Consider the following 144,179-nt stretch of genomic DNA (forward strand, 5'->3'; position numbering starts at 1 on the left):
GCTGGCATATTTTTACTGTGATTTTGTCTATTCTTTATTCTTTTCTGCTAGGTATGGTTCCAACATTCAGCACCGCTTTATTGAAGACAAATTGATGAGGCAAAAGGCTCAATTTCTTGTAGATGAAGCTGCCTCGTGGTCCCTTTTGTGGTACCTGTATGGGAAAGGAAATATCTCTTTCTCGATAACTTTTTAAAAGTTGTATTTTGTATCTGTGTCCAAATATGTGTTTTCTGTTTCATGTATGTTTTCGTGGATCTTGGTTCAATTCTTCTGTCTAAATGGCAGCAAATGTGTGGCTCTAACCCTTGCTGCATGATTAAAATTTTCCCTGCAAACATTCTTTGTGGATGTGAAGCTGGCTTGTTTACCTGATATGTTTCTAAAGCTTCTTTCTGGTGTCCTTTAAATTACTTCTTCTGTAATTTGCCCCCTTCTCTAATTGCTGCCAATTGGCAATTAGTATATTTTTCTTTTCATTTTGGCTAGCAGGGTGGATGTCTTATCTCCCCTTTTTGTACTCATAAAGTTGAAGGAGGTTAATTCACCCACTCACTCAGATATATAATACATGTTGGTGTTTTTTTTAATTGAAAATATTTCATTATTTGACCTTGGAATTAATATTGGTATCTCGTTCTTGCAGCTACGAAAGAGACGCCTAAAGATCTAATTGTGGTTATGTATTTTTTCATCCTTTTCTTCCATATAAAAATAAGCAATTTTTATATCATTTGAAACATTACTTGTGTTTGAAGAACCTAAATGAAGCTATCGATTTGTTGCAGTTTCCCCCAACGTCACACTTGGAGGCCTGCCAGTTTGTCTCAGAAGACCATACAGCTCAATTATGTCTTCGAATTGTTGAGTGGCTGGAAGGTTTAGCCTCTAAAGCACTTGATCTGGAAAGCAAGGTGATGAGTTCTTTTGACAACTTTACTTGATATACTACCGTAAGCCATACCCTATAGTATGGTTGAAATATATTTCAAAATTAATGCTGTATTTAATTATGAGTCTCCTGCTCCTACTAGAGCTATGATATTTTATGCTAACTGTCAAATGACAGATTTTTAGTAGTAGCTGTCACTGACGTGATATGTTTTATAATGGTTAACATTGCTAAGCAGACTTGAAACATCATTCAGGCAGTCAAGTGCCTGAGATACATCCTGAAAAGCTAAATCTTGGTGACTTGAAAAACTTTTACTAGGGGTAGCCAATTTTCCTTGACCTTTTGTATATGATTTTACAGATTCGTGGGTCTCATGTTGGCACCTATCTTCCATCTTCTGGAGTTTGGCATAATACACAGCGGTCTCTCAAGAAAGGGACCTCTAACACAAATGCTATTCATCACTTGGATTTTGATGCTCCAACACGTGAACATGCTCATCAACTGCCAGATGACAGAGTATGATTTTATTATGCAAAATTGGGCCTTGAATAGTATAAAAAACATCTTATTGAACCATATCTAAAAAACATCTTATTGATACACCAAAACTCATGTATTAATTGTCATCCATGCTTACATTGGATGTGTAGTTTGGCACATGCGTGAGTGCATATAAGAAAGATTGACAAACTTAGACTGGAAAATAGACGCATATGACTGGCTTTAGTTTTGTATGCAGTATATCAGCAATTTATGTTTTTCTCTACAGAAACAAGATGAATCTCTTTTAGAAGATGCCTGGACTCTTATAAAAGCTGGGAGAATGAAAGAAGCATGTGATCTCTGCCGGTCGGCAGGACAGGTAAACAAATCTCTGAGAGCTATGGCTTCTTGCCTTCCAGTGCTCTGGTTTATCACCTTTCATCCCGTGATACATCTAATAACCTGTTGGCAGCCGTGGAGAGCTGCAACTTTGTGTCCTTTTAGTGGATTGGAACACTTTCCTTCCATTGATGCCTTGGTAAGGAATGGAAAAAACAGAATTCTACAAGCTATTGAACTAGAAAGTGGAATTGGCCACCAATGGCGTCTTTGGAAATGGGCTTCTTATTGTGCATCTGAGGTAATCATTGTTATTTCAAGAGGCAGTAGGTTTTATTTGCTGTTTCGAAGTTACTTGTGTAATTCTTTATTTGCTGTAATTCTTTATGTAATCTCTCTCTGATGGTTGATGGTAAATATGTACAATCATAATTGTATACTTCTGATGAGCTCACTAACGATCATGCTATTACTTGTTTGAAGATGGGCATTGAATAGTAGATGTTTTCTGTATTCTTGTTTATAGATATTCTTTTCTTTCAATTTCTTTGATTATTACTTCTACTTATACTCTGTGCAATTGTTGAAGAAAATTGCAGAAGTAGATGGTGGGAAGTATGAGGCTGCTGTGTATGCTGTTCAATGTGGAAATTTGAAGCGTGTACTTCCTATATGCACAGATTGGGAGGTATGCTTGTCAGAGTAATCTCAGCAAATTTTAGAATGTTTAACTGAAACTTCTGCGCTCTGTCCATTTCACCATTTGGGATGCATGTGAACAGAACTGCTAATCAATTTATGAATGGCGTGGGAGGTCGATGAGGCTTTCATATATATATATATTTTAAATAGTTTCGTTGTGGCTATCGATTTACCAATGCTATTGGCTAACATTTTGTGTTGACTTAGTATAATGGAAAAGAGTTCTCCTAAGACTTTTGTGGTGACCTTCGATAATATCAATTTGTTTTAAAACAATTTAATGCTCTGGGACTATCCGTTTGCATGCAGTCAGCATGCTGGGCAATGGCAAAGTCGTGGCTAGATGTTCAAGTAGATCTTGAACTCACTCGTTCACAAGAGAAGATGGATCTTTTTAAAAGCATTATAGACACTGTAGATGGAAGTCCAGGACAAAGTGATAGAAACCTTCAGGCTTCTGATGGACCAGAAAGTTGGCCACTTCCAGTTCTGAGCCAGCAACCACGCCAAATTTCTGTCCTTCTCCAAAAACTCCATTCAGGGTACCTATACAATATAATTTTACTACACATGAGTGATGTGATGTTCAAAATGTAAGGTCCATTCATTTTCTTGATCCAGTGATATGGTGCATGAAAATGTAAATCGTGGATGCAAAGAGCAGCAGCGGCAAATTCAGGTATTCTAGATTTAATTGGAGTGACCAAGATAGTTTTATGAGATTTTACTTGTTAAATAGTGCAACTAAACCAAGGAGGTAACATGTGGAAGGGCAAACTTATTTAAATTATTTCTATTGTGATGGCTGGTTAATTTCGTAGGCATTCTATTTTGACGGTGTACAAGACTGTTTTGTGGCCTGGGTTTGGCTTGGGGTTGTGTGCCATTTTTTAATTGAAAAAGCACTAAGATTTATTGCCTTTATTTGATGACAGTAGATTAATGGAGTTAGGAAGAGAGTTTCGCCATTTGTTTCTAACTGGTGTCCTGCTGAAAATTTCTCCTCTGGATGGAAACACAAACCTCATATTTGTCGGCCCTACAGTTGGCATCTGTCGGCACCTTCCTACATAAGGTTTCACTCTTGGTATTTAACTGTGCTGTGGTATCATTCTCAGATGGAGCTTGAGTTTGGTGGGAGCTCACCAGTCGTTTCAGTTACTGTTGCATCAGTTAGTTCTCCCTAGCTGACTGCTAGATTCTTTAGTTTCTTCCTTGTTTCCTTGCTGTAAAATTGGTTCAGCTGGAATTCCCTCTACCAACATAGTCCCAGTTATCTACTTTCGTCCCTATAGGCATCACCGGGGTAGAGTTTTGATTCCACTAATCGTCAGTGCAGTTTGTACTCATCTCTAAAAGCTAGAGTTCCCAGCTCTCCCTTACCGATTTCCTGACTACTACTCTGTACAGCATCGCACTTGAGTAAACTTTCCCTACTCATGTACTAACATTGGCATTCTATTAATAACAGAATTTTGCATATAACAAAAGAAAGCTACACCCTTCCTTACCTCCCCCACTCACCTTTCACTCACTTCTCACCTTCTTAACAGAGTTATGTAGTTCCCTACGTGCACAGGAAAATGGTGCCTGCTACTCCAATGAAATAGTTACTAATCAATTTACCTAATGTTTATTTTTAAACCATAAGTTTTAGGATGTGCAAAAAAACCTAATTGCTGTCTTTTATTTATAATTTTACATGATAGGAAATTAATTCGTTGTCCCTTTTTCTTTAGCTCTCTCATTAGTCATCCCATTATGATTTTCACATGAAACGGAGTATAGATCTTTTTGTTATCCTTCTGCAGCTTACTGTTAAAACATAAGGAAAAAAAATTCATAGCTTACTATGAAATAGTTATTAATCAATTTACCTAATGTTTATTTTTAAATCATAAGTTTTAGGATGTGCAAATAAACCTAATTGCTGTCTTTTATTTTTAATTCTTTTTGAAGAGAGATTGTAATTAAAGTGTGGAGTGGGGGAATCGAACCTCAAATCACGAGGTTGATAGTATAAACATTATGTCAGTTGAGCTACGCTCTTGTTGGCATCTTTTATTTTTAATTTTACATGATAGGAAATTAATTTGTTGTCCTTTTTTCTTTAGCTCTCTCATTAGTCATCCCATTATGATTTTCACATGAAACAGAGTATAGATCTTTTTGTTATCCTTCTGCAGCTTACTGTTAAAACATAAGGAAAAACAAATTCCATCTTACATTTTATAATATGTTTTCTCAGATGATCTTGATGCTTGGAGACATTCCTCGTCTTTTGGACCTAATCTGGTCCTGGATAGCACCTTCAGAAGATGACCAAGATGTTTTCAGGTCATGTTATGTCTTTGTTATTACAGATAAATGTCATTTGTGACAGATCTGGTATATTTTCCCCCATTCTTTGTTGCATATTTATTATTAGGTAGACACTTTTTAGCTGTTTATAAATTGGTCAGTAATGGAAAAATATCGACAGGGTTTATAAGGTTTTTTTAGAGAGATAATAGTGAGTAGTATATGAATATATGCATTTTTAAGATTCTCTCCATTATTAATTACAATTGATGCAAGAGTTATTTTGCAATTGAGAAAACTTGAGTTCTACTTGTACTCATTTATGGTTCTTTTGAATGTCATTCATTGCCGTCCAATAATCTATTTATGTATTTTTATTAAACAAATGAAATGAATAGGAAAATAGACTGCAGAAGACTAATGGAGTAACAGAATATTCTTGCAATTGATACATTGCATAAGAGGTTCATCACTACAACATTAATTCTCTAACACTTTCCAAAAATTCTAAGCATCTCCAATCAACAACATTAAGCATCTTATGATTCTGGTGTGGTAACAAATTTTGTACCCTAAACCATTTGGCCATTTCTGTTATAATAGGAGACTAGCTTGATTGGAGGAGCCTACTCATATCAGGGGCAACTCAATAACTTTTTACTTATATGACTAGATTAATGGTGATTGTAACTCACCACCTAAATTTCTGCCCAGTTTGGACGTTTACAGCTCATACTAGCATTTAAAAAAGGCTTAATACTAAAATTCAAATTGCCAAGCAGAAATAGCAGGTGTATTTGCTTGGTGTCCTGATACAGTTGATTGAATTATAATTGCACGTTGGATTTTGTTAGGCCTCATGGTGATCCTCAAATGATACGGTTTGGTGCTCATTTAGTGCTCGTGCTTCGGTATTTGCTTGCTGAAGAAATGAAGGATATCTTCAGAGAGAAGATCATGAATGTTGGGGATCTTATTTTACACATGTAGGTAAAAAGCTTCTTGTTTAGATGACAATATAGAATATTTAGATGTGAGATGAAATTTATTTATTTATTTTGGTAAGATACTGCTCTTTCATTGAGAAAAATGAAAGAATTTGTAACTTTTGCCATTCTCGTGAAATAATAGAAATGGCCTTAGAGCATGTCACGAGGATATAATTTTGAGTCAATAGATAATTTACTATGGGTTTCAGGTATGCCATGTTTCTCTTCTCGATGCAACACGAGGAGCTGGTTGGTGTGTACGCTTCTCAGCTAGCAAGCCATCGGTGTATTGACCTCTTTGTGCACATGATGGAACTTAGGCTCACCAGCAGGTGATTGAAATCCTTACAGTTGAAAAAGTTTTGGTTTTTCAATCTGCATGTTACATGATAAGGCATGTGGATTAGAGGTTCTCTATGTGATTTTATATTTATCTTGAAGAAGGAATTGTGGTTCTTTGACTAATCTAATTTGGCTTTTAATGCATATGTTCTTAGCAAGAGGACATTAATTTTTTTAGTATTTTTTTTAATTTCTTTAGTTTTTTGGTGGATGTTAGAAGTTATATGGCCATATTGTATCTCAAGATGTTTTGCAATACTATCGTCTCTTTTAATCATGTTTTCAGTTTCCTGATTTGACATCATCGTTTGTGAAGAGGTCCCATATATAGTAGTTTTTCAAGTGTTTAGCACAGTTCTGAGATAGCAATACTGATGAGAGATGGCTGCTAGGGTTGATTAATGTTACTAATAATAATAGTAGTAGCAGCAGTAATAACGACCTTACTTGAACATGATCTGTTCTATAGGTTGTACATTTGTGTCCTTGAGTTCTAAAGTAATAGTAGCAGTGTTATCATGGTGATGAATATGACAATGGCAAAGACAAATATGAAAATGAAGATGATAGTGCAAACGAATACTGCCATGTGTGCATCGTCATAGTGTGTATTATTTATGGAGACCACGGAATAACTGGTTATTATGAAAATAATATTACATATGAATCATGGGAAAGACTAATAATGATAATAAAATTGGACAGAAGTGAAACTCATTTGTACTCGAATACTTTTTTTTTGTATTATTTTTTTAATCTTTCCCCTTCCTTTTTGCAATAGTCTTTATTTAAAGGTCCATAAAACCCGTTCCAAAAGAATGGTCTGTATTTATTAGCTGGTATTGCTGCCTTTTTTTGGGTACAAAAGTATACTGCAACCCGAGTCTTCTAATTATTGATCCATCTTGCAATGCCTAGTCTCTGTTGAACAAGGGGAATTTGTCTCTCAGGGGATTATATTCACGTGTACTATGATTAACATATGTCTATACTTTTTTGCTTGTTCACAGCGTGCAAGTCAAGTATAAGATCTTTCTCTCTGCTATTGAATATTTGCCATTTTCTCCTGACGGTGATTCAAAGGGCAGTTTTGAAGAGATTATTGAAAGGTGTTTTTGCATTTAACTTGATTTAATACTTGCATATTTAAGCCTGAAATTCACCTGATCTGATGTTGTTTATAATTATTACGCGGATATGTGATGTACTTGAACAGTGTATTGTCAAGATCTCGGGAGACAAAAATTGGTACTTCTGATAAGTTATCAGATGCTGTAGAACAACATCGCCTGCAGAGTCTTCAGAAAGCTATGGTTGTCCAGTGGGTCTGCTTTACCCCTCCTTCCACAATTGCTAATGTCAAAGATGTTAGCACCAAACTTCTTCTCCGAGGATTGGCACATAGGTAAATGATAGTAGTTTGCTGTTGCCGTGATATCCAAGGTTTTTTTTTTTTTTTTTTTTTTTTTTTTTTTGTGACCAAATGTAGTAGAGTTGGGAAATTGTTTGAAAAAACGAGGGCTTTTGAAGTGAGGTGTCCTGGGAGTGCATAGCTCCTAGGTACACTTTCTGGAACACTGACTACCATGATAAATTATGAATGTTGATTGGTCCTTGCAAATCTGGGGGTGATGCCCTTATGCTTTATTGGAGTTACATTTGATTTTGAAGATAATTAATACTGCAAATTTTTTTCCTAAAAAAATTATATGGAGCAATGAAGCAATACTGATTTCTTGCACTTTTCTGTATACTAGTCCAAGTGTAGGTTGAGCGGTTATTGTATTAACTGTATGCCTACATTGTGGTTGTAATATGTGGATGTTGGATTTGGCCTATGGTTAATGCATATATATATATTACACTGCTGCTTTCTACAACTTTTGAATTTCAATCTTGTGTTATTTTATAGCAACATCTTGTTCAGAGAGTTTGCTCTGATATCCATGTGGAGAATTCCGTCAATGCCTAATGGTGCACACAAGTTACTTAGTCTTCTTGCTGAACCTCTGAGGCAGCATTCAGAAACATTTAGTGCATTGGAGGATAATGGCGTTCTGGAGAACTTAAAAGAGTTCCAGGATTGGGTATACTATCCAATTCTTGTAATTACATGTTGGTCATTGTTATTGTACTACATGCTTCGATAATCTATCCAATTCTTGTAATTACATGTTGGTCATTGTTACTGTACTACCTGTTTTGATTATTGATTAGTGTTCATCTAATAAAACTTTTATCTTCATTAGAGTGAATATTTCTCTTGTGATGCAACATATCGCAACTGGCTCAAAATTGAGTTGGAGAATAATGAAGCGCCTTCCCTCGATCTCTCATTGGAAGAAAAACAAAGATCCATTAAAGCTGCTAATGAGACACTCGATTCCTCACTTTCATTGTTACTTAGTATGCTTTATCGATTCTTTTCCCTATTCATTGTTAATAACGCCAGGTATTCTACTCATTATTGTCACTGCTCATGATGTTTCTGCAATTTTTTTTCCTTTCCGTAGAGAAAGAAAGTCCGTGGTTGGGTTTTGCAGAAGATCACCTCTATGAGTCAATGGAGCCTGTTTATCTTGAATTGCATGCCACTGTCATGCTCTGTTTACCTTCTGGGGAATGTTTGTGCCCTGAAGCCGCCACATGCACAACCTTAACAAGTTCCCTTTACGCATCAGTTACTGAGGAGATCATATTAAATCGGCAACTGGTGGTGTGTTCCTTAAATTTGATCTATTGTTAGTTTTCTGTTATTTTTCTGGATGAGAAACGGAGATAAAGAAATATTTTATCATCATCATCATTATGTTAATTTGTGATGTGATGTATCTGTTGGTGTATTCTTCTATTTTTTTTCATCGCTTTAGATAGTCTCTGAACCCCATATTTGCTTTAGATCACTAGCCTATTATACTTTGTATTCGGGATGGTTAAGTAGGGTCCCTTTCAAATTTTAAATTACGGAATGGAGTCAGGTTTGGCCTGGCTGATGGAAGGAGGAGAGTGGGATGCTTTATTGTGCTCTGTTGATTGTTCGTATCATTTTTTTTGTCAAATAGTTCTATCATATTTTATAATCTTTTCATTTAGACAAATATATCCTCATTTCTTATTAGGAAAAGAAAAAAAGAAAAACTCGTCAAGTTACAAAAATTTGCATGTACTTCAAATATGCAGGTGAATGTCTCCATTCCATCAGGGGAAGGTTTCTGTATTGAGATTGTGCTTCGCTGTTTAGCAGCACCAGGCGATGGGCTTGGGCATCGCGAAGTTAATGATGGTGGCATTCTTAGTGGTATCATGGCAGCTGGATTCAAAGGTGAGAAGTACTATTGCACCTGCAGGTCCAGTATCTTACTTATCAGTTACTAATTGCTATTCTGTTGAGATTTAGTAAATGTGGGTTTGGTTCTTGTGGCCTTTGAATGATGAAATCTGAGATGTGGACCTCTCTTAGTTCTTCCCCCCGCCTCTTTTAACAGAAAAAGAAGGTGCATTAAGCAAGTATGACTATAATATGTTGTAGGTGAGCTTCGCGGTTTTCAAGCTGGAGTCACTTTGGAGGTCTTGCGTCTAGATGCATGGTCTTCAAATGAAGATGGTTCACTAGAATGCCCGGCAGCATACATTGTGCAAGGCCTATGTCGTCAGTGCTGCCTTCCAGAAGTTATTCTCCGATGCATGCAGGTAAATACTTCTTCGAGGCGAATGAACTTTATATTCGAGCTGCTTTTTACTTCTATTATATACTCATCCTACCATTTACTTATCATTAATAATATGGATTAGCATCGATTAGACTCAAATGCGGAAGCGGTCATCACCAATGGGATAGGATAATTAAATCAACCTAGATACATATGGTAAAGGAATGAACACTTGCTTGATCATTCCATGATGAATATCCAAAATTCTTTAAATCAATGTTCTCCGATTCCAATACCGTATATTCTTTAATTTACTCTTTGATGATATAAAGGCTTGTTCAATTCAATGAATTAAACCTTAGTTGACAAAGAGTGTGTTATTCTTTTGGAATTATTAACTACTCAGAGATTGAGAGAGAGCATATGAGAAGAACTGTCTATCACGTCTATGTATATAGGCAACTACTCCACTCTCCCCTAACTTAGGTAACCACCCGCATTCCAAGTAACTACCAACTCCACTACATGGATAACTAATCATGATCTTGAATGACTACTTGGGATTAGTTTTTAAAAACAAAACATAAAAACCCCTCTATTTTTCCAACTTTACAAAACACCACACAAACTTTTAAATTTTACGGTATGGGACGGAGGGATTTATACCCTATAGTCGTCTCTTCAATACTATACTAATTATCACCGTGTGTATGACAATACTAATTATCAATTATTTAAATTATATGAATGAATATTAGAAATCAAAATTATTTCTAACAGATTGGTCTCTCTATCTAGTAAAAACCATTTTGGATGAGTTTGGCAGTCATTTGGGCTGGTAAAACTAAAACAAATGGACTTAGAAGCAATAGGTTCAAACTATGGGTAGTGACTAGTGAGGCATCTTGTGAGATTTGTCAAGATGTGCAAAAGTTGGCTTAAATATTTTTTGATATGTACATATTTTTGATAATCGGGAGTCGGGGTTTGCTCACTAATACCCCGAGCACCCGCCTCACCCCAAGGCCATGACCCAAGAGACATCAAGAGTTTTTGGTATTAAGTTCACTCAAGTTTTTAAATTTGGGACCTCTAAGCTGGTATGACGAAGAGACTGCTAACCCTTGCCAAGGGAGCTGACCCTTGGGGACATATTTTCAGATAATTAAAAAAACGAGATATATGTGGTTTGTTTTCCTTAGATCAGCAGTATTTATGAGCTCTACCTATTTATAGGAGCATTCTGGCATTTTTATATCGATAATTTTTGCTTACACGATTTCTGAAAATCGGAGAATGAGATATTCAACAAGACACTGAACTTTCTTTCTATTCCTTTGAACCGGTTAATAATTACTCAGCCTTATTTTTTGTTACCTTATTTTCAGGTTTCTGTGGCTCTGATGGAGTTGGGATTCGAACCCAAATGCCATGATAATTTGATCGAACTCGTGGCGAGCTCTGAATCTGGGTTTTCTGATTTGTTCAGCCAGCAACAATTCGAGGTATCTCTCAATTAACTTTATCATAATAAAAGCAATCTGGTACCTTAATGTTGGCCTTCTGCCAGTTTTTACCGTGCATTTATTATCATCACAGAAAATTTAGTGAAAGACGAACAAAAGTGGAATTGAAATGCTCTAGAAACTTACTTCTATTATTCAATGAAGTCGAAATATAATTGAGAAGAGAGCGATGATCGTGGATGCAAAATAGAAACGATACCATTCAACTAAAGATTAAAAACACTGAACAAAACTTGAAACAAAAGACAAAACGCTGCTGTTTAATGTGTTACTTTACCATTATGAAGTTTTGTTGTAAACAACCCAACTTAAATAGTAAACACTATTGAAGTTGTACATTTATCAGGAAACTCAATCTTTTCATTTTTTATACTTTTCACATTTATCAAGGAACTCAATCTTCCCCTTTATCTCTACTTTTCACATTTACCAACCATTTTTTAATCTATTTTTTACAATTATCGAGAAATTCAATCTCATAACTCTACCTCCAAAACATGAACTTACTGACTGAAGACTTGTTAACTCCATTTAGTGAGCCAAATGCTCCTATCTGTTCCTTTTCTTCTTTCAAACTTGTATGTGACTCTGCCGTTGTCAAAATTTTATCAGGGTTTGACATTGCATTCTCAATTGCAGGAATTTTTGATACTTGAGAGAGAGTACACATTACGCAAAATGGAGGTTGGAGAGCTTTCTTCTTGACTTTGAGATGTTTAAATCTTTGCGTAGTCATTTGTTTTGAATACACATTTGGATAAAAAGTTCCATTCTATATCACCACTCAGGTGTTATAAGCTTCGTTGTCGAAAAAAATGTTTAAATTTTCAAATATATGGAAATATCATCGAAACGTCTATGTTGGGTAGGTGTTTTGCATTGATTTAGATTATTTGTTGTTGAAAAAAATGTTAGAAATTTCAAATTTATGAAAATACCATAAAAATATCTATGTTGGGTAGGCGTTTTGCATCTACTTAGATTATTTGTTGTCATGAATGAAATATTTGGTCGAGAAAAGTGCTAGAACATGTGGCTATGTTATATTTTGAGATCAGAACAAATTTGCTAAAGTCTCGTTTGGTAATTATTTGATTTTTAGTTTTTAGTTTTTGAAAATAAAGTCTTTAAACACCATTTTTTCTTCTAAATTTATTGTTTTGTTATCTATTTTTCTACTAATATTTTTAAAAATCAAGTCAAATTTTATTATTTTTAGTTTAGAATTTCGTTAAGAGTAATTCTTTTACTTGAAAACTATAGTAAGAAATTGAGAGCAAATGAACTTAATTTTAAATGACTAAAAAGTTACCAAATGGGTTCTAAGTGATTGAAATTAAAAAATGTTTTAATTTTTGCCATGTTTATTAGGGACAATTATATTTATAATTTTTATTGGTAATTTTTTTTTGAGGAAATATAATTTTTATTGGTCATATAGTTTTGGGTTATTTGCTGAATTAGTTATTTGCGCGTGCACACATACATATATACATATATAATACATAAATATATATATATAACAACCATGCAATGCCCAAAAATTCAATGGGATGGATAGATTTTTTTTTCTTTTTTCAGTTCAACAACAAATATTTTGAAGTTATTTTATTTTTTTATCCAGGATTAACATTAAGGCCTCATTTATAATCATTTCGCAGTTTGTTTTTGGTTTTTGATAATTAAGTCTATTTTCTTCTAATTTTTTACGATGATTTGCATCTTTCTTATATGCAATAGTTGAATTCTTAGTCAATTTTTTTAAAAAAATTTAAAAGCTACTTGTTTTAGTTTTCAAATTTTAACTTGATTTTTCAAACCATTGGTAAAAAGTAGATAAGAAATAAAAAAAATTGAAGTTGAAAGTAGTATGTGTAGATTTAATTTTTTTTAAAAAAAAAATTAAATCCAAATGATTATAAAATGGGGCTTAAATAACTCATAATGTCTCAATACTATTAATTAACTTCTAGACCTCTTTACTTGACTGTTTAGTAAAAATTCACCCCGACTAAAATTGGTAAACAAACACATTTTTAATGTATAACAATATATATATATTTTGTGTTTTTTTCTGCGGATCCAAATAAATATTTAACATTCTAGAACATTTGTAGTCTTAAATATTCAATCATCCTTCCTACCATATAAAACTTGAAAACAAAAAGACAATGTTCTTTATTGATTTATTTTTATTTTACAATATGGGGAGAAAAAATTAAACTTCTAATTTTGTAGTTGATCGAACATATTTTTGTATGCTTGAGTTGTGCTCATTTTGCCATATTTTTTATTCAAAGTTCTGCATTATTTAAATCTATACAATTAACCATTAAATATAGGATTGTTTTCAAATATAGAAGAATAAATCAAAGTATTTATAAATATAACAAAATGTCTGTTGCATTTTGAAATGGTTACGATTAAAGATTGCCTTTTATCGTGTCTTGGTTGGTAAATGAAATAAATGATCTATGTTGAACGCAATGTTTACTTTACTTAAGCCCAAGTATAAGTCTAACTAGAGTTCCTGGTGAGTCTAGGATCGAAACAAGGACTATCAGCTAAATCAATATGTTTGAACATGATAATTGATCTTAACACAATGAATACCTAATGAATGCGTTGAATGAATTTTATAGCTAAAGTAATGGGTTGATTACAAATGGTGGTGAGTAGAGATGCTTAGGAGTGTTCACGGTTCGGTTTGGTTTGGAGCTCAAACCGAATTGAACCGCAAATTTTGAAATTTTGAAAACGAATCAAGTCGCATGTTTGGTTCAGTTCAGTTTTGCAATATTGGATAGTTGTTTCTCTCTTTTTTTCCCTATTTCATAATTTTCTAATTTGAAATTTCCTTCTAATTTTTCCCTTTTTCTTACAACCTTTTCTGAATATAATTTTAAAATTTAAATTCAATCAAACAATGAATTCAAATTATTTCTTGTATTCAAAATATATTTTTATGTTTTGAAAACCAAATTTGAAATTCCAAGACAACAAAAATGAATAAGTTTAAAGTTTAATAATAACAATTACAATTAGCAAATATTAGGTAATACTAGTCTATTAGACTTCTATCAATATAATAATACTAATTCAACACAACAACAACAATAAAATTAAAAGTTCCAAAGTCCAAATATAAGTACTACAAACATAAAACTTTTTGTTTAAACAATAACATAAAAGTTCCAAAGTCCAGATGACAACGTTCAAAGTTTTGAGTTACACTACTAGTTTGACAACAACAATAAATTCAAAAGTTTCAAAGTCCAAATATAAGTACTACAAACATAAATCTTCTTATTCTACAAATAATAACACAAAAGTTCTTCAACAATTACATAAAAGTTCTCCAACAATAACAAACTTTCGATGTTTTAAGTCACATAAAAGCAAACTTGTTCAAGCCACCTTCTCCTTCTCGTTCTTCTCGTTCTTCTCCTTACTTTTCGCCTCTAAACCTGCTTTGAAGTCTAAAAAAATGATGAACTTATTAACATAATAATTATATAAATAATATATTTGAAGTCTTGAAAGAATGTTCAAAGATACAAACCTTCTTCAACAATTACAATATCCTCCAAATATCTTTGAAGATCAATGCTAATTACTTTTGAATGTAACCAATTTTGTGCACATATAAGTGTCTCAACTGTGGTTGGAGCTAACGTGGAACGAAAAGGATCGATTACTCTCCCACTAGTACAAAATGCAAACCCAGAAGCAACTATGGATACTAGAATTGCTAAAAGATTTCGTGCAATTTTGTTAAGAACCTTATATCTAGAGGAATTTCCTTTCCACCACTCTAAGATATCAAAGTTCTCCACACGTTTAATACGAGACTCAAGTAAATCTCAACTTTTGTATCCACACTTTAGGTATCATCTTCTTCCATATCTTCAAAATCAAAACAAAAAACCTACGAAGCAATACTAATAGTAGAAGAAGTAGTACTAGATGTAGTCGTCGAGTTACTACCCGTACAAACTGAAGATTGACTCATATTTGGACATGAAGATGAACCATGATTAACAGTTGACAAACTATATTCATTTAACAATTTTCTAAAAAAAAATTCTCCACCTTATTTTCGACTTAGCCGCACTCGTGTCAAACAATTGGTTCAGATAGCACATAAAAGATTCATCTTGTAACGTGGGTCCAAAATTAAAGCAACATACAAAAGGAAATTTGTTTTCTCGCTTTTCTCCTAATACTTATCATACTTCTCTTGCATTTTCATTACCATTTCACGCAAAAGAAAAATTTCAGGACCAGTTACACTTGAATATTTTCTTATGCAATTCTAAATAATACTAATCTCATGGAAGATTGTATTGAAAGTAACATAAAGAGACCCTAAAAACCTAACAGTTACTTCATAAAATACAGACAAGAATTTGATAAATATTCTAGCAAATTTTCAATCTTGGGTGGTTGGTTTACTCTCCTCATTCATGTAAACTGTGTCGTAGTCTTTTAACCTCTCAAATGCATTTTCAAACTTTTTAGGTGCATCAAGCATAAAGTATGCAAAATTTCATCTAGTTTGAACATCAAGACACAACATACTCTTACTAGATATGCTCTCCTCTTCAATGTACTTCTTAAATTTAGCAAGTCTAACAGGAGAAGATCTAACAAATCTCACGACATTTCGAATTTGAATAAATGAATCATCACATCTTTCAAGCCATCACAAACAATTAAATTCAATATATATGCACAACATTTAGCATGCAATAAATCATCATTCAACATTAACCCATGTTTAGAACACTTCTTTAAGTAACCGATGGATGTATCATTTGATGAAGTATTATCAATAGTTAATGTCAAAACCTTTTCAATACCCACTGTTTCAAACATTTCTCCATCTCTTTTCCTATTGTTTCCCCTCTACGGTTCTCAATTTGAGAGAAACTAATAATTCTCTTATGCAACTTTCAATTTCTATCAATAAAGTATTGGGGTCGATGCCCTAAATCTCATGGTCTTGCAGTTTGTAAATTGTATTTTTACAAACATATTATTTATTTAATAAAATAAGTGTTATTTTATTTGACATTTAGTTGCATTAACCCAAAATTTTCCTATGAGGGCGTTTTTTGATTTGCATGGGTGAGAGTGGCTAGATTCACCGACTCAATATGCCTATCATTTTGGGGATTCGTCTGATTAGGGAGCTGAGAATACAACTACACAAGAAGAAATTTAATTCTTCTCAATTGTTAGGGTAAGTAGATAAATTTCTGTGAGACCTCGAGTGTTATTTGTGTAATTAAAAGTTTGGTCAATGAAAAATTTTAATCTAAGGGACTAATTATTAAAGTGAAGGTTTTAGGAAATAAATTTGACTAAGTATTTAAACATATAAACATCTAACATTGATCTATGTTACTTAGAAAGGTGCACGTATGAAGGCCCCATACGTTGGTTATAGGTATTGTAGGTTGATGCAAAGAAAAGTGTGAGCGTCAATGCACTGGCCAAGTGTTGGCATGAGTAGGTTGATCACACATTGGAATATCGTTGGGTGTGGATAAAGTATGCGGCAACTAAGGGGCTTGTAAGGTTAGTATGCATATGGGCAAGGTGTGTTGGGCGTTGGCACAAGGAAGACGTTAAGCCTAAGTGATGCGCGGAAGCTTGGGCGCATGATATAAGCATTGTGAGGAAGGGTCACCGAGCAACGAGTGTAAACGAGGCGCTGACCACACATGAGCAGGATGATTAGACGCAAGGCATGAGCGCTCGACCGCACGCATGGAGTCGCGCGAGAGGGGACACAAGGCGCCGAGTGTGAGCCATTAGGGTGTTGAGTAAGAGCGATCACATAGCTGCTTGCGAGGCTGCACGATAGTGCCAGACGATAAGCGATGAGCGCAAAGCTAAGCAATTGAGGCTGGGCATGCGTGTGGACCAGTATGTGACGATGAGCACAATGCACTAGCTACTTGATGCACGCTAGAGCTATGCGATGGAGCGAGGCAGCGTGCGTGAGGTATGCGACGATGGGCATGCAGTACGCAAAAGAGCTACATGATGAAGCTATGTGAAAGAGCTATAGTGTAGTGTCTATGCGTTGATGGGGCTTGTGACACACAAAAGACTTGCGAGTTTAGGTGGTGAATACTTTGGTCTTGTGCACGTGGCTATGGGCTGTTAAGCTATGATTCGAAGGACAAACGGTGGGTGATACACCGGCTTAAGTGTTCGACGAATTGGAACTACGAGTTGTTAGTTGGAAATTTAGGATGGAATGGACAAGATTTGAGGTGGGCGCACGTGAGGGCATGCAAAGGAAAGCTAAAGCATTGGCTAAAGGAAAGGAAGACACTTGCGGACCAAGGTGGCAAAGGGTTGTCGTGGGCAGTGCAAGTTGAGGGCACATTGACATCCAGTTAAGCTGGAGATGTCAAGCTGGGAAGGACTTGAGAGACCTATAAATAGGATAAGTTGAGACGAACAACTCTCACAATCCACTCGTGCCTTTTGAGTAAAGTTAGTAAGGAAGTCCTTAGAAGGGAGTATAGAGGAAAGTCTCGGGCTACTGTCCCAACTGAGGCGTTGAAGAAAGAAGAGCTTGCGTTGGAAGTCAAGTGGCCAGCTGATCGGATAGGCTGATCGTGTAAACTTATCGTTTAGCCTGCCGTGTGTCCTTGCCAATGCAAGTGCTTGCGGGCGCCCTGCCAGATGCATTTGAACGAACGCATAAACACACTTCAGTACACATTGCACACATCTTGTCGCCCAGTGCTGCTCTGTGCAAATGCTACCGCCCAGCTGCATGCGTTCCAGCCCACCTATGCACCAAACGCAACCACCCTACAGCTTAACACCCACCAATTTGCCAAGATAACCTTCAACGAATGGTTTTGGAATAAGTCAAGCCTAGTTATAGAAGGTAAGCTAGTTTTTCTAAACTCTTAAAGTTATTGGTGAATAAGATTGGGATTATTGAAAAGAATTATAGGCTAATTTTGAAATTCTTTGAAAAAGAAGGAATTTGAATTTAGGAGAAATAGGACAAGAAGTTGGTTAAAGAAACTTCGGAAAACCGATCAGGAAAAATGGTGAGTGGTTGATATTTTTGAATGTTTGGATATATTATATATTTGTACCAGTTTGGTAAATTTGGCATAATCTAAAAATATATGTTTTCCTGAATTATAATTATTGTTCTTTTGTTTGGATGACTGTTTATTCTGTGAGTCTTGGTTTGGATGTTTGTTCTTATCACTTTGATTGGAAATTGGAAATTGTACTCGGATATTATTAGCATACTTCGTGGACGTTGGACTGAAATTGTCAGTGTATCTGGCTGGGATTATCCACATACCCGAGTTATGTCTAGCAGAAATGGTCGACATGTGCACATTCGATGGGTTGTTTGGGGTACTAGAAATTGTTTCCTCAAACCAGTCTATGGGATTTAGTATGTATTGTTGAATATCGTGATCATGTCAATCTGGTTTCACGAATTGTCAGTACGTACATATGTTTGAATGATAGTTTATGTTGTGATGTTGGTTTCCCAGAAAATTATTTTGAAAAGTCATTATTATTTGGTTTAAAACTTACCACTCACTGAGCATTCTCGCTCATGATTTTCAAATGTTTTCCTAAACCTCCCCCCAAGTAACAGGAAGAGGGTGCGGAAATTGAATTAGGACCAATTATCGGAGTGATTGCGGAAATCATTCTATTTGGATAGTGGTAGCATGAGTGTTTAGATGTACGATAATAAATAGATAAACGCTAATGTATTGTATAAACATTTTCAACTGAATTACCTCGGTTATGTTTTATGTTTAAAAATGAAATATATGTATAAACATAAAGTCCTAAACAATAGAAATCCTTAAAATCTATGGTCTCACACTTCTTTTCGGGTTGAAGGATCGACTCGGGAGGGGGATGTGACAATTTCTCCCTTAAAGACTGGTTCTGAGTCTTGCACAATGTGGCACCACACTCTCTCCTGGTTCGAGAGAGGTTCAGTTATAGTTGGACTATGACTAATTGTTCATTAGCGAGACTAGTGGTACTTAAGGAGTTAGATGTAATTGCAGAGGTAAAATGGTAATTTTAACCCAACTTTTCTTACGAGCAATTTATGAATGGTCAGTGCCACGTTGATTGGTTATATATCTATAGTGTGAAGAGTGTAGTTGTCGGTCTTTAATGGAGTGACCAACAGTTAATGAAGGGTGATTAATTTAATTATAGAGTTAATTAATTAATCTATCAATCTCATAGTCATAATATGTGGCAATGGACAAGAGTATTCGGATAGACTTTAACGTCGTAACAGGTGAAAAAGATTCCTCACAGTTAACTCTCTCAACCTGGGTATAACCCTTTGCCACTAGTCTAGCCTTAAAAGTCTGCACCCTACCACCAACACCATTTTCCCTTGTAGATCAATTTGCAATCTATAAGTTTAACCTTATCAGGTTGATCTATAAGGTACCTGACTGAATTGAAGTACATGAACTCCATTTTGAGATCCATATCTTTGATCTATTCATCTTTGTCCACATCTTCTATTGTCTCTACATGAATGATTAGGATAAGATCATTTGTAACACTTTAATGGAAAAAGAATCAGATCCACATCTTAACATGGTGACAGGCAATGGAGAAAACTCTTAGGTAGAGTCTCCAAAATGTAAGTTAACCTAACTGGCTTTGTCGATGACAGACCCATTCATCTCACCCATGTTAAAATGGACCATCATGTTAAGAACATTTTCTTGAACATAAACCCTTTCTTTCATATGGGAATTGAAAATGTATTTCAGAGTGTTATGTTGGAGTTGTGTGGATGGTCGTGCAAACATCTCCCTCAACGAATCCATGATCTCACATGCAGTGATCATATTTTCGTGCTTCTTGGCCAAGACGTAAGATAAGCTGGCCAAAATATACGCTCGACCCTTTTTGTTTGCCTTGACGCATCTATCATATGCATTCCAAACATTTCAAGGTGCTCTAGCAGCGGGTATTTGCAGGTACTTAAGGACATTCCTCAACAAAGACAAACCCTAGGTCATCGATTATTAGCACAATGTTTATAGTGTTTTTCTAACTCGTATAATTGTTGTCGTTCAGTTTGTCGACATTTAAAAGGTTTAACGCTAGTCATAATTGAAGATTGATGAAATCATACAAATTATTTATATTAGTTATTAATGAAAGAGTAGATAACACTCTGTGCAGAAAGGATTCGTATCCCAATTTTGTCTTACAAAACATATAATCAAATAGAGAACGGAAACATAAACACTTGATTTAATTTAGCATGCAATTACATAGAAAAAGAAGATAAAGAAGAGATCAAAAGATCTCTCACCTTTGAAGACTGAAACTCTTCACATTCCTCTCAAAATTACGTACTATTTAAATTCTCTTTGAATTCACAAACAACCATTAAAAAATGCATTAACGAATCTCCAAATTTTGAACACAACCACATAGAAACTGCAAGAACTCTTATCCAAGAGAACCCATTAGTAGAAGCAAGATCTTTCCAAGCCATTGTGACAGAATTAAAGCCATTCACAAACATACAAAACAATTATGCATCTTCTAACAAATTATTGTTGGGATTGGTGTCCTAATTCTCCCGGAGTCTCGTAGTTTGTAAACTTTGTACACATTATTATTAATAAAATAAGAGTTATTTTATTTGCATGTACTCGTATCCAATAAACAAAGATTCATGGTTATTGTATGTAAACTTAAGCATGTATATGAGATATACAGGTGGATCATGCCTTAAGTAATAACCTAAAAGGTCGGTAGTATATGGATTAAGGAGGGATACCTTATCTTGGTGACACTACGGATACGACCCACTTTGTAGAGATTTACAAGTGTTGTGAACTACTACAGATAGTCTGATCCTGACCATTCATGTGGAGACATACGAGCGGGGGTATCCTATACAAAGAGTGTATAAGACCGGACCATTAGATGATTCGTCTCTTTATATAACGCCGTTGATATTTGAGACTTACATCTCACTTAAACGACTATAGGTAACATGACCTTAATCCTGAGTGTTTTGGGAACTCTTGTCTTTGAGGGCGATCCTTTGATTAGTATGGATGAGAGTGGCCAGATTACCAACTCGACAAGTCTACCTTTTTGGGGATTAGTCTGATTGGGGAGCTGAGAACTCAGTTACACAAGACGAAATTCACTCATTCCCGGAAGTAGGGGTAAGTAGATAGATTGCTCCCTAAAGAGCTGATTTCAAATCTTGAACATAGTGGCCACACTCTCTCTTTGGAAGAGAGGACCTAGTCATAGTAGGACTATGACTTCTTGTTCATTAGAGGAATCAGTGGTACTTAAGGAGTTAGATGTAACTACAGGGGCAAAACGGTAAATTGGACCAACTGTACTTACGAGCGATCTGTGAAGGGTTATCGCATTATTGATTGGTTGATATGGATATAGAAATATATCTGTATTGAGGAGAATGCAGCTGTTGGTCTTTAGTGGAGTGCCCAACAATTAATGGATGGTGGATCCCATGACTAAAGAGTTTAGCTAGTTATTCATGTACCGTTGGAGTTTCAAGTTGAGAATCGGTTCTTGGGGTTAGTTTGAAGTGTTCAAATTAACAAGAGTAAATTTAACTATATATGATATAATTGGTGTGATGTATGAGATACATCAAGTGGAGGATTAATGTAAATATGATTTACATTAAGTACCATAAAATAGAAAAAGAACTATGGTTTGTATGTTTCATGAGATGAATATTAAAACTATAGGTTATAAATATAATATGGTAAGTTGGTTATCATATTTATTTATAATGTATTAATTATTTGATAATTAAATTGTTTTCTCTAATAGCCAATTGAATGGAGGTTATAGGTGGTTTTATGGTAACTGTGAGATAAAAGGAAAAATGTTTTCCTAAATTTAGAGAATTGCCACTTTCGGAAAGAACTCACGGAGAAGCTATCAAGTGAAAGTGTTTCACTAAGCGATATCTGGTAGAGACTAAACGATCGTGGAGCTTGACTATACAATAGTTCATCAGCTGATCATAGCTAAACGATTGAGTGGATAAGTCTATACAATAGGCTACCATTTACTAAGCAATTGAACACATCGTCTACACGATAGACAACTTCCTATCTCCCATTTGCTCGATTGTCTACATGATCATTATCCTCTTGTTTCTTCCTCAAGCCAAGGTCATATAGAGCCCACAACTCCTGGATTCTCACATCGAGAATACCAAGGTAACCATTGTGGTGGTGTCCTCACTCATTTCGTGAATCGAGTGTGACTCGATTGGTTTTGTGGAGGCTGTTCGTTGTGTTCGTGCTAGTGATCATATTGTTTCGATCGTTGCATTCGAGCGTTGCATTTCTTGGGTGCTTGGAGATTGATCGAGGGATTTGTGAAGAATGAGTCTTCAAAGGTATGTGATAACGGGCATAAATACACGTTATTACAGCTCAAAGATGTAAAACAATGAGGAAATGTGACGGTAAAAGTATACAAAATCATGTCCAAAAGTGTTAAACTGAGAATATTGCGATCGCATAAAAGCAGCTAATTTGCTTATTTTGTGTAGGAAAAATGCGTTGGCGCAAGATAAATTGCGATCAAAGGAATTTGGTGTCCACGCGCATTGAAAGATTGCGATTGCAAAGTCATACGATCGTATGTGCTCGAAAAGTTGCTCAAGAAGGTGGTTGCATAAAGACGGTGCATCAAGGTGAAAGCTTAATAAATCATGATGGGACGGAAAGCTGATGACGGTCGAATTCGAATTTAGTTGACAAGCCGTTAACGACACACTGTAGCAAGTACATTCAACTTTTTGGTGATCATTAATCGGCGCATCAGACAGAAGATTTAATGACCTCCCATCATTGCAATCATTAGAGAGAAAAGCTTCTTCACCTTGAGCTCTATAAACACCGAAGGCCACCATCGTTCAAGAAGTTCGCCACACACAGAAGATAGATCATATACAAATAGATTACCGTTAGTCTGTAGTTATTCTTATACTTAGAAGGCGGAGGCGAGCGAAGAGAAGAAGACGCCGAAGGGACATTCCTGGATAGCTCGAAAGACTGCCGGGAAGCGCTATAAACAGATAAAGGGCCGAAACTTACGAAAGCAAGGATATTCTTCTGGGCAGAGTAGAGTAAAAAGATAGTGTAAAAGCCACGGGAAGCAAGACATTGCTACCAGGCTTCTTATCCCTACTTTCCATTGTTGTTTTGTATTCTGTACTTTATTTATAGAAAATGGAATTCTCATCTCAACATCTGTACAATCTCTCCACGTTTCGCATGAGTAGCTAAATTTTTGAATGGGTTGAGAAGTACTTAGCTAGCATGACTTAAGATCTTCACTTTATGCAATCATTTTGTCTTATGTATGAGTCGTTCACCCTTTAGAGGTACTTGAGAGAGTAGTCTAAAGAAAGAACCTAGATTTGAGAGAGTCAGGTCAGAATCTAAGCTTGAGAGAGTCAGATTAGGACCGCATAAGCAAGAGATAGAAACTTAGACATAAGTTCTGTTTGCTATTATGCATCGCATGCACCCTAGAAATAGGATATGATAGTATGCGGTTACCTTGTATGTGTGTGCATCATTCATCATAGCATAGACAAGAATAGAAGCTTAGACATAAGTCCTACCGACATTATCGTATACATCGCATGTGTCCTAGAAATAGGAACTATGGCGTTTGCATTGAGAGGTGACATGCTATTGTGTGTGTGTAGCATGATCGCATAACTTGAACGCAATCTTAGGAATTGTTAGCGAAATCCCTTCTCAACCCATTCATCGCATACTCATTGTAACTTTCGATTTCATCAACTCTTTACTCGACTCCGTCGCATAGGACATATACTTAAACCAAATACCAACCAACTTATTTGTTTTTGCCACCGCAAAGGAATCAAAATTTACTGCCGCATAGTAACTTAGTAGTCCCTTTGTTCGACCCTAGACTTACCAGGAAACCTAATGAGATTTATACTTGGGTTTTACTAGGAAAACTTGCATGTGCAATGCATAAATCATCATCACAATTATAGACCATTATTTCATCACATTTACAATGCATCAAGTTTTTTATTAGTTTCGTGGAGGCCGTTCGTTGTGTTTGTGCTAGTGATCGTATTGTTCTGGTTGCGTTCGAGCGTTGCATTTCTTGTGCACTTGGAGATTGATCGAGGGATTTGTGAAGAATGAGTCTTCAAAGGTATGCATCCTCTATCCCTTGTATCATCTTAACATGTTGTAATTTCGTTTTGTGCATGACCTGTTAGTTTCCATTCTTAGATTGTAATTGTTAGTGTTCAATTTGAATGGAATTTGGAACGATCCTTTCGCTGCTCATGGAAATCCTCATGTTTGATTTCCTTCAATTACAACATGCTCTAGTAAATAAATACAAAAGTAACGAGAGACATACCTTTGAAGAACTCTTCTTCTACTAATCTCTTGCTCTCATGTAAACTGGAACAACAACCTCTCGCTATCGCTTAGAATGCCTACCTAATCTCTCGTTGTCGCTTAGATCATGAACAATCTTCTTCATGAACAAGCAAACTCTTAGACACCACCACTCGGTATCTTTGGTATTCTCGAAGTGAGAATCCAAGAGGTGTGGGCTCTATTGGATTTGGTAGATGGTTGGAGGCAAGTAAACAATCGAACTATACGATCAAGCAAGTGGGAGAATGATACTGTCTATCGCATAGACTGATGTGCTTGATCGTTTAGTAAAACTCGACAGGTACACAATCATTTAGTAAAACAGGCTTGATCGTTTAGTGAATCTCGCTTAGTACGCAATCGCTTAGTAAACCACTTTACATGATCATTTAGGGAAAGACGCTTACACAATCGTTTAAGCTGTCGCTTAGAAGGCTATCGTGTAGTCTCTAGTCAGCTAAATGATTAGTAAAACACTTGATGAAACGGTCTCATTAAAAATTGAAAACATTTTTCATTTTATCCTTCAGTTATGAAAACTGAACATAACCTCCCACTTTCACGCATGTTAAAGGAGAAACCACCCACAATTATCATATAATTGTTTTAATTATAAATAAATATAATAACTAACTTATCATATTATATTTGTAACCTATAATTTTAATATCACATCAGATGTAACATTCAAACCATAGTTCCTTTCTCCTTTATTCAATATAAATCATATTTATATCAAAATCCTCCAATTAATGTATCTCATACATTATATCAATTATATCACATATAATTGAACTTGTTTAATTATATCATATATAATCAAACTCCCTCTTGTTAATTTTAACTTCAAACTAACCCAAAAACTTATTCTTAACTTGAATCCATTGAGCTACCAAGGGGACCTTATGAACCTGTAGCTTAAAGCTCCAACGGTATGTGAATAGCTGACTAAACTTTTTAATCATGAGATCTACCATCTGTTAATTGTCGGGCACTCCACCAAATGCACTCTTCTCACTATAGATATATTTCTGTGTCCATCGGATATAACCAATTAACGGTACGATAACCCTTCACAGATCGCTCGTAAGTACAGCTGGGTTAATTTATCGTTTTGCCCCTATAGTTACATCTAACTCCTTAAGTACCATTGATTCCTCTAATGAACAATACATCATTGTCTTACTATGAGTGGACACCTCTCAGGCCATGAGAAGGTGTGTGGCGCCACATCGTTCAAGCCCCATAATTAGCCCTTAAGGGAGCAATCTATCTACTTACCCTTGCTTCGGGGAAGGAGTAAATTCCATCTTGTGTAGCTGAGTTCCCAGCTCCCCAATCAGACGAATCCCCAAAGTGGTAGGTTTAAGTCGGCAATCTGGCCACTCGCACCCATGCAAATCAAAGGACTGTCCTTATAGGCAGGAGTTCCCAACTCACTCAAGATTAAAGTCATGTTACCTATAGTCATCCTAGTGAAATGAAAGTCTCTGTCATGAACAACGTTATATAACGAGACTAAACATTTCGTGGTCTAGTCTTATACAAACTTCTTTGTATAAGACACCCCCGCTCACATGTTTCCACATGAATGATCAGGATCAGACCATCTATAGCACTTTATAACATTTGTAACATCTACAAAGCAGGCTGTATTCGTAGTGTCACCAAGATAATGTTTCCCTCCTTTATCCATATACTACAGACTATTTAGGTTGTCATATAAGGCATGATCCACTTGTATGTTTCCACATACATGCTTAAGTTACAATGACAACCAGGGATCTTAATTTATTGGTATTTGGTAAATGCAAATAAAATATCTCATATTTCATAGACAACAGTGAAGAAAATATCTCATATTATTACATCACAAGCGTTTGTTCATATAAGTATTTACAAACTACAGGACCCTACAAGATTTAGGACATCAACCCTAATAGAAACTTTGGTATTCTTGAAGAGCAGAGAATCGATGAGAGTTTTGTGGGCTTCAAAACTAATTTTGAAAGGATGAGATTCTTGAATTTGAGAGAGCAATGTGCACCCCAACAAAAAAAAAAAATCTATTTTTATATTAGAATGCAAGGGAAAGATGAAAGATTCAGCCCTTCCCACTTCCATATGTTAGTTAACGAGAAAATAATTGGGGAGGGGAGGGAGAAGTTATCAAATAATTCCCTCCTTAATAAACAAATTATTTAATTAAATAAATCTGGTTTTTCTTTAATTGATGTAATATATATATATAATAATAATAATAAAAATAAAAAAAATTAAACCATATGTTATATCTAATATAACAAATAACCGTAGTTTATTTTATATCACATATAATATAACCTATAGTTTAATAATTTCTCATTTAACTTATAGTATTTAATAAGAATCAAATTCATATTTATTTTAATATTTGAACCATATTCAGATATTCATTTTCTTTCAAATAAAAATTTATATTATAATGTATCATATACATTATTATATCTCATATAAATAATTTTATATTAATTATATCTTATATAATCAGTTCCCTTTATTAATTTGAACAATTCAAATTAATCCAAATTAATTTGATTCTCATTAATTCCAATTGAGTTAACGAGAGGACCTTACAGACATATAGATTGAAGCTTCAATGGTACTTGATTAATTAATTAGGCTCTTTAATTAAATTAATCAACTTCCATTAACTATCAGTCACTCCACTAAAGACTAATAATTGCACTATTTGCACTATACATAAATTTTTGTGTCCACTGGATATAACCAATCAACAGTGCGTTGACCCTTCACAAATTGCTCGTAAGTACAGTTGAGCCAAAATTACCGTTTGTCCCTGTAATTACATTTAATTCCTTAAGTACCGATGATCCCTTTAATAAATGATAAATTATAGTCCAACTATAACCGAACCCTTCTCAGGCCAGAAGAGGGTGTGGTGTCACATTGTTCAAGTCCCAAAATTAGTCTTTAAGAGAGTAATTTCTTTACTTATCCTAACAGTAGGGAAGAAGTAATTTCTTATTATGTAGTTGTGTTCCCAACTTTCCAATCAGATGATCCCTAGGCACATTGAGTCGGCATAACTAGCCACTCTCGCCTATAAAAATCAAAGGACCACTTTCATAGGCATGAGTTCCCAACTCACTCAGGATTCAAGTCAAATCACCTATGGTCATCCTGATGAAATGTAAGTCTCTTCTAGAAACAGTGTTACATAGAGAGACTATTCATTTCGTGGTCTGGTCTTACATAAACTCTTTGTATAGAATATCACGACTTACATGTCTCCATATAAATGATTAGGACTAGATCATTTGTAGCAATTTACAATAACTATAACAACTACAAAGCAAATCGTACTCGTAGTGTCACTAGGATAAGGTACCCACCCTTATCCATCTACTACAAACCGTTTAGGTTATTACTTAAATACGATCCACTTGTATGTCTTTACATACATGTTTAAGTTACATAAGATAATCCTAAATCTCAGTTTATTGGTTTTTGTGGGTTAATGCAACTAAATGTCGAATAAAATACTTCTTATTTTATTAGATAAATAAACTTTTTGTACAATACATTTACAAATTACAAGACCGGGAGATTTAGGGCATCAACCTCAACAATTAAACCATTACCCATGAAAAACCAATCAAAGTTTAGTATAATTCTAATGAACCCTCTATGGCATCTAATTTTGCAATGATGCTTCAGTGAGTCAAGATAAAAGTCATTGTAGGGTGGTCAATTACCCCTTCACTAAATTGAGACAATCTCAACCAACCATTACACCATAATAACTCTTATCCTTATAATGATTAGTCACTATTATTCAGTCCAGAAATCATTAACTTGTTGGGGTTGATGCCCTAAATCTCGTAGGGTCTATAGTTTGTAATTGTGTACAAACATCTTATTTATTTAATAAAATATACGATGTTTTATTTCAATTTTAGTTGCATTAACCATAAACCAATAAACTAATATTCAATGTTATTTTGTAGCTTAAACATTTATGTATGAACATACTGGTTGATCATGTTTAAGTGGTAACCTAAATGGTCTGTAGTAGATGGATAAGGCTGGATACCTTATCCTGGTGACATTACGAGTATGGCTCACTTTGTATATGTTACAATTGTTGTAAAGTTCTACAAATGATTTAATCCTGATCATTCATGGGGAGATATGTGAGCGGGGATATACTATACAAAGAAGTTTGTATAAGACCAGACCACAAAATGACTAGTCTCATTATATAACGTCGTTCATAATAGAAACTTACATTTCACTAAAATGACCATATGTGACATGACCTAAATCCTGAGTGAGTTGTGAACTCTTGCCTATGAAGGCGGTCTTTTGATTTGTATGGGTGAGAGTGGCTAGATCGTCAACTCAACAAGCCTCCCATTATGGGGATTCGTCTGATTGAGGAGTTGAGAACACAACTATACAAGACGGAATCCACCCCTTCCCCAACGTAGAGGAAAGTAGATAAATTGCTCCCTTAAGGGCTGATTCTAGGGCTTGAACAATGTGGCGCCACACCCTCTCCTAGCCTGAGAGAAGTCTAGTCATAGTTGGACTATGATTTATTGTTCATTAGATGGATCAATGATACTTAAGGAGTTAGATATAACTATAGGGCAAAACGGTAATTTTGACCCAGTTGTACTTACGAGCAATTTGTGAAAGGTCATTGCTTTGTTGACTGGTTACATCTAATGGACACATAAATAAATCTGTAGTGTGAAGAGTGCAATTATCGGTCTTTAGTAGGGTGCTCGACAGTTAATGGATGTTGAATAATTTAATTAGAGAGTTTAACTAATTATTCAAGTACAATTGGAGCTTTAATCTACAGGTCTATGAGACCCCCTCTGTATCTCAACAGGGATTAAATGAGAATCAATTTGGATTAATTTGAATTTTTCAAATTAATTAAGGGAATTAATTATATGTGATATAATTAATTATACTTAATTATATATGATATAATTACTATAATGTATTTGATTTATTATTTGAGAGAAAATAAATATTTGAATTTGATTCAAATATTAATAATATGAATTAGATTCCTATAATTAAGTTTAATATAAATAAGATTTAAATTAAATATCATGCATTGCTGAAAGAATAAAAACTTGTATTTGATACAATATTAAACTATATATTATGTGTTATATTAGATATAACATATAGTTTAATATATATTATATGATAAGGTAGTTATCATATATTTATATGTTAAATTAATTTAATTTATTTTGAAAATGGTTTTGGGAGGGAGTTGTAACTCACTTCCCCTTATTTCTCTCTATTTTAATGCATGTGTGTAGGTGGTGCTCAAGAGACTTACAATTTTCCTGGAAAAATGGTTTTTTCCCTCTCAATCATTTCCTTTCTTCCAAAAACCTAGGAGCCCACAACTCCTTAGTGATTTTCATCCCATTAGAGAATACATGAGGTTCTTTTCGTGGTGGTGACCATTTGGATTGAGTTTGTTCGTGACAGATCCGGAGAGATGAAAAACGTAAAGAAGGGTTCTTCAAGGATAATTTTTCTCTCACCCTAATTCTCCAATTTCCTTTTTTGTTTGCATGCTGTAAATTTATGATTATACATAACATTTGTATTTTGTAAATTTGATTCTATGAAAATAAATTTTAGATCAATCTCCATGCTTCTGCTCAAGGACCTTCAGAAGTTCCTTCACAACTTAACAATTTCTTGTATGTGTAACCCTTCATTTTATACTCTAGAGTTCCACCCTAATAAGCCAATCGTAAGAAAAAACCAATTGGAGCAAAAACTAAAGTGATCCTATCCATTTATATAGTTTGTGTAAAATTTCATGCAAATGTCATCCTTAGGGAGACACAAGCTAAGGTGCTTCGAGACCGAGCACGAAACTTTATAACAAACTAATGAAGGAGATCGTGGGATATGTTGAGACACATCCCTCTCCCACTTACTATAAACATTCTCTCCATTCACCTTGGTATTGATCTATGCAAACACCATCCGTAGGGGATACAAACAAAGGTATCTCGAGGCTGAACATAAATATCACGATGCGAACTTTTCAGGGAGAAACATGAAAGGGAATTGACATATCATATACATCATTTTTCACTCATTTAGTGTTTTAAACCTAGAGTTTATTAACTTAGAAAAATTCAGCTAATAATTTAACTAAGTGATTGTTAAATTTGCCCAAAATAACTTCTATATTTGATAGTTTAACAATAATGATTCTTGTTTATTAAACACTTTAATAAACCGAATAATTTATTACATGTACATAATTGTTTAATTCACCTTCCAACTCAATCCCAGATAGGGATATTCCATTTCCGTCACCTTAAATACCCCAGTCTTAGACAGAACTTTCCTTAGACAAACGTCCTTTATAGACAATTATGTAAAAAATTTAATCTTTTATTTAATCCGATTTAATCCTATTAAAATGAAATTAAAAGATTAAACATATTTTTAATCATATTAGAAATATTATTAACATAGGTCTAGGTGAAATCAATTTTAAACCATTTAAAATTAATTTAACCTATATTTGCATGCAACTCTTGATTATAAATTTTAATTCTAATTTCATTAAACTTATAATAGTTATAAATTTAAAGAAACAATTAAAACCTATGCCATGTATCTAATGACATACTTTAAAAAAATAACAATTATTTTTTTTAAGGTAATGTCATGTTTCGTACATCTCCATTTTCATTACATAACATAACAATTATATTGCAAAGTAATGATAGAACATGGAATTGCATCCTAACTCTCAACATCTAGTATGTCTCAACAGAATGATGTATCAAAAAGGAGAAATAGAACCTTGTTAGACATGGTTTAGTCTATGATGAGTTATGCTCAATACCTGATTCGTTTTAGGGTTATATAGTATAGACTGCAACTTATATTTTGAACTGTGTTCCATCCAAGAATGTTTAAGAAATACCTTTGGAACTATGGAATGGTCGTAAAGGTAGTTTACGTAATTTTAGAATTTGGGGTTGCCCAACACGTGATTGAGGCCAATCCTAAGAAATTGGAACCTCGTTCAAAACTATGCCTATTTATAGTCTATCTCAAGGGAACGAGGGGCGGGTACTTCTACGATCCTAAAGATAATAAAGTATTTGTGTTGAAAATGCTACATTTTTAGAAGAGAACCACACCAAGGAGCATAAACCGCGCAATAAGATTATGTTAAGTAAGCTTTCCAAAGAAACTACTGAATCTTCAACAAGAGTTGTTGAAGAGCCTAGGACATCAACAAGAGTTATTGATGTTGGTTCATCTAGTCGGTCACATCCACCTCAAGCGTTAGGGGCCTAGACGTAGTGGGAGGGTTACAAATCCACCTGACCGCCATATCTGATGGCAACGTTGAGGATTCGTTATCCTATAAACAGGCAATGGAAGATGTGGACAAAGATTAATGAATCAAAGCCATGGATCTCGAAATGGAGTCTATGTACTTCATTTTAGTTTGGGATCTTATAGATCAACTTGATGAGGTTACACCTATAGGTTGCAAGTGTATTTACAAGAGAAAAAAGGGTGTTGATGGTAAGGTAAGGCTAGACTATGGCAAATGGTTATACCCAGATTGAGGGAGTGAACTATAAAGAAACTTTCTCACCTGTTGCCTTGTTAAAGTGTATCTGGATACTCTTGTCCATTGCTGCATATTATGACTATGAGATTTAGCAAATGGACATTAAAACTACCTTTCAGAATGGCAATCTTGAGGAGACCATCTATATACGACAACTAGAGGGATTCATTTCCCAAGGTCAAGAGCAAAAGGTTTACAAGCTTAATCAGTAATGGATTGAAATAAACTTATTGATCTTGGAATATAAGATTTGATACTGCGATCAAATCTTATGACTTTGATCAGAATGTTGATAAGTCTTGTGTTCACAAGAAAATCATCAACAGTTCAATAGCTTTCTTAGTGTTGTACATGGATGATATTCTACTCATTGGGAATGATATAGGTCTACTGATTGATGTTAAACAGTGGTTAGCAGCCCAATTCCAAATGAAAGATTTGGGAGAGACACAGTTTATTCTAGGGATCTAGATTTTCAGGGATCATAAGAAAAAAATGCTAGTCTTGTCTCAAGCATTGTACATCGACAAGATGCTTGTCAAATATTTGATGCAAAATTCCAAAAGAGGTTTATTGCCTTTTAGGCATTGAATTGTCTTAACGGAGGAGTTGTAATCTGGAGGAGCACAAAGCAAGGTTGCATACTTGTCTCTACCATGGGTCCTATATGTGTCTGTCATTGGCAGTTTGATGTACGAGATGCTCTGTACTCGTTCAGACATCTACTACGCTGTGGGCATAGTCATTAGGTATCAGTCTATCCCAAGCTAGGGTCACTGGACCGTAGTGAAGAACATCCTCATGTATCTTCGGAGAACGAGGGACTATATGCTCGTGTATGGTTCAAAGGAATTGATCCTTGTTGGATAGACGGATTCTGACTTTCAGACTGATAAGGACTCTCGCAAGTCCACATCACGGTCAGTCTTTACTTTTAATGGAAGAGCTGTAGTGTGGCAGAGCATTAAGCAGGGTGCATTGCCGACTCCGCTATGGAGGCGGAGTACGTAGCGGCTTGCAAATCTAATAAGGAAGCCGTCTGGCTCCAAGAAGTTCTTGATAGAGCTAAAAGTTGTTCCAGATATGTCTAGGCCCATTACCCTATATTGTGATAATAGTGGGGCAATGGCGAACTCCAAGGAGCCGAGGAGTCACAGGCGCGATAAACACATAGAGCGGAAGTATCATCTGATCCGCGAGATAGTGCATCGAGGGGACGTGATCGTCACGAAGATCGCTTTGGAGCACAATGTTGCTGACCCATTTACGAAGGCTCTCACGGCTATAGTGTTTGAGAGTCACCTTCAGAGCATGGGTCTACAAGATCACTCGCGGCTGGACTAGGGCAAGTGGGAGATTTTCTTGTACTAGGCTTTTATGCCCTAGTTTATTGTTTTGTACTAGTTTTATGTACAACCCACTTTGCTTTAAGACAAGTGGGAGATTGTTGGGATTGATGCACTAAAGTCTCGTGTCCTGTAGTTTGTAAACAGTTTGTATAAACGCTTGTGTTGTATAATATATGATATTTACTTCACATCTTATTTTTGCTCAGTTGTATGTTTTATTTGCTTTACCACAAACCAATAAACATAAAATCCCTGGTTATCTGTATGTAACTTAAGCATGTATGTAGTGACATACAAGTGGTTCATGTCTTGAGTGATAACCAAAATGGTCTGACCTTTAACTATTTCGTGTAAGTACAACCCCTCGCTTTCTGTGCCAGAGTCCCGCCCTAATGAGCCCACCGTAGGGAAGAAGTAGATTAGGACAAGAGACTAAGTTACCTTATCCTTTTACAGGAGATCAAATAAAGAAACGTGCAAAACTGCCATCCTTTAGGGGGACACTCCCAAGGTGCCTCGAGGAGATGCGCAATAACTTTATTCAACCTAACGAGGGAGACCGAGGGATATGCTGTCGCACTTCCCGCTCCTACTTACTATGAGCACTCTCTCCATCACCTTGATATTGACCTACCCAAACACCATCCGTTAGAGGGACATGCCAAAGGTGCCGCAAGACCGAGGGTAGATCTCATGGTATGGACTATTTAGGAGAAACGTGAAAAGTTTAAGTGAAGCATCTTATGCCCCAAGTACCTCCCACTGAATGTTCTACCTAGGGATTCATTAACCTAGACAATTCGGCTACTAATTTAGTCTAAGTCGTCTTTTTAAACTATGCTCATAAACAACGTTTGTTTATGAAATATGAACAAGTTCGAGTAGTCATATTTAAACACTTTAATGGACTGTCTTTAACTTGCATGCATGCTTCAAATCTATCTAATTTACATTTCCAGGTAAATTCCCAGGTAGGGGTGTTACGTTTCCGTCAACTTAAATACCCCAGCCTAGACAAAACCTGTCTAGACAAAAGATCCCTTATAGATAGATTTTCTACACTTTAACCTTTTATTAGCCAATTTAATCCTATTAAACTGATTAAAAGATTAAAGCCTTAGGGTTGCTAATCGTATTAGAATCGCGATCTTAAGTCTATGTGATCCAAGTTTTAAACACTTTAAAACCATGAATTAAACCTAAGTGAGCATGCATGTCTTTCTTATTTCTTTTAGTTTTAATTTCTCATTAACTTTTGAAAAGAAATAACTAAAACCATTACGCACAACGAGGCGTTTATAACATTTAGAAAGTAACCTATGTGGCATGCTTCATGCAATTTCCGGTCATCACTATACATAACTTTTATATAACGCGTAACAATCAAGAAAACATGCTATCGTTCATCTTTATACTATAACAATTATAATATAAAGATGATGCATGTCAATGCTTTTTGTGCATGCATAAATATAACTCTTATATTATATGATGCATGAGCATGCTCTTACATAATTAAAATCATGCTTATCTAAATTATAACAATTACAATAAAGAGTGATGCATGACCATTTCATAACCTAAGGTGGGATGTCCTATATGTGCATACCATATGACATATAAAAAACATACATCGCATGTAATAAATAAAAGGATTAATGGACCGGGATAAGCCTTTAGAAAAAAAAAAGGGAATGAAATAACCCTATCTATTACATTTTTCATCAAGCAAACCGGTTCACTGGCGAACTGGGTCTTGAACTGCCAGGAGGACTCCATCGTGTAGTAAATGCCATAGGTAGACGATCGTTTAGCGCGAACTAGATGATATAAGCATAATTAAACAATCGGGTAGACGACGACGAGGCTGCGAAACCTGATCGTCTACGCCATCGCTTAGCGCGACGATAGGTAAACAATTTACCGTGCGTTATTAAGCGATCGTTTAGTCAGTTACTAAGCGATGAAGCTTGTTGGCCTGAACGATCGTCCAGCGCGCACACACGTTAAACAATACGCGAGCATCTCATCGTCTACACGACCCGATACTTTGCGATGGCATACCCAATCGTCAATACGATACGATCAACTTTTGATCACATACCCCATTGTTTAGCCGATGTGTTCAACAGCGATCACGTACTCCATCGTCTTTACGATGCGATCAACAGCGATCGCATACCACATCTTCTGCACGATGCGATCAACCCTAGATCACCCCCTTCCTCGAAGAACCGCAACACTTGCCCAGATCTTCTTCAACGACTCAAAACTTCAAACAAACTTTGAATACAGACTTGATAATGATTATTAATGCCCAAAAATGCAGGGGCCTTTACAACAACCACAAATGTAAAAAGATTTAAATCAAACCAAGGCTAATCATCCACGAAAACATCCATTAATCCCACATATCTACAAAAAATTTAACCATTAAACAGTGTAGAAATGCACCCACCAAGAACGTAAATGTCATTTTGTTGCAACATATGAAATCGGAGTATTAGAACCTGGCTCTGATACCAATTGAAGGATCTCTTACCGAAGAGTTCTATGAGCGCGTTCGGATCGCTCCAATTTCATAGTGACCGAAATGCAACAATATACATTCAAACGTACAATTATGCAAACAAACAGTAATTATCGACATGCTATGAACAAAAATAAACGAGGGAGAAAGTTTCCATACTAGTTGAAGACGTTCTTCAAACTTCGGAACTCAATGCAGCGGAACCCTCCACTAGATCAACCAACACCCAACAACAGCGTCGACTATAGCAGCACGAACAACCGCATGAACACGAACGCCGCAGGGACGACACCACCAGAAAAGAGCCCCAGGTATTCTCGGAGTGAGAATCCAAAGTGTGGTCTTTGGTGAATGGTAGAGGAAGGAGGAAGACCAGATCGTGTAGGCGATAAGCAAGTGGGAGGGAAAAAGGCCCTATCGTATAGTAAAATGTTTAGCGTTTAGGAGAAGCTACACGATCGTGTAGGTTTTACAGAACTATCGTTTAGAAAATGGTATATGATCGTTTAGCAAACTCGGAACACATTACAATCGTTTAGGGAAGCTATCCAATCGTGTATGAACTAGTGTGCGATCGTTTAGGCGCGAGGTGGATGATCGTTTAGGCGGAGAGTGACTATCGTATAGGCTCTCAAAATGCTTAAGCAATCGATTACTTTTCATCAGCACGATCTCTTTTTCTTTTTGGATGGGCGATGACAGAACGATTCAAAATGAAACAATTTCATTTTTATTTCATCGGTTACAATAACCGACGCATTCCCGCTATCCCACGTCTAAACGTGATAAATTGGCTTAATTATCATATAATTAACCAATTAATTAATAACAAATATAATCATATTATATTTTTATCCTATAGTTTGATATCACGTATCTATTATAGTATTTTCTCCTCTATTTTATATAAATCGTATTTATATCTAATTTCCTCCAAAATAATGTATCTCATATATTTAGCCAATTATATCATATATAATTAATTAGTCCAATTATATCATATATAATCGAACTTTCTCTTGTCAATTTGAACATTTCAAATTAACCCAAACAATGATTCTCGACTTTATCGAAGCTACCTAGGGGACCTAATGGACCTGTGGCTCGAAGCTCCAACGGTCCATGAATAGCGACTAAACTCTTTAGCCATGAGATCCACCATCTGTTAACTGTTAGGCATTCAACTAAAGACCAACATTTGAACTCTTATTACCACAGATATATTTTTGTGTCCATCGGATATAACCAATCATGAGTACGATGACCATTCACAAATGCTCGTAAGTACAACTAGGCCAAATCATCGTTTTCCCTTGTAGTTACATCTCACTCCTTAAGTACCACTGATTCCTCTAATGAATAATACAACATAGTTCAACTATGTGTGAATACCTCTCGGGCCAAGAGAAGGTGTGTGGCGCCACATCGTTCAAGCCCTAGAATCAGCCCTTAAGGGAGCTATCTATCTACTTACCCATGCCTCGGGGAAAAAGTGAATTCCATTTTGTGTAGCTGAGTTCCTAGCTGCCAAATCAGACGAATCCCCAAAATGGTAGGTTTGAATTGGCGACCTGACCCCTCGCTCCCATATAAATCAAAGGACCGCCCTCAGTGGCAGAAGTTCCCAACTCACTTAGGATTGAGGTAATGTTACCTATGGTCATCCTAGTGAAGTGAAGTGAAGTCTCTGTCTTGAACGGTGTTATATAACGAGACGTTAACACTTCATGGTCAGGTCTTATACAAACTCTCTGTATAGGACACCCCCGCTCGCATGTTACCAACACGAATGATCAGGATCAGACCATCTGTGACACGTCACAACATTTGTGACCATTTCACAAAGCAGGTCGCATCCGTAGTGTTATCAGGATAAGGTTTCCCTCCTATATCCATATACTACAGACCATTTTGGTTATCATTCAAGACATGATCCACTTGTATATCACCACATACATGCTTGAGTCACATACATATAACCAGGGATTTTATGTTTATTGGTTTGTGGTAAAGCAAATAAAATAAGTAAATGAGCAAAAATACAAGATGTGAAGTAAATATCATATATTAACAACACAAGCGTTAGTACAAACTATTTACAAACTACAGAACACGAGACTTTAGGGCATCAACTCCAATAGATTCTGCCTGGATTATTGACTTTGGGGCCACTAACCATGTTTGTTCTTCATTTCAGGGAATTAGTCAGTGGCGACAGTTTGATGCTGGTGAGATGACGATGCAAGTTGGAATCGAGCATGTCGTCTCAGCTGTGGCAGTGGAAGGTCTCTAGTTGACTTTACAAAACAAATTTCTCATTCTGAATGATGTATATGTAGTTCCCAATTTAAAGAGAAACTTAGTTTCTGTAAAGTGTTTGCTTGAAAGTAAATATCAACTATTTTTCTCATTTAATAAAGTGTTTATTGCCAAAAATGGTATTGATGTTTGTTCAGCTTAACTGGAAAGTAATTTGTATGTGCTAAGGCCGTTAGCAACAAATACCCTCCATAACATAGAGATGTTTAAAACTGTCGTAACTCAAAATAAACGACTTAAAATTTCTCCTAAAGAAAATGTCCAACTTTGGCACCTAAGATTAGGAGACATTAATCTCAATAGGATTGAGAGGTTGGTAAAGAATGGACTTCTAAGCAAGTTAGAAGAAAATTCTTTACCTGTGTATGAGTCATGCCTTGAAGGCAAAATGACTAAAAGGCCTTTACTGGAAAAGGTCATAGGGCCAAAGAACCTCTAGAGCTAGTGCATTCAGACATTTATGGCTCGATGAATGTAAGAGCTAAGGGAGGTTATGAATATTTCATCACTTTCACTGATGATTATTTAAGATATGGGTACGTTTATTTAATTCTACAGAAGTCTGAGTTTTTTTAAAAGTTCAAAGAGTTCAAGGCTGGAGTTGAAAATGCATTAAATAGAACGATTAAAATACGTCGATCTGATCGAGGTGGAAAGTTTTTAGATTCATCTTTTCATAACTATATGATAGAACATGGAACAACTCTCAGCACCTGGTACACCTCAGCAAAATGGTGTATCAGAGAGGAGAAATCAAACCTTGTTGGACATGTTTCGGTCAATGATGAGTTACGCTTCCTTACCTGACTCGTTTTAGGGTTATGCAGTGGAGACTGCAGCTTATATCCTGAACTGTGTTCCTTCCAAGAGTGTTGCCAGAATACTTTTGGAGTTATGGAATGGTCGTAAAGCTAGTTACGTCATTTCAAGATCTGGGGTTGCCCAACACATTGAAGGAACTCTTAAACAAGAGAACCATTGAGCGGAAGCAGACCGTTCCAAACTCATTGTGAAAGAACAAAGCATTTACAAACAAACAACAATTGTTATGCATCATCGAGTAAATTACAACATGCTTTCAAGTTAAATACAAAGGGAATCGAGTGACATACGTTTGAAGAACTAATCTTCGAGTATTCCCTCGATCAATACCAGTCACGTGTCCAAGCAAACTCGATCAATGCACGAATGCAACGAACAACCAGTGAAAATCACGAACTATCAGATCCTCGAACACAATTGAGTAACACTCGATCCTCGACCCTCGAACAGTAAACTTGACACCACCACTCGGTTACCTTGGTATTCTCGGTGTGAAAATCCAGAAGGTGTGGGCTCTGTATGTCTTTAGTAGAGGGAAGTAAGAATTGAACGATCGAGTAAGTGGGAGAATGGCTAAGTCTATCATATAGATTGGGTATTCGATCGTTAAGTATCGAGGAGTTGTCGTCTAGCAAACTTGATCAAAGATGACGATCATTCACTCTCACAAAGGCTATCGTATAGCACTTTTCTTCTCGTGATTACAAATGCCTTCGATAATGAAAAAATGAAAAAAAAAAATCATTTTTATCCATCAGTTATCAAAACTGATAAAAACTTCCCATTTGATCGGTTAACGGAGAAAAAATAACCACCAACAATTATCAAATAATTGTTTTGTTATAAATAAATATAATAATTAATTTATCATATTATATTTATAACCTATAGTTTTAATATCACATCATATGTAATATTTAAACCGTAGTTCTTTTTCTCCTTTATTGCATTCAATATAAATCATATTTATATTAATTTCTCCAATTAATATGTCTAATACATCAAATTAATTATATCACATATAATTGAATCAATTTAATTATATCATATATAATCAAATTCCCCTTGTTAATTTGAATATTTCAAACTAACCTAAAAACTGATTCTCAACATGAATCCATTAAGCTACCAAGGGAACCTTATGGATCTGTAGCTTGAAGCTCCAACGGTACGTGAATAACTAACTAAACTCTTTAATCACGATATCCACCAATTTTCTAACATTCCACTAAAGACTGACAGCTGCACTTTTCACACTACAGATATATTTTTGTGTCCATTGGATATAACCAATCAACAGTACGATGACCCTTCACAAATCGCTCGTAAGTACAATTGGGTCCATTTACCGTTTTTCCCCTATAGTTACATCTAACTCCTTAAGTACCATTGATTCCTCTAATGAACAATACATCATAGTCTCACGATGAGTGAACACTTCTCGGCCCATGAGAAGGCGTGACGCTACATTGTTCAAGCCCCATAATCAACCCTTAAGGGAGCAATTTATCTACTTATCTCTACTTCGGGGAAGGAGTGAATTCCATCTTGTATAGCTGAGTTCCCAACTCCTCAATTAGAAAAATCCCCAAAGTGATAAGTTTAAGTCGGCGATCTGGCCACTCACACCTATGCAAATCAAAGGACCGCCCTTATAGGCAGGCGTTCCCAACTCACTTAGGATTAAGGTCATGTTACCTATGGTCATCCTAATGAAATGAAAGTCTCTGTCATGAACGACATTATATAACGAGACTAAATATTTATTGGTCCGGTCTTATACAAACTCCTTGGTATAGGATACCCCTGCTCGCATGTCCACATAAATGACCAGGATCAGATCATTTGTAGCACTTTACAACACTTGTAACATCTACAAAGCAGGTCGTATCCATAGTGTCACCAGGATAAGGTTTCCCTCCTTTATCCATATACACAGACCATTTAGGTTATCACTTAAGGCACGATCTACTTGTACGTCTCCACATACATGCTTAAGTTACAACGATAACCAGGGATCTTAGTTTATTGGTTTATAGTTAATGCAACTAAAATATCTCATATTTCACAGACAATAGTGAATAAAATATCTCATATTATTACATCACAAATATTTATTCATACATGTGTTTACAAACTACAGAACCTTACGAGATTTAGGGCATCAACCCTAACACACATGTGTTTGAGGCTAATCCTAAGAAATTGGAACCGCGTTCAAGGTTATGCCTATTTGTAGGCTACCCCAAGGGAACGAGAGATGGTTATTTTTATGATCCTAAAGAAAACAAAGTGTTTATATTGACAAATGCTACTTTTCTTGAGAAGGATCATATAAAGGATCACAGACCTAGAAGAAAAATTGTGTTGAATGAGTTTTCCAAAGAAACTACTGAATCTTCAACAAGAGTTGTTGAAGAGCCTATTACCTCAACAAGAGTTGTGAAGTAGGTTCATCTAGTAGGTCAAATCCACCTCAAGTGTTGAGGGAACCTCGACGTAGTGGGAGGGTTGTGAACCCACCTATTCACTATATGGGTTTAATTGAAATCCTATCTATGGTAGCTGATGGCGAGGTTGAGGATCCATTGTCTTACAAGAAGGCAATGAAGGATGTTGACAGAGATGAATGGATTAAAGTCATGGATCTCGAAATGAAGTCTATGTACTTCAGTTCGGTTTTGGATCTTGTGGATCAACCTGATGGGGTTAAATCTATAGGTTGTAAATGGATCTACAAGAGGAAACGGAGTGCTGATGGGAAGGTATAGACCATCAAGGCTAGATTGGTGGCAAAGGGTTATACCCAGGTAGAGGGAGTCGACTATGAGGAGACTTTCTCACTTGTTGCCATGCTGAAGCCTATCTACATTCTCCTATCCATTGCCTCATCTTATGACTATGAGATATGGAAAATGGATGTCAAGATTGCTTTTCTGAATGGTAATCTTGAGGAGACCATTTATATGGTGCAGCCCGAGGGATTCATAGTCCAAGGTCAAGAGAAAAAGGTTTTCAAGCTGAATCGGTCCATTTATGAACTAAAACAGGCATCTCAATCTTGGAATATAAGGTTTGATACTGCAATTAAATCTTATGGCTTCGATCAGAACGTTGATGAGCCTTGTGTCTACAAGAAAATCATCAACAGTTCAGTAGTTTTCCTAGTGTTGTATATAGATGATATCCTACTCATTGGGAATGATGTAGGTTTACTGACTACAGTTAAGAACTGGTTAGTGACCCAATTCCAAATGAAAGATTTAGGAGAGGCTCGGTTTGTTCTTGGAATTCAGATCTTTTGAGATCGAAAGAACAAAATTCTAGCACTATCTCAGGCATCGTATATTGACAAGAGGTTGATCAAATATTCGATGCAGAACTCCAAGAGGGGCCTATTGCCTTTCAGGCAGTGAGTTACTCTATCTAAGGAACAGTGTCCTAAGACACTTTAAAAGGTTGAGGAAATGAGATGGGTCCCCTATGCATCTGCTGTAGGCAGTTTGATGTATGTGATGTTATGTACTAGACCTAACATCTGCTATGCAGTGGGGATAGTCAATAGATATCAATCTAATCTAGGATATGATCACTAGATAGCCGTTAAGAACATCCTCAAGTATCTATGGAGAATGAGAGACTACATGCTTATGTATGATTCTAAGGATTTGATCGATACAGGATACACAGACTCTGATTTTCAGATTGATAGGGATTCTCAAAAATTCACTTTAGGATCAATCTTCACTCTTAAGGGAGGGGTTGTAATATGGCGAAGCACAAAGCAGGGGTGCATCGCAGACTCCACCATGGAGACTGAGTATGTAGCGGCTTATGAAGCTGTTAAGGAAGCCGTTTGGCTCAGGAATCCTGACTAAGTTTTTCCAGACATGTCAAAGCCCATAACACTTTATTGTGATAATAGTGGTGGTGCTATGGCTAATTCCCATGAGCCTAGGAGTCATAAGCGCGACAAGCACATTGAGCAGAAATATCATCTCATCCGAGAGATTGTGCATCAAGGGGACGTGGATGTCATGAAGATCGCTTCGGAGCACAACGTTGTTGATCCGTTTATGAAGGCCCTCACAATTACAATGTTTGAAGGTCACCTGCAGAGTGTGGGTCTATGGGACAGACCACAACTGGACTAGGGCAAGTGGGAGATCTTGTACTAGGCGTGAAATGCCCTAGTTTATTGTTTTGTATACTTGTAATTTGAATATCTTGTACACTCCACTAGCTTTAGGACAAGTGGGAGATTATTGGGTTGATTTTCTAAATCTCGTAGGGTCCAATAGTTTGTAAACCTTATATGAAAAAACATTTCTGTGATTAGTAATATTTGATATTTTATTCATTTTATCTATGAAATATATGATATTTTAGTTGCATTAACCACAAACCAATAAACAACATCCATGGTTATTGTTGTAACTTAAACATGTATATGGAGACATACAGGTGGATCATGTTTAAGTGATAACTTAAATGGTCTGCAGTATATGGATAAGGTTGGATACCTTATCCTGGTGAAACTACGAGTATAGCCCGCTCTATAGGTGTTAACAATTGTTGTAAAGTGCTACAAATGATTTGATCCTGATCATTCATGTATTAGACATGTGCGCGGAGATATTCTATACAAAAGGGTTGGCTAATAATGAACTCTAGTAGTTCTTTTTTGGAGGGTTAACCTAACCTAACCCAACCCAAAATTTTTGGGTTGGACCGGGTTAGGTCACCAGTTATTTTTTTTTTAATTTGACTGTTTTTTTTAAACTTTTATTCATATATATATATTCGGGGCGGGTCGGGTTAACCCGACCTTGAAATGGGCTAACTCGAGACCCAACCCAACCCAAAATAAAATCTAACCTAACCCAACCCTTATGATTTGGGTTGGGTAGTCCGGGTTGGTCGGGTTACTGGATTTTTTGAACACCTCTATTGTATATGATGTAATATTAAAACTATAGATTATAAATATAATATGATAAGTCTGTTATTATATTTATTTATAATTATTAATTATTTGATAATTAATTTCCATTTTCTCTCTAACCACCTTAGTGGAAGTTAAGTGATTTTTATGGGTGTTGGGATAAATAAAATAAAATAAAATTTGGTTTTTCCCTAACTAATCACTACGACAAACACAAAAAGATTACACGTTTAACTTAGAGACTATACGATAGTCTCATCGCCTACATGATTGAAACGAACTTTGCTATGTGATAGCTCAAAAAGATTACACGTTTAACTTAGAGACTATACGATAGTCTCATCGCCTACATGATTGAAACGAACTTTGCTATGTGATAGCTTGTTCTTCTTTCAATCGCCTTTCTCCTCTAACTCCTAAACTCCCTCCAAACCAAAATAGTCAGATCCCACCATTTCTAGGTTCTCATATCGAGAATACCAAGGTCACTGAGTGGTAATGTCCTTCTCCTTTGTGGTTTGAGTTTGGCTGTTGTTCGAGGAGTTCGAGTTAGTTCGAGAGATTTACTTGAAGAAGAGTTCTTCAAAGGTATAATCTCTAAACCCTTTTTTTAGTTCAAAAGCATGTTGTAATTTATGTTTTGATGCATAATCTGTATTGTTTACTGTAAATGTTTGTTTCAATCAAAATGGGATTTGGACGATCCGCTTCCGCTCATATGTTCTCTGTAAAACAAGTTCCTTCACGTTTTCCCTCCCTCAAGTGCCTATTTAAAGCCCATTCTTTCCCCATTTTTTTCCTATGCTTTCAAAGAATCCAAAACTCTTGCGATTTCTGGCCAACCCTTATCCATTAATCATCACCTCTTTTTTTTCCTCACCAAGCTTTTAGTTCAACCATATTCTCCTTCTACACCAATGGCTCACCAAAATGTCACCTCTTCCACTCCCGCTGCCACTTCCTCTTCTTTCTACGAGGTGGTAACACCATCGACAAGCCTTCATCCCATCGCCCTCGCCCCGATGTATGGTCTGCCACCAAATGTGGTGGCTTCTCCACCATTTAACCCTAACCTCCTCAAGTCTGCCTTCATAATTCAATAAAAATCCCACGTTATCACGATCGTCATTCACAAGAATGCGTTCAGCCATGGACTTCTAATGTCAATGAAGCAAGACGAAGAGACGAGCGAGAAGTGTATGGAGATATTCTAAAAAAATGGAATCTGCTTGAATATCTTAAAGATGAAGTTGTTGTCAACCAGCCTAGCAAGATGGGGGTTGGATCAGAAGTCTCGGCGCATGGGTCTAGCCATGTGGTGAATGGCTTCAAGACACTACCATCCAATGCGCCAAGCCTTGTCATCGCCAAGGAAGGGCCCTTCGGAAAGATGTTCGTTGCATTCGAGTAAAAGAAGGCGAACAAGAATGCCAAGGAAGGTAGACGAAGAAGTGAAGAAGAAGTGACAGTATTGCCCGCCTCTTCTGTAGAGTAGTTGGCTGCAAAATTCGCCACTAAGGCTAAAAAAGTTAAGGAGGCTTTAAGAAGCTGAGAAAGAAAGCCAAGATCCTCATCGACGCGATGGAATTTCATCATGAAATATACAATAAGGATATTGAGAGAGTTGGGGCCTCATCGCAAGCGAGGCCAGACGAGTCAATGAACAGTGTGGAGGTGTTGCCGCACTAGAGTTTGAAAGAGAATGAAGGGAAGAAAACGATGAAGAAAAGAGAGTCCATTGGGAAAAGGCTCAACACATTAAGCATAATTTGAAGAAGATTCAAGAGGAAAAGAGGATATTGAGGAAGAAAGAAGATCAAAAGAAAAAGGTGATTGGTAAGAAGCAGCCAGAGAAGGTGGAAAAAGCAACGAAGAAAGAAGCAACACAAAGAAAAGTAGCGTCGAAGATAGCAGATAAGGGCAAAGTGTTAATAATCAAGGAGGAGGAAAGAGGCCCAAAGAAGAGGCTAGCAATATTGCTTGAGATGAGATTCTTCCTGGAGAACGCACCACTACCTACCTTAATCACAGACATTGTAGATGTGATGGGGTGGAGAGACTTTTGTGAAGGGGCCAGAATGGTCAAGCCAATAGTGGTTCACACGTTCTATATAGGACATTGCATTTAGACAGATATAGAGTAGATATTGGTGATGCAAAAATTGGATTCAACATCAGGAAAGTCAACGATATATACAATTTGGAAGATATCCTTGACACTTAAGGAAACAGTTCATCGAGGAGCCAGCTAATGAAGAAAAAAAAAATGCATTGAGAGTGGTCGTCCAACCAGGGACTAAATGGACCACATATGCTAAGGGAATGAAGACTTTATCGCCACACAGCTTGATGCCTGAGGCAAACATGTGGCTTTACTTCATCAAAATGAAGTTGCTCCCCATGACGCATGACCACTCGATTTCGAGAGAACGCATGATGGCAATTTACTGCATAATGTGGTTGATTTTGATCAATGTTTGTTGCATTCGCAAGGCAGATATGGACTTATTCTCAAAACCAAGGAAGCAGTTGTTTTCCCATCGTTGATTACAAGGTTGTGCATAGCGCACGATTGGTTTAAAGAAAAAGAGGAAGTGGAAGTGAGAGACATACTTACAAGTTAGTCTCTTTATCGCCTCATGAGATTACCAGCGCATCAAGCCAAAAATCAACCGAAGCAACCAAAAAAGCGGTGATCCTAACAACAAGCTTAAACTCATCTAAAGCCTTCTCAACAAAATAAGCGAAAATTCGTCATTTCGTCAAGCAATGATGAAAGAGTGATTGCATCACCCTAAGTTGAGAAGCCTCCTTCCTGCCGAAGTGAAACCTCTTTGCTTAAACATAGGACAGACTCTTTCTTGCATCAGAACGAATTTGATGTAGAACCATTTTCATCACCATTGATTTGAACAAGTGCCCTCCCCCTCTTGAAGAACCCTCTCTCCCAATTTTGTGCATTGCACTAAAATTACCAATGCCTCCACCTTCCCCTAAAATAACATAACAGGCTCTGGTCCCTAAGGAGTCGGTTCCAGTGTCCAACCAACTATACCCGTTGCTGATGACCTAAGCTTACCAACTCCTAAACTTGAAGTAGGTGGTGGATCGGGCATTGATGAGATCAGTGGACACCAAACTAGTGAAAGAAGTCAATGCCAAAATCTCAACACATCTGAAGAAGAAGTTGACCTAGAAGTTAACACGTGGTACAAATTCCTTCATGATGACCTCCAAGAGCCTATTTTAGGTGGTTTTGATGAGTTGTTGTGATAGTAGAATAAGATCGTAAATTAGATGAGTGACCTGATGTGGCAATAATAAGAACTCATTAGGCAACACAACGAGTTAAGAAAATTTGTCCAACGCCAAGTTCAGGTAGTTCAATACCAACCAATCATTAGCAGAAGCTTCATACGCCAACAAACATAGAGGCAACACGAGCAATTTCACTTCATGATTCAGATTTTCCAAGACGTTCTTGCTCACCTTGTGGTTGGACCTGCCATTCCTCCACATCTCCAAGCTTTTTTGCAATTTTAAAAAAAAAAAAAAAAAAAAACCACCGTAGGAGCAAAATGATGATGATGCAAGCAAAAATTAAACTTGGGGTGTTTGATTTCCATTATTTTTTTTTTATACTTTTAATCGCATTTGATATTTAATGATTATGAATTTCATTCCAAGGGCCAATTTTTCTTTGCCTTTTCTTCTAGTTTGTCTCTTACATATCTTTATTGATTTCTTAATATTCTTCTTTGTTTGGTTGCGTTCCACAAATGACCTCAATGATAACACTATGCTACCAACACAATGATTAGTATGACTAGTGTTAGTACTGATGGAACGAACACATGCGCAGTGGAAGGAAAAACGGATCTAAAGTACTCTAATTAGGTTAATTTCAAAAATAAGCATGCAATTAAAACAAGTAAATAAGAATAGAAGAAATACAATATTTGTAGACTTGAATCTTCTCTAAAATAGCTTAATCTCCTCATGAACGGTTTGTAGACTACCTTGAGCGTCTTGCGACTATTCTCTGACCTTAGAACAGGTTGGTGGGATCCGGTGAGTGACTAATTTGGAAAGGAAAAGGTTAACTTTTTTAGAGAAAAAAATTATGAGATTATCACATAATCTCATAAATTTCCACTTGGCCAAGAAGTTTAATATTCATTAAACTCTTCCTTTTAAAAACTATTTCATACAAAGCATGCAACTTTGAGTTTGATGAGAATTTGACACTAAAAAATCCACTAACTCAAAGTGGGATTAGTGGGGCAAGTGTCTTCAGTTGAAGACAACACTGAACAATGCAAAATTGGGCATTTCTTATTCACAAATGTTGGATCTTTCCACTAACTTGGTCAAAAGTCAACGTTTGACTCTCAAAGTCTAAAGTCAACAATTTTGACTTTTAAATTCCAAAGTCAACAATTTTGACTTTTAAAGTCCAAAGTCAACAATTTTGACTTTTAAAGTCCAAAGTCAACAATTTGACTTTATTGCATTTTTTATCTAGTCAACAATTTTGACTTTTAATGCAATTTTGGCTTATTCCATTTAATTTAAAATTAATTCTAATAATAAAATTTTAAATTAGATTAATATTAAATAATTAATTAAATAATTTAATAAATTTAATTTAATATTAAATCCAACATGAATCCCAATCAATTGAATCCTTATTCATAATCTTGATATTTAAATCTTATCTAAATATCTCCTATTTTCTCTCTCTTTATGTTTAATTCACAATTAAACATTAGGTTAAATATATCGTATATATTTAATGCTTTGCTCCAAAAATTGAATTTGAACACTTCAAATTCTTTCGTCACACTGTTATAAGGTTTAGTCCCATATGAGGTACTAGGGGGACCTCATGAACCTACAACTCATGGGCTGTAACAATTCGAGAATCACCGGCTAAACTCTTTAACCTAATTAACCACCATTCGTTAGCTACCAGGGTACTCCACTAAAACCTAGTAGTTGCATTTCCCTTACTATAGATATATTATGTCCACTCGATATAACCATGATTAGTAAGTCAATCCTTCATAGGTTGTTCGTAATAACAACTGGGTCAAAAGTTGTTTTACCCCCGAGATTACATATTGCTTCTTAAGTCACACTGATCCTCTAATGAACAATTGATTTGTGATCCAATCACTAAACTGAGTCATTCTCGAGCCAATGAGAGGGTGTGACCCCTTGTTCAAGACCCGGAGTCAGCACTTAAGGGAACAATCTCTTTACTATCCCTAAAAATGGGTAGGAGTGAATTCTGTTTTACACCCTATGTCCCCAGCTATCTACCCGATCTTACCCCTGAAATGGGAGGCTTATTGAGCCGATACTATTGAGCTAACCCTCACCCATGCAAATCTAAGGATAATCTCGAATAAATAGGAGTTTATAGTTAACTCAGAATTAAGGTTAAGTTACCCAGATTATCGCTTTGAAATAGTTAGTCTTAAATAATAAACAATGTTATAAAGTAAGAATGACTTATTTCTTTGTCCAATCTTATGCAAACAATTTTAGGATATACAACCTAACAAGTACTTAGCTTTAGGAATTTTCCTTAGGAAACATTTCTTAAAGTTAGTATGTGTACAAGCTTTATCTCAAACTTCTTTTGCAATATCTTTCTGATGCCATTGCATAATTCGATTTTCAACAATGAGGATCTTGTTGCCCTCTAAATTTGGGGATGGGAGAGGTTTGAGCTAAATGCGTTTAAAATAGATTTGTTTTGAAATCTCATAAAATCTTATATTTAAAAAAAAGTTGTTGAGATCAAAACCTGCTCGTAGTTAGATGTCCACATGACACCCATGGGAACAAGCCAGAACGAATGTGGGAATCGTGATCAAGGTAGAAAGTAATTGATCACAACTCTGCTACCTATATTAAAATTTTTTGGAGGCATGAGTTAAGTCTTAAAAGAGCACCTTGCTCGTAGTTGTATGTTCGCATGACACTCGTGGGGGCAAGCCAGAACGAAGGTGAGATGCTCGGATCAACGCATGTTCAACCAAAATAAGCACATCAAGGAGATTTTTTTTTAATAAATTTTGAACCAAAAGCTTATTCCTAAAAATAGAATATAAGATAGCTTTAGAAATGAGTAAGATGTTAGAGTTAGAAAACATGCAGCAGAAGAAAAATGGATCATTAAGCATTCTAATTCATTAATTTTAGCTTTGAATAAAGCATGCTCATAAACTAAAATGAGGGTTTCATAACATACCTTTGAAGAAACACTTTAATAACGATCCTCAGTTGTTATCTCCTTGAACTCAGCTCGTGAACCACCTCAAGGCTTTCCTTACTATCCGCTAGGTGTCTTAAATTGAGTTGTGGGACTCAAAATAAATCTTCATTGAAGGAAATTTGGAGGAAACTTTCTGGTTTAGTAGCTTGTGAAGAACCCTTCTTCAATAAAGATTTTCAGCCAAAATCAACCCTTTTGCATGCTCAATTCCATTTAGATTCTTCAGTAGCTTGATCATCGTGCAAGAACAATTGTTGTATGAATTCCAACTCATACTTGAAGAATTTGACTGAAAAGTAAAGTGGAACCATGAGTAAGCTAGTTGGAAATGGAAGTGGGAAAATCCCAACTTTTCCAATTCCAATTTTCTTCTTTTTTCCTTTTAATTTGAAAATTTTCGAATTAAAACTTAATTTCAGTTTTTAATTCAATAATTAAAACTGAAATTATGTTTAATTTTACAAAAATTATTCAAAATTATTTTTCTAATAAAACTAATAATTATAATTAATTAAACAATTTAATCAATTCAATTACTTTAATATCAAATATTAAATTAATTTAATACTAATTCCACCATCATGAATTCCTATTCATGAATTTAATATTTAAATAATATTTAAATATTAATTGATTCTCCAATTTCATTTAATTCCAAAATTAAACGTGTAATTATATCACATAGAATTACTAATTCCCTTAATTCTAATTCGAACAATTCAAATCAACTTATCACGCTGCTCTAAGGCTAAATCCATTTGTGAGCTAGTAAGGGAATCTCGTGGATTTACAAATCATGGGCTCCAACAATACGAGATTAATTGGCTAAACTCTTTACACCAAATTAACCCCCATTTGTTAACTATTGAGTCATTCCACTAAAGCCCAGAGTTGTACTCCCCTCACTGCAGATATATTGTGCCCACTCGATATAACCATGATTAGTAAGTTAACCCTTCATAGGTTGTTCGTAATAACGGTTGGGTCAAATGACCATTTTACCCCCGAGATTACCTCTTGTTCCTTAAGTCCCACTAATCCTCTAATAAACAATTGTGTTGTGATCCATCATCAAACCGAGTCTCTCTCAGGCCAATGAGAGGTTGGGCCCCCTTATTCAAGACCTGGAGTCAACACTTAGGGAACAACCTCTCTACTATCCCTAAAAATGGGTAGGAGTGAATTCCATCTTGCACCCTATGTCCCAGCTATCTACCCGGTCTTACCTTTGAAACGGGAGGTTTATTAAGCCAGTGCTGTTGAGCCAACCCTCACCTATGCAAATCTAAGGATAATCCCGAATAAACAGAATTCATAGTTGGATTAAGATCAATTTACTTAGGTCATTGCTTTGAAATAGTCAGTCTTAAATAGTAAACAATGTTATAAAGTAAGAGTGACTTTTTTCGTGGTCCGATCTTGTGCAAATTCATTGCACAGAACGCCTCCACTCCTCATGTCATCACATGTACAAATTAGGATCACATCGTCTATAGCACTTTACAACTCCTTATAATAACTACAGAATGGGTCGCATCCAATAACGTTACCAGAAAAAGGCACCTAACCTTATTCATATACTATAGACCATTTTGACTATTTACTCGAACCTGATCCACTTTTATGTCTCCACATAAAGTTTAAGTACTCATGTAATAGTCATGGATCTTTTAGTTTATTGGATTTATTTCTAAAACGAAATAAGTAATTCATATATTCAATAACAACTTATTGAATTTTCAAATTAAGTTTAATTATTTATAAACCACGAGTTTGAGGACATAAAATCCAACATAAGAGATTTTTGAAAAATAAGTTTGTTACATCTAAAGGCTGGAAATATTTCTTTAGGTAAAAGATTAAAACGAAGGAAAGCACTAGTCTAGTAAATTTAGAATAGGAGGCACTTTGAGAGGTCTAGGCAATGTGTCAAAACTATCAGGATATATTAAGACTTTAAATATATGCTTGGGGACAAGCATTGTTTTAAATTTGTGGGTGTCATAACTTGTAGAAATACAAGTTATTTTACCTTTTTTATCTAAAAACAATTGGGAAAAAGACTTGAAAAATGTGACAACTTAAAAAGAAATTCATAAAAATAATAATATCATGCGATCACATGCGTACAAAGTCTCACAATCCATGAAAGATGTAAAAATCATGCTCTTTGGATGCAAGAAATCTATTTATGCGATCACCGCAAAGGAAGCCCTAATTCCAACATTAGAATCGCATAGTTGAAAACATAGCCTCGTGCGATAGATGACATGACGCATGGGCGGTGGAGGTCAAATCAAAGATTAAGTTGGCAGTTGACAAAAAAGCTTCACAACAGAGCCAATGAACTTCTAACGCGGAGTAGGTGACGCATTAAGGTATGAAATTTAATGCATCTTGTCAGCACAATCATTAGTGAGAGAGGAAAAAGGTTTTCCTTGACACCTATAAATACTCAGGAAGATTTCCATGCAAGAGATAGCCAAGATATTGGAGAAAACTCTGCACAAATTCTCATTTCAAAAACACTTCCCTTCGAGCCCTCATGAAATCTTGAGTGAAAGCTCAAGATTTCTTCCGAAGAACCAAGGGGAAACTTCACCTTCAGCACAATCTTTCTGAAGCAGTCATCCACAGCACCAGAGGGAGCAAGGAATTGTATACCACGGTCTGATTCTCTTCTACAATTGTTATTTATATTGTGTAAAACATCAAAAGACTCCTTTTTATCAATATGAATGCATCTACAGTTTATCTTTTATCCATCTCTCCATCTTTTACCATGAACAACTAATTTATTTATGGGTTGAGAAACATTGCAATTAACATGACTAAGTAAGGCTTAATCGTGCTTTCAACTTGTTTTATGTATACTTTATAAACTATCTGAATAAGTCGAAAGATTGTTCTAAAAAGAATGAATCCAGGCTTGAGAAAGTAAAGGATTTAGACCTCATAAAACAAGAAGAAATTATCTTTAGAAATAAAGAAACATTTTTGCCATCAAATACTCATCGCATGCATCCTAGAAATAAAATATGGTGGCTAAATACACTGAGAAGTGTAGGTTGTGATTTTTGAGTAATTTGCTTGAATGCATGATTTATGCAGTTACTTAGGAATGCTAGTGAATATGTTTCTTGACCCTATCTTTATTTACCCAAAACTTGTATCACTCTGCATAGACGTTTCACTTACGATTGTGATACTCATCTCATCCCTCACCATTTATTTTAGCGATAGAATAGAAACAAACTCATTGCATATTTAACAAACAATTTGTGTCAAGATTGAAACGATTATTGTCAATGCATCAATAGAACACAATCCCTGAGTTCGACCCTGGACTTGCTAGGATTCTAGTTGGATTTATACTTGGATATAACTAGGTAAAATAATACGTTAATAAGATAGTACAAAGCACTTAAATAATCGTATAGATAAAACACATTAATAAAGAATAACTATATATTGCAATAAACATTAATAACCCTTTATTAATGATCGGTCAAATGTTAGATTTATTATCTACGAGTTTTAGGGCATAAAACCCAACAACTACCTACCTCAATCTTTGAAAAATTGGTGCACAACATTGGAATACGGCAACTTAGAGATCTCAAATGATGTTTCCATGAGGGGGAATATACTTTTTAGGAGTATAAATTACATGAAATATATACTATTTTCCCTTCACTAGGATTTTTTTCAATCAATTTTTCCTAGTAAGGTTTTAACGAGGCATATTTCATATATATAATGGCATCTAAGGGGGAGTATTATAAATATTATGATAATAGATGCCCATTAGATGCTCATGCTTAGTGTCTGTTGATCATGTGTCATACCCTCATTTCCCAAAGTGTTGTTCATGTGTCTCAATATTACACATCATTAGTGTCCATGTAATCTACCTCATACTTGTCAAATTGCCTATAAATAATGACACTTTGTGCGATGTTGGAAGACACACACATTGGGTAAAGTCCATGAAAATTGGAGAAATTTCTTATTTTATATTTTGTTTATTTATATATTATGTTTAATCTATTTAATATTTATTTATTTATTTATTATATTATATTATAATTTATTTTAATATTTATTTTATTAATATATTATATTATATTTATTTAAATATTATATTATATTGGTATCCGCGTTCTTGTTATGCTTCTCAAGTTCACAACAACTGTTTTATTTTCAGTCTCAGTCTTGGCCAAAATTATCATGAGAGAAAGCACGTAGAAACACGTTTCTTAAAAATGAACTATATAAATCCAAAATATTTTGTGCCTTTCTAGAACAATTACCCTTTTTTTCACTTATCTTCTTTTTAAGTACAATCAAGGATAAAAAATATTCATGGACATATCGATATATTTGCTAATATATTTGTAAATCGAAGGGATCGAAATCGATATTAAATATCTAATTATATCTTTGATATTATTTATAAATGTTAGTAATATATAAAAAAATGTCATCTATATAGTCTAATACAAATAAAAATATCCATAATTTAGTTTGGGAGTAAAAAGAAGTTAATTATTAATTTAACTAAATTTTATAAATTTTTTAGCTTACAAAAATATCTAGGGTGAGCAGTAGTTGGTTAGAGACAAATCGATGCGGAATCGACCATGGTCGGTTCCATTTGGCTAAATTGACATGAACGGAAGGAAAAGGTTAACTGGTTGGTCGGTTGATGTATACAAAAAAAAGGAAGAAGTTGACGTGGGTGTCATGTGGGGTGGGCAGTCGTCAAATTCGAAGAGAGAGAGACAAAACAAGGTGGAAGACGTCAATTTGGTCCGTTCGATTTTCAATCATTCCTTAATCACCTTAGAAATATCTGTCGATATTTTAATCCTTGAATATAATAAGAGTAGGGAGACTTAAACATAGACTTGGTCACTAACAAACCCGTGTGCCTCTTAACTATCGTTACTTTCATTTTTTTCCTCACTTATCAATGGAAAAGTTGTACGGATGATAAAAAAATTTGGCCCAAAATGCCAAATGACTCGATGTTAAAAAATGTCAAATGACCCTTTGTTGACGTCAAGTTCGAGTGAAATTACCAAAACACACGCGAAAAAGCCCATCTTACTCTCGCTCTTGGTGATGATCCATTTGCAAACATTCATCGAACAATTTGTAAACATTCATCGCAAAGACACAAGCCACCACAAAATGGATCGTCTTCTTCCTCTCTCTCGCTTTCGCTGAGAATGAAAAAGAAGATGGTCGCTGATTTCGGCCAGATCTCATTGAGGAATGGAATGGACGATGATCGTCAAAACCATGAAACGGAAGTCGTGCTCGATCGTTGAGCGGAAGGGTGGAAATTCGCCAAAGAAGGAAATCGTGTCGGAACTGAAGAAGAAAAGGAAATCACGCTGGAAAAAAAAGAAAAGATAAAAAGAAAGTAAATTTGTAAATTATGAACCCGAACCAAACCAACCCATAAAAAAATGGTGGGTTGGGTTTAGGGATATTTTTCACCTTTAAAAGAGGTCGGTTGCACAATTTTTTCACTATCAATTAGGGGTGTTCGTGGGTTGGGTTTAGGGATATTTTAGGCCCAACCCTATGCTTCGGTTTGTGTATTTTTCTAAACCAAACTAACCATTGTTAAATTATGAACCCGAACCAAACCAACCCATAAAAAATGGGTTGGGTTGGTTCGTTCTATCGGTTCCCTTAAAAAAAAAAAGCTTGGAATCACCAATAAAAAACACATAAGATTCCACAATCCACAAGAACAATATCCAAAATCTATTATAACAAAACAAGTCTCCAAAATTCACAAGAAAGACCATAATGTCTACAAAATTCAAAATATAGGCGATGATGTTCTCAAATGTCTACCAAATCTATAAGTAAGACTATAATATCTACAAAAGTCTTCAAAATCCAATAGATTTCAACGACCCATTCATGATCCAGAAAAAACTTGCTCCTTGAAGAACCCTAAACAAGATTTAAACAATAAATTATATAAGAATACTATCATAATTTCAATATATTAATATAGATTATAGAGTAAATATATAAAAGATAACAGTACCTGATAAAACTTGATCACAAGTTTCCAATTCTTTAGTTTGTGGAGTAAGATCTAATAACATCGTCTTCGCACATAGCCAATTTTGTGTACATATTAAAGCCTCAACCATCTTAGGACTTAAAGAACTTCTAAAAGAGTCAAATATTCTACCTTCTGTAATAAATGCTAATTCATAAGCAATTGTTGACATTGGTACAGGTAAGACATCTCGAGCAACTTGTGATAAAACTTTGTATTCAGGAGCATTTAATTTCCACCAATTCAAAATATCAAAATTTTCTATCAGATCTTCATTAGGTTCTGACAAATATCTCTCCACATCATTTCTTGTTTCATTCAAATTTTTCTCTTTTCTTCTTTATTCTTATTCCAACTGTAAATCTATTTCTATGTTATCACAATCCTCACTTATTTCAACTATGTGACATGGTTGTTCAAAAGCATGACCACTTGATATCACTTGTCTTATAAAACTCATACAATTGCATCAAACTAACTTTCACCTCATCAGTCATTGTCCTAGCAACTCCATCCCCATAGATACTTATGAAATAAAAGGACACATAATCCAACTTATATCGTGAATCAAGCATAATAGCTAGAAACAACACTTTGTTCATCTTGTCAAGAGATCCCCAATACTTATTAAATTTCATTCTCATATTGGAAGCCATAGTATATATCACACTATTTACATTTTGGCTCCAACCTATTAAACGTCGTTGAATCCCACAAAGTTTATGAAAAAATGTACTAGAAGTGACATAAGTTGAGCCATTAACCTTCAATGTAAGATCATAAAACATCTTAAAAAATTTGACAAATGTTCAAACATGGTTCCAATCGGCCAAGATCGGTGGTTCCTTTCTTTTCTTTCCATTCTCATCTTCAGTAAAGTGATGTACAAATCTTCATCCTCTTCTTCTAAGCATTGAAAAACCTTTTCAAAATTTAAAGCATGATCAAGCATCAAATATGTTGAATTCTATCTTGTAGACACATCCAGACAAATAAGGGCTTTAGATTCAATCTTTTCATGTCCAACACAATCTCAAAAATTTTTCAATCGCTTAGGAGAAGATCTAATATATCTTACAACATTTCGTATACTATCTATCAAATCATGCAATTCTTTCAATCCATCATTGACAATCAAGTTCATAATATGATCACAACATCTCATATGCTATAATTCACCATCCAAAATAAGAAACTTCCAAATCTTTAGTTTTCTCTTCATATATGAGATTGCTGAATCCTTTGAAGTTGCATTATCAACAATAATTGAAAAAGCTTTATCAATACTCCAATCCAATAAACAACATTCAATTACTTTACCAATTGTCTCTCCCTTATGATTAGGCACTTGACAAAAATTCAATATTCTTTTATGTAAATTCCATTCAGAATCAACAAAATGTGCTGCAAGAACCATATAATTGATGTTCTGTAGGGAAGTCCAAGTATCTGTTGTTAGACTCACTCTTTGACCACTTTTGATTAAAGTTGATTTCAACAATTTTTTTCATCCACATACAGCTGATAAATATCCCTAGCAATTGTGATTCTTGAAGGAATGTCAAACTTAGGACATGCAATATTACAAAATTCTTTAAACCCCTCTGTTTCTACAAATCTAAATGGTACCTCAAACAATACTAGCATCTTAGTATATGCATTTCTAACTCTTTGTTGACTAATGGCAATAGACAAAAAATTCATATTGATAACACATTTTGCATCAATTTCATTCAATTGAAATTTTAGTATGGTTTGCCCTTTAGGTTGCTCTCTAAATGGATAATTTTTGCATTGTTTTCACAAATATTTTCATTAGGTACTAGTTCCGCATGAAGAGTGTCACAAGTATAATCTTTATCACAATAATTACATTTGCATCTTATACCTTCGGTATTAGATCTTTCCATCCTTGTAAAGTGATCCTACACTGAAGATGATAGCCTAGTTGGTTTTCTCTTACTAATGACTGTCATTTTCGATGGTTTAGAACATGCATCGGGAACAGGAATATTTATAGTTGGTGATTCATTGTCGATCAACACACTATTTTTCATCTACAATATTAATAAATAAAGAAAAAAAATTGTAAGAACCATAAATCGGCAAGGAATAAATGTATATATATATATATATATATATATAAGAGTTTAATGGCTAACCAGTAACCAATGAAGCAATGTGAGTCTGTGAGAATGGGATAATGGTTGTGGCTGACATCTGACTACTAATGGTTGTGGCCGACGTCGAAAAGGAAGAGGCTCGGAGAGGGAGATAATGGATATGAAACGAAGAGCTGGACTTGGAAGTCGGACGGAGAGGGATTAAAATTTAGTCGATTAGGGACTTCGAGTTCACTGAGATATGAAGACAAGAAGGGAGGAAAGGAAAGTTGGAGTTGGACTCAGAAAGGAAGGAAAAGAAAGTTGAAACGGCATTGCTCGGTAAGGCGTGACACGCTGACGGTGACGAGACGAATGCGTGAAACGGTGAGAAGTTGAAAAGAAATGAAATGGCATTAGCCATTAAGGCGCGTTGAAAAGAAAAGAAACATCAATTACCAAGGCCACGTGTCGAAAAGAAATGCCATTGATGCTCATGCTGGAATAGTGGAATCGATTCAATTGAATACCGAATGTATTCCTATTTGGCCTGGGCGACTGGGAATGTATTTATTGGGTCGGTTCGGTCGAACCGAATGTTTCTACTCAGATTTATTAGAAAAATCTAAATCAAACCAATTTTTTTTTTAAAACCAACCCAAACCAATTAAGTTGAGTTGAGTTGTTCGATTTTTTCGGATCTACGATTTTTTTTTTTTTTTTAACATCCCTACCATCAATGTACATGTATGTATATTTAATGTTTTTTTCAATAAAGCTTCCGATTGAAAGCCACCGCGATTGGCAAGTAGAGGGGAGAGGAGTGTCAAGAAAATTCCCATTGCAGCGGGAAAATTTTCCGATGTAATCGGACCGAACCCAAATCGTGCATCCGAAATCCCTTGTCTGCAACCTTTTTCTCTCTCTTCTTTCCTTCTTTGGCTTTTTCGTTTCAATTTTTTTTGTGTCTGAGCTTGCGGTTTCTTCCCACCTTCGTTTCCCAATTTCCCTTCTCCACTATTTGATTTCCCTGTGAAGTGGGAGCTTCAATTTTCTCTTTCTCTTTCCCGTTTCACCAAAATTTCCCTTTTTTCTTCGATCCCCCACAGTTAGCATTCAAAGATCGTAAATTATTGCAAGATTAATTGAACCCCATTTTGGAATTAATGGGTGTCTCCTTCAAAATCTCGCAGAAGGGTAAAAGGTTTCGTTCAAAGCCTTGTATTACCCAATCTGGGAGCACTGCCCTTGATGACGACGACTCTAAGGATGGGTCGAGGGTTCTATCGAAGAACGAATCTTCTCTTGCTCGAAAACTTGAGGTAAGTGCTTCCGCTTCTGCCTTTCGTTGTTTTTCGATGTGGATATCTGATTTCAGTGCATTTGCTTTTTATTAAGAGGATTTTAATTTTGTGCCTTTGTGAATGAATTAAAAGTTCGATTTTTGTTTTGCTTGGTTACTTACTCTTAGTGCCTAGTCTGGATGCGGTTGAATTTAACTGCTGTTAACAAACCGAACAAGGAATTGAACTTTGGAAATTCAGCCTACTGCGCCTTTATTGCACCTACTTATTCGTTTTGGTCTTTATACTTCCAAATATATGTTTTGTTTTGGCGTCAAACATTTTAATGTTGAGCACAAGTTCATGTGATGGGACTAGAATAGATCTAATAGTTTTTTATGTAAAGATTAAGGACCAAAGTGGATCGTTTGAAAGTAATAGTGCTAAATGAAAATGTTTTGAAGGTTCAAATACCGTATTGAAAATTAAAACTCAATAATAATTACGGCAATGGTGTAGTGGATGTTTTGTTGTTGTTTTTGTTATTTCAAGCATGAAAATTATACTTGTCTGACAATCAGAAATCAGCAAGATTTCTATTGAGTTTGTATACTATAGCCTAAGCAAGTCAGTATGATGTTAATTCTGTTTACTTTGTATCATAATACACTTATTCTTTATGCAACAGGGTGAAGAAACTGAAAGAAGTGGGGATGTAAATGGGGTGACTGGGTCTTCTTTAGGTCGTCTAATTCCAGGTAATTTCTATAGACTTTGGGCATTACCTTATCATGTTTGGTTTCTTGATTTTTTAATTTTTTAATTTTTTTTAAAAAATTAATATTGTTTTTTTCAGAGAATGGAGTTTCCTTCACATTAAACCTGTTTCAAGATGGATATTCTATCGGAAAGCCATCAGAGGTCTGTTGAAAATAGCATTACTTCATTTGAGTAGTAACTAGGAAGGGAATTACATCAAAACTAATGCTTTGGTTGATCTTCAGATTGAGCCTACGCACCCTAGTACTCTACAAGACAATTCAAAGTTGTTGCTTCCTTATGACAGGAAATCTGAAAATTTGTTTTCGGTAAGTGTCATCTGTTTTCCCTCATCTCTCTCCACATATCTCTTCTTAGTTAGCCAGTTGTTATGGCATGGTAAGTATTGACTAGTTTACTGGACAGTTGATGGGCAGGATTTTATTATGATTACTTTCTTTTTCGTAATCAATAGGTTGTATGTTGAGGACTCTTTGTTCCTTATTTCTGGTAATTTCTCTTTTATTATTACATCAAAATTTCTGTTTTCTTTTCATAAAATATAAAACGAATCATCTCTTGAGATTGTTTGCATCATTCTGAAATTGTTTACTTTAATACTGGAAACAACACATTTTTCCAGGGTCGGCTGACTTTGAAACAATCGGTATTGAGCAGATTTCTCATATGTAGTTTTCCCCTTTTAAATTCTTGAAGCTGACATTTCCTCTCCAAGAAGTTCAAATGATGAATCTAACTTCCGTAGGGTATTTTTATTCACACTCAAATCTAGTTAGCTGGTACGATGAAATCTTATTTTCAGCAAGGCCTTGAGAATGAAATTTACAAGATGCGCCCTATCTTATCAGTCTTCAAAGTTCTTCCTTCTTTATTATTTATGAGCCTGGTAGTCTTTATGGTGAATTTTCCTTTTTTTTCCGTGAAACGTATTTGTTAAAGTGTTGATGTAATTAAATTCATCATTGCCTATCAACTTGAGCTTTTGGGTCAATTAGTGATTTAACATGGTATCAGAGCATAAGGTTCTGTGTTCAAACATCTGTAATGTCATTTACTCTCCATTTCTAATTAATAAATAATATTGGTTTCCACTTGTTGGGTCTTCTTCACATTATCAAGCCCACAAGTGAAGGGGAGTGTTAAAGTGCTGATATAATTAGATTTACCATAACCCGTCGGCTTGAAGTTTTTGGGTCAATCAACTGTATCTAACTGCCATTTTCTTTTAATGTATATGTATTTCCAGTATAATAATTATTGTTCGGCTCTAGCCATTATTTTCATCATGGGAAGCCTTTTCTTTTGTTAATTTTTTTTAGTTGTATGTGCTTGAAGGCTATTGAATGTGGCTGGTTGCCTGGAGATATTCTTGATGACATACCTTGCAAATATTTTGATGGCACAATTGTTTGTGAGGTGAGTTTACTTTAGTTCTGGATTTACTTTAGTTCTGGATTTACTTTCAGGAAGCCTAAATCATGGTAGGATGATTTAAACAATGCTTGAAAGCATATTAATGAAGAAAATTCTATGGATATGTGAATTGAAAAACTATGAAATATGCATGTGTGATGTTCATATGGTATGTATATTCTTTTTGGTTGACAGAATCCTTCACATTTAAGAGTCCACAAGGTGTTCACCATGTGACTTCTGCTTTTGACAATATCTTCTCTCTGGATTAATACTTAAAACTGTCTTGGTTTTACCGGGTGGGAATATCAAGAATAGAATCAGGTTTTGATAGAAATGACCAATCTCGGTTGTGGTTGTTGGATCAGTTTTGTTGGGTTTTACTTTCATCCCACTACTAGCATAATGGAAGCAAGTAAAACACTGTTGGTAGAAGAGTGAGAGTTGCAATGAGTTATAGAACATATTGTGCCTCTAATTGCAATTTAGCGTTAAAGATGATTATTATTATTTAATTAAATAAACAAGAAAATACAGTTTAACATTAGGGAAATAAGTGACACTACTTTCATTGTGTTTGGGATTGTTTTCAAGCTATCAAGCTCAAGTGCTTAATTATCTCTTAAGCTGGAGGAAACTAAATGTTGCGCAAGTAGTTCTTCTGAACCTTTTAATTTTAATTCAGGATCATGTATCTTGTTTAGACGATGTTACTTTAAGAATCTTAATTACGTCTCGATCAGAGATTTATATATATGTTTTATTGTTACTTTCTAGTTTATATTTTCAGAATTGACTTTAATTATGTTTCCACAGGTGCGAGATTTTCGTGGACGCCTTCCTGAACCGGGTCCTGGTGCTCAATCGACCGATAGATTACCTACTGTCCATAAGATACATCTTAGGTTGTCCTTGGAAAATGTGGTAAAAGATATTCCATTAATTTCAGATAATTCATGGACCTATGGTGATCTGATGGTATGTATGATTAGTTCATATAGTGAATAATTTTGATAACATATTGATTGTGTGATAGATTTTTTAAATTTGCTTGTAATACTGAAGGAAGTGGAGTCCCGGATTCTGAAGGCATTGCAACCACAACTTAATCTTAATCCTGCTCCTACGTTAGATAGGCTTTGTAACAGCCCAGTTCCTATGAAGGTGATGTAAAATTCAAATGGTTCTGTTTTATGAAAATAAGATTTCAATCTATTTTATGTGTTTAACATTTATTGTTACTGTCTGCAGCTCAGCTTTTCTCAGTACAGCAAGCAGAGGAAGCGATTGAGACAGCTTTCAGAAGTATCTATCTCATCTAATAGTAGGTATGGAAAGAAGATTTGCATAGACAGAGTACCCGAAAGTTTTAATACCAGACTGGGAGATTCAGGAGTCGTTTCTGGAAATTTGAATGCACCTGATAATGTAGCTGGTCAAAATATGAGTTTAAATGAGATGATAGCATCAAGACCAAAGAACCTTACTTCAGATGCTTCTCTTCCAGCACAATCTGCAGTACCTGTATCTCAATCTAGGTATTCTATGGGCAGTGGAACCCCAAGAGGTATGCTTGATCAAGCGGGTGGGTCAGTTCTTAATCCATCTGGTGTTTCCCCTAGTGGGCAAGAAATGATCTCATATGCGGATAATTTGAACCCTAATGTCTCTCTTCATGCCAAGAGGGAAACTCAAGATGGGCAAATGTCACCCTTGCCCAGTTTTAACAAGAGATCAAGGCCATCTCTTATGGGCATTGATGGAATTCAACCGCACCCATTGGCGTCTATGGAAAGCCCCCAGGGATCTGACATGAATTGGAAGAATATGTTGCAACAGCAAGCAATAGCAAGAGGTATTCAGTACTCCAACCCAGGAGTTCAAAAATTTTCTCCACAGATGTTTGAAGGAGTCCTGAATCAGGATTCTGTGCAAATACCGTTTGCTACAGGACAGTCAGCTATGCGATATGGAGCCAAGGAAGAGCAGTTTGATTCAGAAAAGATGGATGGATCTGACCTTAGTCGTAGCAAACCTGATATGCAGATGATGGAAACAGAAAACCATCAAGATCCTCAGCACCCACGGGTTCAGCAAAGACCTCCACAGCAAGCATTTGTGAGATCTAATCCCTCTCAACCTCCTTGGAATAATTTTGGTCAGCATATTGAGAAGGAAACAAGAAAGGAGGACCAACTATCAAAAAGAAAATCAGTTCAAAGTCCTCGTGTATCAGCAGGAGCTATGGCTCAACCATCCTTATCAAAATCAGGGGAATTCTCTAGTGGCTCAGGTGGGCCACACTATGGAGTGCCTGGAAATATTTCTGCACTTGCATCAGGACAAAAGGATAAGCCTGGGGTTAATCCCGTTTCTCATGTTTGTGGAACTCCATCCTTGACTTCCAGTGCTAATGATTCAATGCAAAGGCAACATCAGGCCCAAGCTGCTGCAAAGCGAAGATCAAATTCCCTCCCCAAAACCCCAGTAATCAATGGAGTTGGATCTCCTGCTAGTGTTGGTAATATGAGTGTTCCCCTGAATGCAAACAGTCCTTCAGTTGGAACCCCACCTTTTGCTGATCAAACCATGATTGAAAGATTCTCAAAGATTGAAATGGTGGCTGCCAGGTAAAGTTTGGATATTTAACCTCCTTTTTCTGACATTAGGATGGTTCATGAGTTAATATCATCGTGTCGTGTTTTCCCTTTTTCCCTCCTCCTTTCTCCCTTATGTGTAGGCTTTATGCAAGGTTTTGGCTTAATGTAAGATGTACATGACATAATGCATTTGTTTTATTGTTTAATCAAAACCTATTGCAGGCATCAGCTCAACCTTAAAAAGAGTAAGGTCAATGACTATCCTATTAGAAAACCAAGTACATATTCAGCTCACGATGTTGCGACCCATCTGGCAAACTCATTTATTAATGATGATTTAAAAGATGATGCTGGTCCAAGGAAGATGTCAAAGTCCCTTATTGGTGGCAGCTTAAATGCCTGCAAAAGAAGGGTGTTAACTTTTATGTTGCAAGATCGTACACCTCAAGGTCTGTAACTTTGCCAGTTTTCAGATAGTTGGTCTTCTGTCTAACTCTTCATTCCATTTAAAACCTCTTCACATTCTTCTGCAGGAATGGTTTCATATGTTTCTAGGTTACGAAGTAGAGTAATCCTTTCAGAAAAGCCCAATGATGGAACTGTAGCTCTTACCTATGAAGATATAGATGATAGCATTTTTCTTGCTATTGAGGATTGTCTTCCGACATTGCCCAATACTGTAAGCTCTATTATATGTACCAGCTATTTTGTTCTTAGAGATTCATTGGAGTTAATTTCAACTGTTTCTTCTGCGTTTGTTGGTTGATTTAGATTATTGGCCAATCTATCATGATTTGCAGACCCTAAAGAAGTAAATGGATCCCTTTTTTTTTTTAAATATTAAAAGTAAATATCATCTGTAACTAAGGTGCATATGAACTGCATTTGTGATTGGTTCTAAGTTTGAGGACTTTGACTCTGGTAAAAGCTGACTTTCTACATATCCTTGCAAATATTTGGTCTCAAAAAGATCTCTTCTTGAATAAGCTTATGGAACAAACAATTTAACTGTAACAGTCCCATTTTATCTGGCAGTCGCAGCCTACACTTCCCTGCAAGTCACATTTTAACCACCATGGGTTAGTCTTAAGGGCCATGAAAATAATAAAGGGTCTTTTGAGGAATGAGTTCAAGTAATGGTGGCCAACTACCTAGGATTTAATATATATATATATATATATATACCCCAAATGTATAAGGGTTAAGCTGGCCTGGACACTTAGATATTAGAAAAAAAATGTTGGTTTCTATCCAATCTCCTCCTCTCTTTTTCGTTTTGGGTATCTCTAACGAGAGTAATAGGTTTTTCCTAGCGAAGAAGGTTTCTTTGAGGATATTTGGACCGTTGCTTGCTTAAATATTTATCTTTGGATTTCTATGAATATGTACTTATCTTCTTATAAAATTGGAGTCACTTTCCTTATTTTTGCTCCCTTGGGTACTTAGGGTCGGTGTTTTATGTATGGACATTCACCCTTGTATTCTCAACTTTGGTCTCTTGTTGAATTTTAAAAAGGAGAAGAAAACAAAAGAACAGCAGGATTTTTATATATCAAAGTGAACTTAGTTCAATAGTAATTGTCATACACTCCCTCCTTTGAGGTTAATGGTTCAATTTTCCATCTCTGCAATTATTGTATTTCAAAAAAGAAAAAAAAAGATTTCTGTATTACTTATCAAAATTGTTTTAAATTTGTTTGAATAGAGTTCCACTAACAAATGATTATAATCTATAAATGTTGCGAGTGTTGCAGTATGGTGATTCCATTCAGTTCTCTCTAGGTTTGTGGCTGTGTTATAAGCACATCTGAAATCAATACTTAGGGAGGAAAGATAGGATAAAGTATTCTAGAGACAATTGTAATCTGGTCTATGTAGCTTAATATTATTGCATGAAGACCTTGTTGATAATTTAGACTAGTTGCATTATATGGTTTTCTGAAAGTAGCTAAACATGATGACAGGACACACGAGAAAGCACTTGAGTTCTCAGTTCATGTGATTGTGCATTTTTAATTCTTATTGATTATTTATTTGCTGAACATCTTCTGTATCTTTTTCTGTTGTTCTGACACAACTATACGTATGTTTTATGATGCAGCTTTCGGCAGATTTACTTGCTGACCAATTATCTTCCTTGGTATGATCTAAAATTTCTTTTCATTAAATTGCAAAACTGCTCTAAGAAGTTTATTCATTTTTAAATTATTTAGTTACCAAGCATACCTTAAATTCTTGGATGATGTCCAAGGTAAAAGATTTATCTACTTTTGCAGATGGTTCATGAAGGATATGATCTTATTGAAAATATTATTCAACTTAGGCCGACCCGGATGAACTCATCCCCAAACAGTCAATCAAATGCTACTGGTCATCCTCATATTAATCCAGCAGCGGAAATGCAGAATTATGGAGAAGCTTTTCCAGGTCAAACATCCAATGAAGTTCTGAAGCCTAGTGGTAGCGGTAATGCCTCTCTGCTCAACTCCTCCCATAGTCTTCTAGGAAATGCAAGAATATTGCCTCCTGGAAACCCCCAGGCAATGCAGATGTCTCAAGGAATTTTGGCAGGGGTTTCTTTACCTGCAAGGCCGCAACAGGTGGAAGCCCAAGCTTCGATGCTGCAGCAGCAACAACAACAACTGCAGTCATCACAGCAGCAGAATCAGCAAAACCTTATTCAACCACAGCATCAACAGTTTCAGAGATCAGTGGCGCTTGGAACAAACCCGCTCTCGCATTTGAATGCCATTGGTCAGAATTCTAATGTTCAATTGGGCGCTACCATGGTAAACAAGTCGCCCATTCCACTTCACCTATTACAGCAGCAGCAACAACAATCACCATTCCAGAGGAAAATGATGGGAACTGTGGGTATGGGCAACATAAACAATAACATTATGGGAATTGGAGGCCTTGCCAGTTCAATGGGTGTAGGAGCTAGCAGAGGAATAGGAGGAACTGGACTACAAGCACCCATGGGTTCTATTCCTGCCATGGGCAATGCAGGTCAAAATCCAATGAACTTAACCCAGGCATCTAGTTTTAACAACACTCTCAGTCAGCAATTTCGAGCGGGAACACTAACACCTGCCCAGGCACAAGCTGCTGTCCAGGCACAAGCTGCTTATAAATTCAGGATGGCGCAGAACCGAGGCATGCTTGGTGCTGCCTCTCAATCAACAATAACTGGAATCCCAGGAGCAAGACAGATGCATCCAAGCTCAGGTGGACTTTCAATGCTTGGACAACAAGCTCTGAACCGTGCTAGCTTGACCCCGATGCAACGAGCTGTAGTTCCTATGGGTCCTCCAAAGTTGATGCCAGGAATAAATCCATACATGAATCAACAGCAGCAGCAGCTACAACAACAAATACAACAGCAACAACAAATGCAACAGCAGCAGCAGCAACCACCTCAGCAGCAGCAGCTACAACAGCATCCTGAAACAACTACACCACTTCAGGCTGTTGTTTCACCACAGCAGGTGGGGTCACCTTCAACCATGGGAGTTCAACAACTCAACCAACAGCAGCAACAACAGCAACAACAGCAGCAATCTGCTAGCCCGCAACAAGTGAATCAGAGAACTCCAATGAGCCCACAGCAAATGAGCTCAGGGACAATCCATGCCCTTAGTGCTGGCAATCCCGAAGTTTGCCCGGCTAGCCCGCAGTTGAGTTCACAAACCCTTGGTTCAGTCAGTAGTATTGCAAATTCTCCGATGGACATGCAAGGTGTCAACAAGAGTAACTCTGTAAATAATTCATGAAGCAGAATTCTTTAGAGGCGATTAATTAGATGATTTGTTTACTCTTTCTAGTTTTTCATAAACATTTAGGAATGCGTAACTATAGAAGTACCAGATCATCGATATGTAGGAGATTGTTACTTGTCCTTAGCTTGTAAGGGTAGAGGATTTCAAAATCTGTACTGTTCAATGTAGAAAATTTTCATGACAGTTCGATATTTAGAATCTACAGTGATTCACTCACTCCATGTAACTGGCAATGTATGAGATAAAACTGTCTTTGCAAAGTTTTTGTTTCTGGATGAATGAATTGAGCAATTACTACCCTTTGATAGGTAATTTGATTCACTTTTATGTTTTCGGATTACATCGAGTTAAAGCAATACGTTTTGGTAGTGTTAAAAATTATTTTTGAATTCTGTGATTCAAATTACCACCAAATGAACTAACTTATTCAACTTCAAATATTTGCACTAAAACACATGAAGGACAAACATACGAAGCTTGTGAATCATTCTGGTAGAGGTCAACACAACTTTAAGGAGTGTAGGTCCAAACTTGGTTAGTACACCTCTTAAAAATGATGAAAAAAAAGGCCTAAGAAAAGAAAATTTAATCGTAACTCATTTTTTTCACCACCAAATTTTAATGATACATTGAAGGGCTTTTGTTTTTGTTTTTGTTTTTGTTTTTTTTTTCTTGAGTGCTAAGGTGTTGTACAGCATTTTTATAACATAAAACATCTTCATAGATTAATTTTAATAGTTTGTTATTAATGTATTATCAAATACATTTCTTATGATTGTAAATTGAGATCCAACTTCTAAATCTACTAATAAAACATGAAATGCAATCGTTTTTCTTTAATTTTTTAGGCCACGTTCACCAAATCGTAATGATAATTGGTGTAATTGTGATGGAATTGTATTGATGGATCAATTGTAATGAACTTGAATCGCAAATCTAACTAGATTGCTTTTGTTCACATTTATTTAGAATTATGAATTTTGTCACATTTATTGTTACCGTTATTATTGGTACCATTACCATTTGACATTCGGAGGTCACGGTAACAATAACAGTAAAGGTGATTTTTTTCTTTGGAACAGTAACAACAATGGTAATTGTAACGGTAACGATACAACGTAATTTCTAGACGGATTGACATGTTCAGCTCGTCAATCAGTTTGCGTTTTTTGATTACAGATTTGGAAGTGGATTCCATGTGTTAGTAAAGATGCAGAACACAAGTAAACAATATCAAAGATAATCAAATAGGGCCCACTTTTCACATTACCATTAATTTTTATTATGTTTTCATTGAGGCAAATGTGGCCTTACTTCCAAATTGTTCAAGTAATTGCATTAAAATAAACTGCAAAGCTCGTAGATGATCACCCTCATCATTAGGCTAGGTCATGGTATAAAAGATATTTTAAAGGTCCATTTACAAGCTAGGGTCATAAAGGAATAAATGACATCCTAATAATGTCATGACATGCTTAATTATCTTATTAACCTAGCTATATTTCTCTTAAACCATTATTGTAGCTCACATGTATGTGATGTCCTATTATTCATATTACTGTAGTACACAAAAGTTTTATTGTTTACACGTCACATGTGCAATGTATTTCTTAGTCTTAATGGTAAGATATTGTCAATATTAGTCTAGTTCATTAAAATTTGTACTATCACTTTGAAGTTTGATGTTTCGATCCTTTAGAGTAAAGATGTACAAACGTATGAGGATAGAGTTGTGAGGTTTGATGATTGTCCATCATGTATGAGTGAATATTGCATAATGACAAATATATATGCACATCCCAAGTCATAAAGCACAATTTTCATTGGTAGTATGTTTATCTTAAAACAGTAAAACACTTCTCTAAACTCTAAACCCAATTTGTGATCACAGGTTCAAATCAAGTTGAGATCATTTTACTCATTCAAAAAATATAAAAGTTATCTAAGTAGCAATACGCTACTTTTCTAATACAAAATACAACTCTCCAAAAGTTGTACATAACTAGTTACCGACAATGGCGAGCATTTTGATGAATGTGATGATGTCCCAATCTTTCTTTCTCCCTTCGGACAAAATCTCGTGTCATTTCATGCGAGAATTTACAATTCTCCCCGTAGTAACATCTCCCTACAGCATAATGACGGCATTGTTGTTGCTTGTAGCCTTCTTGTGCAGTTTGATTCACTCTAGGATAAAGATTCATTCGGCCCATTGGCAATCTAGAATAATGATAATCCCACGAACTGCGGTTTGTATTATCAAGAACTTCGTTAACAGAAGCAGCATGATCAGCCTTGTAAATGATAGGCTGCATTATACTGTAGCAAGCCGAATGATTGGCTTTCATTTGGGGTTGGCTATAGTAATTGTTTTGATGTTGAAATGGTAGTCTATTATGATCAATGAACAAATCTGATTTTGTTTGATTAGATGGATTTTCTGGCTGTTGATGTTGAAATGCTTTTCCTGAATTACCAAACAATTGTTCTTCCTGATGTTGATGAACCACTTTTCTCGAATCAACCGATAACTTTTCCATGGATTGAACTAACGTTGTTCCTGCTGAAGATAGATTTGACTGAGAAGGATTGTCTTTAAATCCTTCATTTCTTGATTTCCTGAAGCATAGAATTTCAAACTATTGTCTTAACCAAAATACTGAGCATATATGGATGAATATATATAGATGAATAAGTCTCATTTCAAGGTTGTTTGATAGAAAATGATAATACCTATTTTCCTTGTGTGTTTTTCTTTTTTCTCTCTCTACTACACGTGTTTCCCTATTTGATCTTGCAAGTGATCCCCTAGCATGTTTTTCCATTAAAACTTTCTGCCTTTCTCCTTCATCTTCCCAAGTCTACAAAATTTGATAACATGGGTCATTTTAAAGCAAAGTTGAGACTAATATATATAAGAAAAGTCAAAAGAAGAATATAAAATGTAACTGTAACCTGTCTAAAAGTCTTAATCCGGTAAAGATTTCGACCCTTGATTAAAAGGGGATGAAGTGGAGGAAGGGGTTTCTCACCCTTACTCCACAAAACTTCAATCTAGCTCAAAAAAAGGAAAGGAAAAGGCTTTTAATAATAAATATTGTTGAATGGTAAGACAATTCAAGAAGACGACTACTAAAAAAATAACCAAGATTCATCTTAAGTCACCAGTCATCATAATTCACTTTTAAAAGTCACCTCACCGTAAATGTATGTTGTTGTTTGGAAGATCCATAGCTTTCTTTCACAATGCGACCTACAACCGTTCTTGTTCCACGTGAAGGACCTATGGAGCTCCTAGATGCTATATTGTACCTGAATGATGAATATCCTATTAAGAAACTATCCATGACATGAGAAGTAACAGATCGAGTACGAATCTCGGGAAAAACAATTTTTGGAATTGAATTCTTGATCCTTTTAGAAATGATGAAAACAGAAGGCTAATATTTTTGTAAAAGTAAACTGGAATAAGATACATTAAATTTAAATTCTTACATCTCGTATACTTTTTGCTCAAACATAACAACATCACCCATGCAGGCATCACCTGTATCAAACGAATATCAGACACGAGAGAATAGAGATACTATACCAATTACATAACAAGAAACTACTACAGCTAGGCATAAAAAGACAATCCTCAAGAATTAGAGAAACATTATAATTAAATATCAGCAACACGTTAAAATGAAAGCAAATAGACTTTTCATACACGTTTATCCTCATCATGTAACTAAGATCATACCTTTACAATTCACTATAAAGCTATACTCTGGGTATTTGTTTTCCCCTCCACTATTTAAAATCCTGAAAATAATTAAGAAGAAAAAAGAAAAGAAATGTGCTGTTAGCCATAGACTCCTTTTAAAACCAATTTTGTACTACCATACACACAATACAAACTTACTCCAAATGCTCCTTGATGCGCTGAATGAGTACATCTTTCGTTCCTGTCAGCCTCAATCCATTCTTTCTCAGATAAGCCTTACATTGTTCTACCTTGAGTTTCTCTAGCTTACCAGCTGCCCCGAAGAATGATAGAGAAATGTGTTATGTGAGGAACAAAAGAAGGGGGAGACTAAAACAGTATTAAACCAGCCTTCTCTGAGTTCATTTGGTCAAAAGAAAGGGAACATTTTCAAGTGTTTTTACTCTTAACTAATGCATACATCCATAGGGGAATCGAAATCGAAATAATTTTTTTTTTCTAGACATGACACAAAATCATAATATTTCAGCAATACCTAAGGCAAGAGCACAACAATTGTTTACAAGAAACGCAAAAAGAGGATAGGACAGAAGCTTATAGAGTTCCGATTTGAAATAAAATTATTTTTTTCTTCAACTTCGCTGAAATCATAATAGTTCTCTTCATTCTGATCCTACTACATTTGGATGAAATTTAACCGGATTGAAATATTTCTTCTGTTTTATTGATTCCTGTGAACTCAAAAAGGAACAATTTGAATATCGAGTGGGATTTTTTATTTATGGCTATCTCTGTTCGTAAAGGAACCATTCAAAAAAAAATTGACTCACTTTTAACGATCGATAGCACTTCACGAATATCTTTTTCATCATTTTCATTTAGAATCGGAACATTTGGCGCTACATCATCTATATCCATATCCACGATCAGGTTCATGTCTACAATTTCCCTGCAAAAAATCCTAATGAATTTCAGCTCTATATTGATTTATCAAGTCTAATAGCTGACCCAGCTAAAAAGATCAGAAATGTGTAAAAAGATCCAAATACTTACAACGGCTTTGATTTCTTCCTGATCGAGGTCCTTGAAACCTTGGAATTGGTTTTTTTCTCAATTCTGTAACTCGGATCACATTCCGAATCATGGGAATGATACTCGTCATCCGAATCACAATTGTCGTCGATAAGTTCTTCTAGATCGAAGCGAGAAGGATTGGTTTCGAGATTATCAGAGAATGCCATCAAAATGCTATCACTCTCCGTTCAGTGCGGTGTTGGAAGGGCAACGTTTTGTCGGCGCCCAAGCGCTATATAAAGGGGAGATGATTAAATTTTCAAAGTGCAACGGCTAGTAGCTAAGGACGAAAGCAAATGAAAATTGGGCCTGATAAGGTTTTGGGCTTTGCATTGGGATCATGGGCTTAGTAGTACGTGAGCCCATTTAGAAAATTTGACTAATGACCTACTTATCATGTTTTTGGGAAAAATGACATTTGGTCTGTAGTTCTTGAGTTTGATTTCAATTTAATCCTTAGGTTTTAAAATGTTATAATTTTAATCTCAAAGAGTTATGTTATAACTTATCTATAGATTTCTATATTTATACTTTTAACCACGATTTTTCAGTAAATACATACTTTCAATCTTTGTCGTTAAGGTCTATTAATCAAATTTAAATAATTATGGTTGTCAAAAAAATTAATAATTATGAATTAGAATTTTAAAATTGGCTTTAATGGTGATGAAGAAAAATAGTAAAACTTAATGAGTTATAATTCTTTTAATTTTTTAAAATTAATTAATAGACATTAATACTAAAAAACGAAAATGATAGTGAGTGAAAAATCAAGGTTAAAAGTATAAATTTTGAAACCTAAGGACCTAATTGAAAAAAAAATCTCAAGGATAAAATTATAACATTTTGAAACCTAGGGATTAAAATGAAACCGAACTCAAAACTAAAGATTAAAAGTATAATAATTTGAAACCTAGACACCAAATGGAAACTAAATCATATTTTCTAATATGTTTTTAATTATATATATGAAAATGTTTTACTTTTTTCCTTTTTTTTTGAGAAAATATAAAACCATTGTATTTAAGTATTTGTATAACATTGTAAATGATTTTGGACTAGTTGCATAAATGGAATTCAAGCCCCAAATAATAGAATATGTAGTACAATGATAAAATAATTGAACAAATAGAACAAAAAATGGTAAAAGACTAAAAAGCTCACACCTAGACACTATTTTGCTCACTTCTTCCCAGTTTTCTCAAATTAAAAGCTATCACTGATAGCCACTGATAGCTGTTACAACTACAATCGTTGATAGCTGCTATCAATGGTAGCTTTCAATTTGAGAAGTATTAATACAATCTTGAAATTTTAGCTTTCAGTTTGCTATTAGTTATCAGTGGCTATCATTGATACATTTTCATCAATTGGAATCAATCTTGAATTATTAATACTTAAGGCTACCAATGACTATCAATAATAGACTTTTATAAGTAGTTATCAACTTTGAAAGAAAACCAACAACTTGAAAGATTAAGCTATGCCAATTATGGAAAACTATCAGTAGCTATCACGGATAAACTTTCATAAATGATTATCAACTTTGAAAGATTAACACAGTAACTATCGCTAATAATCTTCTATCATGAGAAATTTGTACGGATAACCCATTTTTTGGACTCAACATGTCAAATGACCCATTTTTTAAAAATAATGTCAATTGACCCTCTGTTGACATTATCACCATACCATATTACATAAATGCCCTCATCTCTTTGTCTTCTTACCCTTTTGCTGAAACCAACCAAAACTAAAAACTCTTCAAAGGTAACGGCTTCATATCACTTATAAGCTCCAGACAGTCTTGCTACATTTGAAATCCATCATTTGGGCTTGCAAAATCTTCCACTGCCACCGAAAAATCGAATCTAATCAGTAAGTGATTTCAATCTGTGCCAATTATGTCTTAAATTGATCGATAATGGGGAAAGGGTGGGTCATTCTGGGGATTAGAAATACTGTGAACCTATGATTTTTTTTTTTTTTTTTTTTTTTTTTTTTTTTTGTTTTCAATATGTTCTAAGGTTGAAGACGAGTAAAAAGAAAGAACATGAGTGAGATAAGTAAAAGTAAAATCAGCAAGAGCGATACTAAAGAGAGCGACACCAAAAATGGTGGGTCGTTCTGGGGCTTAGAAATACTGTGAACCTATGGTTTTTTTGTTTATTTTTTTTCTTGTTTTCAATGTGTTCTAAGGTTGAAGAAGAGTAAAAAGAGATAATGTGACTGAGATAAGTGAGAATGAAATCGACGAGAGTGACATTAACGAGACAATGTATAGCGATAGCGGTTCTATCGATACTTAAACAGAATGTTGTGTTTACAATTTTTTTTCCTGAAGGAATTATTGATTGAATCTTTATTTCATACAGGAGTGATTTAAGATGCCAACACGTTTCCAAATACCTATAGTCGACCAATTTCCCAGTCAAGTAATGAGCTTAGCCCACATTGCTAATGCGAACAAGACTGTTAAGGAGAACCTTAACCCACAGCAGTTAGAGATGTTCAAGAGAACAATTTTTGGATGATTTGTAGACATTGACATGGTGTTCAATAACCCAATTATCCACCATATGTTGTTGAGAGAAGTGAAGAGCACGAGAGCTAACTCAATGAGATTCTCTGTTGGTGGAAAGATCGTCACGTTTTCGAAGGATGATTTTTGTTGATGACTGGATTGTGGCGATTCCCTACGCGAGTTGATCAGAATGGGGAGTCCTCATATGAACTTGCAATCAAGTATTTTGGTAATCGAGTGCCGAAGGACACATTACATATTAGTCTACTAGAAGAAAGATATAAGGAGTTGGAGTTCGAAGATGAAGAGGATGCTATGAAGATCACCTTAGTATACTACACGGAGGTTGCAATGATGGGAAAAAACAAGCAGAAAAGTGCAGTAGAACTTATACGATTTAAGGACGTTCAAAACGTAGAGTATTACAACAATCTAGACTGGGGTACCATTATTTGGGAGAGGACAGTCGATGTCCTAAAGACTGAATTGAATGATAAGATTAGTTCATACAAGATGAAGGTGAAAGAAAATAAAAATTATGTCATGACATACTCTTTGTGTGAATTTTTACAAGCGTTCCAGGTAAATTTGCTTAACATAATAATCGTGTTGTTTGATTTAACATTATTATTGTTCTTAATATATGTTAAATTTTATTTAGTTATGGACGTACAAGATCCTAGCAGCATCGATAGCTGGGAACATTATTGAACGATGGAGCAAGGTGACTTTGCCTCGTATATTACGATGGTCATGCTCCACTCAGTGTATTTCAAAGTACTCGAGAGAGACATATTCGAGTCTAATAATATAAGTGTACTCTATGCATAATATGTTTATTTGGTTGTTAAATTGACAATAACCATTTTAGTGGAATGTTAATGCAGACAAAGGTTAAAGAGGGTCTTGTCATGACCGACGCTGAGAGGAAGTTTCGAGATACCTTAGTGGAAAGATAACCTATATTCAATCTAGGTGTCAAGATGATAGTGTTGAAAGCGGCAGTAGGCCGGGTAGTGGAGGTAGTTCTAAAAGTGATAATGTTGATCATCGTGGAGGTAACAATGATGAACACGAGCATGCTGAGCACGAGGATGCTGAATATGGAAGGATGAAGGGAGAGGCATACACACCTAGTGATGATATATTCCATGAGGTGGTGAGGGACGTATGCGATGAGGATGAGTTGAACCCACCTGATGTCCATCTTGTGGATTTCTATAGAGATCTATGGATGAGGAGTATCCTGAGCATGCTAGGCGCATGGAGGGAGCCAATCCCAACGATTCTACTTTTTCATACCTGCAGAGCATTGACAACTCACTATCAAGGTTGGATGGTCGTATATCGAGTTTAGATAGTCGTGTATCCAAGATCGAGGAAGACATGGTAGACATGAAAGCACAATTGTCGATCATCTAATCACTGTTACAGTCTATGTGTAAGGTTTGCATTTACTATCGTTGCTTTATATTTAGTTTTTATGTGTTCGTGAACTCATCATTTTATGTTTGCTACTTGAAGGGTTTCACGGTGATTGAGGAAACGACAAGGTCACCCATCCCACATACAGGTGACGATGCCACAATGTCGCTCATCCCACCTATTGATCCCGATACCACTGATGCGACTGCCTTTCATATTCCCATCCCTCCCTCTAAAGCCTCCAAATACCACCACTACACATACTCCTATCCCCCTCTAGAGCCCAATACCACAACATCACCCATTGACGTCCAACCTATAGATGCTGACATCCCACATACACAGCCTGATGTGTCTACATCATCCACTGACATCCCACATCCCAGAGGCCAACACGTCTGACATTCCAGAGGTCGACACTTTTAATATTTTTACGACCACGCAAGGAGTTACATTGGTGAGTAATTTATTGATCGGTAATCTTTGTTTATATTTCGTGATTTGAATTTATATATTTTTTTTTATATTTCTTTATGAGTAATTTTTTGTTATCTGTTTATGTAAGAATCTCAAAGAATTAGTCGTAAGAGGAAAGGTGTTGATAAATATACACCTCCAGCTCAACTAAAGAAGAAAATAACAAAGATGACGAAACTATGGTACATCTTCCGTCTGAAAGTCAAATGGTTAAGTATCCTCTCTCAAGTGTACCAACGTCACTATTCAAAGTGATTGTCGAGTAGCACATAATGTTCCACTTACTATCTTTATAGAAATGATGGGCTGAATCACCAATGACAATACAGATAACGAGGTTTGAGAGAATTCCTTTAAGCCACTATCGAAGCAATTTTTCCAGGAATTGATTGAACCGAGTTCGTGGGTTGAGTACGATGTAAGTTTTCTAGTCTTAACTTCTTTACAATTAGTATCTTGTACTTTGACTGACATAGTAATTTTTTGTGCAGACCATAAATACTTTATTTCAATTTATGAAATAAAAGTTTTATAATCGACCTGACATGTGCATGCACAAGTTCACCAAATCACCATCTTGCCAATTAGAGTAACGATAAACTTTGATATATTTTGTTGTGCAAAGTCATGTTACTATGATATATTTTGTTACTTAACTTTTCATTTTATTTTGTAGAGTCACCTTAATGCTCGTAGCGGGGTATTTAAATGGATAAAGAATAAGCAGAGGCTGGAGACTGCTTTAATATGGGAGGATGAAGACACGTATAAGAACTACATCACTGGTAAATTCGATGTCAAATGTGTAGATGTGGATTTCGTGTATATGGCAATGAACATCAATGAGCACTGGATAGTCCTTTCAATAGACATTAACAGAGGCCATATATTCGTGTTTGATTCACTTCCATCATACATATCGATGACGAAGCTGGGGACTTGGCTAGAGCCATTGACTGCCACAGTACCATCCCTACTTCACTACTGTGGCGTGGAACGTTCAAAACTGAACCTATCGACATCTCGTTGAAAAATCACCTGACCTATCAACGACAACATATAACACGGGTTGCTTGATTGTGGCATCTTTGGAGTAAAATTACTAAAACATTTGGTGACTGGTGTTGATCCTTCCGTAATCACTCAAGAGAGAATGAATGAATATAGAATGCAGTTAGCGTGTCAGTTGTGGGCGAATACTTCGTATTTTTTGTGTATAAAACATGGATTTTTTAATGTATTTTTTTATGTATATAAAACTTCATTGGAATCTGTTACTTATTCTGACTATATATATTTAAAGTGTGAGACTTTTAAAGCGAGCGAGATTGAGAGAGTGAGACTTTCAGGGAGAGCAACACTTATGGAGAGAGCGAGATTTTGAAAGAGAGCGGGACTTACATTCTCAGGGTATTCACATTCTGATGGTATTCATAAGAGTTTGTACATAAGCATGAGTTACATTCTAAGAGTCTATATTATAAAACAGTCTATGCATAAGCACGTGTGACATTGTAAGAGTATACATTACAAGAGTATGAGTGACATTCTGAGAGATCGAAACATACAGAGTGAGTACATTGAGATAATTAAAGTGCCAATTGGGTCTACATTTCGGCAATCAACCTTGATCAACTTTTGAGTTAGTTCTACCATTTTCAGTATGTCACTCAATTATGAGCGGTTCGCTACAGTTTTTTCGGTTATGCCCATAATTCCCACACCTACCACATTTTATTTATTTGCAAAATTCTCCTCTGGATGGTATTCTTCTCACTCTCTGTTGCTCAACTTGTACCACAAAATTTGGAAGAATGATAGTCTTTTCTACATATCCAGAAGGTCTCTTCCATTCAGATATGTGCCTGAGTGGATTTATAGGCTCTGCATACGCAGTCATTGGAGAGTCTACTGCATAAAATCAACTGCAAAAACTCTAGATGAGTATGTTTCGTTCTCTGACGGCCACAATTGTATGCGAACATGGGATACCAAGTGAATCAAATTCCTTATATGTTCATTCCTTCATGTGAAGATTCACAATACCGTCCAATCGATTGTCTCGAACGTGGACCTGATAACAATTAATAGACTCAAACTGATATCGTCTGCCTTTATCGCCTTCACTTGCCAATCGGGTTTCACAGTACTCAGAGTGCAATATCGTTTGAGATGCCCAGTAATTCCTCCGTTTGTAGAACCACGATTGAAGCATTCCTCTAACATGATCAATCAAGCATACTATGGCCAATAACCAATATTCTTTAGTTAACGAATTGAAACACTTTGTACTGTTGGACGTCATGTTGTCATATCTTCGTTCTATTTGGTAAACCCGTACCCACCTTTGAAGACCGATGTCTTCTAGATATTTCGTGACAGCACCATCTCGAAAACTACAAAGTTCGTCCCATTTTGTCTAGAACTCTGTCATGCGAAATGCCCTTGCTACATCTTTAAACATCCCAACAACTGTACTGTCCTTAAAGTTTGTAATAAGATTCTATTCTATGTGCCACGTGCACAATTCATGAAATGTGGTGGGAAAAAATGCACGAATAGCATTGCTGATAGGTACCATCCGATCGGATACAAATACTAGATCATCAGGTTCTGATGCATTTCAAATTCGACATAAACCATTTCCATGATCGATCGGTTTCATTGTCCACTATTGCATATGCTAGTGGGTATAATTGATTGTTCCCATCCATAGAAACTACAACTAACATGGTCCTTTTGTAATTTCCTTTCAAGTGTGACCCATCAACAATTATCACAGGCCAACAGCTTGTAAAACCTCTAATACAAGGTCCTAATATCATAAAGATATACTTGAAGTGCACATTATCTTCAAGTACGATCTCAAACACTGTACCCCGATTCTCTATTTTTAATGCTTCCCCATAAGCATGTAGTATGACATATGAATATTATGAAGTACCACTAGTGAGATCATATGTGGCTTCCCTTGCAAGCTACGCTTTATCATAACTTATATTCATGTCATAATCTCTCCTCATATCCTCAATGATATGACGAGGTTTATAACTACGTCTTATGCATGTAAATTTATCTTTAGTCAATTGACCAACAATCGAAGCAGTTGCTTGTCTATGGGCGTGATTTAGAATTTCGATGGAACATGTGTGCGAACGTGAATACTCTGTGATCTTGAATATATCACACCTTTTTCATTTTCACTACACAAAGGCTCCATTTACAAGTCTCCCCAATATATTTGACAGCGAACAAAGATTTGGTTGACTTCCTGACCCTAAATTCAAAATTTTTGTTGATGGATAAAATAGATAATCACATTTTCAAGTCTTTTTTACTAAAAAATAGTTGACCAACTTCAACATCTGTCCAAGATGAAGAGGTACCATGTATAATCAACTATCCCCTATGAGTTGAAGATATAGATGGTGGAACCATTGAAGCTGTTGTAAAACAACACACATTTCTATGATCATGATCTATTTCATTCAATCCTGTTGTTTGCTCATTACCATCCATTGAAAGACCACAACGTTGCTCTAAATGACTACAATCTATCCTCTTCCTGACAAAACTCATATGATTCCTCGTATTATCTGTCCACAGTCGTATCATCATAACTCACATTTCCAAACCCCATTCTAATATTTTTGTCTTGATTCGATTTTAGCGTTACAGATAACTGAAGTCTACTAAGCTCTTTCTGGAAAAGAAGGAATCGAACATCATTATCATTTCTTATATATTGTGAAAGGGCTTTGTATTCAAGCTTATATTTAACTCTCATTATAAGATCAAACTCTGAAGAATTGACATTTGTAACCCTATAAATATGAGATTTAAGTTCTTCATACTTCAATGTAGCATGCACGATGATTTCTGTCATCTCGCCCCCAATATACGAACTTTCATTCTCATCCCAATCACCTCCATATTGAATAAGTAGACACTTTTCTGTCATCCTACAAAGTAAGAGAACATTTGTCATTAAGTTGTACAAGCAATTGAAGTGTACTCTCGCCCTCTCTTTTAATCTCGCTCTCTCTTACTCTTGCTCCCTCTCACTCTCTCTCTCCCAATACAAAATTTCGTAATGCTCAATTCCTACATTTCCAGAAATAACACAGCAAAAATAATGAAACATGCATCTAAATAATGAAACACCGTTCTGGAAAACCTATTTCGTTCTGAAAAAAGCCTCGTCTTGGAAATCCCCATTCGAAAAAACTCCGTTCAACAAAATATCATCGAAAACTAAGGAAATAATCACCGTTGAAATGGAGTTTAGAGTTTAAAGAAATCACCATTGTATTGTGTTTAGGTATTATTGATTTGAGGCTTCAATCGTGAAAATTGTCAAATCATTCGTATACTGACGAGTAATCACATCAAACTAGGGAATTTAAAGTGAGAGCGGGAGCGTTTGACCAGATGAGAGCGAGACTTATAACGTGAGGCACTTGTGAGGGCAATTTATATAATCTGGTATGACGATGATGTCAGTAGAGGGTCAATTGACATTATTTTTTAAAAATGAGTCACTTGACATTTTTGGCCCAAAAAATGAGTCATCCGTACAAATTTTCCTTCTATCATGGCTATGACTAATAGCAGCTATCAATCATTATCATTAATAGACTTTCATCAATTAAAATCAACCTTGAAATATTAACACTTAACGCTATCAATGACAGACTTCTATAATTGATTATCAACTTTGAAAGAAACTCAAGATATCATCCAAGTTCTATCACTGATATCACTAATATCACTCATGTCATGGTTATCAGTGATAACTTCTTTCACTAATAAGATGCTATCAATGATCTCACTGATATCATGCTATCAGTGATAACTCTCTATCATCAATAGCGTGCTATTAGTGGCAACTTTTATCACTAATAATTTGCTATCAGAGGTAGCTTCTATCACTGATAACGTGTTATCCGTGTTAGTTTCTACCATCAATAACATGTTATCAATGGTAGTTTTTATCAATGATAGTCACTGACAACTTTTTTATCCCTTTCCTTGTCTTCCCCAAACATTCGTACGATTCCTTTTCTTTTCGATCTCTCAAGGGCACTTCCGTAAAAACAACAAACAGCCAAAACCCAACCCTTCTTCTTCGTTTGATTTTGTCCATTGGAATTCATTAGGATTTTTTTTCCTTCCGAAGATAATCTTTTCTTCGGAAAACGACTTGAACCTAAGTTTTTGTCTGCCAGCGTTCATTTTAAACCATCAAGTCAGTCATAGGAGAAACTGGTGTAATCTGGCTTCAGAGAAGTTTGGACCCTGACTGCCCAGAGTTTAAACCCAAATATTTCACTATGATTGTTGCGGTCGGGCAGTCGTTCCGCCAGGTTTACTATGATTGCTGTGGTCGGGCCGTCGTTCCGCCATGTTTACTATTCGTTTAGTGCTCTGTTTCTACCGATGATTAATGAACTGCAAGTGGAACCTTTTCATATCATTGATGTCACTGATATCTAACTAAGTCAAATCACTAATATGTGGATAATTGGTATTACCGATACACGGATATCATTGATATCATTGATGTCATTGATATCTACCTAAATCATTTTTATATCACTAATATCATTGACAATTGATATTACTTATACACGAATATCACTAATATGTACCTAAATCATATCATTAATATCATTGATGTCAATGATATCTACCTAAGTCAAATCACTAATATGCAGATATCATCGATATCTACCTAAGTTATATAATTAATATCATCAACTTTAAACATTAGAATTGTCAAATTCATGTTTCTCGCGTTTTAAATAGGGCTTTAGTATATTGGTGGCTATCACCAATATATTTATATTATTTTCTCATAATAATGAAAGTCTATCACTCGTAGCTACTAATAGTCTTTATAAGTTTTAGACTTTTAGTTTGATCTTAAGTATTTACTAATAAATTATTATATATTAGTTGATATAAGTCTATAAGTAATAGACTTCTATCACTGATTGAAGTAATCTATCAATGATAGAAGCCTATTACTAATATTATAGGCTATCAATGATAATAGTTTATTACTAATAGATTTCATACTTTTTAAGTCCTACAAAAAGAAAAATAAAATAAAAATTATGGACCCATCTGATAATGTTTTCGTTTCTTATTTTTTGAGAAATAAACTTATTTGATAAATATTATTTTGTTTCTCGTTTCTCAATTTTAGAAAGCATTTGTAAAAGATGTGCAAATTTGATAACTAAAAGAACTTTCAAGTTCGTTTTCATTTGGTTTTTATATTTAATGTTGGATTCGAGACTCAAACTTGTCTATTTTTTTTAAAAAAATAATGATAATAATTACTTTTTAAGAAAAATGAAGATGCTTTCATGAAGGAGAGGGAGAGAGAAGGAGATAAAATTAAGTGAAGGAGAGGGAAAGACCGAGAAAGAGATCAAATTAGGTGTAGGAAGAGAGGGAGATAAAACCGTTAGAGATGAAATCAGGAGAGAAATGAGGAGACCAAAGGACACACTTTGTAATTTCTAAAAAATTTGAAGTTGATCGGTCGATTTGTAATATGTCTACAAAACTTTAAAGATGGACTATATCTTTATTTATTTATTTATTTTTTACCTGATAGTAACATCTATTATGATTTTTAAGTGATTTTTAAAAATATTGCAATTAATTCGAAGATGGCTGCTTTTATTAAAATTTTCCCAAAATACTCGAGTTGCTGCCCCAAAACAATTTTTTACTACAGTAAACTTGAATAATATGGTTGCTATAAATAATGAGCATATTACTTCATTTTTATCGTGTTCAGATTATCCCACTAGTTTAGAAGATTGTCGATTTTCTTTTACCAAGTTTCCTTCCTCATGATCATATCACAATTCATTTTACCAAGTTTTTGCCTGTCCGGCATAAATTCTCACAAATTCCCTTCCTCTTGATCATATTGTATAAACATGAGTTTGAACGTAACTGAACGAGTTAAAACATATAACATCTAAAATGTCAAAAAGTTCAAATCCTTATACTCACATTAAACTAGAAATAAATAATAAAAAATAGTGTAAATATTTACAAATGAAGAGAAGAAATCCGGACATCATACACTTATTCTTCCTCATTCGCAACAGTCAAATTTCACTTAAAATTTTAGTTTAAATACTACTTCGGTCACTCGGCCCCTCCACTTTTAATTTCAATTTGACTGTGAAAAACTGAAAGATATAAATCTCTTGAAGTAGTCAACATGAATTATGCCACAGGAAGATAGACTAATACAATAAATATAATTGTATTTTTTTAATGTGTAACGAACAAAAAATGTATATTGGGAGGAAAAAGGTAACCAAAATGTGAATAAACATGTTTTGTCTAAATCTGGAATACTAGGTTTAATATCGCTCTTACACTTGTACAAGCAGCACCGCCCCCACTTGAAGGTAACCACCAAAAACACTATTTTTCTGAAATCTTAGCCATTAAGTAAAATCTAGAAGTCACCTCTAACCCCAGTTTCAAGTCTCTGATATCTGAACCCATTAAGCCAAAAAGCTAAAAGCAAAGAGAAGCCTGAAAATGAGTTAAAAAGATTAACTGGAACAGCAACTGAAATCACCAGATCTTTGATTTGAACCAGAATAGAAGGAATACAACTCCAAACACGATAGCAACAGGGGCCCACTTCCGAATTAAAGCCTGGGTTCAAAATTTTTAAGAAAGAAAAAAGAAAAAGTATTAGGTCTGGTCTTCGACAAGCTTTCCAGAAACAACTTATAGAAAGCATCCTAAGAGATGTTGACAATGTTTATGAGATCAGTTAACAACAAATCATGCAAAATTTTGCATTACAGTCCAAATACTCGTGAAATTTGGAAAATCAGCAAAGATAAGACTAAAAGTGATGACCTACAATGTCTTGTGCTTACATTTTCTTCAAACCACATTGCACAACTAATCACAACTTCAGGCACATTTAAATTTCTGATTAAAATGCCGTTCTGTATTCTGGATCTCACAACAGGATAAATCATTGATATTTATTAATTTATTTCAATTTAAATGTCTTCCAAGTGCATTTTCAGTAAGTATACTCATTTATTTCAATTTATAAGGCCCCCAGAGAAAAAGAATATGAGTTCTTTGTTTCATATACGCATATTTGAATGGGATAAACTTTTTTTCTTTTTTATAGGAAACAAACAAATATATTCCCAAAAAAAAGAGAGCACAGACTAAGGGCAAGGGGTTGAGAGGATCCTTCCCCGGAAGACTAACACAGGAGGGAGCATGGAATAAACTTCATATGATCCCATCCACCAAGCTTTTGTTAGAAACCAAGGTAGTATGGGCTACCTTTGACCCACACCAGTTAGAATGGGATGACCAGTGTGGTACTTAAGTGATTTGGTTCTCTCATCTCAATAGCTGACCTTTGGGGTGTGGTTCTCCAAGGTGCTTAAGTACCTAACAGGTTAGGTGTTGGAAGTGATAGACATGGAATCCTGAAAAAACTGGTCTCTTTTCTAGCAAAGCAGATAATTTCAAGTTCAACTCCAAGACCAGGCCACCAACCTGTCCATCTCATTGTCAAAGCTCAATTAGGAGGGTAAGTTTGCCATAAAAAAAGTTGAGTTTCACATTTGATCTGAGATGCCTAACAATCAAAATAGAATTCAAATATGAAACCCTGTCTCCAAGAACCAAGATGATGTTGCAGACTGGCTCACAGAGTTGCTTTCGAGAAGGTGGCTTAAAGGCAAAGCTAGAAGATTGTGAAAAAGGCATACCCAGTTTCTGGTTCATTTGGTTAGAGAGAAACAATGGGATTCTTAATGATGTTCGTTACAGTCTTCATGGTTTTTGGCAAAATGTACAGCAGACAGCTTCCACTTGAAGTGCTTCACGTAAGTATTTTCATAACTACAGAAGCTTTTTGATCAGTTTAGACTGGAGGGGATTTTTTTCTAGCCTCCTAGGCAAGGGATTAGTTTTCCCTCTGGCTTTTAAGCTGTATTCCCTTTTTGGTTCAATGGTATTCTTTGTTTCTTATTTTCTAAACAATTAGCAAACCAGTATCAATCTTCATGAGCAGTATTAAAAACATGCAAAAGGTTTACTTGACATTAAACCATTGGCAAAAGATTATTTTCATTCAAAGTCCACATGCTTGAGGCAAACATTCTAACTTCGACAGAACTGAAAGCACACATCAAGCAATAAAATGACACTAACCTGCCGGTTCAAATCTCTCGCCTTGTCGGCATATATGCGGGATTCTGATGTCAACCTACTTGACATTTGACTGACCTCTGCAAAATTTTAATAGTTTAAAATAAAAAAGTTATCTTCTTTGACACTGCTGAATCATGATACTGCAAACCCCTTCAAGAAAGCCACAATGATATTTATCTCTCCCAACATAAATTAATATAATCCATGCTAACATTTCAAATAACAAAGATCCTCACACACCTAGGAACTAGGAACAATATGATTTAGCTTGTAATGATAGTTGAACTACTCACATCAACAGAAAACAAAGGGATCCATAATGCTTTATCACACTGATTTAATATAGGATATTACATAGCCACACTTGAATAAAATTAAAAGATAAAAGAAAATATCTTACGGTCTAACTTTTCGCCAACACCAAGAACTTCCTGAACATTGCGAGTCATTATCTGGTGGACTTCGTAAAGTTCATCATTCAACTTTGCAATATTACGTTGAGTGCGTGTATCCTGGTACAATTTCTTGGTCTTCTGTATGTATGTATCTGTTGAACATAAAAGTAGGTGGAGGTGGAGGTGGGAAACAAGAATTTCAATAAAGCAAGAGGAAAGTAAAATAAAGCTAAGAGGTTCAAAGTATAATGAATCATTTATATAAAGCCGCCAAGTAAAGCATACCAAATTTAATGAATGCATAAGGCCGGGCAGCAGTTTCGATTTGAGCCCCATTGACACGTTCAAATTCATTCTTCAGGTCTTCAAGGTATTGAAAGGCAAGTTTCTTTGGATAAGCACGATCACACATAGTCAAATAACAGACCCTTCCTTCAATTATATAGCTAAAAACTCAGGTCAAGGTAAAATGCTGTCTGTCAAGAGCATAATTTGATCTAACAATCTTCTAGACAGTTTAACGCAATAAACCATAATCTCAAAGACTTGATAAGACACATTTATATGTTGATTCCTCTACACATTGAAGTCAAGAAATGGTAAAATCCAATAAGTTTTCATATTCAACATCAACCTCCTTTGTCTATAAAACCCAAAACTTTTTCACAAGCTACCATCAAATTGTCAGGATAAAATTAGTTAGCCCAAGCCCCAAGGTCACGATTTCCTTTCCACAACAAGACACAAACAGAAATGGGGATAACCATATTTCCATATTTCCATTTTAGCCTCCCGCAACCCACAACAATCAGAATGGGTGTAATGACTAAGGAGCAAACAGAAAGCTACTTACTACTTTATTTTCGTAAAATATACACCATGACATCAAGGACATGCAGATACAAAAATTCAATATACAAAAAACTAGCCTGCCAACGAGTACTATAAGTTAAATGTGAAAGGCCAATCATGTATGGATACTGGAAAACATATGGGCCTGTCTCGATAGACATTCTTGAAGCCTCATTTTGACCTCTTGATAAGTTCTTAAACAGAGCCTTCACTTGCTGCTTGTAGAATTCTGCATCTTGCATATCACGACCATCATCCAGTCCCTCTGCTAGAGGAAGACCATCAGTAACACGGGCAATCATTGTAAGCTTCACCATCTTTAGTTTGATATGTCCCCCAACTAAGGATAAAATCATTGCAATATGTCAGCCACAATAACTTACAGAAGAGAATAATCAAGCTGAGTATGATTGGAGTGTTTCCATGTCGATAACTCAGCCAAGGGTGAAGCATACATGGTGTAGATCAAAGGGGGGAAATAACTGGCAACAAAAGTTATCAATTGGGTAGTTTTCTTGAGACAATTTGTTTTCATGCAAGGTCCAAAGGCATTTATTTACAAATTCATCTTCTTATTATCTTATTTTCAAATTCTAAACATCGTTAATTGATCCCAAATTGGCCACAAGTTGAATATAACTCCTTGTAAACTTTATAAAGTACCTTTGCTAGAATATTCGAAAAGGAAGTTATTCCAATTTCCAACCATTGCCCATTTTCTTTGGTATAATTCACACACCCAATTACTATACCGGTACTGTAACTCTTCGAATCCACAATGCAACCCCATTAACGTACAGAGATAACAATAAACCAATACAAGAAAACTTCGATGTGGATCTAGTCGTTATCACTCTAATTTGGTTACAAATAGACGTTTCACATCAAACATACCCGATCCCGAAGAACTTAACCATTTCTTTTCTAAGTACAATTGGAAAAGAAATCAAATCCCAACAATCATTCAATAACGCAGTCCAAAACAAAGGAGTCACGCATTTCCTACGGAATACAATAGGAATTCTATCTGACCGGTAAACTGATTAATCGATCTTCGATAGATCGTCGGGAATTGAAAACCCACAATCATCCAATTCCCTAAAAAAAACCAAAAAAGATCAAATAATCAGAAAGAACACAAAAATTATAGCGATATTACCAGGCTATATCATTGGGGGGGGGGGGGGGGGGGGGGGGGGGGGGGGTTCTCTTTTCAAAGATCCGCGGAATTGTGATGACGATGGAAGAATCTGAAAAGAAAGATGGTGGAAAGAAGCAAAGGTAGGGTTCGTGAAAGGACAGGAATTCGATGGGAATGGGATTACTGTCCGCGGTGTGTGTAGCTCAGAATCCGATCGAGTCTCTTAAAATGGAGCCATTGTTCTCGCCACAAGTCAAATACGCAAAACGTGCTTTAGACAAAATTTAGAAGTTTGAGCAAAACGAGGAAATTTCTATAATAGTCATTTCGAGTTTTCATATTACAAAAATAGTAAGATTTTTGGATGAGATCGGTCTCGAAGTTGAATTTGAAATGTTAAGAATTCAAATTATCCAGCCAGTTGAAAGAACAAAAATTCCCCTACTTGAAAAAACCCTTCATATAAACGGAAATCATTCCAGCTCCTTACTTCGTGTAAGATCTAGTTGCATATGCTTTGAAATTTTCCTTGTCTCCACGGTTATTTGCATCTTTAAGCATCGTTATTATAGAGGTATTCCACTCTTTCCTTCGTTTAGTATATGGTTTCATCTTAAATTAACATTTGGTTAGGGTTTTAGAGTGTATCTAAAATACATGAGAAATCTGGGTTGTATATTTTCTTTCGTTCAATATTTAGGCCTTTTTTTGTGTATCTTGTCCGTATTTGATGATTTTCAAGATACTGAAGGAAATCAAGTACGAGGCTTTCCATGAGCAACGGAAGGATCGTTCTAAATTCCATTCGAGTTGAACGTAAACAATCACAGTCTTCAAACGGAAACTAACAAGTCATGCACAACAAGAAATTACAGCATGCTAACAAGAGTATCAATGGATAGAGTATGCATATCTTTAAAGAAACATTCTTCACGAATCTCTCGATCAATCTCCAAGCATCCAAGAATAGCAACTCTCAAACACAACGATCGGAACAACATGATCACCAGCACGAACACAACAAATGGCCAATGGCTCCTCGAAACCAATCGAATTGAGTAAGGACATCACCACAATAGTTACCTTAGTATTCTCAGTGTGAGAATCCAGGAGTTGTGGGCTCTATATGAACTTGGCTTGAGGAAGAGACTGGATGACAACGATCGTGTAGACGATCGAGCAAATGGGAGATAGGAAGTTGTCTAAGTGTGACCCGTCATTTTAGGCCCTAGAGTTCTGTCCCATGCAGCCAATACGAAGGGAAAAAATCCAATTGGGGCAAAAACTAAAATGACCCTATCCACTTCTGGAGTTCACCTTGATATTGACCAACTGCACAAAACCTATCCGAAGGGGGATGCTCCCAGGGCGCCATGAGGGAGTGCAAGAATGATCTCACAATGCGAACCAGTGAAGAAGACCACAGGACGTGTTGACATACACCCTTCACCCACTTAGTATAAATACTCTTTCCATCCACCTTGATATTGACTCATGCAAACACCAACCGAAGGGGGATACTCCCAGGGCACCACGAGGCCAAGCATGAATCTCATGGCGTGAACATTCAAGGAGAAACGTGAGTGGAATCATTGACCTATCACATATATCTCTTCCTCCCACTGAGTATTTTATAACCAAGGGTTTAGTTTACTTAGAAAAAACACGGCTAAGAATTTTAACTAAGTGACTTTTTAGGTTTGCCCAAGAGTAACTTTTATCTTGGATAGTTGAACAACTTTTGATCATCATCCATTAAGCTCTTTAACAGAGTCTTTGATCAACTGTCGCATGCTTGCAAAAAATCTATCTAATTCACCTTTCCAGGTAGGTTCCCGGTAGGGGTGTTCCATTTCCGTCAGCTTAAGTACCCCAGCTTAGACAGAACCCGCCTTAGACAAAAGGTCCCTTATAGATAGATTTAATACAATTTTAATTTTTTATGCCAATCAATTTAATCCTATTAAACTGATTTAAAAGATTAAACTAGGTTGCCAATTCCATTAGAACTTTGAACTTAGGTCTATCTCAATCCAATTTTAAAACCCTTTTAAAACATGAGTTCCCCTAAGTTTGCATGCAACTCTTTCATATTGATTTTAGTTCGTAACGCTTATAACAGAAACAACCAAAACCATCCACAATGTGAAGCCAACATATACAAGGCATTCATAACATTTACAAATTAGCCTAAGTGTCATGCTCCATGCATTGTTCATTCATTGCTACTTTTATATAATATTTATACAACCAAGCAATGAACCAAGCAAACATGCTTCCATACACCCTTATACTATAACACTTATAATATAAAGATGAAGCATGAATATGCTTACTACATGCATAAATATAACTCTTATATTTCATGATGCATATGCATGCTCTCTTGTTATTTCATCATGTCAAAAGCTATATTATAACACTTATAATATATGATGCATGAATAATTTCATAACCTAAGGTGGGTTTCATATCTATATGTCATACACTATGGCATGTAAACAACTTACATCTCATGTATATTAAACAAAATTTGATGAACCGAGATAATTAGCCTAAAATCCTCAAAAAAACCAAAGTTAACTATTACAAAAAGCAAGGAGTCTACGGTTCAAACAGGCGAACCAGGTCTTAAGCCGTCCGGACGAAGAAACGCGTCTCCTTGATCGTGAACCAAAAACTTTGTGATCGCCTACACGAGAGAGTAAACGCTTTACTCAATCGTTTACCAATGCTTCCTGAGCTAAACGATCGTTTAGCAACGAACGTGTACCTTTACTATGCGATAAAGTATGAGGTACGATCGTACAGCGCACAACGTGCAATGCAAGCCTTAAGCGATCGACTAAACGAGAACGATGCAGTGAACACAATCGTCTAAACATCGACCAAGGTATCGTAGACCGCGTGATCGTGTAGTCAGTGACTATGCGATGAAGCATGCTAACTACCCGATCATTTAGTATGTGCGCCTTTTATTAAATAATGAGCATTAAATTCTTTACACGATCGTTTACCTCCAGCGTCCACGTGATCGAGCAACCAACACTACGCGATAGAGAAAACTCTTTACCCACGTTAAACGATCGTTTAGTAAATACTACATGATTGCATAGAACTTTTCTACACGATCGTTTAGCCAAATCTCAACGATCATTTACCTTAGGCTACATGATACGACCAACCTTTTATCTTCTTCCTCGCTTAGAACTGCATCTCCATGCTGTTAGGGTTGATGCCCTAAACTCTCGTTGGGTTCTGTAGTTTGTAAACACATGTATTGAACAAACGCTTGTGATGTAATAATATGAGATATTTTCTTCACTATTGTCTATGAAATATGAAATGTTTTATTTTCTTAACCACAAACCAATAAACTAAGATCTCTGATTGTCGTTGTAACTTAAGCATGTATGTGGAGATATACAAGTGGATCATGCCTTAAGTAATAACCAAAATGGTCTGTAGTATATGGATAAAGGAGGGAAACCTTAACTTGATGACACTATGGATGCGGCCTGCTTTGTAGATAGTTACAAGTGTTATGACGTGCTACAGATAGTCCAATTCTGATCATTCATGTGGAGATATGCGAGCAGGGTGTCCTATACAAAGGAGTTTGTATAAGACCGGACCACGACGTGTTTATTCTTGTTATATGACGACTCATGACAGAGACTTCACTTCACTAAGATGACCATAGGTAACATGACCTTAATCCTGAGTGAGTTGGGAACTCCTGCCTAGGGCAGTCCTTTGATTTGCATGGGTGCGAGTGGCTAGATTTCTGACTCAAACCTATCACTTTGGGGATTCGTCTGATTGGGAGCTGGGAACTCAGTTGCACAAGATGGAATTCACTCCTTCCCCGAAGTAGGGTAAGTAGATAGATTGCTCCCTTAAGGGCTGATTTCGAGGCTTAAACGATGTGGCACCACACACCTTCTCATGGCTCAAGAGGTGTCCACTCATCATAGGACTATGATGTATTGTTCATTAAAGGGATCAGTGGTATTTAAGGAGTTAGATGTAACTATAGGGGAAAAACGGTAAATTGGCCCAACTGTACTTACGAGAAGGGTTGTCGTATTGTTGACTGGTTATATCCATGGACACAGAAATATATCTGTGGTGAGAAGAGTGCAACTGTCGATCTTTAATGAAGTGTCCGACAATTAATGGATGGTGGATCTCTTGGCTAAAGAGTATAGTCAGCTATTCACGTACCATTGAAGCTTCAAGCTATAGGTCCATAAGATCCCCTTGGTAGCTCAGTAGATTCAAGTTGAGAATCAGTTTATGGGTTTGAAGTGTTCAAATTGACAAAAGGGAGTTTGATTATATATGATATGATTAAATTGGTTCAATTACATATGATGTAGTTGACATGATGTATGAGATACATTAATTAGAGGAAAATGATATAAATATGATTTATATCAAGTAAAGGAGTGGTTTAAATGTTGCATATGATGTGGTATTAAAACTATATGTTATAAATATTATATGATAAGTTAGTTATTATATTTATTTATAATTAAAACAATTATGAGATAATTATTGGCGGTTTTCTCTTTAACCGTGCGTGAAAGTGAGAGGTTTTATTCAGTTTTCATAACTGAAGGATAAAATGAAAAATGTTTTCATTTTGGAATAGAATCGGAGAATCGTATCTTCTGAGTACTCTGCCTATCGTTTAGCTCATGAGAGACTACATGACAACCCAAAATGTTTGTCTAAAAGATCGTGTACACGCGCCCTAACGAGATTCTCTAAACGATCGTGTAAATTATCAAGCTGCTTTTCCTAAACGATCATGTACCTTTTTTAAATGATCAAGCACAAGTCTATACGATAGACACAAACCTCTCCCACTTGCTTGGCCGTTGAGTGCGATCATTATTTCCCCCTTCCCTCTACCAAATCCAACAGAGCCCACACTTTTTGAATTCTCACTCCGAGAATACCAAGGTCACTGAGTGGTGGGGTCCAAGAGGCTGCTTGTTTGTGGAGAAGACTGTTCGTGTGCTAAGTGACAACGAGAGATTTGGGTAGACGATTGTAGTGACAGTGAGAGGTGCTAATCCAAACGAGAGCGAGAGAAAGACAAAAGAAGAGTTCTTCAAAGGTAAGTATATCGTTCCTTTGTATTTAATTTATTGTTAAAAGCATGCCATAATTTGTTCTGAATGCATAACTTGTTTGTATTTGTGAATGCTTGTATTTCTGTCACAATGAATTTGGAACGATCTTGCTTCCACTCATAGGTACTTTTTGATAAGAGTTCCTTTACATGCCTCAAAACTTCATCACGAACGACTCAACAACGTCAAACACTTTGAATTACAAACTCGATTGCTTGTTAATTATGCCCAAAAACGCAGGGGTCCTTACAAATTAATACTTTGTAATCATAAAGAAAGCTTTAAACAGAGGCAATTAACCCGTAAACATTCATTAACACATCCACAAACGCATTTAACACTTATATGCAATGCAGAAACCTTAAAACCCACCACAACTGTAAAAGAAGTTCAAAACAAAAGTGAAATTTGGAATATCATAACAACCTGGCTCTGATACCAATTAAAGGAAATCAAGCACGGGGATTTCCATGAACAGCAAAAGGATCATTCTAAATTTCATTCGAGTTGAACATAAACAATCACAGTCTTAAAACGAAAACTAACAGATCATGCACAACACGAAATTACAACATGCTAACAAGAGTATCAAGGGATAGAGTATGCATACCTTTGAAGAAACATTCTTCATGAATCCCTCAATCAATCTCCAAGCGTCCAAGAATAGCAACTCTCGAACACAACGACCAGAACAACACGATCTCCAGCACGAACACAACGAACGACCAACGGCTCCTCAAAACCAATCGAGTTGAGTGAGGACACCACCACAATGGTTACCTTGGTATTCTCGGTGTGAGAATCTAGAAGTTATAGGCTCTGTATGAACTTGGCTTGAAGAAGAGACTAGAGGACAAAGATTGTGTAGATGATCGAGCAAGTGGGAGATAGAAAGTTGCCTATCGCATAGACGATGTGCCCGATCGTGTAGTAAATGGCAACCAATCGTATAGACTTAGCCACGCGATTTTTTAGCTACGATCAGCGGATGAACTATCGTATAGTCAATGTTCCACGATCGTTTAGTCTCTGCACACTATCACTTAGTGAAACACTTTCACTTGATAGCTTGTCCGTGAGAAACTTTCCGAATGAAGTAACTCCTAATTTTAGGAAAACATTTTTCCTTTTATCTCACGGTTACCATAAAACTACCAATAACCTCTCACTCAATTAGTTATTAGAGAAAAAGAGATAATTATCATATAATTGATTTATTATAAATAAGTATGATAACCAACTTACCATATTATATTTATAACCTATAGTTTTAATATTTCATCTCATGAAACATACAAACCATAGTTCTTTTTCTATTTTATGGTACTTAATGTAAATCATATTTACATAATCCTCCACTTGATGTATCTCATACATCACACCCATTATATCATATATAATTGAAATTCTTCTTGTTAATTTTAACACTTCAAACTAACCCCAAGAACTAATTCTCAACTTGAATCCATTGAGCTACCAAGGGTACCTTATGGACCTGTAGCTTGAAGCTCTAATGGTACGTGAATAACTTATTAAACTCTTTAGTCATGGGATCCACCATCCGTTAACTGTTGGGCATTCCACTGAGGATCGGAAGCTGCATTCTTCTTACTACAGATATATTTATGTGTCCATATCAACCAATCGACAGTACGATAACCCTTCACAGATCGCTCGTAAGTACAGTTGGGCCAATTTACCGTTTTTCTTCTGTAGTTATATCTAACTCCTTAAGTACCACTGATTCCTCTAATGAACAATAAGTCATAGTCCTACTATGACTAGGTCCTCTCTTCCAAAGAAAGGATGTTGCCACTATGTTCAAGACCTAGAATCAACCCTTAAGGGAGCAATCTATCTACTTGCCCTTGCTTCGAAGAAGGAGTGAATTCCATCTTGTATAACTGAGTTCCCAGCTCCTCAATCAGACAAATCTCCAAAAAGGTAGGCTTGTTGAGTTGGTAATCTGGCCACTCTCACCCATACTAATCAAAGAACTGCCCTCAAATGCAGGAGTTCCCAAAACACTCGGGATTAAGGTCATGTCACCTATGGTCGTTAAAGTGAGATGTAAGTCTCAAGTATCAATGGCGTTATATAAAGAGACTATTCATCTCGTGGTCCAGTCTTATATAAACTCTTTGTATAGGACACCTCCGCTCGCATGTCTCCACATGAATGGTCAGGATCAGACCATCTATAGTAGTTTACAACACTTGTAAACCTTTACAAAACGGGTCGTATCGTCGTGTCACCAAGATAAGGTATCCCTCTTTTATCTTTATACTACGGTCCTTTTAGGATATTACATAAGGCATGATCCATTTGTATATCTCATATACATGTTGAAGTTTACATACAATAACCATGAATTTTTGTTTATTGGATATGAGTAAATGCAAATAAAATAACTTTTATTTTATTAATAACAATGTGTACAAAGTTTACAAACTACGAGACTCCGGGAGAACTAGGACACCAATCCCAACAGATACTTCATCCTACTTCATCTTATCTCAAGAGAAATATGTTTGAATCTTGGGTGAGATTAGATGGAATGGGCCGAGATGTATTGAATGTGTCCCAAGATTAGGTTGACTATTGAGTTTTGGGCATTCTGTATATGATCTCAGGGTAAATGTGGCTCGAGATCATCCCCGAGATCTTATACAGAATAGGACCAAAAATCTCATGGCACGCTGGTGTAAATGACCTGAATTCTTCATATTATTACACGATCTTGAAAGGAATTGAATCCTAATGAAAGCGTGTGATCGTTTTCTTTGATTTCTTGAAACAATTAAAAATCAAGTAGACAAGAAAAAAATCAAGCAATATACCTTTGTCGATCCACAATTGCAGCAAAATCTCTTCCTCAAACAGGTAGTCTCTTTCTTCCTTGCTATGACTCTGGCAAGGATCTGACTTTCTTTCTTACTATGACTCTGGCAAGCTGACTTTCTTCCTTGCTATAACTCTAGAAAGGATTAGCTTGTGGAAAACGTTTCTTGAAAGAATGGAGTTTTAGAGTAATCGTAAAGATTATTCTTGTAGAGATTATGTCCTATGAGGGCTCCCAATGACTCTATTTATAAAACTCTATAGTTACTCCTAATCCTATTGGATAACACTTCTGCACATGATCATCCTACGAAATATTAATCTAATCAATTAACGGATTTACAAAAAGAGATTAAGTATTTCGTGGTCTGGTCTTATACAAACTCTTTATATAAGATACCTCCACACATATGTCTCCACATGAACGGTTTGGATCAAAACATTTGTAACTATAACAAAGTGGGTTGTATCCATAGTGTCACAAGGATAAGACACCCAACCTTATCCATATACTATAGACTTTTAGGGGTCGTTTGGTTTAAGGTTTTATAGATGACTGGGAATAAAGAATGTCTAGAAATAAAATGTCTTGGAATAGGATGTCTGGAAATCAAAGATGACTATGTTTAGTTGTGCATGGCAATGCTATTAGAATTTTATGAACAAAAATTATGTTTGTGTTTAATTATGTAAGTAAACATGAAAATCTTATTATAACTATAATAGATTAATAATTTAAAGAATAAACAGCATTTAATATATCAATAAAAAGTTAATTACAAATGAATAATAATTTTAATTATAAATATTTGAAGACTGAGTAATTTATAATTAAAATTAACCAATTAATGCATTTAATGAACGTCATACTAATTATAATCTAATATTAATCATTTTTATTATTAATTAAGTTCAACATTAGTAATTTTAATTTTAATTAAATAATATAAGAAAATATATTTTAGTGGACAATATAATATATAAAAAGGGAAGAAAATGCCATAAAAATATGATATATTAATAATGAATACTAAAAAGTATTTTGTAAATATGATATGTTAATAATGAATGAAGTAATAAAAGTTAATCACAGTAAATAATTAATTTCTTATAAATAATCAGTGATGATTATATGTTCATAATGAATGATTAAATTAAAATTAATCTCAATAAATAATTACTTGATTATTAAAAAAAAATAAAGTAATAAATTATATTATTGAAAAATGAAGTTTAATACTAACTAAATTTAACTAATCCTAGTTTACTAATTAAATATATTTAAGTTAGAGTTGGCTAATAAATTAATAATTTATGTAAAAAAAAAATTCCATTCATTTAATAAATTTTTATTATAAAAATAAGTTAAGTAAATATTTTAATAAATCATTATTGATTTATTAAAATAAATATTTATATTATTTCTGTTAAATTAATATTAATTAATTAATTAATTAACTATATTCAAAGTGAAATTATATGTAAAATGAAAAACAGATAGAAAGGGGAAAAGGGAAAACTCATAGTTTTGGAACGGAATAGAAAACCCTTATCTGTGGGAAATGAGGATGCTGGGAATAGCTTATTCCCAAGCAAAGAATTAAAAATTGTGAAATAAGCATGAGAATTAGATACTTATGTCAATTCCCATGCAAAAAATCCTCCAACCAAACAACCCCTTAAGTTATTTCTTGAACATGATCCACCTTATATCAACTACATACATGATCAAGACCTTGAATTTTTCGGTTAATGGAATTTATTATTACATAATTGATTATTAAATTAATCAACTTATAAATTACGAGGATTTAGGGCATAAATCCCAATAGATGGGTGAGTTTTACCTCGAGATTTAAGGCAAATTCCAAATATAATGCTTTTGTTATGTTGTTGTTTTGCCTAATCGATTGTTGAGTTCAATTTCTAGTTTATGGTCTGTGTGACAGATGGCATTGGTACCTAAGATCTGTACTTCTGACTATTTTCTGGCAAATCTGACTTGTTGTTCTAATCTGACGAAAATAATCTCGAATATTAAGAAGAAGTTAACACCTAGAAAATTGTACATGTTTAGGCAGACTGTTTTTTGTCATTTTTGGATGTTAAGTTAGTTTTTAATGGGTCTCTGTGCCATTAAATTCTTTTGAGGGAGGTACAAAAGGATAGGGAAGACGTCATTGGCTTTAAGTTATTGGGGAAGAAGCTTTCTTTCAGGCAAGAGGAGTTTGATATATTGACAGGTTGTAGTTGAGTTTGATCAGGATAGAGCTCTTAGGCTTAGAAAGTTGTACTTGAGTGATAGGTCCAACATGAATGGAGTTGGACAAGGATTTTCCGAATTATGAGTTCGAGAGTGATGAGGATGCGGTGAAGATGGTCATATTTTATTTCATCGAGTTGGCAATGATAGGGAGGGAAAAGAGACAACATATGAACTGGACCATGTTGAGGTTGACTGATGTATGGGATGACTTTTGTAGCTATGTCTAGGGTGACATGATATTTACGAAAACTCTGGGTAGCTTACACGGTGCACTTAAAGGGAAATTTGCAATATACAAGAAGAAGCCTGCGAATAGTAAGTCATCTGAGTCAGATAATTTATACGAATTTCTGTTGGCTTTCCAGGTTCGTTAATGTAACGACCCTAATTTCTAATATATTTTCAAGACGCTACTCTATACATGTATATGCTTGGTAATATATTTTTTGAACGAAATTTAGGTAAAAGAGAAAGGAAAAATAAATAAATAAAGTTATTACGTTAAATAAAACTCAACAGAATAAGGAAGAAAACTTCAAAAAGAAAAACAGAGAATTTATAAAACAAAACGATTCATTGTTTAGGGTACCCCTAACCTAACTTTAAATAAATAGCATTTAAATAAATCAATAAATGAATTTAAGGAGAAATCATAGGTTTTTAAAATGCCTAACTTCTAGACGAGACACTAGCAAAATGAAACCTAAGCGCGGAAGCAAGGACTCGTTCAAATGGCCAGGTCACGGATCTCTCTTATCATGCGCCGGTCTATCTCTACCTTTACCTGAAAAATATGAGAGGAAAAAAAGGGGGTGAATATATATATATACTTAGTAAGCCACCCACTACTAGGCCCACTCAATGATCTGTTAGCCTTCCCATCGGGACACAAGTGCACAATGGCATCATAGGCGTAGGCATAGGCATAGGCATAAGCATAAGGGACGAACCCGAAGGCACGCTTTCATAAGGTGTGACTCCGGAGGGCCTAATCATTAAAATAAGTAGTGGTCTCAGGGGGACACCATACATAAGCATAAGGTGTGAGCCTGAAGGCTCGCAACATACGATGTGCATAGCCCAATGAAAGTGCTAACAGTTACTGCAATCTCATACAAACATAAGCATACCAGCAAGGGCATAAATCATGCTAAGATCACATAACATAAGCGTAAGCTTCCAACCTTTTCAACTAACCAACAGTCATATTAAGATATCTCATACAACATAGGAACCAGTAGTAACACATGTTTAGGTGTGAGGTCAAATCGGTAGGAAATCACTTACCTCAGCGTAAGCAGATTAATTTCTCCTTTTTAGTTTTTGAGAGACCCTAAATCAACCACTACCACCTGAACCAAAAAAAAAATAATTGAACCCGTTAGACTTAAATCCATACTTAAAATTATCTTAAATTTCCCTTAAGTCACCTACCTCAAAATGTAACATGACCCCCCAAAAACCACCAAATGCCAAAATAGACCTATCTTTTGTTGGGATTGGTGTCCTAATTCTCCCGGAGTCTCATTGTTTTGTAAAGATACACATTGTTTAATGAATAAAATAATTGTTATTTAATTTTGGAAATTTACTCATATCCAATAAACAAAGCTCCTTTGTTATCTTATGTGAACTTAAGCATGTATAAGTGATATAAAAGTGGATCATGCCTTAAGTGATAACCTAAATAGGTCTGTAGTATAAGGATTAAGGTGGGATACCTGATCCTGGTGACACTATGGATACGGTCTGCTTTGTAGAGATTTACAAGTATTGTAAACTACTACAAATGGTAGATCCTAACCATTCATGTAGAGACATACGAGCGGGGTGTCCTATACAAAGAGTTTGTATAAGACCTGGACTACAAGATGATTAGACTCTATATATAACGTTGTTGATACTAGAGACTTACAACTCACTTAAACGACCATAGGTGACACGATTTCAATCTTGAGTGTTTTAGGAACTCCTGCCTTTGAGGGCGGTCCTTTGATTAGTATGGGTGAGAGTGGCCAGATTGCCAACTCAACATGCCTACTTTTTTGGGGACTTGTCTGATCTGGGAGCTAGGAACTCAATCCATAAGATGGAATTCACCTTTTTCCCGAAGCAGGGATAAGTAGAGAGATTACTCTCTTACGAGCTGATTCCGGGGCTTGAACATAGTGGTCACAATTTCTCTTTGGAAGAGAAGATTCAGTCATAGTAGGACTATGACTTATGTTCATTAGAGGGATCAGTGGTACTTAAGAAGTTAGATGTAACTATAGGGGCATAACGATTATTGGCCGAGTTGTACTTACGAGTGATCTATGAAGGGTTGTCGCAGTACTGATTGGTTAAGATGGACACATAATATATCTGTAGTAAGGAGAGTTCCGTTGTCGGTCCTTAGTGGAGTGCCTGATAGTTAACAAAAGGTGGATCTCGTGACTAAAGAGTTTAGTCAGTTATTCACATACTGTTGAAACTTCGAGCTACAGGTCCATAAGGTCCCCTTGGTAGCTCAATGGATTCAGTTGAGGATCAGTTCTTGGTGTTGATTTGAAATGTTCAAATTGACAAGAGGTATTTTGATTATATATGATATGATCGGTATGATGTATGAGATACATCTAGTGGAGGATTAATGTAAATGAGATTTACATTAAGTACCATGGAATAGAAAAAGAACTATGGTTTATATGTTTCATGAGATGAAATATAGGTTATAAATATAGTATGATAAGTTGGTTATCATTTATATTTATAATAATATTAATTATTGGATATTAAATCTTTTTCTCTAATAACCAATTGAGTGGGTAGTTATTGGTGGTTCATGGTAACCGTGAGATAAAAGAAAAATTATTTTCCTAATTTTAGTAAGTTTTTTGTAAAAATTGATTTTGGAGATTTTCTATCTCGGAAAAAAATCTCATGGAAGCTGTCAAGTAAATACAGATTTACTAAGTGACAGCTTGAGCGAGTGTTGTAAAAACGTTGATGTGTATGATTGATGATCTTCTATGCTCGAAATGATGTGATACTACTTCTAGATATGCGTTAATTATGAATGTTCACGTAGTATGTCATGCGTTGTCACAAGTTTCCTTACGATGGAACCAAGTGTAATTTCACCGCAAGTTTCTCGGTATGATCCGAGGTCGAACACAGGGACTGTTTTAGGTTATTATGGTATGTTTGTGATATATGCGACCAGAATTTTCAATCTTTACAAATGGGTTTGTACAAGTATATAAATTGCGGTAAAATAAAGTAAGCAGTAAAAAGCGATACTAAAATAAAATACAATAAACTTAAGCTAGATTATACGAGATACAGGCTCATGATACAAGATGCTGGGGTCAAGGCTGGCTGCGAAGGTTATGCAAAGAACGTGGAATGCAGCGGCAAGTCTTATGAATAGAATAGAAAGAAAAAGATAAATAATATAAATAGAGCAAGTTCTCAATTGCGTTAAAGCTAGAAATAATGTTTCGCTCTTCTCTTGGTGTACACCTTTCAGTGATCGGCCACGCTCCTACATGTCTATGGTGAAACACAGAATAACATAATGAACGCAAGGTTGCTTCCATGTCTAGAAGTACTACTCACTTTAGTTAACACATTCTTCTAACCTTCTCTTGATAGATCAGAATGGCATCTTCACTTCTACTCTCACAGGTGAAGATGCCGTCTAGCATGCCTTAGCTAAATGCATTTTATACCTTTGACACATATTAAGTACTTGTTTGATTCATATTAACTATCAGGGGAGTAAGAAGACATCATGGAGAAAGTGATTAATGGAGGAACGGAAATAGACAGAGAATGGTATATGAAAGCTATCGAAACATTTAATATGTCTATTAAGCGTTTGATACATGGTGTATGAATGAAGAGATAAAAAGAAAGTGAAATACAACGATGAAAGAGACAGAACAGATACAAACAAGTGTCAATGTCTTGGCACCGATTCGATGGAGATCTGCTTGCCGGATAGGATGGATATGATGGTAGGAAGAGCTTTCATTTCAGGCTTGCTCCACCGATAGTAGGTTTCTGTGCACAGAGCTTTAAATCGGGTATTTGGCAGATTAGATCTGAGACTCACCTCTCTGCCTTGTCTCGTATTCTTTCCAGATTTCTTCACTTGAGTGCTCAGCTCAGCCTTTTCTCTCAACACTTTAGCAACAATTAGCCCCGTATCAAGTAGCATAAGTTTTCTCTAAAATCTATGGGGCATTTATAAGTGCAGGTCTTTAACTCCGGCCTTGTGGTCCCCACTGATTGTTATGGTAATTCCGAAGATGGAGGGATATTATTCCTTCTGTTATGCAATCAGACCATCAATTCTGCACAACCGTTAGTTGTACACGTGTCTCAATCCTTCACTTTTGCTTGCTCAGCTACATCTTTCGATCGTGAGTTTGCTCGCGATGTTATTTTTATTGCCGCATGCGGTTGAAAGTCAGCTCTGGATCAACTGTTGCATTGCGCCGTCATTGCGATAATCGTCTCTTCATTGTTGATTGACGGGCGCAATGTGACAGAGATGCATTGATCAGCTTTTCGTGAGCCTTGAGCGCAAGTGATGACTTGGTTTCCTGTAAAACAGAGTAAAATTCAGCTTGTTTTCCATCTTTATGGTGTTAGTGGGTGTAATTGCGATCATTTATAATTATTGTAATTCTAAGCTAATTTTCATACAATCGGCGCATATTCACTAACATTTGGCCGCAATATCTAGATAAGGTGGCATAAATAACTTGTATTTCTACAAGTTATCACACCCCCAAATTTAGATATATGCTTGTCCTCGAGCATATCTTCTACTCAGGCAATCATGCTCAATTCCTATCCTATATTTTTGCGATGATTGGTTGCTTCGATTGTTACACTTAGGCACATTACTTGACATCGCAATTTCCTTCTAACCATGTTAATTCTTAGCAGCCCTACTTTATTCTTCTATATGACAAAATTCTGCTCAAAGATGCTTTTCTAGTTTTCGAAATAGAATGTTTATCTCTTCTTTGTCAAAACAACTTGATGTATCTATATGCGGTGAGCAAAACTTTGCATCATTTATTTACTTAGAGACTATTGGTCATGGTTACACTCTTTGTTTTGGCTTATCCCCACGGGTGTCATGCGGACATCCAACTACGGTTGTGTGCCAATTTCAATTTTAACTCATGACATTCAAAGGAGTTATCTCTTGCATTCTTTTATTTTTCTTTCCATACTGCGTTGTTCTTAACCCACCTTCGTTTTGTCTTGCTCGGACGGGTGTCATACGAACATCCAACTACGAGCAGGCTTCTTTCACAACTAAACTCTTATCAGGTTAGGACAGTTTTGAGGTTTTCCCTTGTGCTAACATTGGAGTTTTGCATTAAAAAAAAAAAATCTTTGGAAAATGGATGCATTTTCTTAAATACTGCATATTCTTGATCTTATCTGCTCAGACCTTCCCCACCCCCAAATTTAAAGATGAGAAAGGTTCTCATTGCGTTGTTTGGATAGATTAGACAAACACTTAGAAGAAAATTTCAAAAAAAAGGTTTGAGCAGAACTTTGAAAGATAAAAGGTAAAGTGTTGCTAAACTAAGAATTAACTAAGTGTTAGTCAGAATTTACTAAGAATGGAAAATATTTCTAAGTATAAACATATAATACATTATAGCAACGCAATAAAGATCGTAAAAATAAAAGATTAAGAACATCACAAAAATTAACAAAGGAAGATAAAGAAAAAGAGGCATAGGCAAAAAGTAGAATGAATCATGTACTCTAATTGTATTGAATATTAACAAAGTGTACAAATAAGTGTAATTGAACGTAATACAAAAATTTTTGTTGCCTGTACAAGAGTCAAAGAATTTGAGCTTTTCTTTCAAATTTGAGTCGGAAGGATGCACGATTAAGATTCGCACCCTGCTTCCAATAAACGCAGATACATTTTTGCCAAGGATGGGCAACATGCATACATCCCCGCAACACACCCCTTAACTAAACACATTTCTGGAGGGTACCTCGACATAGTGCATTTAACTAAGGCCGGGCAAAGGACATATACGCGTGCAACACACCCCTCACCACAATGCATTTGGGTGTACTGGATGCATAGTGTTTCTTGGTACCACTTGCTACACCCATTTTCTCATTACATACCAGTTTACTTTCCTTTCTTCTTACTTCAGAAAATACATAATAGAAATACATGCGACTGTAAGTGGTTGAAAGTACATAATAAAAAAAAGCATTAAAGACTAATCCTACTAGACAGTAATTAACGGAATTTAGAAAATGGTGAAAGAAAGCTGTAAAGAAAGCAAGTAAACATAAATAAGGAAGCTGATTGAAAGAAATTCTTAGAATTACTGCAATCACTCCCCCTGTAAGTGGTTTAATCCTGCTTGCCCAAGTCAATGGTGTCCATGCGTCGACCGAAGTCGCCACCATAGTAGAGCTTAATCCGCTGACCATTGACTTTGAATGCGCTGTTCCCTAAGAGAGAGTTCCCTGCTGATTAGCCACTGTCTGGAGGAGTGAGGTCATTGTGGTCATTTGCTCGACCAATGCGCTCATTGTGTTCGTTGACACATCGACCCTTTCTACTCTTTCTTACTCCGGACCTCTTACCTCAAGCCCGTTATCAACTCACTCGTTAGAATGTCACGAGATGCGGTTCAATATGTTCTTTGCTTCCTTATATAACTTATTCATTAATCCTCCTTCTGCGGAGGCATCGGCAACTACTTGCGTTGATTGGTCTAAGCCATTGTAAAAGGTTTCCATCAAAATACTATTAGGAATCTCGATATGGGGACAACTCTTCACTAACTGAAGAAATCGCACCCAGGCAGTGCTCAAGGTTTCGTAACCCTTTTGTTCAAAATTCAACACATCCCTTTATCTTCTTACGTTGATGGCTAGAGGGAAGAATCTGTTCATGAACCTATCAACCAACTGTTCCCATGCTTTAATCTCATTCGGCTCGAGTGACTGAGCCCACCTCTTTGCTTCATCCTGCAGTGTGTATGGGAAAAGATATAACCTAAGTCTTTCTTGAGTCACATCAAGTATGGAGAATGCACTGCACATGTCTACAAAATTTTTCAAATGAGCGTGTGGGTCTTCTCCCTGTAATCCTCCAAATTGTCCCACATTCTAAATCATTTGTAGCATAATAGGTTTTATTTCAAAGCTTGCATTCCCCTCAACCATGGGTCTTGAAATTCCTGGTGAGAAATTATAAAAATCAGGCGCCACATATTCCCTCATAGGGATATTATGGTTACCGCAAGAAAAATTGGATCTTGCGCCGGTAAATTTCTCATTTGGTTTCCTGCGGGTGCCATATCTTCATTAGCCATACTTCTTCACCAATTACTTTGGCCCTGATGAACTTCTGCATGAATAGTACACTTGATCTCTAGGTCCGCTTAAAATCACTAGATCACTCCAGCGCTCGCAAGCCGTCAGATTACTCTCTGCGTTGAACAATCAGTACAAAGAGATTTGTCTTGCAAAATACCAAAAACACACTCAAATAATAAACCGTTAACCAAATCCCCGGCAACGGCGCCATAAACTTGTTGTAAAAATGCTGACGTGTATGATTAATGATGTTCTATGCTCGAAATGATGTGATACTACTTCTAGATATACGTTAATTATGAATGTTCACGTAGTATGTCATGCGTTGTCACAAGTTTCCTTACGATGGAACTAAGTGTAATTTCATCGCAAGTTTCTCGGTATGATCCAAGGTTGAACACAGGGACTGTTTTAGGTTATTGTGGTATCTTTGTGATATATGCGACCAGGTTTTTCAATCTTTAAAAATGGGTTTATACAAGTATATAATTTACGGTAAAATAAAGTAAGCAGTAAAAATGCAATAATAAAATAAAATATAATAAATCTAAGCTAGATGATACGAGATACAGGCTCATGATACAAGATGCTGGGGTCAAGGCTGGCTGCGAAGGTTATACAAAGAACTTGGAATGCGGCAGCAAGTCTTATGAACATAATAGAAAGAAAAAGATAAATAATATAAACAGTGCAAGTTCTCAATTGCGTTGAGGCTAGAAATACTGTTCCGCTCTTCTCTTGGCGTACACCTTTCAGTGATTGGCCATGCTCCCACATGTCTGTGGTGAAACACAAAATAACGTAATGAACGCAAGGTTGCTTCCATGTCTGGAAGTACTATTCGCTTTAGTTAACACATTCTTCTAAACTTCTCTTGATAGATCAGAATGGCATCTTCACTTTTGCTCTCACAAGTGAAGATGTCGTCTAGCATGCCTTAGCTAAATGCATTTTATACGTTTAACATAGATTAAGTACTTGTTTGATTCATATTAACTATCAGGGGATTAAGAAGACATCATGGAAAAAGTGATTAATAGAGGAACGAAAATAGACAGAGAATGGTATATGAAAGCTATCGAAACATTTAATATGTCTATTACGCGTTTGATACATGGTGTGTGAATGAAGAGATAAAGAGAAAGTGAAATACAATGATGAAAGAGACAGAATAGATACAAAGAACTGCCAATGTCTTGGCACCGATTCGATGGAGATCTGCTTGCCGGATAGGATGGATATGATGGTAGGAAGAGCTTCTCTCTCAGGCTTGCTCCACCGGTAGCAGGTTTCTGTGCACAGAGCTTCAGATCGGGTATTTGGCAGATTAGATCTGAGACTCACCTCTTGGCCTTGTCTTGTCTTCTTCCCGGATTTCTTCACTTGAGCGTTCAGCTCAGCCTTTTCTCTCAACACTTTAGCAGCAATTAGCCCCGTATAGTGTAGCGTAAGTTTTCTCTGAAATCTATGGGGTATTTATAGGTACAGGTCTTTGATTCCGGCCTTGTGGTCTCCACTGATTATTATGGTAATTCCGAAGATGGAGGGATATTATTCCTTCTCTTATGCAATCAGACCGTCAATTCTGCATAACTGTTAGTTGTACACGTGTCTCAATCCTCCGCTTTTGCGTTGCTCAGCTGCATCTTTCGATCGTGAGTTCGCATGCGGTGTTTTTTTATTACCGCATGCGGTTGAAAGTCGGCTCTAGATCGACTTTCGCATTGCACCGTCATTGCGGTAATATCTCTTCATTGTTGATTGACGGGCGCAGTGTGACAGAGATGCATTGATTAGATTTTCGTGAGCCTTGAGTGCAAGCGGTGACTTGGTTTCCTGCAAAACAGAGTAAAATTCGGCTTGTCTTCCATCTTTATGGTGTTAGTGGGTGTAATTGCGATCATTTATAATTATTGTAAGTCTAAGCTAATTTTCATACAATCGATGCATATTCACTAATTTTTGGCCGCGATATCTAGATAAGTGGCATAAATAACTTGTATTTCTACAAATTATCAGCGAGCTAAACGATTGGTAGTGTTTGTAGGCGATAGAGACGGTACTAAACGATCGTTTAGCTTTTGCTAGACGTTCGTTTAGCTTTTGCTAAACGATTAGGCATCGACCTATACGATAGGTCCAGTCTTCTCCCACTTACCCAATCGTGTACACGATTGTTCATTCCTCTTTCGTCTGCCTCATACCAAGTCCACACAGAGCACACCCTCTGAATTCTCACACCAAGAATACCAAGGTAGCCTTCTTGGTGGTGTCTTACTCAACTCGACGCCGTCGAGGTTCTGTGGAGACCATTCGTGTTACTGGAGAGTTTGTGACCGAGGCGATCGTTGAGGACGAGTGCACGGTATTCGTGCTATGGAGCGGTCGTGTTGTTCGAGTGTTCGAGGTTGCTGTGTTCGAGCGTTCATGAGCAAAGAGCGTGGAGGCGAGTCTACAAATGTTCGTAATATTTTCCTTGTTCATTTGTAGTTTTCATGCTATAATTTATGTACTAATTTCATACCATTTGTTTCTGTATACGACTGTAATTTGTAATGTTCATACATGATTGTAATTTGGAATGATCTAGTCTTCTGCTCAATTTCCTTCAATTGGTATCAAAGCTAAATTGTTCTGATATTCCAAATTACAAGTCTGTTTTGAACTTCATTTGCAGTTACAGTGGGTTTCTGTATTTGTGGTTAATTGTTTTCTGCCTTTATGGATGGAGTTGATGAATGTTTCGGGTTTAATTGCCTTTAGTTAAAGCTTTCTAAATTACATAGTGTTAATTTGTAAGGGCCCATGTGTTTTTGGGCATAATTAACTTTGCAATCGAGTCTGTAATTCAAAGAGTTTGAGTTAGTTGAGTCATTCGTGATGAAGTTTCGAAGCATGGAGATGTGGTTCTCAACGAAGAAGAAGACCAAGCATTGGTCGTATCGTGTAGCCCAGGTAAACGATCGTTGGGATTTAACTAAGCGATCGTTTAGATTTTCCTAAATGATCGTATAGTATTTACTAAACGATCGTTTAGCTAATGCTAAGGGTTGGGGTAAATCGTTTACTCTATCGCGTAGCGTTGGTTGCGCGATCGCATAGGCACTAGAGGTAGACGATCGTAGTGGGAGCATGTGATGCTCATCGTTTAGTAAAAGGCGCGCACTAGACGATTATGTAGTTAGCAAGCCTCATCGCTTAGTTACTACCTACATGATCACGCGTATACGATACGGAGGCGCTAGCTAAGTGATCACTTAGGCAATGGTGCTTTGTGGCATCGTAGTCGTTTAGACAATCGCGGAAGGCGGGCATTGTGCGGAGCGCGCTAAGCGATCGTGTACCTCAGGCTTCATCGCTTAGTAAAAGGTACACGATCGTTTAGTAGTAGCTAAATGATCGTTTAGATTTTTCTAAATTATCGTATAGTAAATGCTAAATGATCGTTTAGCTCTGGGAGCGTTGGTAAGCGATAGAGCAAAGCGTTTGTTTTATCATGTAAACGATCGTGGGGAGTTTATTACATGATGGTTGGAGACGCGATGCTTTGCCCGAGCGGTTCAAGACCTAGTTCGCCTGTTTGAACCAGAGATTGCTTGTCTTTATAATAGTGAGCTTTATTTTTTGTATTTTTAAGCAAATTTTACCCGGTTCATCATCATTGGTTTCTTATACATGTGATGTATGGTGCTTATATGCCAAAGTGTTTGTGCAATTATTCATGCATCATGTATTATAAATGTTATAATATTACATGAAGAAATTACTTGAAAGCATGCGCATGCATCATGAAATATAAGAGTTATATTTTGTATGCAGTGAGCATTATCAGCATCATCCTTTTATTATAAGTATTATAGTGTAAGGGTGAATGGAAGCATGTTTTGCTTGTTTCATTGTTATTTTGTATAAGTGTTATATAAAAGAAGTAGCAATGAATGGACAACGCATTGAGCATGCCACTTAGGCTGTTTATAATCATTATGAATGCCTTGCATGTGTTAGCTTAGCATTGTGGTTATGGTTTCCGTTTATAAGTGTTATAAAGGAAATTAGACCTAAAATCAATAAAAAAGAGTTGCATGCGGACTTAAGGTAACCTCAAGTTTTTTTAAAAGGGTTTTAAAATTGGATTGAGATAGACCTAAGTTCAAATGGTTCTAAAGAGTTTAGTAATCTAGATTAATCTTTTAAAATTGGTTTAATAGGATTAAATTGGTTGACATAAAAGACTAAATTTGTTTTAAATCTATCTATAAGGAACCTTTTGTCTAAGGCGAGTTCTGGCTAGGCTGGGGTTCTTAAGTTGACGGAAATGTAACATCCCTACGTAGAAACCTATCTGGAAATGTGAATTAGATAGATTTTCAATAAGCATGCGACGATTTGGTCAAAGACTCCACTAAAGAGTTTAATGGATGATGATCAAAAGTTGTTTAACTATCCAAGGTAAAAGTTACTCTTGGGCAAACCTAAAAGTCACTTAGTTAAAATCCTTAGCCGTGTTTTTTTTAAATAAGCTAAATCCTAGGTTATAAAATACTCAGTGGGGGGAAGAGATGTATCTGATATGTCTATGATTCCACTCATGTTTCTCCCTGTATGTTCAACCCGTGAGATTCATGCTTGGCCTTGTGGTGCCCTGGGAGCATCCCCTTTCAAATAGTGTTTACATGAGTCAATATCAAAGTGAACGGAGAGAGTGTTTATATAAGTGGGTGAAGGGTGTCTATCAACACGTCCTATGGTCTATGTCATTGGTTCACACTGTGAGATCATTCTATACTCCCTTGTGGCGCCCTGGGAGTGTCCCCCTTCAGATGGGTTTTGGGTAGTTGGTCAAGATCAAGATAAACTCTAGAAATGGATAGGGTCACTTAAGGTTTTTCCCCAATCAGATTTTTTCCCTTCAGATTGGCTTTTTGGGGCGGACCTCTAGGGCCTAAAATGGCGGATCACACTTACGGGAGATTGTTAAGTAAGTTAATGATCTCTTGGCCAAATCAATGATGACTAGTCGTTATAGGAGCAAGAGTTGTTCTGGTATTAATGACTGGTTGAGAAATTCTCAATTCAGAGGTGGGATAACTGACCTCCCTTCGACGGCATTTTTCCTAAACTTTTGAAGCGTCATTGCGAAACTAGATGTCACACAAGGTTCATATTAGTTTTGCTAAAACCTTATTGGACGTTGTTTTGTTTTACAACAGGTATTTGCTTCAAACCTAACGTAGGTCAATGTGTTTTTTCTTTTCAGAAACTCGTTAGTATTTCCATTTAATGCTTTTAATATTACCGACTACATACAGTGGAAAGAATCATGTGAAACATATTTTATGGAAAACGACCTCGTATTTGCCATGGTTGAGGAGTGTCCTCAAGTCCCGACCCTTGATGCACCGCGAAGTGTTCGCAATGCATATGAGGTGTGGATGAAGGCTAATTCGTTGACCCGACTTCACATTTTGGCTAACATACCTGATGTTTTAGCCAAAAGGGTTGAGCACATGGTCGTTGCAAGCGAGATCACTGACTCATTGCAAGATTTGTTTGAACGTCAGTTCTTACTTTTCGAGCATAAAGGGATGGATGACAAACCCAGTCGTATCAGTTGTTCTGACACTGATCCCACTACTCTCCAAAAGAGGAGAAAAAACAGTAAATCTGATTTATTGGTCTTGGAAACGTGTCTGGTAGAGAATGATGATTCTCCCTAGATCTTTGATTCAGGTGCTTCCAATCATGTCAGTTTCTCTTACCAAGGATTCAGTTCCAGGCAAATGTTGCCAAAGGGAGAGATAACTCTACGAGTCGGTACTAGTAAGGTTGTTTCAGCTATTGCTGTAGGCAGGCTGAAGTTATTTGTTGACAAGAAATGTTATTTGTTACTGGATAATGTTTTTGTAGTTTCTCATAGGGGTGGATAGCAAAACCGTTAAACTGAATCGATTTGCAAAACCGAATCGAACAGAATCGATTTATAAGTAAAACCAAAAAAATCGGTACGATGCGGTTCGTTGGACTGTTAAAATCGAATTTAAATGGTTCAATTCGGTTCCAAGTTTAAAAACTGATTTCTAAACCGAACCGAACCGTTTAAATATAAATATATATATAATATTAATATATAAAATATTAATAAAACATCTTGCCTTCAAACTTCAGTTCTCCCGGGCTCGTTTGATTTCTTTTTTAGGGTTTGTTTGTGGCCGCTGCACCCGTTTCTTCTTCTTCTTTAGGGTTTGTCGCTTTCGCCACCCGCAGCCAGCCCGACGAGCCCGCAGCTGTTCTTTGTCAGCCAGCAGTCCAAGTTTCCGTTTGTGCTCATTCGAAATCGACGTTCACCTTCTGGCTTCGTCTTCGAGTTCGAGTCCCATTCTTCGTCAACCAACAGTCCAAGTTCGAGTTTCATTCGTCCGTCTTTGCCTTCAGTTCTCATCCGATTTAGATTTTAGGTAAATAAAAAAAAATTAAGTAACTACTAAAATTGTGTAAATCTTTATCTGTTGAGTGTATAATAAAAGTGAGGACGTTAGATCTGATCGAGCATTCAGGCCTACTAAACATAGGGCAGGCCTACTGAAATTGTGTAAATCTTTATCTTAGATCGGGGATTTGATACGTTTTAGCATAAAAAGACATAAACTTTAATAGCTAATTAAAAATCAATTGAAAAGACGAGAGATTTGATGTTGTTGATGTTGTTGTTGTTTGTTTTTGTTGCTGTGTTTGAACTTTGATCTATCAAATGAATGAAACATCAACAATTCATGAATTCGATGAAATATTTGAATTTTTAGTTTAAGTAAATGATTTTCTTTGATGGTAATAAGTTTTCTCTCTATTACCCTTTATAGGTACCATTGGTCCATCAAAATGGGCTTGAGCAAAAGCAACTATTCCAACGATGATGTTGTTGTGATGCCACCACTACCACCACTACGAAAAGACAAAAGTGAGGAGACAGTTTCAAAGCATGCAAATGAAAGAAAAAGGAAAAATTCATCGATGTTATGGGATCACTTTACTAAATGTTCTAAATATAGTGATGATGATCTGCATGCTAAATGTAATTATTGTGGTATGGTGTATGCACGTCATCCTAGAAGGAATGAAGATTCAACTATGAGAATGCATATTGAACACTACTGTAAAAAAAATCCTCATCAGATTAAGAAGTCTAAGTTAGATGTAACACAAAGTAAGTTGGTTTTAAAGAAGAATGAGGGTATTGGAGATAATTCACAATCACATTCATCCCTTAGTTATAAGATGTTTACTATTGAGAGTGCTCGGAGACTACTTGCTGATTATTATAGATGAGTTGCCATTTAAATTCATGGAGAACCAAGGGTTTAAAAGGTTTGTGAATGGGACTTTGATGTTAGTAATTTTGGGAATTTATGATAGCACGAAAGAGATATTGAAAGACATTTTTGTGAAAGAATGATATAAAGTGTCACTCACAACCAATACGTGGTCATCAATCCAAAATATGAACTATTTGGTTTTGACTGCACACTTTATTGATAAAGATTGGAAATTACATAAGAGAATTCATAATTTCACCCAAATTGAGAATCATAGAGGGGAGACAATAGGAAAAGAGGTTGAGAAATGTCTAAAACAGTGGGGTATTGAAAGGGTTATGACATTGACAGTTGATAATGCTTCGTCAAATGATACTGCCATTGCTTATTTGAAGAAGCGTTTTAAGCATGGGTTGGTGTGAGATGGTGAGTTCTTGTATTTTCGATGTTGTGCACCTATATTGAACTTAATTGTATGCAATGGCCTAAAAGATATTAATGATTCATTGGTTCGAATTCGAGATGTTGTGAGGTTTGTTAAATCTTCTTCTGCTAGACTTGCCACATTTAAGAAGTGTATCAAAGAAGAGAACATAGATAGTAAAAGTATGTTGTGTCTTGATGTTCCAACTAGATGGAATTCTACTTATTTTATGCTTGAGGCCGCTGTAAAATTTGAAAAAGCATTTTAGAGGTTAGAAGACTATGACACAGTCTACATGAATGAGGAGGAAAAACCAACCACCATAGATTGGGAAATTGCGAGAATATTTACCAAATTCTTGTCAGTGCTCTATGAAGTAACTGCTAGGCTTTCAGGGTCTTTGTATGTTACTTCCAATACAGTCTTCCATGAGATTAGTATTGTTGTAAGAAAATATTCAAGTGCAACTTGCCCTAATGATGTGCTTTTGCAAGAAATGATAACGAAAATGCAAGAAAAGTTTGATAAGTATTGGGGAAAAAAAGATAGAACAAATTTATTCTTGTATGTTGCCTTTGTTTTGAACCCTTATTATAAGATGAAATTTCTTTTGCATTGCCTAAATCAATTATTTGATGTCGATGTGGCAAAAGCCGTAGGAAGTAAGATACAGGGTGTTTTGAGAGCATTGTTCAATGAATACAATTTGTCACTATCAGTTGCTAATAAAGTTCAATCTTCATGTTATAACTTGTAGAAATACAAGTTATTTATCCTACCTTATTCAGATATTGCAGTCAAAAGAGAAGGAATATACGTCAATTGTATGAAAATTAGCTCAGAAATACAATAAATATAAATTATCGCAATTTCCACTCTGTTTTGTAAGAAACCCACTAACATCATTAAGATGGTAGAAGAGGATATTTCTACTCTGTTTTGCAGGAAACCAAGTCACTGCTTGCGATCAAGGCTCAACAAGAAACTGAACAACGCATCTCTGTCACATTGCGCCCGTCAATCAACAATGAAGAGACGATTAACGAAATGATGGCACAATGCGACAATCGATGTCAAGCTGAATTTCAACTGCATGTGGTAATAAAAACAACACTGCATGTGAGCAACTGATCGAAAGATGCAGCTGATCAACGTAATCGCGGAGGATTGTGACACGTGTACAACTAACCATTGTGCAAATTTGATAGTCTGATTGCATAACAGAAAGAATATTTATTCCTCCATCTTTGGAATTTCCATAACAAGAAGTGGGGTCCACAAACTAAGAGTCAAAGCTTTTCACCTATAAATACCCCCATAGAATTCAGAGAAGATATAATTGATACGGGTATACTTGATACGAGGGCTAATTGATGCTAGATTATTGAGAGAGAGACTGAGCTGAGTACTGATCGGAACAAATCCGGGAAGAAAAGAGATAAGGCCGAGAGGTGAGTCTCAGTGTGATTCTGCCAGATCTCCGCCATGAAGCTTTGTGCTTAGATCCCTGTTATTGGTTGAGCAAGCCTGAGAGGGAAACTCATCCTTCCGCACGATCCATCCACGCCGGCAAGCAAATCTCCATCCAAATCGGCGCTAAGACGTTGGCATTTATTTTTATTTGTTTCTAACTCTATTTCATCAATTGTATTTCATTCTCTTAATCTCTTCATTCACAAATCATGTATCAGACGCTAAATAGTTTTATTGAATGTCTCGATCACTTTCATTTCCACTTTTCTGTCTATTTCCATTCCTCCATTAATCATTTTCGTCATGAAGTTTTCTTAATACCTAGGTAACTAATATGGATTAAACGAGTAACTTTATCTGTGCTAAAGACATAAATGTGTTTAGCTAAGGCATGCTAGTGAAGATTTCATTCTGACCTGTCGAGAGAAGGTTAGAAGAATGCGTTAACTAAAGCAAGTAGTACTTCCAGATATGGAAGTAACCCTGTGTTCATTACGTTCGTCCTTGTTTCACCACAGAGATAGAACGCAGCCGATCACCGAGAGGTGTACGCCAAGGGAAAAGCTGAACTGTACTTATATCTTTAACGCAATTAAGGAACTTGCGATGTTTGTATTAATTATCTTCTCTGTTTCTGCTTCACACATAAGACTTGCCACCCATTACACGATCTTTGTATAATCTTCACAGCCAGCTTTGACCTCAGTATCTTGTATCATGAAATCTGTATCTTGTATCATCTTAGCTTATATTTACTTTATCGCAATTTACTTTAACGCAATTTATGTTATTATCGCATTTTTTACCGCTTTACTTTACTTTATCGCATGTTTAATTACTTGTACACAAAACTCTTTTATAAATTGAAAAACCCCAGGTCGCATATATCACAAACATAATGCAATAACCTCAAACAATCCCTGTGTTCGACCTCGGATCCCATTGAGAAACTTACGGTGAAATTATACTTGGCTTCAATGCAAGGAAACTTGTGACAACGCACAACATACTACAAGAACATTCATTAATAACGCATATCTAGAAGTAGTATCACATTTCATCGCATAAAATCTATGTCAGCAAGTTTATGGCATGGACTTGTATCATAATAAAAATTTCACGTTAATCGCGTTGGGCCCACTACGGCCCAACCTATAAATAGGAACCCTTCCCCGTCTGTGAACTCTTTACCTCATTTTGCAAACTGAAAACCCTAGCGCCCAGCATACGAAGCTTTCTTCTTCCCAAAACTCTAACGATTTTTTTCAGTCCTCCTAAGCTTATCATCCATGGCCAACCAAGCTTTCCAACACTCTGTTTCACCATCAACCCCTTCCTCTGACTAAATCGCCATGTGAGAGGCAATATTCCTCACTGCTAGTCTCAGACTTGTTGCCCAACCCCACACCATCCCAAAAATTGTCGGTAGAACCCGGAGAAACCCCTTAGCCGTCAGACCTCCTCAGTTCAAGAGGGGGCAAAGCACTGAGAGCACACTAGTTCTAACTCCTGCCATCTCAACTGAGAGTGAGAAAAAGAGACGTGATGATATGGAGGTGTTTGGTAACATTCTGAGCAATCTGGAGCAAGAAGGGGGATTACCCAAAGCAGGGGTTGTAAGCCAACCATTGTCTACGAAGGAGGTGGTGGTGGTGGTGAATGAAGAGGTGGTGGTGCCGGAGGAAGTGGTGAATGAAGAAAGATAAAATGATGCACTCTGGCCTTAGAGACTCCTATGGTAACTGCCAATGCAAAAACCTATGAAGAAACCCCCAAAGTTGCAGTGGAGGAGATTGTTGTGGCTGAAGTTGTGATGGATGAAGTTATAGTAGAGAAGTAAACAGAAGTAGTTGAAGAGAAAAAGAAGAAGAAGAAAAAAAAAGGGAGAAAGGCTGGAGAGGCGGAGTCTTCTCATCATCACAAGGAGAAAAAGAATAAAGAAAAGAAGGATGATGACGAAGATGAAGAAGAAGGAAAGGAAGAAGAAAGAGAAGGAAGAAAGAAGAATGTGTCAGCATGAAGAAAGGCGCCTAAGAAAAGAGGAAGAAAAGAAGTAGAGAGCTGCGAGCCCGAAAAAGGATGGAGAGTCAACATCTGTAAGGGAGCATGGGGGGAAGCAGCACAATTGATGGAGCTGGTGTAACCTAAAACAATGCAAATGGTTGCGACGGAGGAAGGCGAAGATGGAGAAGATACCCCCCTGATGCATCATCGCAGGGAGAATGCACTGCAAAAGTCTACTATTGACCCTCGAAGATTAATCATCGCATTAGAAGAATAGGAAAGAAGGAGAAAAGAAGAGAGGAGAAATAGGAGAAAATGGAGCGCGCAAAGCTCATCATGGTAGAAAGAAATCACAGAAGAAAACTGCAAGATGAGGAAATGCGCAATAATATTGAGCTCGCATGACTCGAAGGGATAAGAAGGCGTGAGGAGGAACAACATCTGTTGCTAGCCTCCGAGCAGTTTGTCGAAGAGTTCGAGCCGGAAGAAAGAGAAGAAGAAGAAGAGGAAGAGAAAATGAAGAAGGAAGAAAAGAAGAAGAGATTGAAAGAAGAGAAGAAGAAGAAACACGAAGCTAATAGAAGGCGCTTACAGAAGAAGAAGGGTAAAGAACTTGCAGAATGCGAGAAGGAGGAACAATACAGAGAGCGGGAGAAGAGACAAAGGCAAGCAGCCCGCCTTGCGTTGGAAAAAGAAAAGGGCAAAGCAATCGCAGAAAGTAGCAATCCCGTGTTGGCAAGGAAGCGTCCATCGAAGAGAAAAGAGAATGATGACATGCTGATAGAGATAGGCTTCTATCCTGCACCAACACCACTACCTGACCTCATCACAAGTGTGATTGTGGAACATGGTTGGGACACATTTTGCCAATGCCCAGCCATTATTGTGCCGCAGGTAGTGAGAGACTTCTACAGAGGGCGTCTACACGGAACCAGGGATGTAGTGACCTTCAAAGGAGAAATGGTGTCCTTCAGCGCAAGGGACATCAATGAGATATACCAAATGAAGGATAACTCAGATGCATCGTGGAACAAAATTATTGATGATCCCACTGAGCAGCAAATGAAGGACGCGCTGCAAGTATTGACGCAACCGGGCACGAAGTTGTCGGTTTCACTCAAGGGTATCTGCACCCTGGCATCCAAGTCTTTGCTTCCGGAGGGAAGTATTTGGGTCTACTTGGTCAAGAAGCGGTTGATCCCAACCACACATGACAATACTGTATCAAGGGATCCAGTCATGGCCGCATATTGCATTGCGCGCAGTATACTAATTGACGTAGGGCGACTGATCGCAAGGCATCTCAGAGCACTGGTGGGGCATATTCGAGGATAGTACTTCTTTCCGTGGACTGTTTTAAGTCTGTGCCTGTCAATAGGTGTAGGCGTTGATGAAGAGCCTATGCCTGAAGTCCACGGCCTCATCAACATAAAGATCTTGAGGTTGCTCCTCAAAGACTCCCCACATTGCCCTAAGCTACCCTTAAAGAGACCCGCAACCGACCTCAATGAGCCGCAGGGACCAAAGCCTAAGAGACCATGCAGAGAAGACAAGGGAAAAAAAAAAAGGTCCAAGAGTCAACAACGTATGATCCAGAAACTTTGGACCCTTTGCCCTTGGTAATTCGCCCTCCAAGCCCTCCAAGCCCACCCGCACAACCTTCTTCTCCACTCCAAGAACACTTTACCAATCTTCTCCTCGTTCCCAATTCTCCAACTGTTCACCCAGCAGCCCTAACTTCACCCTCAGCCTCATCACCGCAACCTTCCATTCCACCGCTACAAGTTGATGACCTACACAATTTGGGTGAAGGCACCTCTACCCAACCCCAGAACGATGCTGGCAAGACATCGCAGGAAAAACCCTCTATAACCTCCCCGGCTGCTGAGTTAGCAGAAATGCGGTCACTTCTGACCCAACAACAACAACTTTTCTACCAACAGCAGCAACTCTTCAATCAACAACAAGCCTACTTCAACCAACGGTTTAATGCAGTCATGAAGCAAGTTGATAGTATTCAGCGCAGTGTTGGCACATCAAGGGAAGCATTGATCAACATACATCGCAACACTCATACGATCAACCGCCACCAAAGACAACTTGCGGAGCGCAAACATGAATACTTTAATTTTCTCACAGCATACCTTTATGGTTCATTAGTGCCCCCGCATCTCAAGCAACACTTGCTTTTTGAAGAAACTTCTTTTGCATCACCGCGAAACCCTCCTCTAAACCCTCCAGCTCCTTAGCAATAATCCTGACATTCTATTTTTGTTTATGCATCCATTCTGCAATATTTTTTTTATTCAATTCATTATTTCATTAAATTCTTTGATTCTTTGTATAGGCAACAATTTTGTATTTCGTTAATTTTTAATTATTTGTATACTTTGTTAATATTCAATACAAATAAATACATATTCACTCCTTTTTGCCTGTGTCTTTCTCTTTATCATCCTTTGACAATATTTGCGATGTTCTGACCTTTTTTGCATTATTTGTTGCGTTGCCATGATGTATAATATATTTTTACTTAGAAACATTTCCCATACCTTGTAAATGTTGAACTAACACTTAGTTAATTCTTAGTAACAGTACTTTACCTTTTATCTTTCAAAGTTCTGCTTAAACCTTCTTTTTGAAATTTTTATTCTAAGTGTTTGTCTAGTCTATCCAAACAACGCAATGAGGACCTTGCTCATCTTTAAATTTGGGGGTGGGAAGGTCTGAGCAGATACGATCAAGAATATGCGATCTTCAAGAAAATACATTCATATTTCCAAAATAATAATAATAATAATAATAATAATAATAATAATAATAATTTAGTTTATACAAAACTCCAATGTCAGCGCAAGGGAAAACCTCAAAAATGTTCCCAACCTGATAAGAGTTTAGTTGTGAAAGGAGCCTGTTCGTAGTTGGATGTTCGTATGACACCCGTAGGAGCAAGCCAAAATGAAGGTGGGTTTCCAAGAACAATGCAGTATGAAAAGAGAAAAATGCAAAAGAAAAATAAAAGAATGCAAGGGATAACTCCTCTGAATATCATGAGTTGAAGTTGAAATTGGCACACAACCGTAGTTGGATGTTCGCATGACACCCGTGGGAACAAACCAAAACGAAGGGTGTAACCATGACCAACAGTCTCTAATAAATGACGCAAAGTTTGACTACCGCATATAGACCTATCAAGTTGTTTTGACAAAGAAGAGATAAACATTCTATTTTAAAATTTAAAAAAAAAAACTAGAAAAGTATCTTTGAGCAGAAATTTGTTATGTAGAAGAATAAAGTAGGGCTTTGTTAAGAATTAGCAAGGATAAAAGAAAATTGTGTTGTTAAGAAATGTGCCTAAGTGTAACATTCGGAGTAACCAATCGACGCAAAAATATAGATAGGAATTGAACATTATTGCCTTAGTAGAAGATATGTTTGAGGACAAGCATATATCTAAATTTGGGGGTGTGATAACTTGTAGAAATACAAGTTATTTATGCTACCTTATTCAGATATTGCGGTCAAAAGAGAAGGAATATACGTCGATTGTATGAAAATTAGCTCAGAAATACAATAAATATAAATTATCGCAATTTTTACTCTGTTTTGCAGGAAACCCACTAACATCATTAAAATAGTAGAAGAGGATATTTCTACTCTGTTTTGTAGGAAACCAAGTCACCGCTTGCGATCAAGGCTCAACAAGAAACTGAACAACGCATCTCTGTCACATTGCGCCCGTCAATCAACAATGAAGAGACGATTAACGCAATGATGGCACAATGCGACAGTCGATCCCGAGCTGAATTTCAACCGCATGCGGTAATAAAAACAACATCGCATGCTAGCAACTGATCGAAAGATGCAGCTGAGCAACGCAATCGCAAAGGATTGTGACACGTGTACAACTAACCATTGTGCAGATTTGACGGTCTGATTGCATAATAGAAGGAATATTTATTCCTCCATCTTCGGAATTTCCATAACAAGAAGTGGGATCTACAAGCCAAGAGTCAAAGCTTTTCATCTATAAATACCCCTATAGAATTCAGAGAAGATATACTTGATACGGGTATACTTGATACGAGGGCTAATTAATGCTAGATTATTGAGAGAGAGGCTGAACTGAGTACTGATTGGAAAAAATCCGGGAAGAAAAGAGACAAGGCCGAGAGGCGAGTCTCAGTGCGATTCTGCTATATCCCCGCCGTGAAGCTTTGTGCTTAGATCCCTGCTAACGGTTGAGTAAGCCTGAGAGGGAAGCTCATCCTTCCGCACGATCCATCCACGTCGGTAAGAAAATCTCCATCCAAATCAGCGATAAGACGTTGGCGTTTATTTGTCTTTGTTTCTAACTCTATTTCATCAATTGTATTTCATTCTCTTAATCTCTTCATTCACAAATCATGTATCAGACGCTAAATAGTTTTATTGAATGTCTCGATCACTTTCATTTCCACTTTTCTGTCTATTTCCATTCCTCCATTAATCATTTTCGTCATGAAGTTTTCTTAATACCTAGGTAACTAATATGGATTAAACGAGTAACTTTATCTGTGCTAAAGACATAAATGTGTTTAGCTAAGGCATGCTAGTGAAGATGTCATTCTGACCTGTCGAGAGAAGGTTAGAAGAATGCGTTAACTAAAGCAAGTAGTACTTTCAGAGATGGAAGCAACCTTGTGTTCATTACGTTCGTCCTTGTTTCATCACAGAGATGTGGGAACGCGGCCGATCACTGAGAGGTGTACGCCAAGGGAAAATCGGAACTGTACTTATATCTTTAATGCAATTAAGGAACTTGCGATGTTTGTATTAATTATCTTCTCTGTTTCTACTTCACACATAAGACTTGCCACCGCATTACACGATCTTTGTATAATCTTCACAGCCAGCCTTGACCTCAGTATCTTGTATCATGAAACCTGTATCTTGTATCATCTTAGCTTAAATTTACTTTATCGCAATTTACTTTAACGCAATTTATGTTATTATCACATTTTTTACCGCTTTACTTTACTTTATCGCATGTTTAATTACTTGTACACAAAACTCTTTTATAAATTGAAAAATCCTTGGTTGTTTATATCACAAACATAACGCAATAACCTCAAATAGTCCCTGTGTTCGACCTCGGATTACACCGAAAAACTTGCGGTGAAATTATACTTGGTTTCAACGCAAGGAAACTTGTGACAACGCACAGCATACTACAAGAACATTCATTAATAACGCATATCTAGAAGTAGTATCACATATCATCGCATAAAATCTATGTCAGCAAGTTTATGGAATGGACTTGCATCATACTAAAAATTCGCTTTACATATGTACCATTAAAAGTTCTCCATTTAGAACTACAAGTGCAAGTGCTTCAGAGATTTTCTATTTTGATTTTGAAGATTTTGATGAAGATGATTCGCAAAGTGTGGATTCAGAAGTTGATATTTACTACTGGAGCCTCGTGTTAAACGTGAGAATAACTTTGATATCTTAGATTGGTGGAAAGGGAATTCTTCTAGATATAAGATTCTAAGCAAAATTGCACGAGATCTTTTAGCAGTTCCGATATCCATAGTTGCTTCTGAGTCCACATTCAGCACTAGTGGGAGAGTAATTTATTCTTTTTGTACCTCATTATCTCCAACCACTGTTGACGCACTTGTATGTGCACAAAACTAGTTACATTTTGAACAAATTAGCATTGGTTTATGAAAATACTTGGAGGAAATTGAAGATGAAGAGGAAGGTTCGTATATTCTAAACATATTTATATATATATATATATATATATATATTCTAAACATATTTATATATATATATATATATATATATATATATATATATTCAAAATATTTATTATAGTAACTACTAACAAGTTTATGATTTGTTTCTTAGTCTTCATAACGGGATTGAACGGAGCGGCAAATGCAAAAAACAAGGAGAAAGAGAATCATGATTGACAAGCAAACATATATGTTTGTATTGATTGGACTTTTAGAATTCAGCACTAGTGTTTAGCTTGTTATTTGTTTTTATGTGACTTAAACTTTGAAGGTAGTTGTTTGAAATTTGTGTATTGTGTACTTTGGAGATTGATATGTTTTTATGAGTTATTGTGGATTGATATTTAAGAAATTTGTATATTGTGTACTTTGGAGAACTTTTTGTTTTTTAACTTTTTATTGTAGTCATTTGGATTGATATGTTTTTATGAATTATTGTGAATTGATATTTAAGAAATTATGTATTGTGTACTTTGGACATGTTCTTATTGTGGATTGATATTTAAATTATGTTTAGAGTATAAAAAAAGAGAATATACAAATTTCAAAAAAAAAGGAACAAGGAAAATGAAAGGCAATTTAAATTATGATATTTAAATTATGTGAAAAAATTGTAAAATAAAAAAAGAAAATATACAAATTTCAAAAAAAGAAAGAAGGAAAATAAAAGGCAAGAGAGAGTGGAAGGAAGAAGGAAAATAAAAGGTAGAAGAAACAAAAAAAAAGTTAAAAAATAGGCAAAAAAACGAAACCGATTCATAAAACCGAACCGAACTGAATGGAACTGATTCGGTTCGATTCGGTTCCATGCATAAATAATATCGGTTCGATTCAGTTTAGCCTACAAACCGAACCGATTCCAGTACGACAACAACAGCTAAAAGACCAAAGGTTTCTCCTAAGGAAAACGCCCATCTTTGGCATCTTAGGTTAGGTCACATCAACCTCAATAGGATTGAGAAGTAGGTGAAAAGTGGACTTCTAAAGAGTTTAGAAGAAAACTCCTTGTCGTATGTTAATCATGCCTCGAAGGAGGATGTTGACAAAGATGAATGGGTTAAAGCCATGAACCAGGAAACGGAGTCTATGTACTTCAATAACGTCTGAGAGCTTGTTGATCCACTTGATGGGGTAAGACCTATTAGGTGTAAGTGGATCTTTAAGCGAAAGAGAGGTGTAGATAGAAAGGTGCAAACCTTTAAGGCTAGACTCGTGGCAAAGGGTTATACCCAAGTTGAAGAAGTTGACTATGGGGAAACTTTCTCACCTATTGTCATGCTGAAGTCTATCAGGATTTTCCTATTCATAGCCACATTTTATGATTATGAAATATGGTAAACGGACGTCAAGACTACCTTTCTTAATGGTAATCTTAAGAAGACCATCCATATGACTCAACCAGAGGGGTTCATAATTCCAGATCAAGAGCAAAGAGTTTGCAAGCTTAATAGGTCTATTTATGGGCTGAAACAAGCATCTAGATCTTAGAACATCAGATTTGACATTGTTGTCAAGTCATTTGGCTTTGATCAGAACGTTGATGAGCCTTGTGTATACAAGAAGATCATCAACAACTCAGTAGCTTTCCTGGTAGTGTATATGGATGATATCCTACTCATTGGGAATGATGTGGGGTATCTGACTGATATTGAGAAATGGCTAGTTGCCCAGTTCCAAATGAAAGATTTGGGTGAGGCACAATATGTTCTAGGGATCTAGATCATTCAGGATCGTAAGGACAAACGGTTAGCCCTATCTTAGGCATCGTACATTGATCAAATGTTGATCAGGTACAGGATGTAGGACTCCAAGAGGAGTTTATTACCCTTCAGGCATGGAATCGTTTTGTCTAAGGATCAATGTCCTAAGACACCTTAAGAGGTTGGGAAAATGATATGGATTCCCTATGCTTCAGCTGTAGGAAGCTTAATGTTTGCAATGTTGTGTACCAGACCCGACATTTGCTATGCAATAGGGATTGTCGGTATCAGTCCAATCAAGAATTTGATCAGTGGACGGCGGTCAAGATGATCCTCAAGTATCTTTGGAGAACGAAGGACTACATACTCGTGTATGGAGATAATGATTTGATCCTTACAGGATATATGGACTCTGACTTTCAGACCGATAGAGATTCTCGCAAATCGACATCGAGGTCAGTGTTCACTCTGAATGGAGGGGTTATAATGTGGCGAAGCATCAAGCAAGGATGCATCGCGGACTCCACATGGAAGCCGAATACGTAGCTGCTTGTGAAGCAGCTAAGGAGGCTGTTTGGCAGAGGAAATTCCTTTCAGATTTGGAAGTTGTTCCAAATATGGATTTGCCTATCACTCTTTATTGTGATAACAATAAGGCTGTGGCAAATTCGAAGGAGCCTCAAAATTATCGTCAGGGTAAACACATCGAATGGAAATATCACCTGATCAGGGAGATTGTGCATCGCAGTGATGTGATAGTCACGAAGATCACATTGGAGCACAATGTTGTTGATCCTTTTACAAAAGCCCTCACGGCTAAAGTGTTCAAGGGTCACCTGGAGAGTCTGGGTCTACGGGACATGCGGCATCTTGTCTAGGACAAGTGGGAGATGATACTGGGGTATGCCCTAGTTTAATGTATATTGTACATTTTTATATTGTATTGTACATTAGTCTCCCAAGTCATTAGACAATTGGGATATTGTTGGGATTGGTGTCTAATTCTCCCAGTGTCTCGTTGTTTATAATGATACCATTGTTTGATGAATAAAATAATTATTATTTCATTCTGGCATTTACTCATATCCAATAAACAAAGCTCCTTGGTTATCTTATGTGAATTTAAGCATGTATATGTGATATACAAGTGGATCATACATTAAGTGATAACCTAAATAGGCCTGTAGTATAAGGATTAAGGTGAGATACCTAATCTTTGTGACACTATGAATACGGCCCGATTTGTAGAGGTTTTAGATCCTAACCATTCATGTGAAGACGTGCGAACGAGGGTGTCCTATACAAAGAGTTTGTATAAGACCGAACCACGAGATGACTAGACTCTGTATATAACGTCGTTGATACTAGAGACTTACATCTCACCTAAACGACCATAGGCGACACAACCTAGATCCTGAGTGTTTTAGGAACTCTTGCCTTTGAAGGCAGTCTTTTGATTAGTATGGGTGAGAGTGGCCAGATTGCCAACTCAACATGCCTACCTTTTTGGGGACTTGTCTGATCTGGGAGCTGGGAACTCAATCCACAAGATAGAATTCACTCCTTTCCCAAAGCAGGGATAAGTAGAAAGATTGCTCCCTTAAGGGCTGATTCTGAGGCTTGAACATAGTAGCCACAACTTCTCTTTGGAAGAGAGAACTCAGTCATAGTGAGACTATGACTTATGTTTATTAGAGGGATCAGTGGTACTTAAGGAGTTAAATGTAACTACAGAGGCATAACGGTTGTTGGCCCAGCTGTACTTGCAAGCGATCTGTGAAGGGTTGTCGCACTACTGATTGGTTAAGATGGACACATAATATATCTGTGGTAAGGAGAGTTCAGCTGTCGATCTTTAGTGGATTGTCTGACAGTTAACAAATGGTGGATCTCGTGACTAAAGAGTTTAGTTAGTTATTCACTTACCGTTGGAGCTTCAAGCTATAGGTCCATAAGGTCCCCTTGGTAGCTCAATAGATTCAGTTCAGAATCAGTTCTTGGTGTTGATTTGAAATGTGCAAATTGACAAGAGGTAATTTGATTATATATGATATGATCAGTATGATGTGTGAAATACATCTAGTGGAGGATTAATGTAAATGAGATTTACATTAAGTGTCATGGAATAGAAAAAGAGTTATGGTTTATATGTTTCATGAGATGAAATATTAAAATTATAGGTTATAAATATAGTATGATAAGTTGGTTATCATTTATATTTATAATATTATTAATTATTGGATAATTAAATCTTTTTCTCTAATTACCAATTGGGTGGGAGATTATTGGTGGTGTCATGGTAACCGTGAGATAAAAAGAAAATTATTTTCCTAATTTTAGTAATGTTGAAATTTGAGATTTTGTAAATTCTCTCTCGGAAAAAGAATCTCACGGAAGTTGTCAAGTAAATAAGATTTACTAAGCGACAGCTTGACTAATATAAACGATCGTGTAGTGTTTGTAGGCGATAAACATGTAGCTAAACGATGAGCTAAACGATCGCTTAGATTTTACTAGACGATTGCTTAGCTTTTGCTAAACGATTGGGCATTGACCTATACAATAGGTTTAGCCTTCTCCCACTTGCTCAATCATTTACACGATTGTTGATTCCTCCATCTTCTGCCTCAAACCAAGTCCACATAGACCCCACCTTCTGGATTCTCACATCGAGAATACCAAGGTAGCCTTCTTGTTGGTGTCATACTCAACTCGATACCGTCGAGGTTCTGTGGAGGTTGTTCGTGCTGTTGGGGTGTTCGTGACCGAGGCGATCGCTGAGTTCAAGTGCGCGGTGTTCGTGCAGTGCAGCGGTCGTGTTGTTTGAGCGTTCGAAGTTGCTGTGTTCAAGCGTTCGTGAGCAAGGAGCGTGGAGAAGAGTCTATAAATGTATGTAGATTTCTCCTTGGTTTTTGTTGTATCATGCTGTAATTTTTGTATTGATTGCATAACCGTATGTTTTTGTTTATGACTATAATTTTAATGTTCATACATGATTTTAATTTAGAATGATCTTTCCACTATTCATGGAAATCCTCATGATCGATTTCCTTCATGTAGTAGATGGATAAGGCTGGGTACCTTATCCTGGTGACACTACGGGTATGGCCCACTTCGTAGGTGTTACAATGGTTGTAATGTGCTACAAATGATCTGATCCTGATCATTCATGTATTAGACATGCGAGCAGGGATATTCTATACAAAGAAGTTTATATAAGACCGAACCACAAAATGTTTAGTCTCATTATATAACACTGTTCATAATAGAGACTTACATTTCATCAAGATGACCATAGGTAACATGACCTGAATCCTGAGTGAGTTGTGAACTCCTACCTATGAGGGTGGTCCTTTGATTTGTACAGGTGAGAGTGGCCAGATCGCCGAATTAATAAGCCTACTATTTTAGAGATTCGTGTGATTGGGGAGCTGGTAACACAACTACATAAGATGGAATTCACTCATTCTCTAAAGCAAGGGTAAATAGATAAATTGCTCCCTTAAGGGCTGAGTGGTACTTAAGAAGTTAGGTGTAACTACAGGAGAAAATGGTAATTATGCCTGGCTATACTTACAAGCAATTTCTAAAGTGTCATCGTACTATTGATTGGTTATATCCAATAGACATAGAAATATATCTATAGTGCAAAGAGTGCAATTTTCAGTCTTTAGTGGAGCGCCCGACAGTTAACGAATGGTGAATAGTGTAATTAAAGAGATTAACTAATTATTCATGTACCATTGGAGCTTCAAGCTACAGGTCCATAAGGTCCCCTTGGTAGCTCAAAAGAATTTAGTTTTGAATCAGTTTTTGGGTTAATTTGAGTTGTTCCAATTAATAAAGGGATATATAATTAAATTATTTCAATTATATATGATATAAATGTCATAATGTATTTGATACATTATAACTAAATGAGAGGAAATAAATATTTGAATGAGATTCAAATATATTTTCTATGAATGTGATTCATAGTTAAATTTAATGTATATGACATTTATATTAAATGCCATAAAATAGAGAAAATAAACTATATTTTATATTGTATGTGATACACTATTAAAACTATGGGTTATATGTTATATTTGATATAACATATAATTTAATATAAATATGATATGATAAGTTAGTTATTATATTTATTTATATTATTTTATTATTATTTTAATAATATTTTCCATTTTTTCTCTCTGTCCACTTTAGTGGGTGGTTATTTTTTTCTAATGGCAAAAAGGAAAATAAAAGAAAAACAATTTTTCTTCTTCTTCCACATGTTGAAGTTGTTGAACGATTGAGAGTTTTACAGAAGTGTTCCGTGTTCTTGTGTTCTTGAGAGAATTCTCAATCCACCTTCTCCACCCAAACCTTTTCCTCAAACCAAAATAGTCAGAGCCCACCACTCCTGGGTTCTCACTGTTCAGACTCGAGAATCGATGTCGTTTACTCAACCCCAAAATCGAATAAAAATCATTTATTTTTACCGATCTAAAACTTATACCACAAACGTAGCAAAGCGGTAAGATTGGTCGAATCCACATGGAGATTGTTGAATCAATCTAGGACAATTTATGAATTCCAAAAAAAAAAAAAAAGATTATAATTGTTTTGGTTTTGATAAGGGAAATTAAATAAATAGAGAAAAGAAACAGAGCAAGTGCAGAAAAAAAAGATTTTGAATCAAATTGAGGGGAAAACTTGGGATTAGATATAAACCCCTAACCTATTAGAAATTCTAATAGTCCAATTAGCCAATTTTTTATAAAAATCTAAACCAGCCCTAATTCAGTTAAAAACTTTTCCTTTTTAGTGACGCCCAAGTTAAAACTGAAAAGCATTAAAAAAAAGAGTTCAATTGTCGAGACATTCAACAAGTCGGAAAGCCATAACTTGATGCATGATTTATTTGGCAAAGATTATGTTAGGACCCACATGAACTTGGCCAGAAAAAGTCTAGACCTCAACCATGCGACCCTTATATTTGTAACTCAATCGATCAACAATGCATAGGCTAGAAAGATTTTGCAAACATGAATTTCAACAAATCAATTTGTCAGAAAAATTTATTGAATTCAATTAAAAATAAAACAAATCCCCCAAAGGGTTCACAACAATTGAATAAAATAAACTATTTGGCCTTCAAGAATAAAGACATACAAACTATCCCAAGAAAATAATTTAACCTGTAAAAGGCATATTCATACTATAATGATCAAAAAGGAAGAATTGAGGCTAACTATACCAATAATTGCTCAGATATTTGACTCAATCACTCAAAAACTCTCAATTTTCTCTTTATTTGGGTTTATTCTCGAGTGAGTAATGGCTACCTCAAAAGCTAACCCCGAAGAACCTATTTATAATATCCTCACGGTGTTGCGACGCTAGGGTCAAGCATTGTAATGCTTGGTTGCGCCCCCCATGCCCTTGATTCTTCGTTAATGTTCGCAGCGTTGTGACGCTGCGCTTCTATCTTCCAGCGTTAAGCTTCAGTGTCAGGGGACATTGCAACGGTGGCGGTGACTCAACTTCAGAGCGTCGTGACGCTCTGGGCAAAGCAACACTGCCCTGTTCCTGAAGTTACTGCCTTTCAGCGTCGAATAATCGTTGGACTTAGGCTTGAGATAAGCGTTAAGACACTAGCACAAGGCAAAATCGTCCTTTTTCAACTCAACTTGATTTAGAGCGTTTAGACTCTAGTTTTTTCGCTCTTTTGCTCAATTCTTTGTCTTTTCCACATGTTGGCTTTATAGGGTTAATTCTCCTACAAAATAAGACAATAAAATCCAATAATTACCCAAATATAGAAAGTTAAGGCTATAAATTTAACTCTTTTTTAAAGCTAACAAACACCCCCAACTTAAGATTTGATCGTCCCGAGCAAGATAAAATTCAGTCATGGATTTCAATAAGAAAATGTTCACTCTATTTAACGAATCCTTTCTCCAATCTCAATAGTCTATAGGGTCGCATAATAAATCAAACCAAATAATCACACAATTGAGACTTTTTATAAAAAAGGTTATTTTTCAATCAAACCATGTACAAACGAAAAAAAACTAAGAAATAATTTTTTTCATTAATCATAAAGTGCCCGAAAAGGTCTTATCCATCTCCCAATTCATCTTCCCTCTCTTTTGCTCGGTCGTCGGCTAAAGACATACTGATATTGCTAATCAAAGAGTAACACTATCAATGAAAGCCCAAAAACTCATGCACAAAAGAATTAAAAGATATTTATTTTAACTATAGGGCTAGCTTTCGCACTCCACTGCCAGGAACCTATCACTCTTTTCTCGCGGGACCTAACAGAACACAGCGGAGGTAGCTCTTTTCACCTCTATGCATGCACACATGCACACTGTTTTTTTTTTTTTTTTTTTTTTTTAAGTAGAGAAAGGCAACTAGTATGTTTCTCTTTTATTTTTCACATACACTAGGCTTTTTTTTTCACTATCTTGTTTTACTCTCAGGCACTAAAAGTTACTCCCAAGCCAATAGGGGGCTTTTCGAGGTGACAATAAAAATTTGAGATAAATAATCCATTTCTAAGACTTTAAAGGATTTAAAATCGAAAAAATTTCAACTTAGGTTCATTTTACATGGATCTCATGAGAAAAAATTGTTTATAAAAAGCTCAAATTGTGAAAATTATCCTTTTTAGCATAAGGAACCCATTGAGTGCGTCATCAATAAGTCATTGAAAGGATAAAGCAAACAAAGCAAACAAAAATAGGCACACCATGACAGAATCAATTTAATTTTTAATCATAAACATGCTTCACTCACCCCTAACTTAAAAATATGCATTGTCCTGAATACTAAAGACAAAAAGAGAAATGGGAAAAAATGGAACAGAAAAGCTCCCCTGGATTTTTGGGCTTTGGCATAATCATCTTATACCTCAAGAGTCAAAATTGCACATCTCCTATAAAGAAGGGTAAATGTAGTCAGCCGATATTTTAAATCAAAAAGAAAATATAAAATATAAAAGAAAGGAAAGAAAAGCAAATAAAACTCCTGGTTGCCTCTAGGTAGCGCAATGTTTAACGTCCTTTGCTAGATGCCTGTTGATACGGGCTCAAGTGATGGAAGGTGGAGCCAACAAGAAGCTTGTACTAACATAATTGACTTCTCTTTCATTGAAAATTTTTAAGCGGTGCCCGTTCACTTTGAATTCCTTCCCAGTTTCCAGATTTCTAATTTCCACAGCACCATAGGGAAATAAATTAATAACCTCAAAGGGACTAAGCCATTTAGATTTCAATTTACCGGGCATAAGTGATAGATGAGAATTATAGAGTAACACTTTCTGCCCAACCCGAAATTCCTTTCTCAAAAGGCCTCTATCATGAACTAGCTTTGATTTTTCCTTGTAGATCCTTGAGTTCTCATAGGCCTCCAAGGGCAAACAATCGACACTTTATTTTTGTTCACTCAAAAAAAGTTAATGGACAATTCGATCCAACCCATTTGAAGAAGAAGTTTATTACGGCTGACAGAACTATCTCGGTGAGTACATATCTTTACATAATATGTATATGTATTGTCAAATAAGCGTAAAACCTAACTCTCTAATTATTGGTATGCAAAATTTTCTTAGACGTAGCCCAGGGTTGTATAATGAGATTAAGATTAGCACTAGCTCTTTGGATATGGAATACACTTGGGTGAAGGGTTATGGTTCTGAGATATATACAAGGGGAACAGCCAGATCACAACACACCCTGGAAAGAAGTTGACTATATTTACATGTTGTACAACATGGGTGGATGCCATTGAGTGCTTTTTGTGATCGACATGGTCGTCGGGCAGATACTCGTATGGGACTCCCTAATCACACTAGCATCCAATGTCAATCTATTGAATGAGCTAGATAACATGTGGACAGTACTTCCAGCTCTACTGGATAAGGATGAGATCCTAGTAGCAAAGTCGAATCTCCCACAACACCGTGAAGAGTGTATCATGTTAAGACTGCACTACAACAATCTATGGAGGAGATTGTGGGATATTTTGTACAAAAAATTTTTAATACAATGTAACTTTGACCCCCTTAGATACGCTTAGGCAGGATAATATTCCCCTGTTTTGGAATTAACTAACTATACAATTATGGGCTAACAGAACCTTCTTGTAATAGCTTTTGTAACTATTTTTAGTAAAATATGAACTTGTTGAATTTTTAATATAACAATGATCCCTTAATATAACGATCCAATCATGAATGGAATAAAACTATTGGCATCTGTATTAAATATGGGGGTACATGTTGCCTGAGATGGCACGAGATCTAAAGACTAATGGCATTCTGTATTAAATCTCGGGGTGCATCTTGCCCGAGATGGCCCAAGATATAAAGACTATACAGAATGCCATTAGTCTTTTGATCTCGGGCCATCTCGGGCAGCATGTACCTCGAGATCTAAATACTAATGGAATTTTATATTAAATCTTGGCGTACATGTTGCCCGCGATGGCCCGAAATCTGAAGAATAATGGCATTCTGTATTAAATCATGGGGTACGTGTTGCCCGAGATGGCTAGAGATCTAAAGACTAATAGCATTCTTATTGGATTTAGTGTCTTAAATCTCAAGGATCTTGTAGTTTGAAATTTGTAAATATAAATTATTTATTTAATAAAATAAGAAGTATTTTATTTCACATTTAAATAATATTAACTCAATCCGATAAACTAAGATCTAAGTGAAGGAAATCAACCACGAGGATTTCCATGAGCAGCAGAAAGATCATTCCAAATTACAATCATGTATGAACTTTATAATGACAGTCATAAACAGAAACAAATGGTTATGCATTGATACAAAAATTACAGCATGATACAACAAATAATCAAGGAGAAATCTACACACATTTGTAGACTCATCTCCATGCTCCTTGCTCACGAACGCTCGAACACGGAAACCTCGAATGCTCGTCCAACACAACCGCTACACTGCACGAACACCACGCACTCGAACTCAGTGATCGCCTCGGTCATGAACACCCTAACAACACAAATAGCCTCTACAGAACCTCGACAGCGTCGAGTTGAGTATGACACCACCAAGAAGGCTACCTTGGTGTTCTCGGTGTGAGAATCTAGAGAGTGGGCTCTGTGTGAACTTGGTTTGAGGCAGAAGACGGAGGAATCAACAATCATGTAAATGATTGAGCAAGTGGGAGAAGGTTGAACCTATCGTATAGGTCGATGTCCAATCGTTTAGCAAAAGCTAAGTGATTGTCTAGCAAAAGCTACGCGATCGTTTAGCTCATCACTTAGTTGTGTGTCTATCGCCTACAAACACTACACGATCGTTTAGCTCACTCCAAGTTGTCGCTTAGTAAATCTTATTTACTTGAAAACTTCCGTGAGATTACTTTCCGAGAGAGAATCTCAAATCATAATTTTTCAACCTTACTAAAATTAGGAAAACAATTTTCCTTTTATCTCACGGTTACCATGAAACCACCAATAACCTCCACTCAATTGGTTATTAGAGAAAAAGATTTAATATCCAATAATTAATATGATTATAAATATAAATGATAACTAACATATCATACTATATTATAACCTATAGTTTTAATATTTCATCTCATGAAACATATAAACTATAACTCTTTTTTCTATTCCATAGTACTTAATGTAAATCTCATTTATATTAATCCTCCACTAGATGTATCTTATACATCATACCGAACATATCATATATAATCGAATTATCTCTTGTCAATTTGAACATTTCAAATCAACACCAAGAACTGATCCTCAACTGAATCCATTGAGCTACCAAGGGGACCTTATGGACTTGTAGCTCGAAGCTCCAACGGTACATGAATAACTGACTAAACTCTTTAGTCACGGGATCTACCATCAGTTAATTGCTAAGCACTCTACTAAAGATCGACAACTAAACTCTCCTTACCACATATATATTATGTGTCCATCTTAACCAATCAGCAGTGCGACAACACTTCACAGATCGCTCGTAAGTACAACTCGGCAAATAACCATTATGCCCCTGTAGTTACATCTAACTCATTAAGTACCACTAATCCCTCTAATGAACATAAGTCATAGTCCTACTATGACTGAGTCCTCTCTTCCAAAGAGAAGTTGTGGCTACTATGTTAAAGCCCTGAAATCAACCCTTAAGGGAGCAATCTCTTTACTTATCCCTGCTTTGGGAAAGGAGTGAATTCCATCTTGTGGATTGAGTTCCCAGCTCCCAAATCAAACAAGTTCCCAAAATGGTAGGCATATTGAGTTGGCAATCTGGCCACTCTCACCCATACTAATCAAAGGACCACCCTCAAAGACTGGAGTTTCCAAAACACTCAGGACTGAGGTCATGTCACCTATGGTCGTTTAGGTGAGATGTAAGTCTCTAGTATCAACAACGTTATATACAGAGTCTAGTCATCTCGTGGTCTGGTCTTATACAAACTCTTTGTATAGAACACCCCTGCTCGCACGTCTTCATATGAATGTCAGGATCTACCATCTATAGTAGTTTACAACACTTGCAAACCTTTACAAAACGGGTCGTATCCGTAGTGTCACCAGGATTAGGTATCCCACTTTAATCCTTATACTACAGACCTATTTAGGTTATCACTTAAGGCATGATCCACTTGTATGTCACATATATATGCTTAAGTTCACATAAGATACCTAAGGAGCTTTGTTTATTGGATATGAGTAAATGTCAAAATGAAATAACATTTATTTTATTCATCAAATAATATGTATCATTACAAACAACGAGACTCCAAGAGAATTAGAATACCAATCCCAACACTAATGTTGTTTAATATGACTTAAACAATATGTGTTAGACATAAAAGTGGATCATGTTCACGTAAAAACCTAAAAGGTCTGCAGTATATGGTTAAGGTCGGCTGCCTTATCCTAGTGACACTATCGATACGACCCATATTATAAAAGTGTTGCAGACTATATAATTCATATTGTTCATGTCGAGACATATGAGTGGATGGATCCTATATAAAGAGTTTATATAAGACCGGACCACAAAATGATTAGTTTCTCAGTATAACACCATTGCTTGTAGAAACTAACTTTCACTAAGATAATCATATGTGACTTCACCTTAATCTTAAGTGAGTTGTTGCTTGAATCTCCACATGAATGATCAGGATCAAATCATTTGTAGCATTTTACAACAATTTTAGCATCTACAAAACATATCATATTCGTAGTATCACCAGGATATGTACCCAGTCTTATCCACATACTACAGACCATTTAGATTATCACTTAAATATGATCCACCTTTATATCTCCATATACATGTTTAAGTTTCATCAGATGACCTTGGATCTTAGTTTATTGGATTAAATTAATGAAGTTTAAACGTCAATTAAGTACCTCTTATTTTATTAGATATGTAATTTGTCTTTACAAACCACAAGATACATGAGATTTAGGACATAAACTCCAACATGATGATCATGTGGATCATGTGGACTTGATTGATGACTAGACTCGAAGACCATAGAGGTAGATTCAATGTTGAATGTAGAATCACAAGTTGACAGAGGAACGTTGGGTGATAGTATTGCAACAACTAATGGTGAGCAGTGTATGAATTCAACAACAATTGATGAATTGGGTGTTATTTCATGGCGAACACCATTTTCATTTCATCTTAGTGGAATTATTCAAGACTTTCTCAAGGAGTACATGGTGGAATTAGTTACGAGAGGGCATGGTGATCCACGGAAGCTTGTTGTCCTTAACGAGAGGGTTCCCTAAAGAGTCATTTCATTTGTCACCATAATATGGGGAAGTGTTAAAGATTGTCCTAGAGATTGACCCTGATGGGCATTTTAAGTACGTGTATATGGTACTTGGGGCTACAATCAAAGGTTTTTTTAACTGCATCAGACCAGTGATGATGGTTGATGCTGCCTATATGAAAGGGAAGTATACGGTATTATGCTTGTAGTGGTGTTCATTGAGCTAATATGCAGATATACCCACTTGCTTTTTGGTTGGATTACAAGAAAAATGATGATTCAAAGACGTGGTTTTATGAGAAGATTGCAATTAATGGTTGATGTGGTTAATGGGCTGGTGTTTGTATCCGTCGACACAAAAGCATTGCAAAATCTATTGCTATGATTTTTCCCAATGCATTCCATGCCCTTTGTATCCATCATTTCCGTTTGAACCCGACAACAAAGTTCAATAACGATAATGTGTGTACAAACTTCATGTTAGCAGCTAAGGCATGCCGGGAGTTTGTCTTCTGATACTATTGGAACAAGTTGGCTTCCTATAATGGTGTTAATGAATATCAGGATTGGAAATCCTAGAGAATAGCAAGGTAACCTTGTTGGTGGTGTCCTTCTTCATTGGAGAAGTTCAAGATCGTTGATAACAATGGAAGAGGAAAGCTAGAACAATCAATAAATATGAGTTTTGATTTCTTCTCTTCTTCCTCTTTTCTAGCATGCTTATAGTTTTTTTTTTTGAATGTTTGTCCTACAAATGCATGTTTTATTTTACTGTTTTTGTTTCCATAAAAATTGAATGTCTAAATGCAAGGCGTTTATACGCTTCCGCGGGAATTTGATTCCTTCACATCATTAACAGCCGCCTCAAATATATGCATATTCTGCATATTATTGTTGGTATCTGTAAAACCCTAACCCTAATTCAGAAAAAAGGGAAAAATAAAATACTGAAAATAAAGGAAAATATAATTAAAATTATGAATGAAAAATATAAATTAAATTAAGAGGAAGTTGGGTGGAATTTAGGGGAAATTTTGATAAATTAAGAAATTTATTAATAATTATCCAACAATAACATATATAGCTATGAATAAGTGGGCAGAATCGGGGAAGATTAATAAAGAAGTTGGAAGCTAGCGAATTCGGGGGACAAAGGAAATTAGATAACTTTTCATTGGAAACTGTTCAATGGAAGGCTTGGGAGGTTGAAATTAATAATTTGAAGGTGGGAAGAATTTGGATACCTTTGTACAGAGATTGTTTATTGGGAGATTTAGAGGTGAAAATTAATTATCAGTGTACGGGGTAAGTAAAAAAAAATGGAATCCACGTGTCGCAAGCAGTGAGGGTAACTCACTAGCGAGATTTGAGGAAGTTGGAAAGAATGGAGCGAGATTTGAGCGAGAGCGAGATTTGAGCGAGAGAATGGGAGAGAGCGAGACTGGTGGAGCGAGAAGGCTGGAGAGAGCGAGATCATTAGCGAGAAACATGGAGAGAGCGACACTGCCGAGAGTCAAATGAGTGAGAAAGTTGGAGAAAGCGAGAGCGGAAAGAGTGAGATTTGGACAGAATGCTGTGTGTTAAGGAATGTAATGTGATCTTTGATATTTTTGATAATTAAGTCAAAAATTAAGCAATTTAGGTGGCAAAAGGAGATTTCATGCAAAAACTTAGGGATTAAAATGCACGGCCAAGATTACATGCCATAGGAGTAATTTTGGTTGGCAAACTTAAAATTAGACAACTCAAAAGCTCAGTTAACCCCAGTAATTTAAAAGAGGCCACTTGTAGGATGTGTTGTCACATAGAGAAGAGTTGAAAACGACTATAAATAGGAGGCTTTGGCTGAAGAATTAAACTCATTCTCAAACAAATTCCAGTAGTAATAGTCGTGTTGAGAGAGTGAGGTAGTTCTATGAGTTTAAAAGAGAGAAGCTCGAGGGAGGTGCTGCCCAAATTTCCTTCTAAGAAAGCTTACTGTGAGTGTTATAGTTTTGATAGTCAACATATGTTGTGAGTGTTATAGTTTTGATAGTTAACATATGTTGTGAGTGTTATAGTTTTGATAGTTAACATATGTTGCGAGTGTTATAGTTTTGATAGTTAACATATGTTGTGAGTGTTACATTGTTGTGAGTGTTATAGTTTTGATAGTTAACATATGTTGTGAGTGTTATAGTTTTGATAGTTAACATATGTTGCAAGTGTTATAGTTTTGATAGTTAACATATGTTGCGAGTGTTATAGTTTTGATAGTTAACATATGTTGTGAGTGTTACATTGTTGTGAGTGTTATAGTTTTGATAGTGCGTGGTAAATGTTATGTCACTCCAGGGCATCATTTGTGAGCATGATAGTTGGATAAAATCAGTATATTTGGCAAATAGTACGTGCTTTATTAGTCAGAAAGTACAGTGAGTAGCTTGATGTACTATGGGTGTTATACCTTTTTGTTAGCACTGTGTCTTTGATAAATTAATACGTAATGTGAATATTATAGTTGTATAACCTGAACATCACAGTCTGGGGATATTAGAATTTGCTATCCTATAAATTATAGGGTTTGTTGTCATCTTTTGCAAGCATTACAGTAGAGTCCATTGTGAATATTCATTTAAGTTAAAAGAGAAGTGCATCGTAAATACTGTGAAGCCATGATATTGTTTATGTGTGACTATGGAAACTGTGATTATGCCTGAGATGTAGTTAGCATGCTTAACAAAAGGTGCTTGGCAGGAAATAATGGTCGACTTCGGTCGGTGGGAAATAATGGTCGACTTCGGTCGGCGGGAAATAATAGTCGATGATGACCGACGGGAAATATGGTCAAGTACCTAAGCATTGCTAGCGGGATAAATAAAATGGTCAATGTACACACTGGTGGGAATTGAGATCATAGGAAGGTTTCCATAGGTGATTGTATTGTTTGATGATAAGATATGCTTGCTATGTGTTGATGTTGGAATACAAATTAGTAGCTTCGTGATTATGCCATTGATTGCACTTAAGTTCAGTGTGAGTGCCAACATGTGATTGGTTTCCCAAAATGATGATTTTCAAAATGATTTTCATCTTAAAAAGAACCACTCACTAGGCTTAGTAGCTCACACTCTTCAAATTGTTTTCCTAACCCCCCCCCCCCCCCAGGTAGCGGAGCGGAGCATTCAACTAAGAGTCCACCACCCACCACCATCAACTAAAAGCTCGGTAAACTCTCGGGGCACGGTTCAGATCATGTGTTAAAAAAATCGAAAAGAGGATTAAATTACATATATAGATAAATAGGTGGAGTATTGTAACCTTTTAATTGGTTGTATAGATTAATAGGTGGGATAATGAGAACCTATTGATTACATGTATAGATAAATAGGTAAATGTTGTAAACCCATTGTAATCATAATAAATAGAGAAAACAATATTTAGTACAAATATTGTCTTAGAAGGGTTATAATCACTCTCACGCTCCCTTCCCGGTCTTAGGGGTTTAAGGCTTGGGAGGGGGTGTGACAGTATCATTATTCATTGACATATTTACATCACATATAGACTCATCATTAAAAACCACCTCAGATATATCCACATATTCCTTATTCAACAACTCATTTATATCGTCACCCAATTCTAACATACGTTATTGTTCAATGGACTTAACAATCAAACGTCATTTGGACCCATATTGTATTCGAGAATAAAATCAAGAGGAAATGATGGTAGTGTACTTCTAGAATTATGGACTACTATTGGTAAATTCAATACCAAAAGAGCCATTTGAGACACATCATCACCGGTTAAGAAAATGAAGATCTTATTGATTAGTGATCACAAAGGTAGATACATTCGGTCTAACATTGTATAAATACCTTATAACCAGATCAAAGTCAACAGAATTTATCCTACTAATTCTATATATTTCCTGTAAAAATTCCTTATCTGTTATTCTGACATGTACAACGAAACCTTTCAACTAACTCCCTATATATATTCTTTCTCATTCTCCTTCCATTCGCCCCCAACAAACAAATATATGAGGCATTCAGGAAAAAATCATATTGATGTACAAAAAAATTACTAAAATCATACAAAATCTCGGGGAGAATACATAATCTCGATGAAAAAAATATCAATATCTCTCTCCATAGTTTAAACCCTAGTGTAAATCTCAAGGTAAATATAATAAATCTCGGTCAAAATGATTGAATTGCCATCGAGATTATGTAAACGACCGCGAAAACAATAATTGTTGGCCTCAACAACATGCAAATAACAATTCAAACACATTTTATGAAAGACAATATCGATATATACACTTTGTTTTTCTTGATTTTTTTTTTAGAGAGATAGGCTGTGAGAGTTTCAAGACTTCCAGACACTTGTGAAAATTTTTTAGAACCAATAATTGTAGAGCATGTCAATCGTTGGGTTTCTCAAACAATGATATTATAATAATGTAATATTATTATTACAGTGGTCATATTCGTAAAATTCTTTTTGATTAATGATTACGTATACATGGAAAATTGTTTACTATCAAAATTCTAACTCAATCTCGGAGCCGATCTCGCCCAAAAAGGTCCGAGATAAACTCTTTTAACGAGTTTTCAAAAAAAAATGATATTTTTGTAATGTGAAAAACTAGAAATTGCTATTTTGGACATTTTTCCAAAATTTTCCTTACTACCTCTATTTGTTGCTTACTACATAAGGAGTTTTTAAGAATTATGTGGGATCCAAGTACTAAATATTTAATAAATTAATAAATTATTTGATGGCGTTTCAAATAATCAATGAAGGTAGTATGTGAAAAGTTAGGTGCATTCTGGGCATCACTCATCTTTATAATCTCATCTTCATCATATACGTGAAAAAATAATTAAAATATTTTAAAAAGAAGTAAAAAGAGTTTGTCACACGGAAAATTGTAATTAGATAATTTGATGGGATACACATGATAGGTGTTTCTTGGAATGCAACTAAGTATTTTTCAATTAAAATAATCGTATTACAAAATTTGTATCTATGGGTTGGATTGAGTTGTTAATAATTATTTGTGGATAATAATTTTCTGTATTGATAATATTTGTATGTAGGGTGCAAAACTGAACTAGATTGGTAGTAATTATTTCTGTTTGGGTGCTGAGTTGAGTTGAGGTATAGACATTATTTTGTAACCTAAAAAATTATGCACTTTTTTATAGATTTTTTTGTTTTTGTTTTTGTTTTTCTTGCCTTTTTGTTCCATTATTCAACTATTCATACTTTTTCAATTTTAACCCTTATTTGAGATGTGAACTCAGGAAATAAATATATGTTTTATAATTTTCACATGTATTGCACTTAGGCCATGTTTATCCTTGGGAAACATAATAAATCAATGGTCACTTGAAAAGCAGAGCAAATTAAGTGATGCTGGTAGGATCAACAACCTTAGAGGGTGTGAATAGACTTTCTTTAAGCTAATTAAATTTTTTTTTACTAATGTGAGTCCAATTAAACAAATCAACAATCATTTTGCTAACAAATAATTTAAACAACAAATTCATGCAAATAAATTCAACCCAAAATAGCTAAGAAATTAAAACTAACACTCTCAAGCACCCAATTTAACTTTAATAAAAAGATTGGTATGAGATATGTAAATATCAATTTAACTAACCTAAATAACATTAAGCAATTAATTTAAGGAACAAATATTGCAATTAATTTCATGAAAAAAAAGTATAACAATAAATTAATTGCAAAATTAAAATAGGTGAGGGATAGAGAAAATTAACATCGAAAATTTATAGTAGTTCGACATGACCGGCCTATCTCCTTTCCAAGCTCCTCTTGGTTATGTCACTACAAATTTTACTTTTTCCACGCTTAAAGTCGAATCGTACAACATTCTTTTTCCCACGCAAGAACAACCCGGTCCTTTCCACGATTGAGGATCAAACCAAAGAGCAACCCTTACAATGGTTTGGAAAAATAAAGAGCACACTTGACAAACTCTCTACAAAGTGGATTTACAAATTTTAGCACTCAATGAATCAATCCTCAAACGTAAAACATCTCTCTCAAGAAGAAGATGAAAAGAAGAAAATTGAAACTTGGAGAGAGAGCAACAATGGTTGCCAATGAGTTGTGGAAGATTGAAAATAATAAAAATTATTATTATGATTTGAAAAGAATATGAGTTTAAATAAAGAGAAAAATTTGTTGAAAACCACATTTAATTTGGGTCATTGGATCTTGAAAAAGAAAAATCAATTGTGGGAATTTTAAGCTCAACTAGTCATTAGACACGAACAAAAATGATATAATAATATATATCTTTTAAAAATCTAACAAAAAATGACCACCATGTGTCCAAAACTAGCAATTAAATACAAATATAAAATAATATTAAATTTATTTTCTTTTTAAAACCAATCCAAAAATTAAAAGTCCACCATGTGTGGCTGCTCCAATTGGCATCTTTTAGTTGAGCCAGTTTGATAAAAAAAAATCATCACATCATCAACTCGTAATTTTTCCATTAAGTTTGTTTTGACTATATCTTCTTCATTTGAGCTTTGATTTGAGTGATTC

General features: G+C 35.9%; 4 protein-coding genes across 7 annotated transcripts in view; 2 read left to right on the plus strand and 2 right to left on the minus strand.

The window, feature by feature from the left end:
- The window catches only part of LOC120086061 (nuclear pore complex protein), a 14,457-nt gene extending 2,275 nt beyond the window's left edge, over positions 1 to 12,182 (plus strand). Inside the window, exons 4-24 of the mRNA XM_090318199.1 lie at positions 52 to 165; positions 645 to 678; positions 789 to 914; positions 1,256 to 1,414; positions 1,668 to 1,760; positions 1,854 to 2,021; positions 2,310 to 2,408; positions 2,732 to 2,964; positions 3,044 to 3,101; positions 4,671 to 4,759; positions 5,578 to 5,709; positions 5,922 to 6,044; positions 7,065 to 7,163; positions 7,271 to 7,459; positions 7,967 to 8,141; positions 8,304 to 8,460; positions 8,568 to 8,770; positions 9,235 to 9,376; positions 9,584 to 9,744; positions 11,093 to 11,209; positions 11,870 to 12,182. Coding sequence (XP_090174325.1) covers positions 52 to 165; positions 645 to 678; positions 789 to 914; positions 1,256 to 1,414; positions 1,668 to 1,760; positions 1,854 to 2,021; positions 2,310 to 2,408; positions 2,732 to 2,964; positions 3,044 to 3,101; positions 4,671 to 4,759; positions 5,578 to 5,709; positions 5,922 to 6,044; positions 7,065 to 7,163; positions 7,271 to 7,459; positions 7,967 to 8,141; positions 8,304 to 8,460; positions 8,568 to 8,770; positions 9,235 to 9,376; positions 9,584 to 9,744; positions 11,093 to 11,209; positions 11,870 to 11,935 — 2,737 coding nt within the window. The 3' untranslated portion in view covers positions 11,936 to 12,182. The remainder of the gene's footprint in view (positions 1 to 51; positions 166 to 644; positions 679 to 788; positions 915 to 1,255; positions 1,415 to 1,667; positions 1,761 to 1,853; positions 2,022 to 2,309; positions 2,409 to 2,731; positions 2,965 to 3,043; positions 3,102 to 4,670; positions 4,760 to 5,577; positions 5,710 to 5,921; positions 6,045 to 7,064; positions 7,164 to 7,270; positions 7,460 to 7,966; positions 8,142 to 8,303; positions 8,461 to 8,567; positions 8,771 to 9,234; positions 9,377 to 9,583; positions 9,745 to 11,092; positions 11,210 to 11,869) is intronic.
- A 47,351-nt stretch (positions 12,183 to 59,533) lies between these two features.
- LOC120084545 (nuclear receptor coactivator) lies at positions 59,534 to 68,951 on the plus strand. Of its 2 annotated transcripts, XM_090317952.1 has the most exons (13): positions 59,624 to 60,158; positions 60,808 to 60,877; positions 60,976 to 61,040; positions 61,124 to 61,207; positions 61,354 to 61,388; positions 62,235 to 62,315; positions 63,129 to 63,290; positions 63,378 to 63,476; positions 63,564 to 64,942; positions 65,135 to 65,361; positions 65,446 to 65,591; positions 67,014 to 67,052; positions 67,189 to 68,951. In XM_090317952.1, the coding sequence occupies exons 5-13, from the start codon at positions 61,359 to 61,361 to the stop codon at positions 68,683 to 68,685; spliced, it is 3,660 nt and encodes a 1,219-aa protein (XP_090174078.1). In that variant the 5' UTR covers positions 59,624 to 60,158; positions 60,808 to 60,877; positions 60,976 to 61,040; positions 61,124 to 61,207; positions 61,354 to 61,358; the 3' UTR covers positions 68,686 to 68,951. The 2 variants fall into 2 exon arrangements, with proteins under 2 accessions (XP_038896269.1, XP_090174078.1); XM_039040341.2 differs by lacking the exon at positions 61,354 to 61,388 and having other exon boundaries at positions 59,534 to 60,158.
- A 1,544-nt stretch (positions 68,952 to 70,495) lies between these two features.
- Positions 70,496 to 73,698, minus strand: LOC120086747 (uncharacterized). The gene is made up of 9 exons (XM_039043534.2): positions 73,454 to 73,698; positions 73,231 to 73,349; positions 72,599 to 72,713; positions 72,437 to 72,498; positions 72,187 to 72,238; positions 71,892 to 72,003; positions 71,647 to 71,745; positions 71,425 to 71,552; positions 70,496 to 71,310 (listed from the first exon to the last, which is right to left on the minus strand). The coding sequence occupies exons 1-9, from the start codon at positions 73,639 to 73,641 to the stop codon at positions 70,698 to 70,700; spliced, it is 1,488 nt and encodes a 495-aa protein (XP_038899462.1). The 5' UTR covers positions 73,642 to 73,698; the 3' UTR covers positions 70,496 to 70,697.
- Positions 73,699 to 85,170: 11,472 nt separating this feature from the next.
- Positions 85,171 to 89,842, minus strand: LOC120086392 (25.3 kDa vesicle transport protein SEC22-1). Of its 3 annotated transcripts, none has more exons than XM_039043019.2 (6): positions 89,414 to 89,842; positions 88,511 to 88,721; positions 87,815 to 87,975; positions 87,535 to 87,681; positions 87,135 to 87,211; positions 85,171 to 85,598 (listed from the first exon to the last, which is right to left on the minus strand). In XM_039043019.2, exons 1-6 carry the CDS (start codon positions 89,469 to 89,471, stop codon positions 85,515 to 85,517), a joined length of 738 nt encoding a protein of 245 aa, XP_038898947.1. In that variant the 5' UTR covers positions 89,472 to 89,842; the 3' UTR covers positions 85,171 to 85,514. The 3 variants fall into 3 exon arrangements, with proteins under 3 accessions (XP_038898947.1, XP_090174142.1, XP_090174141.1); XM_090318016.1 differs by having other exon boundaries at positions 89,541 to 89,840; XM_090318015.1 differs by having other exon boundaries at positions 89,045 to 89,770.
- Between the last annotated feature and the right edge of the window lie 54,337 nt (positions 89,843 to 144,179).

This window comes from Benincasa hispida, chromosome 9 (assembly GCF_027475165.1).
Source record: "Benincasa hispida cultivar pf3 chromosome 9, pf3_genome.v1.1, whole genome shotgun sequence".
Taxonomy (NCBI): domain Eukaryota; kingdom Viridiplantae; phylum Streptophyta; class Magnoliopsida; order Cucurbitales; family Cucurbitaceae; genus Benincasa; species Benincasa hispida.

Bases quoted from the DNA above. Each gene is read 5' to 3' on its own strand.
- LOC120084545 (XM_039040341.2), top strand. From the start codon at position 60,003: ATGGGTGTCTCCTTCAAAATCTCGCAGAAGGGTAAAAGGTTTCGTTCA. The intron at 60,878-60,975 runs GTAATTTCTATA...TGTTTTTTTCAG, and splicing joins TTTAGGTCGTCTAATTCCAG to AGAATGGAGTTTCCTTCACA. The intron at 64,943-65,134 runs GTAAAGTTTGGA...AACCTATTGCAG, and splicing joins ATTGAAATGGTGGCTGCCAG to GCATCAGCTCAACCTTAAAA.
- LOC120086747 (XM_039043534.2), bottom strand. From the start codon at position 73,641: ATGGCATTCTCTGATAATCTCGAAACCAATCCTTCTCGCTTCGATCTA. The intron at 72,239-72,436 runs GTATGATCTTAG...CGTTTGATACAG, and splicing joins CTTTATAGTGAATTGTAAAG to GTGATGCCTGCATGGGTGAT. The intron at 71,311-71,424 runs GTATTATCATTT...TCTATGCTTCAG, and splicing joins AAAACACACAAGGAAAATAG to GAAATCAAGAAATGAAGGAT.
- LOC120086392 (XM_090318015.1), bottom strand. From the start codon at position 89,171: ATGGGGTTGCATTGTGGATTCGAAGAGTTACAGTACCGGTATAGTAAT. The intron at 88,722-89,044 runs GTACTTTATAAA...TTTTATCCTTAG, and splicing joins TTTCGAATATTCTAGCAAAG to TTGGGGGACATATCAAACTA. The intron at 87,976-88,510 runs GTATCCATACAT...CTGAGTTTTTAG, and splicing joins ACAGGCCCATATGTTTTCCA to CTATATAATTGAAGGAAGGG.